Genomic DNA, 144179 nt, shown 5'->3' on the forward strand with positions numbered 1-144179 from the left:
ACTGTATTCTCAACACTAATCACAGTCTGCAATCAGCAAACAACATATAGGTACTAATTAAGACTTATTAAATTAACATGACAATTTTATTTAATGTATAAAGTCAGGGGTTGCTGTATGCTGAATGTAACTGCTTTAATTTTAATGGGAAGAAGATCATGGACTCTATACAAGAATTTCTGTAATTTTTTATAAGAAGCTGCTGTTATCACTTTTTCCGATACTGTTTCTCTCTGGTATCTGATGGCTTTTTTTTTTTCTTGGACATCATATATTTCCATACTTTGAAGGCCCTGCTGCAAATCCACAGTTCTATAGTAAAAAGGACTTACTAGCAGGTTACAGGTCATCGTTAGAGATGTTAACAGATCTGAACCAGTGCCTGGTTATGTTAGTATGAAAAGGCTAGAAGTTGCAGAAGGAAATGAAGATGTATTATCAGTGATGTTACCCAGATGACACCACTGTATAACCCTCATGTTAAATTTTGGGTTAGGCACATATTAAACTGCTAACTACTCCAGGTAGCTATGGTAGCATATTGGAATAAATCAAAGGGAATGAGGAGCCCAGTGTTTACTCGGCATTTTATTCCTTTAGGCTGCTCAGACTCTTTTCCTACCCTTAATTACCGCAACTACAGCTCTTCGCTCATTCTTCCTTATCACCTCAACAGACCCTGTGTAGACCAGATAGCTCACTAAGCCTGTTCCTTGCCTATGGAGCAAAACCCTTTAGCTCATATTTAATTTTAAGTGTGGGAATATCTTCACAGATTTAAATGGGATTCTTCACAAGCTTAAAATTCAGCACTACTTTCTGCCCTTTTCTGGAGCGGAGCAGAGTAAAACTCCCCTCTTCCTCAAAGACTATGTCTGAAATCTACTCTGTAGTGCTCATCAACTTGTTTAACATGTTCTCTCTCCGGACAACATCTCTGGTGTTAAAACTCTTATGAAGATAATAAAAGCACGAGTCAGTAAACTCCTCCCTCTCTACATTCTCCACTGGAAACAAATCAAAACTATTCCACCTCATCATCTGCACTGGTTCTGAGCCAAGAGTTTTTATTGAGTGCGAGAACAGAAAACAACACAAATTGTTCCCCTTCTCTAGAGGATCACTCCTCACTTTCTTCTTAGCGTAATGAAAAAAAAGTGCACTATACTTCACTGATACTTTGTCCTGTTTTTCTAACTACTAATTTAGCTAAATCTTTTGTTGAACATCGGGAAAAAATAAGTTCTAATTTTTGGATTTATTTTTACTAGACACAGAGTTGGTGGAAACTATCCATATTCCAAAGATCCGACCAAAACATGAATAGAAGTAAATTGAAACTATTCCATTTATAGACTTCTGTACCTTCTACCTATATTTTTGTTGTGCATGGAGCATTCGTATTGGCTTATTAAACCGCCAGGTTGCATTCTGCTTGTTTAACTTCTAATGCCTTTTTTCATACCTTGAGACAGCTGTCCTCCTCTTCTATTAAAGTAACAGGATTATGAATGTCAGTGCTATAACTTAGCGGAACTGTTATCTGTGTGCTAAATTTTACATACATTAGTAAGCCCTAACTCAGTGAGTGGAACTTAATCAAACATGAGTGAAGTCACTGGAGCAGCTTTACTTTTGAAGGTGAGAAAGAAAAGCTCTTTGGGGAGTGAGGAAACAAGATCAGATGAGTGTTGTTCCAAGAAAGCTTGTAATATCCCTTCAATCACATCCTCTTTCTCTACGTTTTGCGTATGACAAATGCTTTTTCACTGTATCCTGAATAACTACCCCAAAACAACAGTAAAGAAGAGAGAACCTGTAGCTCCTAAAAAGCAAGCGTGGGCCAGCCTAGTAATCTCATTTATATTAATTCACATTAAAACTACAGTTTTATGTTTGGGAAGTTTGTGACTTGAAAAGTTAAGTAAGTCCTTTGCAGAATTGTGTTAAATTTAAAAAAATTACGAGTCATTGTTACTATAAAGAATAGCTCCTTATTTTTCATATCTAAAAGATTGAACCCTTCACCATGATTAATAAAGTCTGGTTGTTATCTACTTTTGTCATAAAAATTGATATACAAAAGAAACAGTCTGAAAAAACACAAAGGTAAAACGCTAGCATGAACATTTGTACCGACACTGCTAATTAAAAGACTTCACTTATTAGTCTTTAAGTAGCAAAAAAAAGAGAAACAAACAAGTGTAATTTGCTAGATTAATTTTATGTTCTGTTCTATTTAATCAAACTATACCTATAGTGAAAATGACAAATCTGAGTTGTCAGACTATGGATGATAAGAAAGATAAAGGTCATATATTTTAATGTCATAGAAGGTCCTATTAAAGGAACCCTAATTACATTAGGTACCCATGAAACATTAATTAAATACTGTCTGAAATAATTAGGTCCAAGTTACTGATGATTTAATTAAACTCAGTTTTTTATTTTATAAGAAAACTACAGGTCCGGTATCAGTCTGTTGGCAGGATAATTGATAATGTGTCAGAAGAGCAAAATAGTAACCTTGACCAGCTACATCGGAAGGACACTATGGTGAGCACGTTGTCCTGCTTGCCACACCTTGTGGGGATGAAAACACATGGTGTGCTTGATTTAGTTCAAAGGGTGCAGAATTCAGAAGAAAGAAAAAGATTTTGGCTCATATTCTCAACTTGTGCAAACTGTCATAGCATCTCAGAAGGTAGCTCCTGACCTCTCAGTCCTGCTGAGATTCCTTGCAAATTTTGGTGAGGATTCTTTGCCTTATCAAGTAGTAGAACTTCTACAACATAAGGCAGATATACGCCTAAAAGCCTGCTTTTACACATCTACCACATGCCCCCTCAAAGTTGCAAACCCTTCTCCTATTCCCCTCCACAAGGAAAAAATGATTGTGTAAACAAGCTAATGACTCCTTTGCTTACAGGAGGCCCTGCCAACTCCATGGTTGTATATGGATAAAGAAAGCATGACTGGGTGCAGACCAGCTGGCAAAGTGCTTACCTGATCTTTTAGAATGAGGGAAATATTGCGTGAGCAAAATATCATCCCCTACTTAAACAAAATTGCCACAGAATGTATGTGAGAGCATCTGAGGAAAAAAAAGAGTACTGGAAAAACAAGAAATATGTATGGTAAGTTTGTATGTGGAGTGAGGCGGTGAAGGCATTTTGAGGAAAAAGAGCCCTTTCCTGTCTATACCATGACTGGGAGAACAGACCACATGGCATTACAGAGATGGGCTCTATGACTTGATTCTGAACGCCCACCTCCGCTGACAAGAGAGATCTAACCTCTTCGTTTTGCCAAGCTGACTGGCTGATCTCAGACAAGTAAACCTCACACTTCAGTTTCTCTTCTTGTAAAATGAAAAGGAACATCTTTATTTGCCTCATAAGTATAAGGAATACTTTCCAATGCCTGTAAGTGACACTGCTGTAGAAAATTACTGAAGGAATGCAACATATTGACTTGAGAGTTCTAAGAATCAGAGGCAGTCTCATGCATGCAGTGAAGAGCCAAATGTCTTTAAGATCAGCAGTCACCAAGGGTTACACAGACAGCTTAAACAATGTCCTTTCTAGATATGGACAGTGCCTAATTAAGAAAAATGTTCCAGTATATGGCCTGGACAACCAACACTGGTCACATACAGCGTTCTAGGTAAAAAGAACAGGAGAATCTCTTTGTAATTAAAACTTGCATGCCTCCTAAACATCACTTTCTGGAGAGAGCTTTTTATTTTTGAAAGGGAATTAACTTGTCACGATACAACAAAAAAAATTTTAAAAGTGAAAAAAGGGACTAGAAACCTCTCATAGTTTATATTGTACAGAATAAAGCAGATTCAACAAAGGAATCTTGATAAAGTTCTATGAGTTCTAGCATCCACAGAAATCAAAAGATCATTGAAGAGCCTGTTATTTCACCACAGAAAAGTCATAAATTCTTAAAAACCCAAAGTTTCATCACGACTATCACTGGCAGGATGTTTTTTCTTTTTTTTGATCACAGTCATCATTATGACACCTAAAGAATACCCATATGTTACAAGAGATGTGTGAATGATTCCAAAGTGCTAAGGAAATGCTAAGATATTGACGCAGTAACCAATCAATCTCTTAATTAAATCCGGAAAGACAGTTTTGCAATAAATTTAACAACTGACCCATCAGTTGGATTCTTCTGGAAAGACTGAGTGTTTTATATATCATCTATGAAAATCATGACAGCTGTATTGGGCACTGTACCTTTTTGTTTGCTGCTGCTTTCACATCTTCCTCAAGATGTTAATGAAACTTTTCTCTTAGGCTTTCTTAGTCTTGAATCTCCTTTCATTAGAGATGAAGACTGAAATATAAAGAGAGGATGTTTTTAAAATCAAATGCAATTGTTGTTTTGTTTGTTTTTAAAGAAAGCTTTGTTCAAGCCATTCAAAAGACAAAAACAGAAGTTAAAGTTTCATTCTTTTCCTCTGCAAACTCTGCATGACATTGATTCCTAATTTATAATGTAAAATAGTCCTACGTTTTACCCTACGTGATTGCTTGTGCCATCTATGTACTGCTGTCTGTACAAAAATCCTTAACCTTTTCAGGTAAAACTAAAATTTTACTATGAAGTTTTTCATTAAATCCTCCTACTTTGACAGGCACTGTTATAGTAATCAGTATAACAATGACATGAATTAGCATCTGTATAATGTTTCAAAACTATTAGAACTATAACCATACTAGGTACCAATGAGCAATGTAGAAAGCAGACCTTCATTATCAATATACTATTTCAAAAATTTCTCTTGTCACTGTTCACTATCAGAGTACAGGTATAAAAATGACAGTTTTTATTCCTAAAATTTTAATTTCCACTGAAATAAATTGTCTTTTAAGATGTTTTTGATATATGATCTTTCACTTTATAAAACACAGAAATCTTTCATGTATTTGACAAGAATATAATTGTGTAAATACCTCTAAATAAGGACTACATTACCTATCTGCCAAAGAGGTTGCAATCTGTTAAAGAATGTATTGTATGCTGCTTTTTTGCTTATGTACATACACGCACACATATACTGTAAGGTATTTAATGGTCATTGTTTGTCTGCAGACAGTATACATACAAAGCAGACACAGGCACTGAAAAGAGTCCAGGATCTGGGACAAAGAGACAAGCAGATGAATTAATGGGGAACTGATAACACAGTGTCAAACAGGACGCTGTTCAATACCTAGATATTCTACCCAGAGGGATACTCCACATCTGAGTTTTATGTTGTTTGGTATATAATGCCAGTCTTACTAGAGCACACATTCTCTGGAGTCTGATACACAAGATCTTTTCTCATACTCAGCAGTATCAATTTTCTCCATGACTGCTGCTTCTCACATTACCAGTTCCAATCAGTACCGTTTGAGTCCTTACTGATATTTGTTGTCTTTGTGAATTTGTTTTTACCTTCGCTTACTGTGAAAAAACTAAAAGATTTAAGTAAAGAATATCAAATGTGATACATGGTGAAGGCATTAATTAATTTGTTGTAGAAGACAATGGACCAGATCCTACTTTCCTAATCTAGGCAAAATACAGGCTGCAATGGAAATTCTGCTTCAGCTTCTCCAACATCATCAAGTACTATACAGTACCATCCCTTTATGTCATTGTAGCAATCAAATAATTTAGAAAAATGATCTTTCAAATGAATCCTTTTCAAAGTGACATTAACTGTCAACAAATGAGATGGAGAATGAAAGGAAAACTGCTGCTCATGTTTTACCTGCTTTGCCACCTGTTAACTGAAATAAACAAATAAACTGAATAGTGTTGAGGAATCCTTGGATTTTCTGAAAACAGTGTCCAGAAAATTAGCTTCCATTCAAAGATACATTCGTGACTGAGTTAATAGAAGTTAAATTACAATTATCCCATGTGCAAAATAAAATTATATCAGACAGTGAAGGCTAACAACCAGTTAAAAAAAAGATGCTTTAAACAGTTTTAGTACTACAAATTCTAGACAGAAACAAGCTTGCATATTGACAACAACATTGGCAACATCTGTTAATTGAAAATCCATAAGCTGTGCACACATTTGCAACATTTTTCCCCAGATATTTCTAAACATTGCTTTTAGACTTTAAAAGCAATGCAGATCCAGTACGAATTTCTTTATGTGAGCAAAGATGTTCTGCTAGAGATGTCTCAGGGCACACAGCTACCCACAAAATTGTAAGTGTCTGCGAAACAACCTTAGCAGAAGGAGATCTACAATTAACAAACAAATTTGACAAGGCAGTTGCTGGATCTTTACTTATTTTTACGTTACAAGCACTTACCTGATGTCTCGTGTAATATGCTATAAAGATATTTCCTAAAAGATTTTGGCAAATGAATTATGTAGCTGAAATGTAATAACGAAGGTAGAAATTTGTCCTGTTATCAGTCACACACATTCAAGCAGAAACCCAGTGCAGCACAGTAGATAGAACTATAAGCTCTGGGATCTTCTCATTCAACCAAGATTGCTTCATACAAAAGTTGACAATACACTACTGAAAGCCATTGTTGATATTCAACATTTTTTAAATAGCTGAACAGAATAGACAATAAGGCATGAAGGAAAACTTGGATAGGAGGCTGGCCTGGAGTCTGGGTTCAGAAAGGAAAAACCATTAAAAATGAACAATAAATATGTGATTCTCATTTTTAATTGCCATGTATGTGTCAATTAACTGATCTAACTAACCATGCTGAAATCCCACCAATTTTCAAGGAAGAATAAAATATGAACCATAATTTTTTTCATCTATTGAAGTCTAGGTGCAGTTTTAAATGTTGGCACTGAAAGAGACATATGCTTCCATGGTTCACATACACCATCCACTATTGTAAATGAAGGAATTTGCAAAATCACTGAAAGATCCTCCCATTAATTGTTAGACCCATTTGCCTAGGCTGAAGAGATATATATTTCAGTCATTATATCAGAAAAAGGATTCATGTGAAATACTTTTTTAAATTATGAAAAATAAAGTATTTCTATTTCCTGTTATTATTTCCTACCCCTCTATTTCCTCAGTTAACAGAGATCAGACTGCTATGTCCGCTACAGTCCTTGAAGAACTTCACAAAATTTTAGAGATCTTACACATATTGGGTAATGGCTTATTCTAACAACTGTTTGTACTGTGTTTGTATTGTCTAAGGTTTCAGTGCTGATAGGGTAAATTTCTACCTTGTAGAACTCTGAAAAACTGAATCAATACAAGCAGATCTTACACTTTTCTACCGACACACCTGAAGCACCTTGTATAGATCATATTAAAACCACTGTAGTTAGCAGCCAACAAAGGTCGAGGTTAAACAATTTTATTTCTTGATAATCTAGATATCCCAGCAAAACATTCTACTTCACTCTGTGGCTCAGAAGTATGGTTGTCTCCAGCTCTGCTTTGGATTTCCTTGTATTTTGCTTCACCCGTGCTATATTCAGTGCTCCTTTCTCCCATTTTTTTTTTAAAATGGAGAACACTGTCAGATTATTTCAAGCCACACCAAGCAGTTTATGATGAATGTTTACAGAGTAATTTAGCAGGGTTTTTTGTTAATCCTGTTGTATTATCCACTAATTCTGATCTTGAATTTAGAATGTGAAAGGTAACTGCATTTCAGCTAGTCCCATTAGGTGTGCTCTTAGAATTTAGACATAGCCTACATTATTTAGACTTCCTTGAAGAAAGGATATTACTTGGTTTGCCTGTGCTATATCTGAGCTGCTTGTTCCAGGAAAAGTCTGAAAGCCCAGATGTGTCCAGCACTTGGCACCAAGCACATATATATGACACCAAGCACATACTCTTTTGTCAGTCTGAATTCAACTTGAAATCCAGCTGCCTACAAATACTGTCTGCCCCTGCAGCAAAACCATATTTGCCAGTGAGCATGACTAATGCACGAACTGATCAACAGATGAGCAGAGTGCCAGGGAAGGGACTCTGAGCAGGGAAGAGTAGGCTTGAGTGCATCCTTCTGAAGGACTGTTACCTGGGTCCCCCTTAAAATGCTTTCCCTAAAGGCAAGGATTGAAACCAGCTGATGAATACTTCGCACTCCTGCAAAACACAATGGGTACAGCCCTTTCACTTTATGAGTCATGTTCACAGGTCCTTCTAGGAAAGTCCTAGGAGACATTCCCCATTTCAGCTGTGTTTGACAAATCACCCATCCTGACTTTCTCTAGAAGTCACTGTGAGACAGCAGAGTGGAAATATATTGAATTTAAGCTGCTTTGGTTCAAAGTCCGTTATATGGCATCAATATAAACCAGGTTTCCTCTGACCTTGCAAACAGAAGCTGTGAACAGATGTGGTCAAATCACTTACTCAACCATAGAAAGCCAAGAGAGTGGGAATGAAAACTACTGGGCCTTACATCATTGCAGCTAGAAGTGTCTCAGCAGCTCATCTGCTAGATTCTTGGATGTTAGAATTTACAAATTAAGAACACAGAACAGATATAATTGCATTGGTCTTCGTAAAGCTAACTCATTCTAGACAATCAAATCCTGCAAGTTATCCAGCCCACCATGAAAGATATTTTCTAAGTTAAAAAGAAATAAGTTTGATGCCTTCTTTACAGCAGAAAGAAATCAAACAAGCACAGAGCATTTTGCTTTACAACTGGCCTTCAAGTCTAAGTTATACAAAGATATGTATAGCTATTTCATTGAAATTAGTTCCATTGATTTCAATTAGCTCATTGATGTCAGTGGAAATGTTCATGTGCTTGCAATAAGTTTACAGGACTGTGTCTAAACCAACTAGAGATATGATGTCTGTGTTGAACACTGTTGCCTTTTCCCTTGTTCCTATGAGATTACTAAAACAACTTTCAGCAAGAAACCTAAACATCAAATATCAATATAATTTGCAATACCTTTTTACATGCCTTTCTTCCTTCTTGACACTTAAAATGATTCCTTTTCACTGTGATTTGCAATCTAAACAATTACATAAACTTCTAAGTTTCACCTGGGCAGGAAATCTTCTGAATAGCTGTGGCAAGATCTTTTTATGCAGTAGTGCTCATATGAAAACCTAATTCTAAATGCACTATAAGCTGCACTCCAAAGGTATGTGAGAAGAAATCAGAATATGAACCTGGCCTCTTTTTACATCTTATCCAAAACTATGAATCATAGAGCACCTTAGATTTCAAACAGGCAGAGGATTTGAATAAGGAAAGGAATCCACCACTAGTTTTCCAGGTCAGGTGCCTCCTGTGTTATTACACAGATGCTATAGATACACCGTCTGTTTAAAATTTGTCTGTTCAAAATTTGTTCTTAAAAGGATAAGAAATTCTGTTCTCAAACCCCCAGTGTTTCACCCAGTGGAATTCTAAAATTGTCAGTAATAATTCTGTAAATTACATCTACAAGAAAATTGCAGTTTTATCCCTCTGAAGGAAAGGATTATTTTACTACATAGTTCAGTGTTCATCTCTGAAAATCACTTACTAGGTTGCTCTTGGCAAATTCACAAACTGCAGTTGTCAGGACTATCATAAAGTTGTATGCAACATCAATTTAACTATAACATTACACTGGTTTTCTCTCTAGTCTTGCATGGAGCCTGTGAATTTGTGGGAAAGAGATATTCAATACCAATGTATTCATGAACAATGAAGAAAATGACAGATCTGCGTTCTGAGGACATAACATACACCTTGTCCACATTTCATTTGGATCCTTTCAAACGACTGCCAGTCCTGCTTCCAGATAAGTATAGAACATTACATGTATTCAGTAACTGTTTAAATTATTTTAAAGTTTTAGGTTACTACTTTAATTGCAAAGTCTTAATTTTCCTCTCTTACTAAAGCCATGATATGAATTCTTCTCTCATTGTTATAATCTCCTGTGATATAAGCCTGCTATAATTTAGCACTCAACTGCATTGAATCCATTATGAAGTCTCATCTTATATCACACAGAGTATATCTGAGAATAAAACAAAAATGCTTAGCTTGTAAGGATAGGGAGCTTGTCATCTCTTTAATTTGATCACTAAAGTGAAATTTTGGATAAAAAAAGTTGGACTATAATGGCAAGATAATGCTAAATATCCAGATTTTTAAAATGAGTGACACACTATGCATTTCAGAGATAGAGATATGTGTGACCTTCACAGAAGTTAATTAAAATATGGAGAAAAAAATCAAACTGCTTTTTTCTAGGAAGCTTGTATTTCAAATGTCCCTGACCCTAACTAATAGATGGGATAGTCCAATATGTCCCTATAAGATCCCCTTGAATAATTTCCCTCTAGAGATTGTCATAGTGAGGGTGCCCTCTGTCACTCAGATTTTTACATTTTCTTTTTTGCTGGTCCAGATGTGACATTGATTTAGACTTTGAACAATTTGTCTGTTTTCAAGAAATCCTGGGTAGATCTTAAAAGGGACATTTGTGTTGTCCTTGCAATACTATCTAATGATTTGTTTCCTTAATGCCACTATCTTAAATTTGCAGTAATAAGTATACAGACTCTTTGTTTTACTGAATTCTTTCACAGCAGCAAGAACAAAGTGTTAGAAATAATGTAATACACAAACCAAAATGGTTTGTTTCCTTGATGGAATAACAGTAACTATAAGAAATCACAGACTGAACATCCAGTGAGTGTCTTAAAGTAATGTTAAATAAATGGTCATGAATAAGCTAATAAATCAATGTTTGCTTGCAAAGTCTTTTCAAACTTGAAGTAAATTACTTCTTGTACATTCATTGTTTACTAACTGTTCAACACCTAAAAAGTTACTTGAAAAGGCACAGACCTGTATGAAATAAGGAAACTATCAGAGCTGGATAGGGAAATAACTTTCTCATTCTACAAAGCATTTCAGTATTTCTCCAGATTTCACATTCTAGATTGGGGTGGAACAAACACTAAATTCCTCTGCCACTCCCCAGCCCCAGAACTTTGAAGCCTACTGCAAAATCAACACTCTGGTATTAGGGCACTTACCCATGATATAGAAGACTTAGTTCAAGTCTTTGTTTTCCTAGTCTGTTCCACCAGAGCTAATTACCATAAGCCCCATGCTACTAAGCAGTCTAAGAGATGGCATACTTTCATGTTTCTTATTGGAGCTGTTTGACTTTGCAAACTAATTAAATATTCTTTCCATAGGAACTAGAACGTAGATCTGCTACAATTCAAGAGAATGATCTAAGCATGGCATGAAAGATTCTGCCAAAAGACTATGTAACTCTTTATACTCTCATAAATCTAGTCCTCAGCTTGTTTCTTTCCATGTTGTCCATCCACAGTTGGCTGCTTTATCTGGATTATAAAGCGTGCAACACTTTCAACAGGGCAGACTAGGGGAAATCTATGATACAATAAGCAACAGCTTCATGGTCAGGCTGTAATTGTCCAGGTGGTGAAAGGTCGGTTGTAAAAGAGGTTCACGTCCTAAGTCTGAACATTCCAACAGTCTGTAGATTATCTGCTGTTCCATGGTATGTCATCTTAAACTTGAGAAGCCTTTTCCAGTGGAAGTTTTACAGAAGTGTTACATTCCTGTGAAAAGTTTTAGTTTCAATGAACTGACATTTTCTGATGAAAAACCATTTTGTCTAAAAATTCCTTGATAGTGCTAATATTATATATATATGAGTTAAATAAAAGATTTTCCATTGTTAGAAATCATATTTATAAAAATTATTACAAATACATTTCAATTGAAGAAAGGTAGAAAATGCTAACGAGTGGCTAAATACTCGCTGCTCACATACACACTTGTTTTTCTTTTTTCTTCTAGCACAATTGTGGAGCATAGGACATGGAGGTGGGCTTGGGGGAAAAGATGCAATAAACAGTGGACTCTTTTTTTTGCAATAAATTTTCATAAAAATATCTACAAGAAGGCCAAGTTACCAGTGTTGGGTATTACAATGTATTTGATTAATTTTTTCTTTTTTAATATAAAATTGTCAGATAATCTTGTCCTGTAAAAATACTACATTTTAAAATTCACCGTGGAGCTGTCAGGCACCCACAGCCTCTTAGAGCTAGAGCTGGTACTGAGCTTGTGCTCCTTGTCAAAATTTAATGAGACGACCAGTTCTAAAATAATTGAATTTTCATATCAGAGCGAACCAGGATTACTCAGACAATAAAAATGCTGAGTCCTGTACTGTTACTGGCAAATACCTTTTGCTTTGCTCATGAAATCAGTATGTAAATGTTCAGGGTTTGTATTTAAGGCATCTTATGCATTTAGAGTTGTAGTACTAGCAATAATTTCAAATGGTGCCGTTGATAAGTAGCTGGGTGGGTTTTTTTTTATAATGTTCAAACTGCAATTTGTTTGGTGAATCAGGATAAGCATTTGGTTTATATTTTATATAAATGTTAATGCAGTTGCAGTTTAATTATGTTTCTTAACTTTTAGCCTTTCAAAAGTAGAATTTGAAGACCACTCCATCAGATTGTCTTGCTTTCATGGAATACTTATATGAGTACAGCCCCACTGACTTATTACTTTAAAAGGTAGAACTGTCCAGAAAGTTAGTACCTGCTACAGGCGATGAATATGTGTGGAGTGGTGAGGCATGAAGACTATCACAGAATCACAGAATCATTAAGGTTGGAAAAGACCTGTAAGATCCTCAAGTCCAACCATCAACCCAGCACCACCACGCCCACTAAACCATGTCCCGCAATGACATGTCTACATGTTTTTTAAACACCTCCAGGGATGGTGACTCCACCACCTCCCTGGGCAGCCTGTTCCAGTGCCTCAACACTCCCTCAGTAAAGAAATTTTTCCTAATATCCAGCCTAAACCTCCCCTGGGGCAACTTATGGCCATTTCCTCTTGTCCTATCACTTGTCACTTGGGAGAAGAGACCAACACCCACCTCACCACAACCCCCTTTCAGGTAATTGTAGAGTCTTAGTCAGGGAGGAGACTGCATTGCTTGATGTAGTTTAATCCTGAACATTGAATTAAAACAAGGAAGAAATGCAGGAAAGACGCAATCTGAAAGGAAAAGAATCTAGCTCCTATGCTTCACTTATATAATGGTAGAGTGCTGTGGTAGAGATCTTGTAAGACCTGTAGGGCCAGATGAACATCTGAAATTTTTGTTATTACAGTAGTATTGGTTAGGAAAGTGATTATTCATAATTATATTAAAACCTGTAACTGTGTGTTCAAGTGTATTTGTTTTCTAGTCTGCAATCTTAACCAGTTCATAGCCACATAGTTATTTCCCTTTTTTAAAAAAAGACCTTCGCTAATACTTCCACAGATGAAGGTTACCTGATAACATTGTTAAAGAAGTCTTATTTTCTATTAGCTGTGCATGGAGCCTCAAAGTTGAAGAGAGTTCTGAAAACTGATTATGGCATATTATAATAACAGAAATTACTTGTATAGGAGTGCTCAATCTGCCTACCAACTGACCTAATAAAATTTTGCCTTTTACATGATGTCCTGGAATATTTAATCAGAAAGAAGACTGCATAGATTCAGGGGAGATAGTTCTACCAAAATCATAGTATATAGAAAAGAAAAGCATTAGTAGGCCAGAGAACTACACCTTGATCAGGCAATGCCCAACAGTAGCATAATATACTTGATAAAGTTATCGGTCACCTGGTTTAAGCATGCAGCAAGTGCCCTTGGAAACATTCCCACAGATACTTCTTTTTTGTCCTAGTAGCTCGTGAAAGAGGTGACATAGCTGATACTTTTGACTCATTCATTTTTAACATTCTTATGGTTTTTTTGCTGCTCTGTTTACTAAATATTGCTTTACTTAACTATGGTCTTGATGCCTTACTGAAGGGTTGTTTTCATTGGGGTTTTTTTTTCATGTGCAGAATAATGAACAGTGATTTCTCTACTTCACCTCATGAGTTAGTTAGTATCACGAATGGTAGACTAGAAAATGGAAAAGATTAAGAACCAGAAGAAAAAGCTCAGAAAAAAATAAAATTAGAAAACCTGAGAAATTGGATAAAGCATTTTGGGGGACAGCTAACTAAGAAGGTACAACTACACTCAGCAACTGTATAGAGACCGTGAGCAGTTAGTCTACTGAACTTCAAACTCTATAAATTAATCCCCTAAGGTAATAGCAGACACAGTAAAGCACTCCCATGTCCTAAAAGGAGTGCCTTCCTGAGGTTGCACATGCCAGGGAAAGGAGACAACATGTAAGTAACTTATTGCTCTCAGGTGAGGCTTCTTCACATCTAGAGGAGGAGTGAAATAGTATGTATGTTTTTCCAAGTTACTATAAGTTAAGCAGTCAACTTGGGCAACTTCAGGCTGTCTCTGTCTTTTTTTGTTTGCCTCACATCATCATTTCCTCAGACTTGAAATTTAATATTGTTTCTAGTATCATGGCACCTGAGTTACTATATCCCATTGATCCCTGTTTAAGAAAGAATATCACATTTACTAGGAAATATTTACAATTTCTTTACTCTGTTCCTCCTGAAAGCTTTCCTAGTCAAGTATGACTTTAATACCTTGCATATTTCACTCCCTCAATTATGAAAAGATTTTACATACTGAAAATTGCTGCTGGCAGGAACTGTGTATCCAGTAATTAGGTATAACCTATGTGCCCTAGAGAATGCTCTTAAAAGAAAGTAACAGTGGGCAGTGGACAACTGCATCAGGTGACTCATGAAATCAGCAGTCTATTATTTTCTGAAATAAACTGAAAAAATGTGTTAGATGTAAGAATCATACAAGAAACAAAATCCTGCAGCAACTTCTTAAAGCCTGTGAAATAAGGAAATACTGCAAAGCGAGTTCAAACTTTATGTATCAAAATATGCGTTTCTACCCAAATAGTCATTCACAAGACAAAAAATTCAAAAACAGGCACAACAAGACTGAAACTTTTCCTGCAGATAAAAAGCAGGACAATGAGGAAAGACCCTAGAGCTAACAATTAAAAACTCCAGGTTGAAAAACAAGAGATCATAGAATCATAGAATTGTTTAGGTTGGAAAAGATCCTTAAGATCATTGAGTCAAACTGTTAACCTAACAGTGCTAAGTCCACCACTAAACCATGTCCCTAAGTGCCTCATCCACATATCCTTTAAATACCTCCAGGGATTGCTGCTCCACCACCTCCCTGGGCAGCCTGTTCCAATGCTTGACAACCCTTTCAGTGAAGATGTTTTTCTTAATAACCAATCTAAACCTCCCCTGGTGCAACCTGAGGCCATTTCCTCTTGTCCCATCACTTGTCACTTGGGAGAAGAGACCAACACCCACCTCTCTGCAACCCCCTTTCAGGTAGTTGTAGAGAGCGATAAGGTCTCCCCTGACTGTCCTCTTCTCCAGGCTAAAGAACCCCAGTTCCCTCAGCCGCTCCTCACAAGACTTGTGCTCCAGACCCCTCACAAGCTTCGTTGCCCTTCTCTGGACACGCTCCAGCACCTCAATGTCTTTCTTCTAGTGAGGGGCCCAACACTGAACACAGCATTCGAGGTGCGGCCTCACCAGCACCGAGTACAGGGGCATGATCACCTCCCTACTCCTGCTGGACACACTATTTCTGACACAGGCCAGGATGCCGTTGGCCTTCTTGGCCACCTGGGCACACTGCTGGCTCATATTCAGCTGGCTGTCAAACAATACACCCAGGTCCTTTTCTGCTGTGCAGATTTCCAGCCACTCGTCCCCCAGCCTGTAGCGTTGCATGGGTTGTTGTGACCCAAGTGTAGGACTCAGCACTTGGCCTTGTTGAACCTCATACATTTGGCCTCGGCTCATGGATCCAGCCTGTCCAGATCCCTCTGCAGAGCCTTCCTACCCTCGAGCAGAGCCTTCCTACCCTCGAGCAGATCAACACTCCCGCCCAACTTGGTGTTGTCTGCAAACTTGCTGAGGGAGCACTCAATCCCCTCATCCAGATAGTTGATAAATATATTAAACAAGACCGGCCCCAGTACTGAGCCCTGGGGGACACCACTTGTGACCGGCCACCAACTGGATTTAACTCCATTCACCACAACTCTCTGGGCTCGGCCATCCAGCCAGTTTTTACCCAGCAAAGAGTGCGCCCATCCAAGCTGTGAGCAGTCAGTTTCTCCAGGAGAATGCTGTGGGAAATGGTGTCAAAGGCCTAGGTAAACAACATCCACAGCCTTTCCTGCATCCAATAAGCAGGTTACCTTGTCATAGAAGGAGACCAGGTTAGTCAGGCAGGACCTGCCTTTCATAAACCTGAGCTGGCTGGGCCTGATCGTCTTGTTGTCCTGTACGTGCCATGTGATGGTGCTCAAGATGATCTGCTCCATAACCTTCCCTGGCACTGAGGTCAGGCTGACAGGCCTGTAGTTGCCCGGATCATTCTTCTGGCCGTTCTTGTAGACAAGTGCCACATTTGCTAACCTTCAGTCAACCGGGACATCCCTGGTTAGCCAGGACTGCTGATACATGATGGAAAGTGGCTCAGTGAGCACTTCCACCAGCTCCCTCAGCATCTTTGTGTGGAACCCATCTGGTCCCATAGACTTGTGGGTGTGTCTAAGTGGTGTAGCAGGTTGCTAACCATTTCCCCTTGGATTGTGGGGGCTTCATTCTGCTCCCCATCCCTGTATTCCAGCTCAGGAGGCTGGGTACCCTGAGAACAATTGGTCTTATTATTAAAGACTGAGGCAAAGGCGGCATTAAGTACCTCAGCTTTTTCCTCATCCTTTATCACTGTGTTTCCCCCGGCATCCAGTAAAGGATGAAGAGTCTCCTTAGCTCTCCTTTTGTTGCTAATGTATTTAAAGAAACATTTTTCATTGTCTTTTATGGCAGTAGCCAGATTATGTCCTAGTTGGGTTTTGGCCCTTCTAGTTTTCTGCCTGCATAACCTCACAACATCCTTGTAGTCCTCCTGAGTTGCCTGCCCCTGCTTCCAAAGGTCATAAACTCTCCTTTTTTTCCTGAGTTCCAGCCAAAGCTCTCTCTTCAGCCAGGCCGGTCTTCTTCCCTGCCGGCTTGTCTTCCGGCACATGGGGATGGCCTGCTCCTGCACTTTTAAGACTTCCTTCTTGAAGAATGTCCATCCTTCCTGGACTCCCTTGCCCTTCAGGACTGCCTCCTGAGGGACTCTGTCAACCAGTCTCTTAAACAGGCCAAAGTCAGCCCTCCAGAAGTCCAAGGTGGCAGTTCTGCTAACCACCCTCCTTACTTCTCCAAGAATCGAAAACTCTATCATTTTGTGATCACTATGCCCAAGATGGCCTCCAGTCATCACATCCCCCACAATTCCTTCTCTGTTCGCAAACAAAAGGTCCAGCAGGGCACCTTCCCTCATTGGCTCACTCACCAGCTGTGTCAGGAAGTTATCTTCCACACACTCCAGGAGCCTCCTAGACTGTCTTCTCTCTGCTGTATTGTATTTCCAACAGACATCTGGTAAGTTGAAGTCCCCCATGAGAACAAGGGCTAGCAATCGTAAGACTTCTCCCAGATGCTTATAGAATATTTTGTCTGCCTCTTCATCCTGGTTGGGTGGTCTATAACAGACTCCCACTATGATACCTGCCTTGTTGGCCTTCCCCCTGATTCTTACCCACAGACACTCAACCCTATCGCCACCATTATTAAGCGCTAGACGGTCAAAACACTCCCTAATATACAGGGCTACCCCACCATGTCTCCTTCCTTGCCTGTCCTTTCTGAAGAGTTTGTAGCCATTCATTGCAGCTCTTCAGTTGTGCAACTCATCCCACCATGTTTCTGTGATGGCAACTATATCATAGTTTTCCTGCTGGACAATGGCTTCCAGCTCCTCCTGTTTGTTGCCCATGCTGTGTGCATTGGTATAGATGCACTTCAGTTGGGCTACTGATCCCACCACCTTGTTTGGGGGGAGAAGCCCTAATTCCTATGTGACCATTCTCAGGCATTTCTGTGGTTTCTAACACATCAATAACCCTTGCCTCTTTGCTGCTGCATGGATCTCCATCCCCTACCTCCATTGAGACAGTAGACCAAAGGACCTCACTAGCACACTTTCCCTCAAATATTTGCATGCTGCCCTGAGGCTTAACACTAGAGAGCATGGTTTTATCCCTTTCCCCCTTCTAATCTAGTTTAAAGCTCTTCCAGTGAGCCCTGCTAACTCCTGTGCAAAGACTCTTTTCCCACTTTGAGCCAGGTGTACCCCGCCTGTTGCCAGCAGGCCTGGTGTCATGTAAACTGACCTACAATCAAAAAATCCAAAATTCTGCCGGTGACACCAGGCTCAGAGCCAGGTATTGATCTGTTGGCTCTTCCTGTTTCTTCCCTCATCATTCCCTGCAACTGGAAGGACAGAGGAGAACACTACTTGTGCTCCTGATCCCTTAACCAGTTCTCCCAAGGCCCTGAAGTCTCTCTCGATTGTCCTTGGACTTCTTGTTGCAACTTCATCACTGTCTACCTGGAAAATCAATAATGAATAATAATCTGAGGGCTGTACCAGGGTAGGAAGTTTCCTTGTCACATCTTTAACCCAGGCCCCAGGGAGGCAGCAGACTTCCCTAGGAAGTGTGCCTGGTCTGCATATTGGGCCTTCTGTTCCCTTTAGAAGGGAGTCTCTTATGACAATGATCCATCTTTTTTTCTTTATGGAAGCAGTTTTGATGCAGGGCGTAGGCTGACTTAACTTTGGTAACACCTTTAAGCTAGATGAATCATCGTTCTCGTTGTTGTTCGGTTCCACCTGCAGAGCCTTATACTTATTTTGCAAGGGCATCTGGGAAGGTGGGGTAGTCACAGAGGAGCAGCTGCTGCGCTGGGAAGGAACTTGTCACCATTGCCCCCTGTCCCTTAAGTCACCGTGTTCAGCCAGCTGGAGAGAGGATAGGGAATCCTCCATATCATGTCTCCTCTCTGCCTGTTGGGCCTGTCGCAGGGAAGGTAGGGTGCGGTTCCAGTAATCTCTCTCTCACACTCCCGAATGCCCTCCACATAGTGACCTCCTCCCAGAGCTCTGTCACTAAGCGGAGGAGTTCCCCTACCTGGGCGCACCTCCCACAGGTGTGCTCACTGCTGCGTCTGGTTCTGGCGTCAGAGCAGGGCCCACCCTGCAGCCTGGCACCTGGGTGGCAGCATGTTCCCATCCGAGCTCTGTCTGGGAAGCTGCCTCAGTTGTGGCAGTTGCAGAGCTTAGAGAAGCCTTGGCCTTCTGCCATATTTACCACTTCAGCTAAAGCAGATTGCCTTGTGCCAGAAATAGTATGTTTCTCTTCTTTTTTGGTGTCCCTTTTTCAGGTTTACAGCAGGAAAAACTATAGCAATGATGATGTTTCTGCAGCTAGATACTATTGTTCTTTTTTGGGGACAAGCAATGGAATTTAAAGAAAACTTGATTTTGTGCTAAAATCTTAAGTGGATACCGTCAGCTAGTTTCACTAGCTCTGCTGCAATGTTGGTAACATCCTGAACAGCCAGAACAGTAAATGAGCCAGTTTTGTATTACATTTATACCATCTGTACAGGGCGAGTTGCTTTTGTAAACACAGAGTTCTGCTAAAGTGTATGAATGCATTTAGTGCATTGGCTTTTGAAAGTATGACTAAACTGTGACGGGACAGCTGAGAAAAGGCTGGTAAAAATCACTAATGTATTATTAAAAAGTTCAAATTCTCTAGAGATTAAGAAAGCTACTTTTCAGCCTGAACCTAAAATTCAGTGTTGCTGTTTTTAGTAATGATACATCATTATACCTTCCCCTCCTCTTTTGCATTTACATTGGATTTACTTCTCTTAAAAGCAATTCTATAATAATATCATTTATATGTACACTTATGACCTCACTGTGGTTTTAGCGAAAGAATGCTCATTTATATGTATCAGTTGAAATATGCATTTTGCCCCATGACTAAAAAAGGTAAAGAGTCACTAATATGGTCTTTTAGCCCTAAAAGACTTTAATACCCCTTTTCCTTATCTTAGATCAACTTTATTATAATACAGTAATTACACAGAAAAAAAGTAATGATCATAATGTCAGCCACATTTAACCTCCTTTGATCTCCCATGATTCTTTGCACTAAGGGCTCAAGGAAAGGCCTTCACTGACTTCTTGATAACCGAATGAGTGATTATCCTCCTTGTTAATGGGCAATGATATAGAAAACTCTTCCATAGGTACAGAATATTCATGAGGGGGCTGCACAAGCTGAGATAAGACTATAAGATGCCACAAGCAATCACTTACAAGAGCACTACGAAAAAATATTCATACTCAGGGACACTGCTAGACTTGAGGTTTCTGGGTGAGGGTGAGGGAGGGAGGAGGGCAGATCCACTGCCATCTAACTGGCAGTGTAATCTGGAGAGAGGGCCTGCTTCCCTTGGGCTTCCCATGACTGAGTTTTACTAGTTAAGTGCATTTGGCAACACAACTGTTTTAGCTGCCACATGTCAGAATGAGATTTACCTTCACCTGGTCTCTCAGCTTCAAATATGCGCAACCAAGACAAAGCACAGACATTTGTTAATGACCAGCTGTACAGCAGGGGCTGGAGTGGCTTTCTTTGGGAGAAGCCGTCATTGTCTGAACACCTGAAGGGCTGCCCTTTATCTATGGGAGCTGAAGGTGAGGCAGTTGCTTTTTCTTTTTCTGGAACTTCCTTTTCTTTTTGCAACTCAGTTTCAATTCTTGGACTTGCAATGTGATCACAGTTATGAGGTGCATCACACACGAGCACACCCCTGAACTGGATGCATTTGTAAGGCATCAGCTGATGGCATGGCAGTATTTTCTCAGCCCACCTACTAACACCTAAATGGTGGTAACAGAAACTAAGCATAGTTCAATGGTTTTCAAGAGGGGAATGGCAAAACTCATTATTATGAAATGTTAAGTGGAGATATACTTGTCCGTAGACAGCATGTACCATAAAAGTGAATCTGAAGAAATTAGTTTTGTGAAGGTTCATTTGTTGCACTGAACTAATAGGCAACACGTGGCCCAGCAGTTGCTAACTGATCAGCTAACTTACCAGCTAACTGATCAGCTTGCAGGGCAAATAGTTTTACTCTCCTATTGCAGTTTGATATTTCAACATTTTTGCCAAACGAGAGGAAATTTTAACACTTCTAAATCTTTCCACATCAATAATCTGAAAAATACGCAGTTTGCTTCAATCAAATCTTTAGGTGATTTCGAGACATGTTATTTCATTTTTTATATTAACATCTCTCGATCTTTTTAAAAGTTGTTTTTCTTAAGAAGGAAAAGTAAGTTATTTATGAAAAGAAATGGCATGTTGATAGCTGTGAAATTTCTTACCTAAGTATGTTGAAAAAGAAAATTCATACATGTAAGCCTCTCTCAGTTTCTGTTTTAACAAACTGATGTCTTCCTAGACAAAATCACATTTTGGAAAATAAACTGATGATGATGATTCTTACTAAAACAACTCTTCTAACCACACAGAGCAAGACTCCAGCCCAGTAAACTTTTTTGAAAAGTAATGGTTTATGGTGATGGGAGATCTAGTATTCTGTTCTGTGTTTAATGGATGCTACTGAAGTAGCTGAAATAACATGTATAGTGTGATCAGCTCAGCTAGAACCAGTCATGATCCACACTGGTTTGACAATAAGCTCAGGACATGCAGAGAGGGAATTAGAAAGGCAAAAGCCCAGACAGAGCTTGATCTGGCCACGGTCGTGAGGGATAACAAAAATTGTTTTTATAAATACATTAACAACAAAAAGAGAGCCAAGGAGAATCTCCATCCTTTACTGGATGCAGGGGGGAACATTGTCACGAAGGATGAGGAAAAGGCTGAGGTACTTAATGCCTTCTTTGCCTCAGTCTTTAATAGCCACACCATGTATCCTCAGGGAATCCAGCTCCCTGAGCTGGAAGACAAGGATGGAGAGCAAAAAAAACTCCCTGTGATCCAGGAGGAAGCAGTTAATGACCTGCTATGTCACCTGGACACTCACAAGTCTATGGGGCCTGATGGCATCCACCCAAGGGTGCTGAGGGAGCTGGCGGAGGAGTTTGCTAAGACATGCTCCATCATTTATCAATAGTCCTGGTTAACATGGGAGGTCCCAGATGACTGGAGGCTTGCCAACATGACGCCCGTATACAAGAAGGGCCGTACGGAGGATCCGGGGAACTACAGGCCTGTCAGCCTGACCTTGGTGCCGGGAAGATTATGGAGAGGTTTGTCTTGAGGGAGCTCACAGGGCACATGCAGGACAACCAAGGGATCAGGCCCAGCCAGCACACCTTTATGAAAGGCAGGTCCTGCTTGACCAACCTGATCTCCTTCTATGACCAGGTGACCCGCCTAGCAGATGAGGGAAAGGCTGTGGATGTTGTCTACCTGGACTTTAGTAAAGCCTTTGACACTGTCTCCCACAGTATTCTCCTGGAGAAGCTGGTGAATCGTGGCTTAGACAGGTGCACTCTTCGCTGGGTAAAAAACTGGCTGGACAGCTGAGTCCAGAGAGTCATGGTGAATGGGGTTAAATCCAGCTGGCGGCCGGTCACAAGCGGAGTCCCCCAGGGCTCAGTACTGGGGCCGGTCTTGTTTAATATATTTATCGACTATCTGGATGAGGGGATTGAGTGCTCCCTCAGCAAGTTTGCAGACAACACCAAGTTGGGTGGGAGTGTTGATCTGCTTGAGGGTAGGAAGGCTCTGCAAGAGCGATCTGGACAGGCTGGATCGATGGGCCGAGGCCAAATGTATGAGGTTCAACAAGGCCACTTGCGGAGTCCTACACTTGGGTCACAACAACCCCATGCAACGCTACAGGCTTGGGGACGAGTGGCTGGAAATCTGCCCTGCAGAAAAGGACCTGGGGGTGTTGGTCAACAGCTGGATAAATATGAGCCAGCAGTGTGCCCAGGTGGCCAAGAAGGCCAACGGCATCCTGGCCTGTATCAGAAATAGTGTGGCCAGCAGGAGTAGGGAAGTGATCGTGCCCCTCTACTCGGTGCTGGTGAGGCCACACCTCGAATGCTGTGTTCAGTTTTGGGCCCCTCACTACAAGAAGGACATTGAGGTGCTGGAGCGTGTCCAGAGAAGGGTGACAAAGCTGGTGAGGGGTCTGGAGCACAAGTCTTATGAGGAGTGGCTGAGGGAACTGGGGTTGTTCAGTCTGGAGAAGAGGAGGCTGAGGGGAGACCTTCTCGCTCTCTACAATTACCTGAAAGGGGGTTGCAGAGAGGTGGGTGTTGGTCTCTTCTTCCAAGTGACTAGCGACAGGACAAGAGGAAATGGCCTCAAGTTGCGCCAGGGGAGGTTCAGGCTGCATATTAGGAAAAATTTCTTTGCTGAGAGAGGGGTGAAGCATTGGAACAGGCTGCCCAGGGAGGTGGTGGAGTCACCATCCCTGGAGGTGTTCAAGGAACGTGTGGACGTGGCATTGTGGGACGTGGTTTAGTGGGCATGGTGGTGTTAGTTGATGGTTGGACTTGATGATCTTACAAGACTTTTCCAACCTTAGTGATTCTGTGATTCTGTGATTCCTTGAAATTGCTTTTCAGTGGAATATAGGTTTCTTATTACACAGACTTCTGTTGGTAAAAATATCTTGTTTCTATGGAAGATTTTTGTCTTCCATTAAAAAACTGATTTGCATAAACTCTTTTCACCAAACCCATATTTTTTTGGGAAAAAAATAAATACAAACCCCTCAAAATGGTTTAGTTTCTAACAGCCTTCTCTTCCACTAAGATAAAACACTGAAGCTAGGTGCTTTGGTCGCTTGACAGATTATTCTACCATGATGATTCTGTTAGCTTCCTGAAAATCAATGCAAATGTGAACCAGTGAAACCAAATAAAACCCAGTGTGAATCTTCAGGGTTTTGTTCCCAACCTAAAGCTGAATCTGGACTGATGACCTGAAGTTCTGTTGAGCTCGTACCAGACCTGAACCAAAAGAACTTCAGTCACAGTCAAATCTGAAATGAAGTGAAAAATGCACTGGTTTGACTTTCCAGCAGTTACTAATTGGTGGAAATTAATGAGGAAATTCAAGTGGACAGACAAAGCTGTCCATTAAAATACATGTAGTCATCAAATTGAAAGGCTTCTGCCTTTACCTCTGAAAGTCACTGGGAGAGTATCTGCCTGTTGTAGAGGCACTGTGTAGTGGTAGCTCCATCTGTACACCTCATATCTTGTATGCATCTTTCTTCTAACATTGCCATGAGAAACAAACCACAAATTAGTACAGAAATCTTATATCTATTTTTTGTGCATCATATAGATGTTGTAGTTCAGAGATACGTATACAAGTTGGGCCACAGAAGAGGCTGTGGATTTCTCAGTATACCAACAACTGAACGCTGCACAACTTGGTCTGAGTGTGGGCATTCTGTTAAGGCATTTTTGCAGAGGTTTCAACTACACAATTCAAGTGGCGCTGTATCTAGGGGCTATACACATCCGCACTGGCTCTATGCACGTGAAGCAGTATCTGCTGGCTTTCAGTTTAGCACCAAACAATATTTAGCTGTCTTTACACATGGGAAATACATTTTATTCTTTTTGTCCTGTATCAATGGAAACATAATTTTTGTAATTTCTAAAAAATTTACTAGATTTGAAAACTATTTCTGCAAAAATCCTTTATCTGCCTCCCTTCAGAAGTGCAGCAAATCCTAATATGATTTATTGAATGTCCTTGCTTCCGAAAGGCATTGTGGCTACTGAAATAATGAACTACTTGAAAGTCACATTTAATTTACTTCCAAAGAAACAAGCTAGCATTGCTCAAGGTTGCTGGGGAAACAGGAAAGCTGCTTTAGATCACTTTGTAGCAGAGAAGACTTGCTGATATTTTGCAATTTGCACTTGTTCACCATAACTTTAACAATCTCTTATTTTCAGAAACCTATTTCTGACTTTATGTTAAATATTCGTCTTCATTCCCATTGCATGGCCTTGTTTTCAGTTGTGGATTCGGATTCATAAATCTGACTTAAAAATAAGCTGTTTTATCAGAATTGTGTACATATTTCTTCTTTTGGGGCCCATTTGATCAAAGAATACATCCAATTTCAGCCTAAGAGAAGCTCACAGCAGGCATAAAAATCTCATTTCTTGGGTTTCTACAGTACCAAAATTGTATACAATTTCAGCTGATCAGACTTTTCCCAAAATTTTTTACTGGTCACTCTTAGACTTTCCTGCTTTAAAGAAAAGTTCTAATGATTTCCAGAGTTGTAAAATTCAGTTACTGCATTCACTTACTGCTCTGCTATAAAGAAAAAGAAAATCACATTTGAAAGCAACATGTGCAAGTCTGTTGAATTCTGCTAATCCTTCCACTGGAGATAAATCAGAACCCCCTTTTTCACTAAGTTGCAGTATACAGATGTGATTTAACATGCATATATCGTGTGCTATCAAATTCATTCCCAATTTACTGAAAGTTGCAGTGGTGAAATGAATGGACCAACAGAGACTCATAAGGAAGCCAGTCGAAGCTAATACACAGAGAAATCAGTTAGCTGTTTGTATTGATAGCCTGGTGCAATTCATTTAGGTATAAAACTATGTCCTGCCTTCTACAGTGGGGTTAACTATTTATAATGAGCTTAGATTTACCAAGTACGTGGCAGCTCGGATTAGCTCTCAAGCTCTGCAATGCTCAGACCTGTGCTTATTGCTAAAAGAATGTTTTTTCACAATACCCAGTTTTATGCAAGAGATCAATTTGCTAAAATCATGTCAGTCATACGAATTTGATGTGTAGGAATAAAAGAGTTATCTGTGCATTATTGTTTAATTATTACATTATTTACCTTTTAGAATCCCAGAATTACATCAAGCACAAATTAAGGTAAAAATGAACAAAGAAAAGTATTAACAAAAATTAAAGCGCTTAAAATGATTGATGGTATTTAGTCCAGATTGCTCTCAATTAGTTTCATAGAAACACAATTTAGAAAATAGCCTAAAACAAAAGATACATAATATCACTAACGTAGTTGTAGTACACATATGACTTGGTTTTTAACAGTTACTTACGTAATAGGTGATGTGTTTTGAAATACCTGTTAGATAATTCCCCAGTTTTCCTATCAACACACTTTTGATTCAGATATTGGACATAAAATTTCATCACTACTGTGTTTGCTTTGTTTTGTTCATTAACTTTCCTCCATACATCTCATGAAAGTGCTTTTTGCATTCTTTGCCTAATTATATATTTTGAGACTTTTGGCAACAATCCATCAAGTCTTCAGCAAATTTTGCTCTATTTTAGACTCACTATGTTTTAAAGTTACTATAGCAATGTTTTCAATTGAGTATAATATTCTATTTCCCTAAGTCATAGTGCTATCATCCACTAGGATGAACTGAAGAGAGGAGATAGCAGAGAACTGCGAAAGGTAAGTAACCAGAAGGAAGAATGGGGGCAAAGGGAATAGCACAGTGGAGATTTGGACCATGACACATTTGAATACAACATAGATAATAAATAACAGAAACAATGAGGGGTGAGAGGAAAAGTCTCTGAGAAACTGAAGATAAGGTAAAGGGCTTGTTGCAAGATGACTAATCTTAGAAGAGAGAGCTTTACTTTCCACTGAAGTCCTGCCTGTAACCTTAACACAGGAATCCAGCTGTGCCTGGAAGGAAAAAGGCCTGGGACTCAGCAGGAAATCTCTTCTTGCTGCAGGGCATGCATACTTCCTACTGCTGGGGAAGACAGGTAGACTGGCTGCCTCCCCTGAAATTGTGCCAGTGATGGGGAGTTCTGGAAACCTGTTGCATGCTACTCAGAGTTCACTGATCATTCTCTTGCAAATGTAAATGTTGCTGTCGCCCAGCCTCCTAACAAAAGACATATTGCTGACATAATCGGCTACAAAACTGGAAAGTAAGTGGGTAGCCAAGCCAAATTTCAGAAGGAAATCCTGATGGCCGTTTTCTGAACAATACTCACAAAATACCAACTAAAATTGGAAGGCCTTGGAATCAAGTCAGGAATGATTCACTAACTAAAATTCACTAACAAGTATTTTACAACAAAATTCAAAGAATTTTGTTTTTAGTATTGTAGCCTCTCTGGTGTTAAAAGCCCAGAGAAGGAAGTGGGTTGTAACAGTGACAGTATATTCCTATAGTTTGATGCCATTCTTCATTGCTTAAAAATAAATTGAACCTTTACATCAGATTAATTAGTGTAAACCAGATTTTCGGGGGATGGGGGGGACGGGGGAGGGGAAGGAAAATAGCTCATTAAAAAGAATAAGCACAGGAGCTAATTAGGTCCAGTCAATCCCTAAGGTGACTCATTGAGGGTCAACTCTGGCATACCTAGGTTTGTTACACAGTAAAATCAGTTGGTTGTGGTTTACCTCAAGATATCTGATGTGTGTTAGGTACTGCGAGGTAAAAACAGTAGTATTGGGAAATGGCCCTGGGGAGCGCCAAGATCCTACCTCCAGCACAGCCAGTTTTCACTCATTTATCACCAGGCAAAGCAAGCTACTCCTGAGTCAGAACAGAGTTTGGTCAGAAATACAGGCACAAAAATGAGAATGAAAGACTACTGTCACTTGACACGTCCACTCTGAACAACAGTTACAGCCTTATTAATAAAGGTAATCAGCACATTTGTTTACAGCCATATGAAAAATTATGCACTAATACAGCAGGTGGGTGTAAGTTAGCAGTGTTAATCCATTGATTTTCGCCAGGTGCCAGTTGCTTTTTTTGTGATGCATTAGAACATGATACATCATATCAGGAAATAGTACCTGAAATCCAGTCTTAAGAGTAGGAAGCTTTCACTCAGCTATTAGCCATCTTACATGTTTCATCTTCTCCCTCCTATTTGTATTGCTCTTCTTTATTTCTCTGTTGTTTCTGAATGAAGACAACGCTAATTTGAACGAGCAATTCAAACCTGGCTTGTGTTTTAAATAATCTGTCCACATGTCCCAAATAGCTACATGTAATTTTTGAAAGAACAATTGAAGGGAGTACTGCAAAAAATGGATTGCTTTTTGGTCACAACAGCAAGCAATTTCATTGAGAAAAGTATTAATCTGTCATCTTTAAGATAATATATCAAAAATATCTGGAAGATAACCTTGCTTTCTTGAAGGAAAACCTCCTACAGGTGCCATTGCTCAGAAAAGAATGTCTGTGGTTTTGGTACAATACCTCTGCGAGCAGCCAGCTTGGATTCCTTACACAAGCAAAGATGGGTAGCTGATCTTTTGCAGCTCATCTGGAATACTGGGTTGTTCTACTAGACTAATTTGGACTGTATAACACTGTGGTCCGGCTGACCCTGGAGTCTTTTATGGCAGACTCTGTACAAACACATATCAAAAGAGTTCCTGATCCACAGAACTTCCAATAGAAAATAACCTAGAGAAAGAGACACTACAGAAGGAAAAAACATAGATGAACATATACACAGTAAATCTTACCTGTAAATCTTAGAATGCCTATTGTCTAGACCACACAGCCTCACAAGATTATTTTGTATATTCAGAATAGTTTTCCCCTAAAACTTTCGGAGCTGAGAATGTCTTTTCCAGATAAAATAAATAAAATAAAAAATAAAATAAAAAAAGTGACTCAACAGATGTCACAGACAGCTAAGAAAGACCTCACTGGTTGCTTTCTGGGTGGTTCTTTACCAGCATGGTCTTGATCATTCAGAGAGAGCTATAAGAAGTGAAATAAAATGGAAGCGCAAAAGAATGTTCTAATTTAGAGTATAATCATCTAATCCTACTTGAAGAGTAAACACGCTGTCATTGGGAAACATTATCTACTGGAATAAATACAGGAACTTAGAACAGTATTAAGAGACTATATTAAGAGATTTCTGAGAAATCAGAGTTTTGTACCAGGAAAACTCCATTTACCTACAGAATACTGTTAAAACAGATTTGTGAAGTGCAGACTCTTTCACGCCATAAAGCTAAGCCTGTAGCACAACTATGAACAATCACACTCTGGACAGGGCAAAAATAGATAATTTCTATCTCTATATTGTGTTATTGCACAAATTAGCATATCCTGCATCTCTGTGGAAAGAAAACTAGGCATATTTTTTTTGCTGTGTTGTAGAGTTAATAGACGATAGAATGACCTATCATGATAACACAGCAACGCAAAATATTGTCTTGTGCCAAGAAAAAAAAAGAAGAAAAAGGACAAAATGATCAGGGAAAGCATGAAATTCAAAGGAGAAAGTGATTTCATTGCATGGAAAAAAGGAATATTAATATGGGAAAATATGTTCTTCTGTGGAATTAAGAGGGTATAACAGACAATAGAAAATAAAAAAAACCCCATAAATTCTACTTCGTAATTTCAGTTTAATTTAAAATACGGCTAAATGTCCCAGTATACATTAGTGTGTATGTTAAGATTGGTGTGTACATAAAGGTACTCCAACAGAAACACACAATGCAATGCTAATAGGGTTAGGTGCTCAGAATATAAGGTAACATAAGTGCCATTAGATGCAAGAGTTGCTAGGGAAGGCTATTTTTTCCTGTCTGTTAATTAAGTGAATTTCGTGCTTTTGAAAGGTGCCAGATTGACAGTCCTGAGCCTGAAGTCCCCTATTCATGGAGCAGCTAGAGCCCAGGCAGTAGCAGCAAAGCTTCCTCACACTGCCCCTCAACCTTGACCTGGAGGGCTCACCTCTAGCGATGAGCCGGGCTGGCGACTCAGTTTCCAAGCCTGTTCATTCTCTGGCCTCTCTGGGGAGGCTGCTGATAAAGGTGCTAATTAGGGCCAATTGTAATGGAGGGTTTTGTGCTGTGAACACCTGTCCATTAAGAACTGAACTGGGAACACCAGCTTTTTTCATACAGGGCACAGCACAGCCTCTAACAAGTGAGGATTTTTCAAGCACTACTGACCTAGGGCCAGAGCTGAGGTAATATGTACAGGAAAGGCAGCTTAAGGATTGCACTAAATTTCACCCAACTCTTTTTTGAGAGATTAGTGGGAAAAATAATTTTTTAAAGATGATGTCCATCCAACTGCTTTGATGACTCCTTTTCTAGGCAGTTGACTCTCATTCTTCTTGACTTCTGCCTTTGAGATGGGCCTTCTTTCACATCTATCAAACTATTTTAAGAAAACATGAATGACTCTGGGCAAAACCAAAGAAAGGCAATAACTAATTCAGCAAAGTAATTCATGCTGTCTAAGTCTGCTGTAAATCTGGAGTATGAGAGTGCTTGCACAACCTCCATTTCTCTCTGTCATGATACTATGGGGAAAGGGTATCAGTCTCCATTTAAAAAATGGAGCAATGGGAAGGGACTGTTGATGAATAAAACACTTCAAATGACCAAGCTGACTTCTGCCTATTTTATGGGTTGTTTGGTGGCAGAGGGTGGAATACAGCTTAGTTTCTGTGTAGGAATACTGGCTTTCCCAGAATCAAACAGAGTACATAAGTTATTGGATGATCGCATGCAAATAATGGCATTTCAGATAATTTCTTGTCGTTCTACTTGGATGCACTTTTTATTCCCTACTGATGATAACCGCCATCAATCTAGAAACAAAAACTCCTTGAAACCCTGAGCCACCTCGCCTTCTTCCCTTTACTTGATTTAGCACAGGAAAGTCAAATAAAAATCCCACTATAAATAAATGGAGAGCTAAGCTGAGGCATCTACAGTGACTAATTTTGCACAGTCCATTTTAAAATAAAAGATTCTTCAAATGTGTATGTTTTGTTTTTTTCAGAAGAGGCTGACTTCAAGCCTTTATTATCTTTCACCTCCTTCAAGGTGCAATAGAGAGATATAGCAGCTTAGTGTTCTTGACATCAGCAAAGAGGCTGAAAAAACATTATCAGGGAAGAGCCAATCTCCTATAACAGTTGAATAGTACTCGTATTGATGATAAAGGTTTGGGTGAAAGATGAAATGAAAAATGTGGCTATAGCTGCTTGTAGCAAAACATGCTTTTCTGTAGCACTTTTGCCCCCTGTCTTAAGTGTTTATATTGAATGAATAGTTGGTGTTTTATGTGACTTTGTTGTCAAATGGAGCAGTCTACTTAGCACAAACTTTTTGATAGCCTTACTTTCTGAAATGCTGTGCAAATGTTTCATGGATTTTGCATTAGTCCCATTAACTTTCCACTTGAAGATAACATAGGCAGTGGCAGGGCTGATAAAGACTGAACAGAGTAAGGCAGACCAGCACCAAAACCCCTAAATTTTTGGTCACAGATATAATTTCAAGTGTCACCTGCAGTAATGTGCCTCACCTAAGTGTAATATATGGCATCACATCCAATGAAGCAGCTATTAAGCCACTTCGGTGATATTTCTTCAGTTTTTCTCAACTCTCCTGTGAAAACTGGGAAATCCTCTCTTGATTGCTCTCCAGTGTTTTTAATCTGCAACAACTAACACCTGTACCTACACATTCAAATAGTGGCAAACATGCACTAGGTCCACTTGCTCTTTTGGCTGATGTAGCTCAAATCAGGCTGCCACATGTAGGACTTTGGATAGGATTATAGGCTAACATATAAACTTGTGGTTTGAAACAGGTTTGTAGCCCTCCAGTTTGGAGGTAACATTCAAATGCTTACACCTGACCAGGGACAAACCCGTATGTCCTTTTTAGAGGAATAAGGCCAAGATTTCAAAAGATGAGTAGCAGTTGGGAATTCCTTAAAAACTGTGACACCCACATTAAAATTGCTTTAAAATACCTGCCCCCCGCCCCAGCTCTGATCACCACAAGAATAAGTATTAACACCGGTTCTCTTCCATCTTCTGCACTGAGGTCACATTAGGGCATCATTCCAGTTTTTTGCTTATTTTCAGACAGAAAAACATTTTCAGACAGCCCCATGGGAAGTGATCTGCAGCCAGCATGTTTGGAATACTTCAAGACTCTAACTTTCATACAAAAATTCAGCTAGAATCTTTTCTGGCCTGCTCACACTCTTCTGATCTGGCACCCAAGCAAGGAGCCAATTACTACATCCTTAGCAGCCTTCTGGAATTAAAAAAAAAACTTTAAAGTATTTAAATCAAACAAAAAATAAGAAAAACGGTGGGACAGAAAGCTGGGAAAACATCAGTCTTTCTCCACAAGTTAAAACTCCAGATAGGAATACTGAAGCAAAAAGGTGCATCCTCCCATTGCACAAAGACAGTCCAACTCTTACCACTGATGCTTATCTTAGGAATCATCTCAGGGCATTTCCACCCCCTAATGTCCTAGGTATTTTATGGGCATTGCTGGATCACGGGTTAAATTTAAAAGGAAACTGACACACAATGTTTAGGACAGTGCCAGGAGATAATGAAGTGTTCATCATAGTAAATGGTCTTCCTACAAAAAGCTGAGTAGTCTGGTGACAATTAACAGCTATAGTGAAAATTAAGAAAGGCATGATAGGATATCAATCCTATGAATACTGACATTGATATTTCTGCTGTCAGCTGACAAAAAAACCCATAATTAATTGTTATAGTAGACAAGGTGATGAAGACACAGACACACACACACCTACAGACAAACACCCACAGACAGCCTGGAATGAAAAAGCAACACATGCAGGACATGTCCCCTCTTTAAGGAGTCATTCTCAATACTAAAGCTGATTTTTGAGGACAAAAGGAATAGCATAGATGAAGCAAGGTCAGAAAGGTAAGTAAAAATAAGACAGTTATTATGTCTTTTGTGAAAGCAGAAGCAGATTAGAAAATAGGTCAGGGAGTGCAGGAAAAACATTATTTGTATTCTGTCAATTTACAAAGGACATGCATATCTGAATGTAGCGAATTTGTAGTAACGTCTTACTCTAGTCCTAGGGAGTGATGTATTCCATACTATTTCTTATTATTACTAATATTACAATAGATTTTTAAAAAGATTTTCCTACCAGAATCAAAATCCTATTGTGATGGATGCTGCACAATCAAACAGTAGGAGAAAGATTCTGTTGTGAAGAGCCTGTGAGCTATGGAAGACAGGCAAAGTAGGGGCACTGGCACGAGGAAGTGATGTGGTTTGTCAGGAGTCATATAGCAAAAGAGGAAACAAAGTTTGTCTCCGTGTCCCAAACCAGTGCCATACCCAAGAAAGACATACACACTTAACAGAGCTACTAAATTTGCATTTTTCTCTGATGTCTCAATATGGTTGCCTGATACCAGAAACTTCTTTAGTTGTTTGGAAAATGGAAATTCTTGATCTAATCCACTTCCTGCTATCTTGGTTTTAGCCTGCTTTTGTCAAGAAATAGATCTTAAGGTCAAGTGTGCTGTCTGTGGAGGTGTGCATGAGAGGGAAAAGGCTAGATAAAAGCAATCAGTCAGTTCACTTCCTACTCTTGAAGTTCTGAGAATTCTGCCACTGTGTCAGATTTGTCTGATGTTCTACATTTCTAAACTTTCATTGATGAAAACAGTCAGTGAAAAAAGAACACCCCCTCTTCCCCACTGAGAGACCAGTCATCGTTTCCCATCATCACGTTCATCTTCTACAGACATCAAAGGTTTCCCACAGCATTTCACACTGGAAATGTAAGTAGACATTCTACTGCTACTGGAACTACTTGTTCTTGTTCAGAATAATTATTGCAACATGTGCACAGATATAGTTGATTTACAGCAGCCGATAAGAAACAGCTACTTAAAGGTAAGCCTTCAACCAAAGTCTCCATTTAACACAGAAGGACAGCGTGCTGTGGGGAAACAGCTGCAGTTACTAATATTACCTCTTCTTCCAAACAGATGCAGGGGGCTGAGCCAGTTCGAAAATCACTGTTGACCCTTCATGCTATTCAATGTGGTATGTTCAAGCAAAGCACTACTGACGCTACCCTGCTTCTGAATAGTTTTGCAAACTGATGCAACTCTGCAGCTCACTGAGGAGCCTGTGAGTTTCCTACCAGGGCAGCAGCTGGGATGAGTAATGTCATCAGGCTTCCCAAACAACACCAGAACCCTCAGAAGAGCCCCCCAGGCTTAGATCCACACCATTCCCTTTCTACCCGTTTAAAGGTGCTTTTATTTACTTCTCTTTTCTACTCTAGTGTTAATGCAGAAACTGCATGGACAGACAAAACCAACAACTACTTCTAACAAGGAGAAGAAAACAGGCTAGTGAAGGAAAGCTCCCAAAACCATGCTCATAAATATATTTTTAGTGCAAGAAGACCTCTTATACAAAAAGGTGTGATTAAATAAAAAGATGAGCAATTTTAATTGTTGTAAAAATTCACCCCACAACATATTTTCCTTAAAATGATGTAATACATTTTAGGTATACATATAAGAAGATGACAAAAATGAGTGAATTTCAAGCAATATTTTTTTTCAAAAAATAATCATAGTAAATATATTTTAACTTGATTTGAATGTTTGTGTGTTGACATTAGAAAGCAAAACATTTCTGTAGTAAGAGACATGACCATGATCTGATTTTGAAACAACGTAAGGTTGCCTTAAGATTGAATTTTTCTTTAATTATATAAGGGAAAGATATATGCAACTAATTTTTTACATACATACAATAACACATTAAAAGTCTTAAGGACTTTATTGTTTAGCTTTCAAGGACATTTAAAATAAGTTTTGCTTTTATGAGCTTATTGCCTTTCCCACATACTTCCTCTAAATTCCTGCAGCATGTAGGGGAAATGCTCTCTAGAATGCAGATTTCCTTGTGGATGTGCGGATTATTCTTCCTTAGTCTCAAGTATCAATGACTGAAATCTTATCCTAAATAAGTAGCTGACATGTGTAACTAATTTTCAAAAGAACTTTCTTTAAGCTCATTACCAAAGCAACTGCTTTCATTCTTAAGATTTGATAAGTAAAGGTAATTCCTTTATTACCCTGCATAAAATCCTTTATTACCCTGTATACAAGCCAAAAATATAAGTAACTTCTAATACGTTCACAAAAATTGCTTCAGTGTTTTAGCACTGTATTTTTAATGAGTATTTATTGTGGAACAGTGTAGGAAAGAGTTTTCAATGTGTTGTATCTACCATTAGACACATTCAAACTAATAATTTCTATTCTCAGCAAAATAATTCACCCCCTGACTAATCTGTAATAAAATTTTTATCTTAGTTACAAATCCAAATTCTTGCACTTCAGCTGTGTAGATTTTGGTTTTAATTTTGCTATCCTTGGCTTCTAACCTCTTCATGAGAGCTTCAAAGGAGATAATCAAAGCAGCAGAAAACTAATCAAGATTGCAGCAGAACAAGTGCCTAGGCACAGTGTTTAGAGTTTAACAAGCTTAGTGATTAAAAAGTTCTGATAGTACAATGATTTGTTTCCATTGGAGATACAGCTCTCGGGATCATTTTGGAACACAATAATTTATAAGCTTAATATTTAACATAGTCTTGAAATTAATTTTGCTCCCCTCAATACTTGTAGGTGTTTAATTTTCATATGACTGTTTTATTGAACTGAGGTATAACAATGACACTTTAGAAACTTTAAGATGGCTGTCTTTCTTTGCACTGGTTTACCCATAAATACTGCAGAGAAATGGAAATAGGAAGTCCTCTAAAATATAAACTGCTCCTGCACAATGAAGTTATTAAAATTGTAGATACACAGCCCTCAAGTTAAGCTGCTCTATAATAACTGTAGCTGTATTCAGCAACTACAAAGGGACAGTATAATTTCTTTTGGAGGCAAAGACATTCCTGGGTGGAAATGAACGCAGAAAAATTCTCTGGCATAACGCAGGGCAGCATAAGAAGCAAATCCTAGCAGAACATTAATCTGAATAGGAAAATTAGTTTCAATACTTGAGGATATTTACTATTATTCTCTGCTCCCTCATTTTGGTTGGGAATAACAACTTGTGAAGGACAATGCAGACTGAGTTGTTTTCATAGAATGGTTTGGGTTGGAAGGGACCTTTGAAGGTCATCTAGCCCACCCCTCCTGCAATGAGCAGGGACATCTTCAACTAGATCAGGTTGCTCAGGGCCCCATCCAACTTGACCTTGAATGTTCCCAGGGATGGGGCTTCTACAACCTCCCAGGGCAACCTGTTCCAGCGTTTCAGCACCCTCATCGTAAAAAATTTCTTCATTATAACTAGTATCTACCCTCCTTTAGTTTAAAACCATTACCCATTATCCTATTGCCACAGGCCCTGCTAAAAAGTCTGTCCCCATCTTTCTTATAAGCCCCCTTTAAGTATTGAATGGCCACAATAAGGTGTCCCCGGAGCTTTCTCTTCTCCAGGCTGAACAACCCCAACTCTCTCAGCCTGTCCTCATAGGAGAGGTGTTCCCCTCCGTTCCCTTTCAACCCCTCTGTTACACCTTGTGGTATACCTTGACATAATGATTTTATTTCTTAATGTGGGAAAAGGTTTCCTATGGAAAGTAACAAAATAAAAAGAAAGTAACTAGAAAACAATGAGTAACTAGAACAGGATTTGGACAGAAGAAAACATGTAGATTAGAATGAAGTTGTATAGGACAAAAAGGCGGGGGGTTAAATACTTCTGTTAATTATTTTACTATTCATGCCTCAAGGCATGAATAGTTAATTATTTTACTATTAATTTTTTATATTATAGTTATATAGTATATATATATATATAAAAAAATAGTTAATTATTTTACTGTTAATTATTTTACTATTCATGCCAAGATGGGTGGAAGTATGTATAAATGTTTTTCATTTGATTTATCGACTCAGCCATTTGACAGTAGTTCTGTCTGTTTCTGGAAGGAGTCAAGGTAAATGTTGATGATTACATAGCACATTGTGAAAAAAGTAGAATATAAGCTACCTTCTGCCCTTCCTTCTTTCCTTCCCTCCCTCCCTCTCTCTGGAACAGTCAAATTAGAGTTGGTTACAAATACAGGCTAGAATATGAAAAGACACATAGTGAATGCAGCTTCTGGAATATTGATTAATTAATATGTATGAAGTCCATTGCTCGGGGAAGTCCTATAAATGTTTATTACTGCCATCATCCAGGCAGGGACAGTCAGTGAAATCAGCACTGTGATTTAGGAGGTTTCGGAGATCTTTTCTTTCAATCTGTGGTTTACTGAAATCAGCAACAGAAATATCTGGATGGTAGGAATCCACATCCCCAAAAAAGTCCTGAGGACTTCACCTACTTCTCATATTCAAGGCTGTGGGATGGTAGAAAGGAGTTTGCCGAAAACTCACACCTTTGACCTTGGCAGCCAGGGAGTTCCCCTTTCTGTTTGCTTATTTGAGGCTTTTCTATGGCAATTAGACACTGAATTATCGAAAAGTCATAAAATGCTATGAGATTCACTGGGCAAGTAGTTTACCAGTAACAAACAGAACATGCATCAGTAGTTGTGTTGTCTGAGTTAGACTATTTTCTCAACCTAAACATATTTATGCAAACAATGCTCAAATCTGAACCCTCTCTTTTGTTGTTGGACCAGAGATCAGTCTGCTCCTGATTTAAAATGCATGGCTAAGTTTAAAACTTTAGTAAGGACCAATCTCTGAATAATCCGTTAAGGATTATTGTAATTAAGGGACTAATCCTTAGAAGCTTCTTAATTTGTGTCCATTTTAAAATCGAGTGCCACTTCTTGCATCACAAAAGAGAGAAGAAGAGGTGAAAATGACAAAGGTTTAAACATTAACAGCCCTTCCTGTCACCTCATGCATCTAAGCAATACAAACACGTGGAATATTTAAAACCAGGAGGCCATTAAAACAAAACCAAACCACAGAAACCCTACCCCCACAAAAAACCACACCCGTGAAAAGCAAGCGAGATTTTAAACACGGAGAAAATGGCTGATGGTAAGAAACATTCTGTGTGCAGATAAGGCAAATACAACTTAAGGACATACATTTTAAGCTGCCAACTTGCGAACCCTCTTTGCATGAACCCTCCCTGACAAGAAATTGTCCTTCTCCCTTTAGAAGCCTGTCTTAAGAAAACATCAATGACAGCAGCTTTTCTAATCACTCTAGCTTTTATAGGGCCTTATTTAGCTCGTTAACATGGAAAGAATGAATTGGACAACCAGGCCAAGCTAAATTTTAAAATTCAGCAGAGGGAGATGTTAAAGTAACCAAACTAGGGATGCACATGAGTGAAGCTTCATGATCTAATTTAAAAAAAATTGAGATTCAAGACAGGTGCCATACCTATGGTGCACAATCAGTGAAATGAAGCAACAAGGTAGCATTGCTGGGCTAAACCACCTGTCAGCAGTATACTGCCTCTACCTCTTAATCAGCTGTCATTGTTTAAAAAGAGTGGTCATTCTCTCTGCTTGCAGCAGTTCTGTTCTGAGCAATGTAAAGAAGGAGGCAGGCAATGCTCCTAGGCTTGGAAAGTTAGCCTCTCTTCCCAATTTTGCTACTACCAACCTAGATCTTGGGCAAGACACAGACCTATACGCCTCTGCATCTGTGAAAAGAGAATGTTTACAACTGTTTACAAAGGAGTTATGGGAAAAAAGAAACACCCTAGGGATTGTTATTATGAGCAGAAAAAGAGTGAGAAACAAACAGTCCATGCAGCTGGTGCTGTGTTACAATTGTGTGAATGCACAGCACTGGAAGCTGTATGAGTTGGAACGGGGGCATAGGAAGGCTTCAAAACAGGGTGAGAAATCATTAGGAGGCATGTGAAAAAAGGCTCTCTCTTGTTTATACCCTTTGGAAATAGCATATACTTCTTTTTTTTTTCTCCCTGAAACATGTAAGTATTACAAAGATACCATGCTGGATTTTTTGGCAAGCCTTCAGAGGCAGGTGTTCAACATGTAATTGTCCTACGGAATCCATAAGAATGATTGCTTTATGATACACATTTATCTTTAATCTAATATAGTTTACAGAGTTGGTTTGGTTTTTGTTTTCTGTGTTTTGTTTTTTTTTTTTTTTTTTTATTTTCTCTGTGACAAATTACACTGTGCTTTATGGAAATGTAACATTTTGTATGAATGGCTGGGAGCAGCCATGTTGCATAGTAATGAGTAAGACAAAGTAGCTCCACTCTTATTTGCAACTGGCTCAGACCTTTCCATTAGCAAATTAAAATCTGTTCAAATTTATTTACTAATATATTAGGAGAAGCTTCAGGCTAACCCCCGTTGACCTGTATTATATAGCAAACAACTGTAGCAGTGAAAATAATTAATAGAATGTATTGCACCTCCTGCTTGTTTCTCGATCACACCCTGGGGTCGGCTGGATAGTGGGTTTGCCATCTGCATTCTGTTACAAGGCCACATTTACTTAAAAATTATCAATTACATTTTGAAATTACTTCCTTTAATTGAACTCCCTTTATTCAAGGCATCCTCTATTTTTAAAGCTTCTGAAAGCACGTACATGAGAATCTTTTCCTTTTCAAAACGTAGAAGTAACTTTCTGTACTACCTGTGCATGCAAAATGAGTACATATGCAACAGCAACTATTAGTTACATTACTTAATATCATACTAGTGCCATTCAGTTGGAAAGTATTGCAATAAACTTTCCATTGTCTACTATGCTACTATAGTGAGCATGAAACACGACTGGTTCCCATTAGTTTGGTATGTTACCTTCATTCAGAGAAACGTGGGCTGCTAATGAGAATGCAGTCCGCAATATGTGGGAGTCCATTTTAGATGAACAGACAAAAATGTTATATGTTGCTGACCTCTGCTTCCCTTCATCACAAATGACCATGGCGAGCCTTTTCTCCTTTGAAAACAGTTACTTCTGAGGTTTAAATCTAATTTTTAAAGGAGAAGATGATTATGAGACATAGAACGATAAAAAAAGGTGGTGAGGAAAAACTGCAGTTTCCAGTTGCGCAGACAGTGAATGACTGACGTTTAGCTGCCAATAAAGTAAATGGTAAATGGTGGGCACACGTACATGCTCCTTTATATCAATACAGATAGCTACAGCAACAACTGTCAGATGGTGATAAGCTGGTAAGTCCTAGCCCTACACAACAGATACAATTTTTAAGAGGGAAGTCCACAAGGCACTTTAACATGTCAGTGAAATATATGTACATACATCTGCAAGGAGTGCCAGGGCTAAGTGTTACTGAAGGTGCCAAGTAACAGTGGCACAGAATACACAGTCCACACACGCAGTCTGTGCTGGCTGAAGTCATGAACAGGGACCTGGACAGTTGCAGTCTAAACCAGGAGAGAACACGTCTTGGGATCTGCAGAGTTGCGCTGAGGGAAAATACAAGGTCAGTGCAGTGTCTGGATCCACGAATAAATTTGCACGTTCCTGTATATGCTAACAAATTTCACACAATGAATGCAGGACTATTTTATTATTATATGAATAAAGACAATCGTGTCAGTTGGGAAAACATACATTTCTATACAATTTACTTAGTTTTTGATAACTTGCTTTTTGTTTAAACGCAAACAGCAAGTAAATGTTCCAGAAGTAATACTAGATAATCATCATTCAAGTATGTTTAGAAAAAGATATTGTTAACAATTTTATTATCATTATTTCTATAAAAATGAGAAGATTTTCTCTAAAATAACCAGAAAATCTAGTCTAACTACGTATATCTATTATAATGGATCTCATACATACAAGGAAGGGGATATTAACGACTACGTATCACTGTTGACCTCTTGTGGTCACATTGCATGATCGCACGCAGAAGCGTGAGAGTAGCAAGGAAATCGCTGAAACGCTCCCCTTAACCTTAAAAGGAACAAACCCAATGTAATTTCTGCAGCATAACACTGGAGTATAAATTATAAATTCTTATCAAGTGTGTTTAAATTATCTTAAACACTTCAATATTAAGAACGAATCAACCATGCAGAGTAACATTGTTCAGTTTAGGAGGAATTTTGAATGGAGTATCTAGTTCAGTGGTTCCCAACCTTTTTGGACTATGAGCATTTGTCAATCTTTAACATTTGTTGCAGGTAATGGGTGGAACATAATGACCTTAATTTGTTTGCAAATAAGGAAGTAAAAAAAGAGCAGGCGAGAACATCTTCTTTTCTTAACTGAGAAGAAGCAGGGATGGGAAGGGAGCAGAAGGCACCTGTTAAGGAATAAATGCACAGACAGGCAAGGTATGCCCTGGCTGGCACTGCTGATGGTTGGTCTCTTACGGTATATTGGTAAGACTTTATGAGATAATGTGCTGGTTTTGGCTGGGATAGAGTTAATTTTCTTCACAGTAGCTAGTATGGGGCTCTGTTTTGGATTTGTCCTGAAAACAGTGTTGATACACAGGGATGTTTTCATTACTGCTGAGCAGCGCTTACACGGGGTCGAGGCCTTTTCTGCTCCTCACCCCACCCCACCGGCGAGTAGGCTGGGGGTGCACAAGAAGTTGGGAGGGGACACAGCCGGGAGAGCTGACCCCAACCGACCAAAGGGATATTCCATACCATATGATGTCATGCTCAGCATATAAAGCTGGGGGAAGAAGAAGGAAGGGGGGGGGGACGTTCGGAGTGATGGCATTTGTCTTCCCAAGTAGCCGTTATGCGTGATGGAGCCCTGCTTTCCTGGAGATGGCTGAACACCTGCCTGCCCATGGGAAGTAGTGAATTAGTTCCTTGTTTTGCTTTGCTTACCTGCACGGTTTTTGCTTTACCTATTAAACTGTCTTTACCTCAACCCATGAGTTTTCTCTTTTGCTCTTCTGATTCTCTCCCCCATCCCACTGAGGGGGAGTGAGTGAGTGGCTATGTGGGGCTTAGTTGCTGGCTGGGGTTAAACCACGACAGGTAATTGTACTGTAGTGATGAAAATGAGTTTCTGCTTCCACATCCATGGAGTCAAATCCAGTGCATGGCTTTATATGTGAACCCAGTTACATAAAGGTGTTCTCTTGCAGTGGAGCACAGCTTCGCTGTCAGTGCAGCTACACTAACAGAGCCCTCTTGTGGGAATACAGCGCATACTAGCAGAAAATTTTTCTGTTGATGCATCTATCCTCCTTTCCTGAATTATTTTCAGAAAGCATTATTTGTCAGCATATATTGATACTATATCAGTTTTTCATGCCTTCTTAGACTGTTACATCAGCTGGAGCGCATGATTTCTTATACCATGCAACAGCACAGCTATTCCAGCAGACCTTGCTCATTTAGATGTGACATTACAAATCTCACTGTCAGCAGCCAGGTCTTTTTTCCCAAGAAGGAAAAGAACAACAACGACAAAAAATTTAAAAAGGGATACAATATAACATGATGTTCTTCTTCTTTTCTATTAAGTATTCAGCTAACCAAGAAGTAACAATTAGCAGCTGGAGAAAAGGCAGTCAGTGATGTGGTATGTAATTACAGTGCCCGAGGTCTCATCTGGAAAGCAGTGAAACCAATAGTGATCTGTCCACTGATTTCAGCAGTCTGAGTCGAGTTCTATTGTGTTAACTTATTTACATGGCAGTCTTCACCCTTCCAGAATGGCAAACACAGATAATTATTTACTTATCATTAGTATTATTATTGTGTTTGAACTTGTTAATTTCTTGAAACAAAGCTTGTGATGTTCACTGTTTTGTTTTGAAGGGGAAAGGGGAGAGAAGGAAGATGAGAAATAAAAGAAAGAAGAAACAGATTACTTTCAGCACTGATGAATTCAGCATTTAGGGTCCTCCACAGGAGAGATAACCACAAGAAGCTGTTATTAAGAAATCATTCCGTCTGGAAGCTCTACAAGCAATAACTTCTTGTGCTAATGATCACTCAGAATACTACTACCGAGATAATTTCCCTGCTTGAGGATTTGATCACAGTGTCCTTGAAGAGGAACACATTTTGGCTGCTCTTTTTTTTAGCTGATACAACAAACCTCATTTTCCATCATTTCAGATCGGGGTGTTCTAAGTCTCTGCTAGAACTGTGCCATAAATGACAGCATTTCATCATTCCCTTCATAGCCTCAATGACTGCACACATCTAAAGTTAACCTTTAAGCTAAGGCTACTTAAGAGTTATTTTATGGCCACTTCCTATACAAGTCTGTTCACATTACAAATTTAAGGCTCATCTTTACCTTTGCAACACTAAGGCCTCCAACCATTATGCAGGATACACAGGGATAGGGATACTGAAGGTAAGGGAACTGAAACACCAAGAAGCTACGTCACTTGACCAACTTCACAGAAGATTAAGGTCTTGACTGATGCCTCTAATATTTGACATTTGGATGGTCACTGCCCAGCTGTCCCTTCCTATTTGGTTCAGATAGGTTCCATTTCTCTTCCTGTTCTTTTTCTTTTTGGAAAACTTCCTTCTCTTCTCCTTTTTTCTTTTATCTTTCTTCTTCTTGGGTTTCAAAACTAAAATTTAACATTGGTTAAGACCTGAAGAGGTATGATAATAAAGGAAACAGGAAGAATGGCAGAGTCTAATTGTCCTTACTTCTCAGAAGAAGGAAGCCTCACTGGGTTCTTGGGCTGCCTAGTGAATGGATGCTCATTCAATCACTTACTTTGATAGGGTTCAGGAAATTATTTTAACTACCTTGCAATACCCAATTTACCTTTTTCAGCATGATACAGATGATACAAAAAGAAAATTGCCCTCCTTGGAATTTACAGGCTGCTTAGAGGCAGACAGTTGGTACCTGATCCTACAGTGCCAGTGCTAGTTATAATGACAGAAATCCTCTGGTTCTTATCTGCAATCCAATGAATACTTAAAATGCTACCAGTTTTTATACCAACATGATGGTACACCGATGAAGGCAGATTATAAAGACACAGAGAGGCAAAGATATGCCTGCCTGTGATTGCATAAACTATTCCATTTTGAAAAATACATGGACATGAGCCTGTTCAAGGGAAAGTTTGCATGCATTTTTAGCAGTTCACAGATCATCACCCTGCAGCAGCTCATCTACAAAGCCCACTCACGAACTTTGGAGAAAAAAGTGAAGCTACTGGTTGATCAGGCAGCAAATCACACCTGAAAGGCTAAATTCTTTAAGGTTTCCAAGGATCTGTCAATAAGTTTTGTGTTTCTCATTGGCACTCCAGCTTCCAAGTCCCTGGACCCATTTGAAAAATGGAATAATTTTAGAAGGGATTTTCAGATGAAGTGTCAACATTCTGACTTTCTTCATCAGTGTGATGGCAAGAAAAAGAACTGAACTTCATCCTGGGTGAATCAACAACTAGCACCAACATAGGAGTGGAAAAGAGAACATTTTAGGGTTAGAATTCCTAGAAGGCTTTTAGTCTTTTTTTAAGAACTTCTTAAATCATTGTAATTTCAAATCAAAATTGTAGTGTTATTAAATGAAGCATTATTCTGTGAACCGGATGGAGGAGCCTGGCAGAACAGAAGACTCTGTAGTTAGGCATTTAAAGCAGACAGATTTTCAAAAAAGCTTAAAACAATGGCTACCTTTTGAGGGTGAGTCCTCTTGAAAATTGACTATGCAGAGGGGTTTGGACAGGCTGGATCGATGGGCCGAGGCCAATTTTATGAGGTTCAACAAGGCCAAGTGCTGAGTCCTACACTTGGGTCACAACAACCCCATGCAATGCTACAGGTTTGGGGACGAGTGGCTGGAAAGCTGCCCCGCAGAAAAGGACCTGGGGGTGTTGGTTGACAGCTGGCTGAACACGAGCCAGCAGTGTGCCCAGGTGGCCAAGAAGGCCAACGGCATCCTGGCCTGTATCAGAAATAATGTGGCCAGCAGGAGTAGGGAGGTGATCATGCCCCTGTACTCAGCGCTGGTGAGGCTGCACCTCGAATACTGTGTTCAGTTTTGGGCCCCTCACTACAAGAAGGACATTGAGGTGCTGGAACATGTCCAGAGAAGGGCGACAAAGCTGGTGAGGGGTCTGGAGCACAAGTCTTATGAGGAGCGGCTGAGGGAGCTGAGGTTGTTCAGTCTGGAGAAGTGGAGGCTGAGGGGAGACCTTATCGCTCTCTACAACTACCTGAAAGGAGGTTGCAGAGAGGTGGGTGTTGGTCTCTTCTCCCAAGTCACTAGCGACAGGACAAGAGGAAATGGCCTCAAGTTGCCTCAGGGGAGGTTTAGACTGGATATTAGGAAAAATTTCTTTATTGAGGGAGTGGTGAAGCATTGGAACAGGCTGCCCAGGAAGGTGGTGGAGTCACCATCACTGGAAGTGTTCAAACAATGTCTAGATGTGGCACTGTGGGACATGTTTTAGTGGGCATGGTGGTGTTGGGTTGATGGTTGGACTTGATGATCTTACAGATCTTTTCCAACTGTAGTGATTCTGTGATTCTGTGATTCTATAAATGTCACAATGGGGCTACTGGATGAAGATGCCTTTTAAAAGTTAATGGCCACCAAGCATAAGAAAAATCTGCCTTTGTTACACAATTCATATGTGACTCTGGATTGAACAGAATTTGTACTTAATACCCCTGTATTCAAACTTTCATTTAGGGCAGGGTCTTTACTCAGACATACAGTGTCAGGAGTGTGCCCTGGCTTTATACTACTGTCACATTACATATATATATTTGAAATAAGGTACTTTGAAAAACATATCCATCTGTTTCTTGAAAAAGACAGCTGAATTTGCAGCTATTTTAATCTCTTACCTCCAAACATTTTTACTGTGGCACAGAAATCTGGTGGTTTTGATAAGCAGGAGCTATCATTATATGATTTTTATGCTTTTATTTTTCTTCCCCAACCTAACTTGTGTGGAAGAGTATCTCCCTAAATTCTTTCAAGCAGCATAATTTTCACTCAAAAATTTTCCAGTGAAATGAATTCAGGCTGGAGAGATATGTCATAACTCACCATCTGAAGATTTAATCACTTTGACCTGTGTATTACATCACCATTGTTTTAAGTATCAGGATGTAAGAAAAACCTGGAAACAAGATGTATCTCTGCATTCTGTTCTCATATATTTTCATATACATTAGGAGTAAGTGAAACAAGACATGTAAAATTAGTATAAGTTGATATATCCTCAGGCTCAATAAGTCATTTTAATGTTGTTGAAAATGTTTCAAGCTGTATAGTCAAGTGAAAGCAATTTGTACCTTCTAAGTACAGCTTAAAGTAAGAGTCAGGCAGAGCCCAGTGCTGAACAGACATTTAGAAACTCATCTTGGCACATTGTCTGGATTCTCACTGTGGAATCAAAACCTGATGGGTTAGTGAATAGACAAAAGAAAACAGCAATGCTTTTTAAATTGTTATTAAAACAAATAAACAAAGCAGAAGCCCCCTCCATCTCAGTAATAGTGATTGGAATATCACTGAGAAAGCAAAATTCTGTTGAGCCACACGTATTTGCTAAAAAGCTTTAAATTTACACTTCTATTCTAAGTAGGAGAGAGAAGAACTGTAGATGGTACCTTGCGGTTATTCTCCCCTGCAACTGCATGTTCCTGGAACATTGCACAGATAAAGCATTTTGCTGGAACTCTCTTCTCTGGTAGGGAAGTTGCCGTATCAGGTGTGACTGTGGTCTCTGTAGTTAAAAGAGCAAGCAAGTCAATCCAACATTTCCCAACTTTACTTTTTAAATAAGGCTCCCCTACCAGTCACAACTTTGATACAGGTTTCATCTGTACAGGCTACCCTTCTCCTTTTTCTCTGTCTAGACCCATTTTGCTTGACATGTGTTTAGGCACTGCTTTCCTCATAAAAATCATAGTATATTTACTAACTGCATTTAGAATGACCTTGGACTCAATGCTGATGCTGAATTTGTTGAACTGGGCTGTTACTCCTATGGAGCACCTATAAGAGGAGAGCAAAGATGGCATCTGTGCTTAGGTTCATCTGTTCAGATATGATTGCAAATAGTCCTATTAACATTCTGACAAGACTGCATGATAACTACATACTTAATAGAAGAAACAACACAAGCCAACTCCACACAGCAGTGGAAGAGTGATCTCCACAAAGTCAGTAACAAAAATCTTTGCTAAGCCAGGCTGGTTTTGCATCATTGTTCATATAAAGAAAACAATTCTTACTGACCAACTGAATAAAACAGGAGCCTCTCAGGAACATTGAGATATTTAAATAGTTTATTACTGAAAAGAAAAAAAAATCCATATACATTTGCTTTTAAGGAATTATTATTGCTAAGAAAGACTCTATGACTCAGACCACATCTGTATGTAATTTTAATTTTCTTAGCAGTACTATTAGACTTGTAAGCTGGGGTTCAAATATCTCTACATATTACATATCTCTATATATGCATATACCAGGCACATGTGAGTATGATTCTTTCCCTGTCTTTTGAGTGGGTAGATTCACTTGAGATGCTTTTAATGTTGTTTTTTTCTGAAGTAAGAAAGAAGTGTAACTACATACTGATAAATTAAATGAAGAGCCAGAGCAGTGAAAAGACCAATCACTGGAAGATTCATGGTAGACTAGAGAGAACTGGCAATATTCCCCTTCTACAGCAGAACTGGGAACATTCCTTAAAAATTGCATGATAGGCATATGTGCAATAGTATACTCAAAGAAAAATGCAGGAAATAAGTAGGTTTTATCCACTTCAATTCAAGCAGTATAGTGTAAGTCAAGACTACAAAATTTCTGACTACCATTAACAAATTCAGAGTGGATGTGTGAAGACTATTGCAATATAGACAAGGCTTATGATGTAGTCTTCACCTAATGGCTAATGGAACTCAGGGACAGGATTCAAATATCTATTACATTCCTCTGAGTTGCTCAAGGCTCCTAAAGTTGACCAGATGTATTCAGCTAAGTTAGAATTTTCTTACATTTCAGGTATACTTTTGGTAGGAATTAAAGCCTGGCCACATGGTTTACTAACCTTATAGCACAGAGGAGGTGGCATGGTAGAGCTATGGTATTATGCAATTCTTAGCTAGAGCGATTTTCTTTGGGAGTTGCTGGCACATGTAAAGATACTGTCCAGACTGCTTTGCTCTTATTTAAAGCTGAGCTGACAGAGCCAGTTTAACTCCCAGCATAGGAGAGCATGGCATTATTTGGATCATTCTATTTAAAGATGCAAATAAGCATGCTTTGTGTTAATATAGAATATAACACACTGAACAAAAAATTGGACTATGCCTTTTAAAAACTTCACAGATTGCTTTTGTCTCTTTTTTTCTTTGTCCAGTGTTTTATTAAATAAGTTTCTACATATCTGTGACAAGCCTATCTTACCACCACTAGAATTGAATCAGCACTACTGTCGGTAACTTTGGATGGAGACCAATACGGATTCATTCCAATGAGAATCTTGAAATATTGATCATTTGTTAAATGTATCAGCATGTTTCATGCTTAAAATATTCAAAATAATCCAAATAATACTCTCTTTTCTACTTTTCTTTCCCACAAAAGAAGCAGCTACTAAGTTTAACATGATATGTAATTGCCTTTTACCCCTCTCCTCAGATGACATGGGCCTTAATGACAGTTTATCTGGGATTGATTATATACTACCTTTGCTGAAATCTTATTTGGAGAATATGACTTTATGTCTTGATAGGTAACATAAAAAACTGCAAACCTTTGCTCCAGAGGCCTGATCTCCTGAACAAGAGATGAGGCTCTAAATTCTGAATGAGGCCTCCGTTGGTCTGGGAGATGTCACTGCCTGCAAATTCTATAGTGAGAGCCCGTTAGAAAGAGACATAATGACATAAATCGGGACTATCCCATTCATGGCCTATGGGACATCTATCGCTCTTGAAGTTCTGAAAGGATGAGAATGTGCCTGTGATTTTCAATTACTAAAGTGCTCCCTGCGACCTTTAACTGAAAAATTTTCATTACAGAGGAGACTTAGGACACTTTTAAATTGGCTTCCCACTATTTCTTACAGTTCCAAGACTATCTCCAGTGTGTGCTAGAAACATTGCTGACACTTGCTGCCCCCTCTTTAAGGTAGCTGCACAGCAGCTTGCACACTATTGCCAACCTGCTGCATTGTAGTGCAGTGGATAATTCTGGAGGTGGGCTGAGGACAATATGACAAGCATGCAAGTCTCTGCTGAGTCCCTTGCAACTGTAACAGTTGCATAGGGAAGTGAGTTTTGAGCTTAGACAGAAATCTAAGCAGAGTTCTAAGTAGGAGATTTGGGGCTTACAGATTTGTAGCAATATGATCCCAAACTCCCTAACCTTAGGTAAAAAAAATGACACAGCAGGAATCAAGTGAAGGATATTGGAAACTTTAGATGGTGCATGGTTTCTAATGGAACAGGTTAAATAACCTTTTTCTCTCTATCTTCAAGGAACAAGCACATATATTCCAACCAGAGAAGTAAAAATTTTCTCTAGAATCACTTGGGAGTTGAAGTGAACACAAACCCAGCAGGAATGTACCAGAAGAGTTTGGAAAATGATCAACAGTTGTTTGTTGCTATCCAACATCCATTTCCAAGACTGGCTGAACGGTGTTCTGAGGCATGTCATAAGCGTTTACAGGAGCTAGAAATAGGTTTTGACATAATTTTAGAGATAAAAAGTGCATTAAGGATTTTTTGATTTGAAAATTTTTGATTTGAAATATTCTCAACTTTTCACTGATTTCAGCTGAAAAGTAAAAATTAAATAGAAATTGGAAGCATGAACACTGTTTTCTTAACAATGGCTCAATTGAGTGCATGCAAATTGGTCAGTGGAGGACCTCATGTACAACAGCAGTATGGATCCAGGACCTCACTATACTGTCAGAAGTAGAAGCCCTGTACATGCCTACATTTTTTTCATTCCTCTTTTACTAACTGGTTTTATTGTCTTTAAAATGGAGATGAAGGAAAATAAGAAACACCTACTACGCTGTCATCTTTTTCCTAGGGTGTGACTTAGTAGTTTACTTTAACAGGAGCCTATTCTGGGTAGTTTTGATTTCATTTCACGCAGGTATAGATATCTGAGATTTATGCTTTGATTCAATGAGGCTTGCAGCTGGATTTGGGCCTAGCACATTTGTTCATTATCCTAGACTTTTTGCAGTTGATGATCCAAAAATGTACCCTAAGCACTAAATCCTGGTTAATAAATACTCTGTATTACACAATTCAGTGAAGCCAGGCATGGGAAAAATATTTTGCTCATAATCAGAGGTGCAGAATTAAGGTAAGAAGATTCACCACAGCATTTAATTCCTATGATAAAATAGAAATGGAAGGAAAAAAAAGGGAAAAAAATCTTAGCTATATATCAAACCTTTGCCCTTCTCTAACGCCCCGTTTGGCCAAGGTATTAGATGGTTCAGTTTCGTATTTCAAGGTGTATTTTCTTGCTTACAAATATTATTCTGTTCATGAGAAACAGAATCCATTACAAGTTTAGTAAGCTTCAGCTTGGAGAATCGATTTTTTCCTCTTCTTGCAAAGACTTGCTTGCACCCAGCTGGGCCACTGTTGAGCTACCACATATTTGATCACCACAGCTCAGAAAGTCTCTCTCCTAATGAGTGTGCATGTCTTGTCTGTAGCACATATCTTCAGCCAGAGCCACTTTATAAAGGCACATCCAAACCCTGTACACTTTTAAATACTACTTCTGCAACACAGATTTGAAGCCAGACAAATTCATTCTGAACTCAAATGGGTATCAAGTTGTGATGGACACAAATTATCACCTGAGGCCAAGTTGTAGGCAAGCCTCCTACCCATCTCCCCTCCTGAATAGTAAACAGAACAATTATACTGATAGGACTTATCTTAATGTGAAGTTGCAATTAGGAGTCCCTAAATGACATGACTCCAGACATATGCCACTATACCCATCTATGCTCCGATAATACATAGTGCCTTTAAACAACTGAATACATGTCTGTATTATCAAATATCTAAAGTTACCAACTCTTAAAAAGCTAGGTGATTTCAATCTTAAAAATGCCCAGTTATGATTTAACAGCTCATCGTGCACATTAAATTAGAATCAGCTGTTTATATCTCAGGGCTCCAATTTAATGAATATTTATTTTCTTTCAAAAGAGCTGCAACATGGTATAGCCATATGTACATCAACAGTACTGTCTTCTGGGCCTTATTAGAAATGCTGGCTTTGCATTCTTGGGAGAATGCCTAACACTCCCTTATAACTTCAGCTCTTGAGTACAGTTTTCTTGGTGCTCCGGAGACCAGCTATCTTCCATTTTCTGTAATAAGGACAGCAAGAAGCTACAGAGTGAGTTAAGTTTATATACCATAAGGAGCATATTCTATATACATCACTCTGATTAACAGTATTGATAGTCGTCGTATTTTTTAACTGCCACAGAAGTCTATATTCACCTCATCTTCCTTGGTGTGATATAGTACTTTTGCTAGAGAGCTTACTACCTTATTTCTATTTGAACAAAAACAATTCCAAGGTATAGGGTTTCTACGTCAAGTTGTATTTTGGCATATTGTATTAGCTAGATGTCACAAATCATGGGAACAAGTCATTATTACAGGACAGGTGAGAACACGGGATAAGTGAGTGCACATTTCAATTTGAAGAGATGATAAAAAGACACTGGATTCCCTGCAACAGAAAAATTTCTTTTCCACTCCCTGGACAAAGTAACTTATTTTGGGCAAAGATGACATTGTTCCTAGCTCATCATATGTAAATTCAAATGCTTTGCTTGAGATTTGCACCAGATGGTAAGCAGTTTCAGAAGATTTCTTGCAAGTACCCTTTATCTTCCTGTTTGCAAGCTACCTTATTTGAATGTTGTCACATGAATTAATGATATAGAAGTGATAGAGTAATTTACAACACAACCAGCATTGTTGCAGGTGTATGAAAACAAAGGCATTATTCTAAAAGCAAAGGAATATTCTATACAATATGGCAAAAATATTACTAAGTAAAAATAATTAAATTAAAAATATAACTGTAATATATGATGCTGTGTCTGGTATCCCTGTTTTACCTATTGACATGTCTCACGTTTTCTCTTGTCCACCACAGCTCAGTAGTCATACATCACCTGTTTCAACCATCTATGACCTCTCTACTACATGCTATAGAATAGCATCTAGCACTAGCCTAGGAGCTGGCTTTCCCTGTATGGGATGATGAACGGGCAAACAGGAATCCTCACCTAAAGAAAAGAATGTGATCCTTAACTGATTTAGAGAAATGTAACTGTGGTAATTCAGAAACATACCACTAGATGTCAAGTTATGATTGCATTAGGCATCTCATACGCATCTTCCAGCTGCAGCAAGACAGTCAATAGGAACAATCAAATCACAATCACTGGATGGGGAAAGTGCATTTAGAAGAACCATTTATGAAATCTAATGTTCCTATTCTCAAGATTGAAAACAGTTTTCAGACTATTTCCTTTGTCTGTCTTTAACCTTGGTACGGTTCTCTGACACACAAGGGATATTTTCCTGAGTAGTTTCTGGTTTGTTTGTTTTAAATAGCAAAAAATAAAGAAAATTGAGAGCATTTTCTCTATTTCTTAAATATATTATAAATAGTTTGGAAACCAATTAGAAAGTAATGAACCTATGCTTTTTATTTCTTTTTGTGGAAGGACCCATGAGTCAAAAGCTAGAGACTAACAATTGTATTCAAGGGTAGGAGTACAAGAATATTCCTACCTCTCCATTGCCATTCCTTGTCTGATTCTTTCACCATCGTTCTTGCCAGTGGAGGAAATCTGTTCAGTTTTGGCCAATTCTGAAATGATGACCCAGCAGGTAAAATGCTTTAGAAATTAAGAGAGAAATGCCCTATAAAAATGTGAGGTAATACAATTACTAAATAAAGACAATTTTTATAAATCCTATAGAGCTAATATTTCAACATGAAATGGGCTAGATTCTACGCCATATTAAGACAAGTCTTGATTAAAACAGTTAAAGTCAGTTTAACAAACAATGTAAACATCAAGCCAAAATTGTTTGGTAAGGAAGAAATGTGTATAGACAACAAAGAAAAGGAAAGCTGATTTTTAAGAATTTCTACACAAAGGTCTTCTTGCAACAACTGGAATTTGGGGCAGAATTATCAAAAGTTCTTAGCTTGCACCCAGCCAGCAAATGCACTTCTAGCTTTCCAAAATTCTCTTCTGATTCTTGGTCCACAGGAGATACTGTAGGAAATGGTAAGTGCTACATGCTTTTTTTAAAATACAAACCAAATTACTTCTGTTGTATAAGCACATAATTTCAAAATTCTGGTCCTGAATTCCTTTGTTTAAAAACAAAATTAGAGGAAGGATACCTTTCCAACAGTCTGAGAAAGCAAAAGGTATTCTTTAGGTCTAAAGACACCCGTTGAATGCCTGAACTATGAAGAAAAGAAAATGCTTTTTGGAAGACGGAGTCTTTCTGCCAACAAAACCAGAAGATAATGCTTTTTGTTTCGTCTCCTAAAACTTTATTTGTCTCTGTGAGACTGTTAAAAATTCAGGAAGACTGATGGAGAGAGGTGGTGACAGATGCTAAGTCAATCATTAGCTTGTCCTGCATGAAGAGGCCGAGGGGAGACCTTATCGCTCTCTACAACTACCTGAAAGGGGGTTGCAGAGAGGTGGGTGTTGGTCTCTTCCTCCAAGTGACTAGCGACAGGACAAGAGGAAATGGCCTCAAGTTGCGCCAGGGGAGGTTCAGGCTGCATATTAGGAAAAATTTCTTTACTGAGAGAGTGGTGAAACGCTGGAACAGGCTGCCCAGGGAGGTGGTGGAGTCACCATCCCTGGAGGTGTTCAAGGAATGTGTGGACGAGGCATTGTGGGACATGGTTTAGTGGGCATGGTGGTGTTGGGTTGATGGTTGGACTTGATGATCTTACAGGTCTTTTCCAACTGTAGTGATTCTGTGATAAGTCAATCCAATTCCCCAAAAGAGCACAATGCAGAAATAGCCTCCATACATGCCTCACCTATTACATAGGCAGTGAAGTTTCTCTTGAACTGGCATGAGGAGGACTAGAAGAGCATAAGGTCTAACCCCTTCAGTGGTCACACAGGGCAGAATACGACCATGCATGTTGTTGGACACTTTCATAGATGACTGATTTTTTTTCTGCTATGATGTTCCTGACAACTCTGGAAAAATACACTTTTTGGCCATGTTACACACTGACATCTGCAATTTGACTGTCTGTCACTGGGATTAAATCTGTCCAAGCTGAGCACACAAAGCCATTGTTCTGTCTATTTTTGGACATTACATATACTCTCAAAAGTTCTCTCAATTTATTGGAACAAAGACATATACACAGAAGCTGTTCAATGCATAGACATGCTCTGCCTAACAACAGGGGTCACTCTGCTTTGCAGAAAATTGTATACTTGTTTGAGAATCATTCCTAAAAGCTACATGCCATAGAGCATAGAACACATTCCTCTACAATAACATGAAAAAAAATCACCTGTGCATGTCAAAAAGGTGTGGTTTTATTTATATAGATATAAAAATACAAATTAAATAACATTCAACAATAGAATCAATCAGAAAGAGCACAGTTACAAGTGAAACAAGACAAAGTCATATTCAATAAAAAACAAAACAGTGAAATCAGCAAAGTTAAGGCAAGATGCCTGTGAATGAATTTAAGGATGAGGTCAAGAAAACTTCATGATTAAAAGCACTTGAATGGATGAAGGCTGTGAAGGAGAAAAGTTTCTCATTCAAGCACTCAGGCCAGTATGTAAAACAGCCTTTATAGACAAATAAATAAAACAGAAATGAAGCATGCATACATCATCTCCCAGACAAGTCTAGAGAAAGCAATAATAGGAAACATTAAATCACTTTTATTTACTTCAGCAGTTGTTAATGACATCTGAGTGAAGTATTAAAGTCAATTAAAAATATCCTAAGAAGTTACCTTATATAATAAATAACTGATGGAAGAAGAGCTACTCATGAATATATTTTAGTTGGAGAATCCAACTTCTCTCATATATTCAGACAATTCACCATAACTTTAGTGTTTTTAACAGATTAGTCAGTCTGAAAGTTCATTTCAGTTTCTAATTATTCAAGAGATTATTAAAAAATAACAACATAGATTCCAACAAAAGTAGCTGAATTTCACTTTCAATTATCAGCTAATGTAGGGTCAAATTACTCTCCATCATCAAAACTGGGATTCAAGCAGCAAAGCAGAGGATGAAGTACAGTCCAGTCATGAAGACATTAACTAGTATTTGTAAAATGAATTCAAGACTTTGATCCCAGACTGTCATGGGCTATTGCTAGACCTCTTGTGCCCAAATCCTCACCCACGAAATGGGAGCCACTGTATTGCTCTATTTCAAAGATGCACAAATACCATTGTTGAAAGGAAAGGCAAGGAAGGAGAGAGTGCACACAAAAATTTGGAAGTAGCAACTGTCCAGTTTAGGAATCAAGAGTGAAAACCTGGTTACATTAAAGCCTCAGGGAATTCTGCCTTCAACTCTATGGCTTTCAAGATTTTGTTTGCCTGTAGTGTGTATGACCTCTCTCAAAGTTTATCCCTGCTTCTGTCTGCTACTTTTTCCTCAGCATCTTTGCAGTATATCATGTCTGTTAGGATGCATTAGCATTTAACAATGAGAAAGCCCCTCAAACTGCTGAAACCATGCTCCTCTAGCAAGGAATAACATTTTCTACACTCTGTGAATTTGAGTGACAGGCAGTATCATGGTACAATGCATCTGTTCATGAACATTTACATCATTTCTATCCAACCCTTCATCTTCCAGCAACAGTTAACTGACTCAGTGACTAAACAATAATACAAGACCTCTGTGACAGTGACAAGAGGTAATAACCAGCCTGCTGAGAGCCTTTCTCACGTCCACTTCTATGCTTGTTTAAAGAACACCATGAATAATACTACATCTTCAATACAACTCCATTGCTTCTAGCTTATCTGAGATAAACCTTGAAGGCCAAATAGAAGTAAATCAGCAGAGAACATAGCTCTGATTTTGGAAAAATAGAGGTGTCTTTCTTCAAGTCCATAATAACTGTCAAATCAGCTTCAACAGAACCAGGATTTTACTAAGTGCTTAACTTCAAATGTCTTAAAACATCAACTACTCACACGAAGTTGAGTTGTTGGTGGTCTGTTCAACTTACTGTGAAGAGACAGGATAAGTTGGAAGAGTACGTGCCCTAAATTGCTAAAGAAGATAAAATTATTGACTTATTCATGATTTGCCAACTCCTTGCTTCCTTGTATTCTGGATTCTATTTACAGCATGAAATGCTGCATTTTTATGTGTTTATATTTTGTGTGTTATATAATATACATTCATAGAAATTAACATATGCAAGTCTTTTTTCCTTGGAGATCTGAATAAGGTGCAGTTAGGTTCAGTTAACCAATTCTCTCTGCTCAAACACTGATGCTCTGAAGTATACCAGAAACCAACTCCAATCCTGACAGCTGCCAGGATAGCAGGGAAAACCCAGCCCAAAGGTGAATAAAGCTACCTGCGGTGTGCTCTTCCAAAACCCTGGTCCAACACCAAAGCCTATTAAGGGGCTTCTTCCCTCAAATATATGGTGTATATTTGAAGACTTGACAATGGCACCACTGCTGTCAAACATCAGAAATTCTAACCCTGTAAGTACAGTCTTGACTCAAGTTTTGCTGCCTTTTCTATTGTTACTACTAAGGATAAACTCCACCCAAAGAAGCTGGCCCATATCCCATTGGATGTGTACTGCACTCAAGCTAATATAGGACTTGATTTATATGTATTTTATGCACACATCTGTTACACTTCTGTTTTAAGATCTGTGACAATTATTCAGTAATTAATATTAAAAAAAAGTGATAATTTCTCCACACTGAACTATTTGGTTTACATCACTTGAATCAAATATGCAGTTCAAGCTTCAATTGCCTATGCTTGCTTTAAAACAAAGCAATAAAATCAAGTTAAGTTTTGTATCAAAAGCTGTCTACATATGAAATAAAATCAACAGAAAAAAAAAAAAAAGTCCAGATCATGAATGTTTGCAAAGTATCAGAAAATAGCTGGAGCACAGCTGTCTGAATAAGAAAGAGGTGACTAGCGAGAATGGAATTATTTATCAATAAAGTGATAAGCAACCTACAATGAAGGCTGAGATTCTACACACGCCCAGTTTTGCAAGATGGATTCCCAGTGGCCAATTAATTCAACAAATAGGCAAGCATAAGATTTTTTTGTTTAAGACAACTCTATTATTCTCTTCTTAGAGTAAAATTAATGGAAAATTTTTGTTAAAGCCCATACCCATACCACTGTAGAAAACTTAATTCATTATTTATTGTTATAAAAACCAATCAAGCAGGAAACAAAAAAAAATCTGTGAGATGATAGGAATCACAGAAATAAAGCTGGAGTATATATTACATGTGTATTGAAAAGTTAAGAATATATAATGACAGAATTATATATAAAGAAAATTAGTCCCATATCCTACTAAGTGGTTACAATAAGTGCAAAACATGTCTTACAACTTACTGCCTTATATACATATTTTATATTTAAAATACTCTGTAGTCTTCCAATTTCTGAATTAGTCATTAGTAGTTTTATTTAGTTATAAGAAAAAAAACCCTGAAGTTTTATGTACAGACAACATTACATGAACTGTAATTACATTTCAGACTTTTGCAATTAAAGACATTTAATCCCAAATGCTATGAAAAATTCCCTCGAGACCATTAACTTTAAAATTTGTTTACAACTGTTGAATAGAATTTGAAGATTCTAACTTTCAACCCTGAAAAAACACCTCACTTTTTATTTAAATTAAACTTTCATGGATTTAAAATCCAATTTAAATATTCATGACAAATATGTTTCTTATTTAAGGAGAAATGCATGCATTAGAAAGCATACTGATCAAATTCAATGTAGATTTAATGGAAACAGGTAAACACTTGATTAGTGGCCAGTAAGAATCTGTTTTAATTTCCATTAAAACCACATCTTCTCTTTGAACTCAAGGTCTAGCTCACTTAACTTTGTGTTGCTTGACATAAATAATTTTAGTATTGTTATGCCATTGCTAACGACTTTCAGCAGACTCTTATCACATATTCTCACACAGGGTTTATAACTTTAACATTGAAAAAGAAGTTAAATGCAAAACAGTGAAGAAAAGGATTTACTTTTTGCTACATAATTAATTTTTAAAGAATTAATTTTAAACGATCAGTAACTGTTTTCTCAAAGTTCTTCATTCAGAAATATCTCTTGCTTTTTCAGAAAGCCTGGCTTAACATGTGAGATTTGCAGATAACAGACATTTAGTAACAATGAATTTAACGTTGCTTTTCAGTTACAGCCATGCAGCATGCGAATCATGTCAACCAGTTAGGAATCCACCTGAGTGTGTGAAGACAGTGTCAATCAGAACTGTCATTAGTTTACTGCATGTATCAAATAACCTAACACCCCAAAAAAATGGTTTGGCAAAAAGGAACTTCAAGCCAAGAAACACTTCAGAGTCCTCACTCAAGGAGTCAGCAGAGCAGAGTTAACTGGATGAACATATATTTGCACCTAACCCCTTGAACTGGTGCAGTTTGCATCTAAGGAGTGCTCATCTATGCAAGCAAGTGACATGGACTTCTACTCAGGAAGAATCAGAAAATGGGCAACCAATCTCTGTGTCATTTTCTCATTTATGTGCAAGCATTCTCTGTGCCAGAACCAGTTGGGAAGTAAATAGTAAATGTTCTAGTTTTGAGGCAATGTGTACAAGTTTTAAAGTGTTTTTGCCAGATGGAGGTAAAATACGTCATGCAGAATGTTTTTTATTTATTGAAGCTGAACTCCATATCCTGTTCTGATATTTATCTTATATTTGCATACATTATTCATTCATCAAGAGAAAGCTAGAACAAGAAGGAAAACACTTAAAATGCAGTAAAAACTCTGGTTTAGTAACCAACAGAAAGGTAACACTGTGCAGTGGCAGAGCTCACTTGAGTAGTGGTACATTTCCAAACGGGCTTCCAGGATACTTGAAGATGTGAAGATTAAAAAAAAAAGAAAGCACTGCTGAAATTCAGAAAGGAGGAGAAGTTACTTAATCTTCTAAATGCTGATTTCAGTAAGGCTTTTTGTATTTACCTATCTACAAAATAGAGTCTTCATGAAAATAAATCTTAGTACCTGTTACTCAGGTCTCTTTTTCCCTAAGAAAGGAGAAGAAATCACGACTAGTCAACTATTCCCAAACTAAATACATGTTAGTATTTCAGTCTTTGCAATGATTGGCATACACACTTTCTATCATCTAGAAGTTGAGAAGGCTCACAGGAGATAAGCCTGGGTTGGCACGCCAGTGTTTGAGGGGCGGTGTGCTGGTAAGGATCTTTGGACTGCAATCTCAGTGGAGGTAGGGGATGGGAACCCATGTCGCAGGAAATATGTAGGGGTTGTTGATGTGCTAGAAACCAGGGAAGAGCCTAAGATCAGTCACATAGGAATTAGGGCTTCTCCCCCAAACAAGGTGGTGGGATCAGTAGCCCAACTGAAATGCATCTATACCAATGCACACAGCATGGGCAACAAACAGGAGGAGCTGGAAGCCATTGTGCAGCTGGAGAACTATGATATAGTTGCCATCACGGAAACATGGTGGGATGAGTTGCACAAATGGAGAGCTGCAATGGATGGCTACAAACTCTTCAGAAAGGACAGGCAAGGAAGGAGACACGGTGGGGTAGCCCTGTGTGTCAAGGAGTGTTTTGATTGTCTAGAGGTTAATGATGGTGGCGACAGGGTTGAGTGTTGTTGGGTAAGAATAAGGGAGAAGGTCAACAAGGCAGGTATCATAGTGGGAGTCTGTTATAGACCACCCAACCAGGATGAAGAGGCAGACAAAATATTCTATAAGCAGCTGCAAGAAGTCTCACGATTGCTAGCCCTTGTTATTGTGGGGAACTTCAACTTACCAGATGTCTGTTGGAAATACAATACAGCAGAGAGAAGACAGTCTAGGAGGCTCCTGGAGTGTGTGGAAGATGATAACTTCCTGACACAGCTGGTGAGTGAGCCAATGAGGGAAGGTGCCCTGATGGACCTTTTGTTTGTGAACAGAGAAGGAATTGTGGGGGATGTGATGGTGGGATGCCGTCTCAGACAGAGTAATCATGAAATGATAGAGTTTTTGATTCTCAGAAAATTAAAGAAGGGGGTTAGCAGAACTGCTACCTTGGACTTCTGGAGGGCTGACTTTGGCCTGTTTAAGAGACTGGTTGACAGAGTCTCTCAGGAGGCAGTCCTGAAGGGCAAAGGAGTCCAGGAAGGATGGACATTCTTCAAGAAGGAAGTCTTAAAAGTGCAGGAGCAGGCCATCCCCGTGTGCTGAAAGACGAGCCAGCAGGGAAGAAGACCGGCCTGGCTGAAGAGAGAGCTTTGGCTGGAACTCAGGAAAAAAAGGAGAGTTTATGACCTTTGGAAGCAGGGGCAGGCAACTCAGGACTACAAGGATGTTGTGAGGTTATGCGGGCAGAAAACTAGAAGGGCCAAAGCCCAACTAGAACGTAATCTGGCTACTGCCATAAAAGACAATGAAAAATGTTTCTTTAAATACATCAGCAACAAAAGGAGAGCTAAGGAGACTCTTCATCCTTTACTGGATGCCGGGGGAAACACAGTGATAAAGGATGAGGAAAAAGCTGAGGTACTTAATGCCGCCTTTGCCTCAGTCTTTAATAATAAGACCAATTGTTCCCAGGGTACCCAGCCTCCTGAGCTGGAATACAGGGATGGGGAGCAGAATGAAGCCCCCACAATCCAAGGGGAAATGGTTAGCAACCTGCTACACCGCTTAGACACACCCACAAGCCTATGGGACCAGATGGGATCCACACAAGGATACTGAGGGAACTGGTGGAAGTGCTCACTGAGCCACTTTCCATCATCTACCAGCAGTCCCGGCTAACCAGGGAGGTCCCGCTTGACTGGAGGTTAGTAAATGTGAGGCCAATCTACAAGAAGAGCCAGAAGGAGGATCTAGGGAACTACAGGCTTGTCAGCCTGACCTCAGTGCTGAGGAAGATTATGGAGCAGACCATCTTGAGTGCCATCACGCAGCATGTACAGGACAACCAGGTGATCAGGCCCAGCCAGCACAGGTTTATGAAAGGCAGGTCCTGCCTGACTAACCCGATCTCCTTCTATGACAAGGTGACCTGCTTAGTGGACAAGGGAAAGGCTGTGGATATAGTCTACCTAGACTTTAGTAAAGCCTTTGACACCGTTTCTCACAGCATTCTCCTGGCGAATCTAGCTGCTCATGCTTGGATGGGTGCACTCTTCGCTGGGTAAAAACTGGCTGGATGGCTGGGCCCAAAGGGTTGTGGTGAATGGAGTTAAATCCAGTTGGTGGCCGGTCACAAGTTGGGTTCCCCAGGGCTTGGTATTGGGGCCGGTCTTGTTTAATGTCTTTACAAATGATCTGGACAAGGGGATCGAGTGCACCCTCAGCAAGTTTGCAGACAACACCAAGTTTGGGTGGGTGTGTTGATCTGCTTGAGGGTAGGAAGGCTCTGCAGAGGGATCTGGACAGGTTGGATCGATGGGCCGAGGCCAATTATACGAGGTCCAACAAGGCCAAGTGCTGAGTCCTACACTTGGGTCACAACAACCCCAGGCAGTGCTACAGGCTTGGGGTAGAGTGGCTGGAAAGCTGCCCAGCAGAAAAGGACCTGGGGGTGTTGGTTGACAGCCAGCTGAGTATGAGCCAGCAGTGTGCCCAGGTGGCCAAGAAGGCCAATGGCATCCTGGCCTGTATCAGAAATGGTGTGGCCAGCAGGACTAGGGAGGTGATCATGCCTCTGTACTCAGTGCTGGTGAGGCCACACCTTGAATCCTGTGTTCAGTTTTGGGCCCCTCACTACAAGAAGGACATTGAGGTGCTGGAGCATGTCCAGAGAAGGGCAACAAAGCTGGTGAAGGATCTAGAGCACAAGTCTTACGAGGAGCGGCTGAGGGAACTGGGGTTGTTTAGCTTGGAGAAGAGGACGGTCAGGGGAGACCTTATTGCTCTCTACAACTACCTGAAAGGGGGTTGCAGAGAGGTGGGTGTTGGTCTCTTCTCCCAAGTGACGAGTGATAGGACAAGAGGAAATGGCCTCAGGTTGCGCCAGGGGAAGTTTAGACTGGATGTTAGGAAAAACTTCTTCACTGCAATGGTTGTCAGGCATTGGAACAGGCTGCCCAGGGAGGTGGTTGAGTCACCATCCCTAGAGGTATTTAAAGGATGTGTGGATGAGGCACTTAGGGACATGGTTTAGTGGTGGACTTAGTAGTGTTAGGTTAACGGTTGGACTTGATGATCTTAAAGGTCTTTTCCAACCTAAACGATTCTATGATTCTATGATTCTAAGGATTTAATTAAAGATAGCTCTACTTAGAAACAGCATTAGTTCTATCCATCTATAATAGCTCAGATCTTTTTGTGATAATGGAAATATAATAAACCTAATTACCAGTCATGTAATGATAGTTATTAAATGGTGTTAGTCAAGTACAAAAAGACATCTAGCTGGCTATCCCTCTTAGGAACATGTAATATAACCATCACCGTCACGACATGTAAATTACGCACGCGGACATTTCCCAAACGACTAAAACTCCAGGGGAATTACCAGGTTCAGAGAGTTTGGAGGCTGTTACAGTGCACTGCCTCAGCTTGATGACGCAAGTGCCTGGGATGGCGTTTCAGAGTCAGAAAAGTGATGAGATACTCATGCATAGTTATACAGAGCTTCCAGGAGAAAATTAAATCAAGACCTTGTAATATCCAACTAATGCTTTATTAATGCCTGGCATCATATTTTCTTAAGTTTAAATTGAACTTTTGTCTTTCCAAACTCTTGGGACTTTGTTCATTTAAAGATACTTGCTCCTCACTGTAAAAGTAAATCAACCAGTAATATGCAGAAGACTAGAAATCCCTCCAGGCAGTTAACTGAAGTGATTGCTACCTTAACTTTCAGTGGGTGGAGTTAAAACAGAAAATCGAGAGCTTAAAATAGTTGAGTAACCCTTGAAAGTTTTTTAAAATGCAAACCTCATATGATTTTCATACCTATTACAATGTTCAGTCCTGAAATGTATTTTTGATTGATATAGAAATTTCTCATACAATACAAGATGGTTCCTGGGCTAGCCTTTTCTCATTTGGCGGATTAAGGCCTTCTGCAGAGGCCTACTGAAGAAAAACTTGCCAAGGAACAAAGAGCTAACTCTGCATTTTCAAACAAATTAGGGAGCAGTGTGTGCCCAATGCCTGAAAAACAAGAAGTGGGAAAAGATATGTATGACATCTAGCTCACTTCAACCCCAATGCAAGCCTTCAGTGCAGCGCCACGGGAACAGATAACGCAGTGTATTACGATGGCCATGCTGAAACATTCAGTGAGAAAGCATCAGTGGCCTTAGATGTCAGTCCAGGGAATTTCCCTCTTAAATGAGTACCAAATGCAGCCCTACCGGGTAGCACAATGTACGCAGCATTGCTTCACTGTACTGTGAGTTCCTTAAGGGGAGAACAGGCTGTTTCCCCAGAAAAGCCCCAGCAGTGAAGTATGGCACGGTGATGCTGCAACAAGGGAAAGTAGGTAGGGAGAAATAAGGTGGGAACTGAGCTGACTCTTAGGTTCAAGACATGACATATGTCGAAAATCTCATCTATTCTCCATTGTTTCAATCCAGGAAAAAGATTAAAGAAAACGAATTTCTATTGGCAGATCTTGGGTCAAAGAAATGAGTAAAACATCACAAAACATCACTATCACAAAAGGATGGATAGAGGCCTTCTTTATGTTTCTAGGCTAAGAAGTTGTATCAGAAGTGATCACTGTGATTTGCTTGGGTTTTTGTTTGTCGGGTGTGTTCTGTTTGCTTTTTAAGAAAGTCTTGATCTGGCTTTTTCATAAAAAATATGATTAGCTCATTTTAATAAATGATAAAATATTGAGATTATTCAGTTTTTAATGGCCTCAGCCTACATGCAGTACACATCCCTGAACAATTTTTTATTTGTAGGCTTTGCCATTCACATCAAGCCCTTGGAAAGGCCTGGGGGAAGATTTCTTAGGATATGACTTCCATTAGGCTGACGCACAGGGAGGCAGTACAGGGAAGATTAACTGGATCCTTCCTGGAGTTTAAGTTGTCTGCTTAGAAATTTCTTCCAAAACTGTTCTGAAAAGCTGTTATTTTGCTTCACATACCTTTTTATCACTTCCCTATCCATGCAAAGAATGGTTTCCATAAATCTTTAGACAACCACAGGACAACCAAGAAGGAAGAAATGGATCTGAAGTGTATTATGTGACAGAGCTTTAAAGATGCCTTCTATGTTTCAATATGCAAATGGTCTTACTTTACTTGGACAATAATTTGTGTAAATACACATCCTGAAAAAGACAAAGTTTAACAGATTTAACAAACTAACTACTAGCAGATTTAATAGATATTAAGAATAAAGAAAATAAAACTTTGAATATGTTAAAATACCAAATTGCCTTTTTTCCTTAACTCAGATTAAATATTGAAACTTAGCTGTGCCTTTACCTAGACATGGTAACACATTTCAACTCCCATTTATATAAAAATATACTTTCAATAGAACTCCTTCCATCATCCTTATCTCACCAATCTGAAAACACACAGGACATCATAGTTTGTTTTCCCAGAAGAAACTTAGACCTTGTGAATGTGTTTAGACACAATGGCAATTACTCCATAAACTAGTAATTTCTGTTCTGTTTTACACAATATGTTAAGAATGCAAAGAAAATGTTACTGTCACACGTGCTATCTGCTAGGACCAAAATGAAACATCGCAGTTTTTAATGGTGTATGAACACAGAATGGTAGCAGGGCACTCAAAGTGCAGTAATGGGGCTGGATTTCACTTATATGTCAGGAGCCCTGCCTTGTTTCCAAAGACACAATACCAAGTAAAATTCAATAAGGCAGAACTGGACTTGATTGCAGAGCCACCCAGTCAAACTTGTGATGTATTGTAATACAAGCAGAGACAGTACCAGATCACCACAGAGTGCAAGGATAATAAAATAGAAGATATTTGCATCCAGTTGGGACTGTTGGAGAAAAGCTGACAAACCTACACAATGTTAAGCTTTTTCTTGTAGTTTTGATGGAACCCTTATGAAATAATTTCACAGATGAACTGTGTTCCCTGCTAGATTCACTATCGCAGGTCAAGCACACAGTACTCCCTTCTTGTGTATGTAGAAAAATATGAATAGCAAACTGGCTTCAGGCATTTGTGTCACACATACTCGTGCTCTCTGAGAAGGTGACTGAACATACATACATACATACATGAATTTCAAGTTGTTATGGTCCATACTTTATTCTGTGACACGATCCTCATTCTCTGCACAGAATAAGAGGGACAGTGATTCAATTTCTTACTATCAGCTTAAACTGATAACTCTCAAAATCAACTTTTCTTTGTTTCAGTTATACAGATAGATAACTAACAATCCTGTAACAACCACAGCAATTGCTGACACTGAAGAGCACTACTACGAAAAATGTCTAATGCACTTCTAGTTTATCTGGAAGCTGGAAGAAATGAGAAGAGGTAGCATCCTAGAACAAATGGGTTCTCTGTGGTCAGCAGCAAGACTTATTTGGGACCACTGTTAACTACAAATAAGTACTTACACCACAGAGTTATTCAGTGATGTTGAAACATTTTCATCATAAAAGTGATAGAAAGGTTAACCTCACTAGCTATATTGCAACAAATATCTGAAACAAGTCTTGTGGCAGAGTTAAACACGAGGAACATTCACAACATATGAGTTAGACTCAATCTCCTTTACCAACACTTAACACATGAACAATTATGTCATATTGGAATTCCTTCAAAATCCCTCAGGTTAAAATAGCACACTTAATTAAGCTAAAATGGCATTATTGACTACTTGCAGCAAACCATACTGTTCCAAGCATTATATTATCAACTTAAACACTTAAAACTGGAAAGAAATGAGATACACACATAACTGGATTTTTAAAATGGAAAGAACTGTAGTCAATGTAAGACTTCTGATTGATTTCAGTGAGTACTAGGTCAGATCTGATAGCACCTGATCATGTCTGTTATACAGGGCATAAAAAAAATCTGTATAAACTCACCCACAAAAACGCAAGTGATATACTTAAGGATAGGGAAAGCAGAACTGATTGCAAGAAAGATGCATACAATCAAGCATAAAGAAAAACACATGAAGCTTGTGTACAGTATATAGAACTTGTGATTAACACTCTGTTCAACATGGTATTAATGTTAATAAAATATTTGCCAAGTGAGTGTAAAACACAGTGACAACCTGTGTTTACAGGAGTAAAATATTCTAGGAGCAGAATTCTATATCATCTGTGGAAACTGTAAAAGAGTGTCAGGGTTATGGAGGACAATGAGAAAACAGTTGTGGTAATTAATCCTAGTAAGTAACCGTGCCTGAAGGATTTGCAAATTCCTTGTCCTGTGATATGAGATCACATCTTTTTGTCCCTGGGTCAGGCTCAATTAAAAAAACCCACAAAACACACAAACAAAAAATCTTAAATATTTTCTGAAGAATTGTAATTGAATTAAAAGAACAGTAACATGTAATATTGATGTTTTGACTTCACAGCATCTCAACAGCCGGATCATGAAAGATGGTGTAAATATACATTTTGCACACTTGAATAAGCCAGAGCATCTTGGGTGAGATCATAACAAAATCTTAAAGTAGGCAGGATATGGCTAAATATTTGAATAATTATCTCTAGTGAAAAACAAGGTCATCTTTCTGTTTGGTTGCTCCTGCATGATCAGGCATAGAAGTTCAACCCAGGAAGTTTTAGCCTCTGGATCAAATCCCCAAATGTTTTATATTTCATGGCATCCCCCCCATCCTCTCTTACTACTGTTTTTGGTTTTTTTTTACTGTGTATTTGTGCAGTGGAACCTTTCAGTTTAGGACTCTGGATACATCTATAACACAAAGAACAGTAAGTTTTAGCACCAGCTATAAAATTTTTCTTTAATCTGTAAGATTTAAAATTCAGCAATGAGACAAGTCTTCCATTTTGTCAGAAATCAATATCTGATTTACCTTAACAGTACTTCAGAAGCAAAATTCATTGGAAGTTATCACTAGAGTGGGTATCTGTGCTAGCTCGTTCACAGCATGTAACTCAAAAATCTATTTTAAAGATATGTTCTGCAGTTGAACATATTACACACAAATGAGGTTGTTACAAATAGCCCACACTTTCCTCGAAACAACAGGAATATTTCTTTTCATTAGCAGCTCTCATTTCAGAGGGATCATCTTGTCTGTGCATCAATTACACTGCCCTTTGTGCAAATGAATTTAGAATTCACGTGCTCTGGGGCAGGAAATGCATACTTTTTCACTTGAAATAATTCAGCAACTATGGTATGTCACTGCAATGCAAATAAATGTGGGATAGCATTTTTATTACAGACACACCTAAGAACACGCATGACTTTTCAAAATCCTTGGTGCTAGAAACTGTAGGGAGTACTTATGTTTGACATCCCCTACCTCTTAGAAGGTTACACTATTAGTTTAAAACAAGAGCCCAAAGAGAAGGAGAAAAGTTTGCAGTTTCCTTGTAAGTCCATTTGTGGTTTCTTGCAAGACAATCAGATATTGGCATGTACTTGAACAACCCGATATTTAACACAAGCAACAAGGCTTTGCCTACTTGGCACTGGATTTGGTTTGGATCATGAAGAAAATAGAAACCTGTTACAAAGAATAAGTTATGTGGCTTTCCTTGCAAATTCTTTCACAGAAAACTTCAAAATGCCTAGGTCTGCTTTACAAAATGCAAACAGTACAAAGATCATTGAAATTTCCCTGTTGTTGGGGAATCCAACTATAGCATGAAACTGTATATAATCCCTACCTCCCACCACCTATGAGCATGTTGGAGATGGTCCAAAATTTGGAGGATGACTAGTCGTGCAACACTTCAGTCCTAGAGACACATGACAAACAGACCCAATAGCAGCTCGGCTTTAGATCTATTACGTGACTACCTTCTACTAATTCTAAGAACTAGTATTAAATATACTGTACATTACTACAAACATCTTACTTACTGAAGCCACATTGCTAACTCTGACTCAACCCCTTGTTCAGTGTCAGGAATGAGATTATCATCTAGATTGATTTAATTTCAAGTAGTCAGAGAAAATTAACAAATTATATATATTTATAGCATTATCATAGACCTTTGCAAAAATATTTATATCAAAACAAAATAATTTAAAATGGCAACAGAAGTGCCATGGAAAAAGTCTTGAGACAAAAATATTGCAACATAGCCAAAGCTCCTCCCTACCCCATTTTTGAAAGCAATCAGATGAAATTCCTCTAAAAGAGACCTGGATTCCTTTGCTTGATGGAAGAAGTTGCAGTTTACTCAGTCAAATACTCAAACGGGCTTCTTACTGCCCTCGAAAGGGACATCAGATTGATTGTGTAGCTGAGCAAGCTGGGATGCTCTGTGCTACTTTAAGACAGTTTATATTTGAGTTGTTATCCTGGGACCAGTGTGATAATTTAACTATTTCACTTCTGAAGTTATTTAATTTGTTTGTTTCATTAAAGTGTGAAAATAAGATGTATTATGTATCAATCAGATGAGCATTTCAAAGATCTAATAATTTGTGATGACTTGTTTTTTCATGCATCCTTAAGTCATATGACTGCATTTAACCATAGAAAAATCTATCAGTAGCTTCCAAATGGATTATGAACAACTTAGTAGATTTTTGTTATTACCAACTATCAGTTATTTCCAAAGTAAACCCCCAAATTAATCTTATCAATACGCAGAAAAGAATTTACAGATTTTCTGTATTTGATGCTTGGGTATGTTTTCTCTTGAAGATATAAAATCATAACCAGTATTAGCCACAAGATGACACTTTAGGACTACTGGAAAGAGATTATCACCTTGGAAAAGAAAATAATTTTGACACTGGAATGAACTGGGCCAATTATTAAGTACACAGCAAGTGGAAAATTGGTCTAAGTCTTTTCTGAAGGGGATTGATTGCTTGGCTGCTAAGAGGCAGGCAGCCAAGCGGTGTATTGACCCATAAGAAGAGGAAAGGAACTCAGAAAATTTTTATTGAGGGGTCTACCTTCCTGCTGTCAAAGCCATAAACCAAATTTATTTATGGAGATGAAAATGAAATCAGAACAGAGTGCGTAACTTGAAAGGCTTGCATTTTCAAGCAGAACACCCCCAAACTAGGCACTTAAAAGTGCCAACATGAAATAAATGTGTGTGTGTAGCTGGAAATAAACCATACATCCAACAAGTCTATAGATCACTGACACTTGTTTCAGTAACTGTTCTCTAATATGTGAAAGAAAGTGAAAGAAACTAGGTGAGAGGACATAATTTTACAATGTGCTCAGTGGGCAGCTCTGCAACAAGCTGTACAATCAATACTGGGTTTTAAGAGCAGAGTTGTTATTAGAAAATTCTTTTTCAATACTAACCAGTCTTTCTAGAAAGCCACCAATTCTTAGTAAATCTTTGGTATAATAATTTGATTAAAACCCCAACCTTTCTTTAAGAAAGATATTGCCATAAATATTGAGCACAAAAATGCACACATTTCAAAACAACAAAAAAACGCCACCTGAAAACATTCCTGTGATTCCTTTTCATGTCTCTTCTAGACCTTTAAATTCTTTCCCAAAATTATGTTCCTCAAGGATGCCAACAATAGGAAAAAGTTTATACACTTGAAATAAGATGCCATGCTCATGACATTTAAAACAAGTGCACTAGCCTCCCCACATGAACAGGAAATATAGTAGGGCCACCCTTGCAAATTGAACTAGAGTTCACCTAGCTCTGTCACTGGTCTGACAAGTGATCCTGGAGCACAGTATTTGCTTGCCTTAGTTGAAAAAGTTAGATACTGAGTGACCTCATGTAGCTCCTTGAAGAAGAGATGGATATTATTTTCCCATTTGTTCATCTCTTACTTTCTACAGAGTTGATTGTCCTCCTGAGACAGGAAAAGACATAAAAGGACTTAGGACTTTCTTGGATATTATTGTACTGCATTAGAAAGCACAGTGCAAACCTATCCCAAACATTTTTCCTAAAGTCCCAGCACCTGTAAGTCAATGGTATGTAAATGAGGAAGTAGTTAATACTTGGCTTTTTAAAAATATGAGCATTCATAGAAAAACAAAAGCAGACTAGATCAACAATAAGTTTCTTGGGTATGGAGAAAAGTCTAAAAACATAGCAATACCATTTATTCTCTATGAATTTGACAGAGATTCCTAGATTTTAAGACACTATTTTTTTGCTGTTAGTTTTAGTGCATTCTCATCTACCACATCTACTCATCTACAACAGCTACTGATTTTCTTTTTTGTCCCATTTCCTACAGGGAATAGGTTATCATGGCAGACTTTTATTTATGTACCTTTGTATTATTAATAAGCACTGGGAAGAAGGTTTGAGGGTTTGTACTTAAGCTCCCTCTGCTGGCTCTCCAGCAGCAGAAACACAACAAATAAAAGATTTTTCTCTTGTGTTTGCTTTTTATTAGGCTTAGAGCTGGAAAACTGCTGTTGCCAAAGTTAGAGAGCACTTCCTCCACAAAGGAAGTGCAGAGGACTCAGAATACTAATGTAATAAAGAACCTACTGGAACTAGGGACAGTAGTATCTTGTATAAAAAATTACTTAGGTAAGTCTGTACTTACTGCCTTCAGCACTCAGCTTCAGGCAATGTACCCACAACCTGAGAAATGCATTTCCTTCTACCCTGCCTTCTCACCTGCTTAAAGTTTAATGCCAATTGTGTTATTTGTCAGTCAAAATTTATCTCATACCTCATACTAGGCAAAGCTTTCTCCATTTCAAATATTTCACCCCCACCATTGCAAAATGTTAACATAGTGCACAATACATACTTTGAATATTTAGGTCTTCACTAAGACTTTACATAGACTTTGTAGTTTCTCAGATTTAAATGAGTACAGCTGCTCACAGTTTGAGAGTACATCTTTATAGAAAAATGACATTTTCAGTTGCTCATCTGCAAGCTTATCTTTATGGCTTGTGGCAAAATCTAACCTATAACCCCTTTTGGACTATGCACCTGATAGCTATCAGAAAGTTGAGTCTCTGTATTTCCAAGTGTTTTAATTATTCACAGTCCCAATAAAATGTAGGCACTGTCCTGCCTTGAAGTCTCCAAGAACACTCATCATCTACGATCTTTGAGTCAGATTCACTCTAATTCAGGTACATCAGTTAAATGGACTCTGGTTGGGCATGCAGTCACATTAGGCTTAACGACAGATGAGCTCCTCCAAAGAGTCAGTTAGGCTTTTTTCTCCCCAGTAATTCCAAAAGGAGCCTGACATGATTACTCTTCCATTTTAGGTATTTCATCAGGCTAGTCCAATCTCATTCTACTTGCCTGTTCAGCTAGTGGTGATGGTAAAATCAAGAGTCTCTGATTTGGAAAAATTCCATTTTCAAAGATGGATCTAATAAATTACTGCAAATACTCTAAAAGGCTTCCAAAACATGCATTCTTGCAGAAATGAGGACTAATATCCTTCTCCATTCAAGTCCTTAGTAGAATGCTAGTGTAATTTCAAAAAGATCAGAATTTAATCTTAATATGCACTTTGAAATGACATAATTCTTTCTGCACTGCTGTATTTTATTGGAAAGACAAATTAGTTGCTGGCTTTTCATTGCAATCTCAAAAGGTACAACATTCCTTGTCTTCACCCCTGTAAGACACTAATGCATGAAACACTTTCCTTAGTTTGAAAGCGTAGAGACAATCAAGGAAACAACTCCACCCTGCAAAGCCAAGCAAAAATTCTCATCCTACACTTGAGTCATCTATTCATTAGTAAAGTATATAAAAACCTATAAAATGAGTCTGGGGAAGTAATTTTTTTACTGATAAAGCTTTTAAATCAAGCAATTGACAAAAAATTTGCTACAAATTATGATCATTACAATTCCTTACAAATTTCTATAAGTCCCATTTTTCTGAAAAGGTCAGCTATCACCTTTCCCTTCGTAGTCTGTCACTGACACAGGTACAAAAAGAATTTTCAGGTTGCTCCTTACATTTAGTAAAAGAGTATCAGGAAGAGTAAAATGATAATGGTCTGGCATACCTTGTAGGCCAAACCCTTATAAATGTTATATTTTGTAATGAGTGACATTAACAATTAAAATAGTAATCTCTTGATTCGTAATTCATTTTAGCATGATGGTAGTCTAATTCCTTATATGAGAAGCTCATTCAAGAGTAACAATACTAACATTATGTACAAATCCATCCCTCAAAATGTAAGAGCTTTATTAGTTACATAGTGGAATTCCTGCTCCCATCCATTCAGCTACGTCAGGATTAGAGCCTTATAATTGTGCTGAGCTCCTCTATACAGATAAATGCTTTGGAATAGGAGGCAAGGAATATACAACATCTGCCTAAGAGGATGAAGAAGTTCTATGTAATCTGGAAGTCAGCCAAAATCTTGGGACTGAAACAACTGGTCTGTCAAAAGGTGTGAGGACATATTTATAAATCAGGTGACAAGTGACCAAGACTTCAGCTAGAAAGCAGCATGTTCATACCACATTAATCCCCTCTGCCATGCTAGGACACTGATACAATCTTATCCACATCAACATGATTTCTTTCTTTTTTACTGTGTCTTTAGAGATCATATTTTCACTTCGGACAAGGTATGGTTCTGTTCAGCTTAGGAGAAATGACACAGACTGGACTTGGTAAGTATTGATGGGCTTCACTTAGATCAATGCAGTGCCTAGGGTTCTTCTGCTGAGGAAAGTTGGCCCAGAAAATCTATAAATAGCGGGAAAAATGTGAACAAGAAGCAGTCAAGCTAGTCAGTAAAATTAACAGGCAGTAGATTTAAAACAATTAAAAGTTGTAACTAAAAGCATTTTTCACATTAAGCATAAATTGTGTATGTTGTGGAAGTCAACAGGAATTGATGCATTAAAAAGAGTAACAGAAATTCATGACAGAATGTCCTTCAATTGCTATTAAACATTATGGTCCACCAACAGCTTCCAGATATCAAAATCCCTGTACTTCTCATTGATAAAGGTGAGGAGGACTTACCCAAGAGATAATCTAACTTGCTCTGTTTCCTGTAGCTCGTGTTCCATCATACTTTACCGGCTAATGGCACAGAAAGGCGTGAGATGAGATGAAACTTTGGTTTAAACTAGTGTATCTATTATTATGCAAGCCAGTTAATGGTTTGTTTGCCTATAAACAAATCTTCTGTTTTCCTTCATTCTGTATACTGCTTGAATAAAAGTATCTCCTGCAACCTTCCAAACCTATAAACAGTAGGTGATATTTTGGGGCACTGGTTAAGTCATTTTGATGGTTCAGTTCGTCATTAGATAATTAGGTATTCAAAAGAAAGGACTGCTTTTACACCCACAGATAATTATCAGTGCATGTACATGCCTACAGTCATTTCTGTCAGAATTTATAGGACAGAATACAGAAAGGAAGGGAAACTTAAAAAAAGCACTTAATCTAAGCACAGCAATATAGTTGAGACAGCAAGTTAGAAATAACATTTTATATATATCATGTATACTGTGTCAAAGTATGGACCTTATCCATTAAAGCCAATTCTTTCAAAGACACAGTAGGAGAAAATAAATATAATACTGTGTAAAATTGTTCTGTGAATACTTTCACCCAGGGAAAGGGAACAAGACTGCAAATTATCAAATGAAACTGTTGGATTAAAAGGCAGTAGGTCAAGAGGGATATGTGCGTTCACACTTTACCACAGATTCTGGAAAAATAATGTCCATCCATTCTAAAATATCCTAGGTGCATCTGGAGAAACTGTATTAAAAGCAGCCAGTCTTAGGTGGGGAAATATACTGGAAGAGAAGGATAGGGGGAAGAAACCATTTTTATGTACTTCTAGAATTCACATAAGCTTGCATTAAAAATGTAAAAATAAACTTAAAAGTAAAACTGGCTTGTGGACAACGGTAATCCAGTCAACCATCTTCATCAGTCATGGCCCCTATCATGCAGGCCATACTAATTATTTAGTATTTTTGCAAAAGCCAAGAGAATCCACACAAATCATCTTTTCTTCCTCCTGCATAAACAGATGCTATAAAATTACATGCAATAAGCTCTATGTCAAACCATAATGTCTAGTTGGTCTACAGTGCTTCAAAACCAACTGTAATAATAATAGTAGTTCAAAGCAATCTTTGCTAAATGTTTAAATAAAAAAGTAACTTATTTTCCTGCAAGACTGTGAATCCTGCTTCAACTGTTCCACAAGGACTTTAGGAATATTACCTTCCCCTCAGGAAAATCTAAGGATCATTATTAAAAAAAAAAATATTCTAGAATCTGCAAATAAACAAACAAGAATATCATCTAACATTCCTCATGATTCACATTTTCACCATTTGATTTGTATTAGCTCTACAGCTGTACTGGAAGGATCTGGAATGATTCAGAGCATATTGCTAAAGTATGATTATTAAGGGTTTGACACAAAAGCACCTTGAAGTTCCCTGCAAAAGCCAAGAAGGGTTAAACAGACACATTGAAAAAAAAAAAAAAAAAAAAAAAGGATGTATGAGATTAAAATCCATAGGAAATAAAGAATGTGATTATTTTGGTACTTGGTTTATATTTCATTTGGTTTCATCAAAATGACGGCCTAAAGACGTATTCTCCTGAAAAAAAGAGAAACATTCCCAGTTCATTTCTGTCATCAGTAAATAATCTTTTAAGTCTTCTCTGAAATAGTCTCCCTCTCCAGGAATTTAAAGAAATCACAACACCATTCCCAGTTGCTTTGCTGAAAAGATAAAGAATAGGCAGAGGGTTCATAGTGCTCTTTCCCTATTGTAGAGAGACATCCCATCTCTCCGCTCTTCCCTGTCTCTTTTCCCCTTCTCTTAAAAGAGCTATTTATGGACTGTAAGCAATCTAGGGCTAAACTCATCACTTGGCCAAAATCAATGGAAGTTTTCCCATTTATTCAAATAGTGCCTGAAGGTTTAATTTGGATAATGAACTGGTTCCTTCAAGTGTGACTACCAGGCCTGAGCATCCAATAAGTGGGCTAGTGTTTGTGCTAAACTAATGCTATTTCCCGACTAGTTTCATGCAGGCCAATTTTTCATTATATGACACTTGCACATAAAATGGTCTTATTAATATGCCTGGATTTTGACACAATCTCAATATAAAGATATTTAAAAAATAACATGCAAAGTATTGTACGGATCATCACAGAAGGCACGGATGCACTGGGAAGAGCAAGACGGCCTTGGCTTCAGGGTTTTCTGACATCAAGAGCTCTGATCTTACTGCGTTGCTTTTTAGAACTCCCACAACCCTGTTTTCAACCACAGTAAACAGTTGCTGAAGCCTTAATGAACCATATGTTCAGGATGGCAAATGCTCCTCTCCAAGAAAAGTGGTAAATTCATTTACATTTTTTAAAGCTCCACTATCAGTTCATTCTTCACTGTAAATTGTCAAATGTAAATGTCTCTTTCCAAGAATATAAATGAAATTTGTTTTTTATTGTGCATTTCAAGCTGAAGCACAGCCTCAAACTAGCAGCACTTGAAGCACTGGGGTTACGAGCATTTAAAGATTTACTCTGGGCTGGAATCACGAATGAGTGGCTCAAGGCAATTCCAGATCAATGATTATATAGTTCTTGGTACTTCCATAAAAGGCTCCTTCTGTCATATGTGTATGACTGTCATATTGTTTCCACCAGAAACTCAATACTGAATCTGTTCCTGAACAAAATTTTTCTCCTGTTTCACTTTTGTATTTAGAAATAATGATACAGAATCCTCAGAAATGTATTTTCAAACTATGAATCTGGAGTATTTGTCTTATCAGGGTATTTATAGCCATGTCCATAAGCATGGTGATTATTCATCAATATCTTATACTATTTAGAGGTAGAACAAACAGTCTAAGAGGCAGACAGATTCTCTGTCTAGTCCTGCTGCTGATGTCCTCTTTGGTTTCATTTATATTTCCTATTTATGTTGTATTTCTATTTATCTATTTTCCTAGTTATCCTGTAAATTCCTCAGAGTAGGTACAATCTCTTAGTCCATTTGTACAGTGCCTAGCACACTGCAGATTAGTGCCTAAAGTAACAATAATAATGATTTCCAGTGGTTGCTATCAGAATCAATTTTGAGGCTTCCAGCAGAGGTCACAATTGCTCAGCGGTTCCCAAGATCGCTTTTATACATAGAAAAGTAATTTCTGAAATCAAAGGTAGAAGCTAGCATAACTAAGACTTCACTGCAACAAAACGTGCAATAGATTATTTATTGGTAAGGAAAAAATGTATCTAATTAATAATTTAATCATATTTTGGAAGGCTAATGAAGTAGCTTTGGTCTCTTACGAAAATAATTTGTCATAAAAGATGAAGTCTCTGAACTAAAGCAAACCATTTAATAGATTAACTGCATATCAGTAGTAATTTGTTTATGAAAAGGATACTTGTATTAGAGAGGATGGCTTTGATTTATGAAAAGTTAAGAGTTTCACTATTGCCAACAAAAAGTTACTTACTGTTTAAACTCTGGATTTTCATATTTGCCAACAGCAGTTTCTGGATGCCTCTACTGTATTGTATACCTACTTTAATTTATACACAGTTAAAAGTCTCACTATTACTGGAAGAAAAAGGTAATTCTTTCTGCAGTAGTAAGAAGGAAGAAAAACCATAATTACAAAGTGAATTCATAAAATGGCATCAGGCTTTGTTGAAGAGTTAAAAAAAAACAGGGCAGGCAAAGAGATTCTAGAAGAGCCAGTGGAAAGTGTTGGACTAAAGCAAGATGAAAAGGAAAAACATCTGGTTGAAGAGCAGCAGAGAGTATAGTGGGGAATTAAAAAGAAGGACAAAGAAAAGTGAAATAACGTGAATGGAACTATTGCATCTCATTCTACATCACATTAAGTCATACAGATCACAAAATATCTATCCCGACAGTCTCCTCCAATTGTCTCTCCTCAGCTTGACCTGTACCACTTAATTTTGCTTTGGAAGCCTCAGAGTCGCTGCAACCCAAGGCTATTTGCATCTACCACTCTGCATACAAGTTTATTTCCTTCTTGTCAGATACTTCTTTTGTTGCCTGATTCTTATGACAGTGACTTTTTCTCCCACCTTCTTTTAACTCTCGTATTAATCTCCTACTTATCTTAAGTAAAGTGTCTCTTCCTTTCCTAAATTCCCAAATTCTTCTGCCAGTCTGCTTGCTGCCCATTTATTTTCCTTTGGTTTGGTCTCCTGTTTCTTCTTTTTCTATTCTTCATAACAATGCTTTTACTTTAGGATATCAGTGGTCATCCTTTAAAACTCTCAGTCTCCTTCTCCTGATATCTTACGTTTGACTCTCAACCCTGTATCAAGGCTCTTGCTCACTATAGATTTAGCCATTCATGCCGCTATTGTGTCAGTAAAGGCTTTGCTCTGATTTTTTCCCTCTATTTTCTCTGACCACCACTCTGACCATCACTTCTCCTTTCTGTCATCCCTCCACCCTTATCTTCTTGCTAACTTCCTAGCACATCAATAGTTTCCATTCCAGCTTATTTAATGGCTTTGCAATTCCCATCTCTCCTTCCTGTTTTTAATGATCTGTTCAGTCCTTGCAATACAGTTTTAAATTTTATTTATGCATAATTCTAAAGAAAACAGCAATGCAGTTCTGTTCTCGGTGTGTGACAGTCCCCATAAAAGGGTATTACAAAAGCAGCAGTAAGAAAGACAGAGGGATGCAGTTCCTGAGTGTAAGGTCAGTAGAAGGTAATGAGAGCTATGGATGCTTCAAAAAAATCCTATTTCCCTGCATTTTATTTTCAAAACAGTTAAAGACTTTGAGTGAATGAAATGTGTTGAATAGCTAGGTGATGAAATTCATACTGCCAAAGTTAATTATTTTCTTCATGTCACCACCACAAGGCAAGCTTCAATTTTAATCCTGGCCAGCAACAGAGTGGTTTGTGGCTTTTTTTGGTTTGTTTGGTTTTTTGTTGTGGTTTTTTTTTTAACATTTGCAAGAATGAGGAATAATTACGTGCATACCTGCCACAGCAAAGTTAAAGTACCTGCCAAGATCTTTTTGATATTACAGTACATTGGGGAAAAGTAAAGTCTAACCACATTTTATTATGCATTTATTTATCAAAAATCTGTCATGCACATCTACCCTACCAGATTGCAGACTTGGAAGGTAAGAACAAAGAGTCTTTGTTTTGGGTAGTCTGCAGACTAACTCTATTGCTGTACTTAACAAACAACTTACTTCCTCTGCAAGGGCAAGAGGAAAAAAATAATCATCAACTGTGAGAGAATGAGATTTATTTTATCCTTTTAAAGTTTCTTGAACCAAGTTTACAGTTATTTAGTCTACTATTATTTATTCAGTCCTCTCCCAAGGACTATCAGTTATAGTAAACTTCATAAAACTCTTTGGATTTTTCTTCCATTTCCTTTGTGGATTGCTATTTGAAGTGTGTACAGAAACTTCACTTGTTTAGGTATGAATTCAATGAAAACTGAGATAAGCCCAAATCAAACTAACCACTAACAGGTTCCTGAGTCTATAACATACTATTACAAATTTTAAGACAAAATTCTGAAAGACACCAGATTATTATTAGGTCAGATTATAATTAGGTCAGTCATGGAATTTATTATTATTTCTCAGGCATCTTGTAGTGGCACTTTGCCTACTAATTTGCCTACTAATTTGCTTACCTATTCACAGTATTCACATTTATCTGTAGGTCCAAGCACCTTAAAAAGGAGTAATAAAATCACTCTCTCTCTCCACTCTCACTGGTTCTGATAGAGGTAGTTTTGGAAATGTTTGGTCTACATTAAATGAAATAAGAGAATGAACTTCTTAGTCTTAGGTCTTGCACTCTGCTTCTCAGCATTTGAATTTGTGGTCAGCAACATAGAGAATTTTATCGAATTGTGGAATGCTATCAAGAAACATGCTTTTAAGCTCTTGAGATCCAGATTTCAAAAGATTTCCCTTATTGCATCCATTTATGTAATATACAGATTCAGAGATTTTTCAGATACAGTTGACAGAGACCTAGACTAAAACAGAAAAAATATATTTGCCTAAATATAGGTGAATTAAAGGCAGGCATGGTCATGGGGTCCATATGCTCTTTAAGAATGTAGCCACTAGGATCAGTCAAAGGAAAAAAGATTCACTGAACTCCCAGTTTTAGTTTAGACAAGACAAAAGTTTCTGGTTTGCATGACCATTTTCTGCCTGCTCTTCCTGACTGCTGGCATCACCTTTGAGTTTTCTTAATTATACCATTAGCTAAATTATTTGTGCCGTGCTAATATTCAGGTTTAGCAGAAAATAAGACTTTATGACCTATTTGTTAAGGGGACCAAAGTGCAAACCACTCCACTGACTATCTCAGAAGTTTTCTGGAGAGAACAGAATGTTGTCTTTGCTTGAACACATTAGGCCAGAACCTGTATTAAAGCCTGACAATGCTGGGTTGTGGTTAGCTCAATAACCAAGCTGCAAGAGCAGTCTTATAGACACTACCAGCTGAACACCACAAGAGTTCACTCAGCACTGCTGAACTCTCAGTAGCATTCAGCACCACTATTTTGAAAGACAGAAAGTAAGATGAAAAAAATTAATAAATATGTTGACTTGGTCTGAAAATCCTTGGATTCTCTTATCCACCGACAACAATGTAAAAAGCTTAGCATGCACAGATCTCTAACTTAGTCAGCGCTATCTGTCAGCGAGTCAGCAATGGTCCTAATATCATCAGTATCACTGTGGTTCCCTCTAATGTCATAACATTATGTCAGTGTTGAAGCCACTAGTAATCTACTGTTGCCAGCACTGCCCTTCTCTCTATGGCAGCTAGCAGAGCCTGTCTAGCATCTCTTAACATCTCATCTGTATACTCTGGGATCCTAACTGGAATAATTTATAGTTTCTAATTAGCTGAGCACCCAATAAATCTAGATATATCCAGAGTCATTGTGTTATATAGTAAGATATTCTAAATCAATGCTAGGAGGGGAAAAAAAAAAAATCAAGGAAAATAATTTTTAAATGTAGGTGAAAACAAATCCCACAGTGATGTTTAAGGATTATAGTTTGCTCTAATGGCTAATCAACCCTAATATGCTGGAAAATGCCCTGGGATAAACAGCTCACTGACCAGTGCCTAATTGCAATTTTCAGGACAGTTGTTCTGGAGTTCGATACTGAAGGTAACAGAACTGGTAGAATTTGTCAAGTTTTGATCACCTCTACTCATTTGTGCTTACATTTTTATTTTATAGAGAGTGCACCCTGCCTTATATTTCACCATCTTGGAAATCTTCAACTATATTAACCCCTCTACACAGATCAGTCTAATCTTTTCCTGATAGATGAGCCAGAAAATCAGCCAAAACTCATTTGGAGCTAATGGTAAATGTTCTTACACAGATCATGAATGGCAGTCTTCATACAGGTCCTAAAAGCAACACAAGACTTGGAAAAAGCCTTTGTACCACAAAATCTATTCCCCCACTTCAGGAGCAACATGATATACAACAAAATACAAGTTATTACTTGCAAGAATTATTTTGCATAATAAATGAAAAATATTGTTTCTCTTTGAAAACTATCCTAACGCTAACTTGAAAGTGTTAACCATAAATGTCTCAGTCTGTTCATACCTATTCACAGAATCACTAAGGTTGGAAAAGACCTGTAAGATCATCAAGTCCAACCATCAACCCACCACCACCATGCCCACTAAACCATGTCCCACAATGCCAAATCCACACATTCCTTGAACACCTATTAGTGGAATGAAGACACAGGAGTCTTCACTGGAACAGAAGGGTGGGCTCTGATAGCGCAACAGAATTCTGACTGGAAAATTACATGTAAAAATAGGATTTTGACAAGATCTCACATCTTCTCCCTTGAGGTCTCCCTCTCCTTGTTGCTTCCTCCAGCAGTGCAGCTTAACAACTATCCAGGTAGTTATTTAAAAGCACAAACTAGCCTCAGGCACAAAATGCCTAAGAATGAAGTTCTTAGACTTCAGTACACAGCAGTTTCTTTGAGGTGTTGGCCTGTACATCAGTTACTCTAGAAAAAGATAAATTTTGTTTTGTGCAAGTGCAAGGTTATATCTGTGATGGAAGATCCAGGGAGATAGGTAATAATAACAATAACAGATATAGGAATGAGATTCCTCATGCCTTCTCCACTGACAGAATATATCCACACTGGGTGAATCGAATGGATGATTCTAGCCCAGTCTATATTTCTGTAGAGCTGCATCTGAGGGAATCCAATTCTAGTCTTGTCGCAAACTGCTGTAATACAGATTTTCAAATTTAAGCAAGGAAAGAGTTCTTTATTTAGCAATAACAGCAACAGCAGAGTAAGAGGAAACAACTGCACATTCACACACCAAGTAATTCAGTGACCTTCACATGCACAGATTTTGATCTAGAAAACAATGAAAGAAAGTGAATGGATAGAATACAGGTGCTGCTTATCTCTAAAGCTTAGAAAGAGAAAGAAACCTTGCTCTTTGGTGACTCCAGGCACTGCTGGCCCCACTTGCTTTTGAGCTGCTAAACAAAACCCAGCTGAGAGAATATGAGATCTCAGTAGAAGCAAACTCCAAAACAAAAATCAGGTGTAGAAAATGAAAGAATAAGCACATGCCTGCAGCAGCCTGGGCACAGCCTAAAGAAAGTGTTACCAACATGATAGATCATTCTGCAGTGAATATTCTTACCAGCACATACCTCACAGAGGATGCTCATTCCTCATTGCTACATAGTGCATGATCCTATAGGAGGCAAGATGACAGAAGACTACTAAAACTCGTAGCGCATTCTGTGTACGGGCAGCAAAGGACACAAATTCTTGGCATGTTCTCTTTACAGAACATGGTAGTATCATAAGATAGGTTGAATCATGGAGCTTTTAATAGCCTGAGTCCAATTCAATCACAAATGCTGAAATGCCTTAATCATGGACAGAACTTAACCTTCAAAATAGACAGTCTGACTAAACTCAGGCAGCAGGTTGTGCTCTTGCCCAATGAAAGAAAGTACTATGTCAGTGGGCATCGCTGCCAGTAGTCAGTACATACTCCATGTAGAGAAAGACAAAAAAACCCCGTTTGTTTATGTTCTTTTGTCCTGAGGAACAATTCTGACCATGTGGTATTCAGGTGTAGAAAGAACTACTGATTAATCTCTCTGATAGACAGTCTAGATAGTCATGATTAGCCAAATTAACTACCCAAGCCTGCTGTCTGAAAACATCTATTATTGGAATTTGGGAGCTTATTTCTTATAAGGGATTAGAACTGCAAGTACATCTGCAAGTGTATGTTTGTGAGACAGGCTAAAAAAAGCCTTGTTACTCATTGCGAACAGAAAAAATAGAGCTGATTGGAGGAAAAATAATCATTTCAGCCCAGTGATAAAAACCACATTCCTATTGATTTTTCCAAATGGTGACACCTGGATGAGGTGCTTAGGGACATGATTTAGTGGTGGACTTAACAAGGTTTGGTTAACTGTTAGGCTCCGGGATCTTAAAGGTTTTTTCCAACCTAAACAATTCTATCAATTATGGTGAAAATGACTGAGTGATTATACTTGGAAGCCAGGCCATCAAATTCCACCCATTGCTTCTTGTCAGAACTGAAGGCATGATGAGGAGCTGGAACACTTAGCCTTGAATGTTTATTATGCTTAAATACATTCTTGTGCAATGGTGTCTGTATATTTGTGTCAATACACATACAATTTGATCAATTTTGCAAACAGATATTTGTAAATGTGTATGTACATTTGCATATGTATATCTCTATATATGTATACACATACATATACACACACACAACATCACTCAGAGACACATGAAATACCAAAGCTCTGTGCTTAGTTGTCAGTCCAATACCGCGACTCCGAACGGATTGCTGTAGCCGCAGAGTGAGAACATCAGCTTACCTATACTGAATATGCTTAAACAATGACTTGAAGTGATGAGGGTCATTTTCCCTCTGTATGCACATTCAGTTATGCGTCCACCTATGCGTCTATGCGTTATGTCTTTTTAGTTGCATTTCTTCTATTTAAGCTTTCCTATTAAGGTTCAAATTGAGATCGCTGTCCAGCTCAACACAGTTAATGATAAATGGATAGCTATCTATAAGCATTACATGGAAAAATAGCTTTTCAGATATATGGACAAGTGAGAAAACTAAATTCATTGCTTGTCTAGTTAATGAATACATATTTTAAGTTCATAGGAGGATTCTGGAACAGCATTTGTTTTAGTAGTGCCAAAACTATGGGAACCAAATTCTGAATCGAATGTACTCTTCATAGGAAGTCTGTAATGGAGAGATACCTCAGTCCTGCAGAATCCAGTACAGTGGAATGATCTGCTCAGAAAATCCCTTTATAAAGATCTGATCCTAAAGCAAAGTATTATTTCAGTTTTAAACAAGAAAAAGAGTTAAGAGATTTCGATGGACAGTTACACATTATTTCCATCTCCAATACAATGCTAAAATTCTCTGTTGAAGAAAATACCTATGCTGGAATAAGCCTGATAATGTCTTGAAGAGATGAACTGAAGACTGTCTATGTAGCAAGGCTTAATAAGGCCATGGGTATTACAGCAGGGTGTAAAGGTAGTTTGGTCTAGCTGGAACAAGAGACAGAACTAAGGAAAATTGCTGTGCAAAGTATGATCTTTATTAGACTTTAATATTAAGAATACTCAAGCAATAAAAGAATCTGGCTTTGTTCTTCATAAGTGTTATTTATATTGTGGCCAAACAAAAGAAAGCTTTCCATTTTAGAAACAGCTTTAACGTTTTTTTTTAAACTGCATCAAAAGGCAAAAAAATACAGAGTTGAATGAAAGAAAAACATTATATAAACAGACATTGCAAAACATGAAATCACAAAACAGAAGAACCTTTTAGTAATTTAAAGAGTATAAACTTAAAAGCCAGAGGAAGCTTTTAAAAGCTTAATTTAAAATATATATTTGGAATACTTCAGTAATGATTCCACCTGAATACTAATAAGAGACAAGGGCTAAAAGCTTGTACAAAAAGGTATGTTTGCTAAATGGATACATTGATCATTGAACTTTACACAGCATTAAATTTTAATGACCTTCAATGATTTGAGAAGCTTTGGTTGTTTATGTAAGAATTCTAAAAAAACCCATGGACTTACATTTACAGACTGCTTATCTCTTCGTAAATGACAACATATTAAAAAGAACATGAACAAAACCAGAAAAACTGCCTCTGATGAACACTAATGGCCACCTTGTGTAAGCTAGTAAATGCATCAAAACCCAGGTGGTAAATGTTTTCTCTCCTGCTCTGTTCAGAGTGAAGGAAACAAAGCATAGTTTTAAAGGGGTCTGGGTCTGTTACCCTTACCTACTCTTCATTTACAGCATAACTTAAAGGGTCTCATTAAGGCTTGCTGTCTAAACGCTGAGTAATGAGCAAAGCAAAGAGCACTGAAATGCTTATAGCCTAGGATTAGGACATAGCAGAGCAAACACAGACAAAGCGTATTGACAAAAAAGCATGTTAAGGGTCAGAATAGTCACATCTCAACATTAGTCCAATTAGCAACTTAAAGCCAACTAAAAGTTTGCTATGGAGAAATGTGGGTCCTTGATTTCTAGAGTGAATATTCCAAGATTTTACTTATTCAAAAGGTGGAACTGGCCAGACAGTTTTTCCAGCATAGTCAGATATGGCCATACTCATTGTTATAGTTCTCCAAAACCTCTCCTATAGCACTAAAGAACTTTGATTAATCAGCCCAGCAATAATGGGGAGGAGAAAACTAACTTTGTAGTCAGACTAATACAATATTAAAAAAAATCCTACTGTGAATATTGCAGCATGATTTTTGCCATTCTGCTCCCCAGCTAATTTTGTTGCTTGAACTTTTCCTGTTCAGAGGTGAATTTGTCCTGATGAAGTACACATGTATATCCATTTATTGTGCCAGACCTCTCAGCTAACTATTTGAAAAAAAAAAAGTTCATGAAAAAAGTTGAATAACAAAGAAAAAGCAAGAGGTTGTTGGTTTTTTTTGGTATGTGCATTTTTTTTTTTTTTTTTTTTTAAAGATAAGGAGCCAGGGGGGAGACTAGAGACTTATCCAAAATCCTTAAGACACTGGGTTTCATCTCAGACAGTCTATACCTGGAGTGACTTCTACTTCTGCCCTCTGCTACCAACATCACACTTAAGGCCACAACTGGGCCGCCTTCTTGATGTTTATTAGGTGTTTTATACAGACTGGCACTCTAAACAGAGATAGCCACACGTACTACCAGTATTTGGTTCAGCCTCGTGGGATGCACCTTGACTGTGAGCTGCAAATGGAAGAATCTGCTGTGTAAAAATTTATTTTTGAAATGCTATTGGCTAAAACAGTGTAATTTTGTCAACCAAAAATGCATGACTACAGACAACAGAAATAAGCAACAAAAATGTTATGCCGTTACAGTTACAACAGATACCATTCCTCTAGTGCGGCAGTTGAACTGCTTTTTCTTTCTCTTAAAGACCCTTAGACAGAATTTAAAAGGGCAATATCTTTACTTACCTTAAAGGCATTCTGCAATTTACAATTAAAATTACCTCTGTTGTTGGGATTGCAGGTTCAAACTGCGCAGCTTTTTAAAATTATGCTTCCAACAGCCTGCATTTAAAAGAAAAAGTCTTTTCAAAAAGGTAGATTTTTTTTTTAATGTACTGCAACATAATTGCTCCTTTTAGAAAGGTAAACCATCAATATAACTTTGAAAAAAATAACCCATGGATTTAAATGCTTTTAGACTGCATATATATAAGAACAAACAGCTAAATAAACTAGTAGCATTTTATACTAGTTACCTGATGCAGAAATACTTACCCAAACAAATAATCCACTGAATTCAAAGAGATTCTCTGGGGAAAATAATACTTTTTATATTAACAAGGGTCTAGAGATACCTAGAGCTCATACATGCCATTTTGCAAAAATTAGCATGCAACCATGACAGACTTTAATGAGGCCCATCCACAGCAAAGCTGAACTAAAGTCTTATGGAAGTGCTGTATACCTATATTTTTCTTTAACGTCCAACTTTGTAATACAGGAATGTTATCTATATTGCTACTATAGGTAATATTGTGCAAATAAAAATTAAAAAATGTGCAAATAAACAAGTAATATTAGATTTTTTTTAAAAAAATATTTCCATAAAAATGAAGTAAGTTTCTAATGAAAATAACAAAATAAAATGCTGATGTTTAGTTTCATAATTGAACTTTCAGGCAAATGTTGCAATTATTGTTCCAACAACCCACTGCATTTTCTGGTGAAGTTATAAACTTCCCACCTTATTTAAAATATCCTTATTTAAAATCAATTCTTCTCATAGCCACAAACAGGGGAGGAAATTGATCTGTTTTAAATCTATGCTCAAAATGTTTTCATTGCTAGTATTCCTTCTTTTCTACTGGAAATATTAAGCTTCTATTTAACCAGTAATGAAACCTTAAAATTGGTTTACTTAAAAAAAAAAAAAAAAACCAAAACACACCACACTGTCAACTAAAGGTGTTCTTCTCACTTGGCCTTACCCTAGAAGGCATAACTTACAAAGAATTTGAAAGGTAGGTTTTAAAAACCTGTAAACAGACTTTTGAAAGCCCCAAGTTAGCTGCAGAAGTGGGAAAGATGTTGCTATCATAGTATAGTGAATAAATGAAAGCAATTTGCAGTGAATTCATTGGAAATAATCTGCAATATTGCTATTGCCATGAAACATTATTCGTGAGTAAATTTTTCCTAAGCAGAATAATGCAAGGTTGTACGCAGGCTGCATAAGAAATGTGGCTCTAGGCTGCAGTCTGAGCTCTCAAGCATAGACGTATTTTTTTTAAACATAGGATCAAAGATTAACTATTTAATATTAATGTATTTTTAAACCAATATTACATGAAATAGTAGGGCAACAAAACTGGAAATTGGGTCTATATTGCTGGAAGTCTATTGCTTTATCCCACCACTGCACAAACCCCTCTTTTAATAAATCAAGAATTTTAGCTATAAAGTTCAGTGCGTGAATCTAAATTTAGCTATTTTATTTTAAAAAACTATGAGGAAAAATAAATCTCCTTCAGAGGAGTTGTAGGAAAGCTACTATGAATGAGGTCTGAAGACAGCCACAGAATTTGGAAATTGGTTAAATGCAGTTTGGACAGTGATATGAATGCAGAAACATTTTTTCCTCAGTGCAAAACTGAACTGCACTGCTAACCTATTACTCCCTTAGAAAGTCTGTGCTACGTAGAGCAGTTGACAGTCTATGCAAACATAGTACAATACTCTTGACTCTCTTTGCAAGATTCTAATGATATCTATAAATAGAAAAAAAAATAAAATCACAAGTTAAATATTTGTTGATGTAATGGATCACAAATTAGAATAATTTCCATGGCAACCCCTTTAACCTTCTTTCAGGAAAGACTGCCAACATGTTCTGTTTGCTCCTTATTTAAAATGCAGTCTGCTACATGCTACCACACGTATCATTTCTCCCATAGCCTCTGAAAAAAAAAAATATCCAATGCCTTCAATAAGTCATGTCAAAAGTATACAAAAAAGCGCAAGAATTATACAAAACCATCATTATACAACTAACTGCAGATACTATGTTTACAAAGTTAGCATGTATAAAATATGTTCTGCTTTTTATTTGGAATTTTGTTTCAGGGAGTTGGATCATATATAAAATTCCAGTATAGCATGTTTTGGAACTATCTATTTGTCATTACAGTAATTTAGAAAAACTATGAAGCTTGCTCCATCACCTACATCAGAACATACTTTGTCACTTGGAATATCTTTTCTTCAGTCTTGAAAAGGCTTGCTCGCTGATGAAGATCCTAACACTGAAACATTACTTGTTTAAGTCCCTTTCATGCACTGCACACAGGGCAGCAGTAAGATGAGAAGATGCCACATGTCCTGAAATGAAGCTCTCTGTTACTTGAAGAAGTTACAGAGATGCTAAGCTGGAACTACTTTCTCACTTGGTGCATACAGGAGAGACTGTTCCATCCAGGTTGCTGAAGATGGGAAATTTGTATGAAAAATTCCTGGCACCGCTTGCTGCCACAGAGCACATGCAGGTATGTGTAATGCATCCCTGAGTCAGGCATTCACTGTCAAATGGCTGAAGTCCTGTGTCTTTGGCAGGAAAGGGCAGGTAGCCCTGGAACTTGCATACAGCTCTGCTGCAACTGCATAGCTACTCTGAGCCAGATGCACAGATTATTAAATCACTAGAAGCTGTCCTCAGGAGCAAGGCCACTGCCCTGAACTCTTCTTCCTCTCTTTACATCCCTAGTTATGGTCAGAATGTAAACAGATCTAAGTGCTCTATGGGCTGGCTTCTTTACAGTATTGTAAACTGCTTTTGTTTTCATTGGAAATTTCCTAGTACTGCTTATAAAGTGCTTTAATGGCTTTAGCAATATGAATTATGTCTCAAAACATGAAGGGCTGGGGAACTGGCCAAACAGAATGTGAATCTGCTTTACAACATGAAGAAATACATGGAGCTTCCTAAGCATTACTGCTTGCCTTACAGTGCCAAACACATACATGGAAATTCTAACAATCCTGCTCACACTGAGAATAGTAACTAGAGTTTCATTGTTTTAATTTCCAACACCACTATACTGCTTTCAGATGAAAGGTTGTCCCACAAAGAGTTTGGTGAGTAAGTGGTGTAGCAACCATTTATTTTAACCTAATTTCTTAAAATTTCCATGATTAATTGTGGTTTAGCCTTACCGCGAGGTATAAAGTTGCAACAACACCCAGTCATCTTACTGGGATTGCAAACGCTTCATTTCTCTCAGGATTAAAATTTAGTCAGAAAAATATAGCAAAGGCTCACTTAAAGGTGAACTAATATGCTTAACTTCCTTGGAGTCTCAGTATTTATGTTAGGTGAGAAAATAACATATACAGCTTTAAGACAGGGTGATTATATATAAAATGCAATTGGATTGATAGCGTTACTTGAATAAACGTATAGACCATATCTTGGCAGGTGTAGAAGGTACTGGCTCCAACACTAGGAAGATATGGAAGAGGAACACGTGGTAAAACAGTGGCTGTCGCACTTTCTTCTTAGAGATACTGGCATTTAAGAAAGATTAATGGACCAAACCCAGCAGAGTTTGCCCCCAGGTTCTCTGGAGCTCAAAGCAATGACCCGTAGTTGGAAGTGATCTAATAGGCATGATTTTCCCCTCTGCTTTTCCTGTATACAGGTATTGGGAATTTACACATAAGCCAAAATGAATGCTCACAATGACATTTTCTAATTGTATTGGTTCTCTAGTGGATTTTTCCTTTGGGAAAAATTATGGTTAACGAAAAAAATATGCAGGACCACTAACTTCATGTGCATAATAACAAAACAAAGGCAGAATTTTTTACTTTATAGTCAAGTACAGGTCAACAGAATAAAGAAAATTTCAAGTAGCTTTTACATTAGAACTTGTTGTTATGTTGCTAAAGGCAAAAGGAAATATAATTTCTGTAACCTTGCACAGCAAGAAGCAAGCAACATGAATACAGCAACAGGTATAAATAAGCATCTCAGGTGCAAAAAGAACACACTGACTGTGCACTACTGTAAAACAAAAACTAGTAATCTCAGTTGAAACTATGCAGTATGCAGAGCCAGAACATTCAGAAGCAATCTGGCATCACAATACAAGACAGCCTGCTTTACAGTCAAAGCAAGATTAGAACATCTAAACTTTTTGATAAAAGGAATGTTTCAACCTAAAGCTGATTAAAACAGTTGTTGCTTAAGCTTTCCATGCAAAAATTCCAATTCTGTTGGTCTGATTGTACTCGGTCCTGACTGATATATGACGCTTTGACAGCAAAGAAGAGAGAAACAGAAGGCATCAAATTACAATCTACAAAGACTATCATGGCAACACATCCCAACCAAAAGAGGATATTCTCTTTTTCAGAGAGCATATTTTGATTTCATGTATGTTTTTGTTAATGATGAAAAAGTTGATTAAAACAACCAGGCACCTTTACCTTTAAAAAATTTTGTTTTTAATAGAAGATGTGATGTCACACAAAACTCATTAGTATCTTCCTCATTTGAATGACAGTCTATACCATTTATATGTGGAGAGATCTATACACCAAGTAGCTTATTACCTTTATTTTCTTGATGGCAAATACATAAGCATTATGAAACTTTTTTTTTCCACTCTTCAATTTTCATGCAAGTACTTAGTTTGAGAAACATCTGAATGGGCATAAGCCTAGCTGCTAATGTTGTGAGAAAGACTCCATTGATATAAGAGGATATTATTGATATAATGTGATGTAAGATCACATTAGGACAGAGGTCTTCCATACACATTCAGAACCAGTGAGGACCTCAGCGACTGTATTTTCTGTGTCATTTTTTCAATATAACTCAATAATTTCCTGAAACCTGTTTTTCATTGGTACTAAGACCCTCTAGCTGGAGTGAAGTGGTGCTTTCAGTTTAAACAGCCAGTCCGAGGTCAGAGATAGGCTCTGCAAACAATAATAAAAGGGGCAAAGCAGTTACAGGCATCCTATATGCATTACAACAGTTGTGACCGTGTTTAACAATATATTGTGCTACAACAACTGGTGACACGAGTGTTGTTTCATCACTGTTAAGCATAGCAACATGAGCTAAATATAGGAAAGAAGACAAATGCTATGTTTTTGTAAGTTCTGAGATTCATTTTCGTAACTGCTTTCCAGGTTATTTTCTCAGTTACAGGCAAATGAGTACCACAATTAGAGAAATGCACAATTTCTGCAGACCCAAACAGGTCAACATGGCAATTACCAGTACAAGTTAACACCTAGGAAGTTCCTTAGTGAGTTGTAAAAAAAAAAAGCCAACAAACCCCAAACCAAACTAATCAGGAGGAAGAAAATATTCCTTTTTGTAATTAAAAGGCAGAAAGCAAGGAGAATTCTGCAGTGAAAAATTTTAACTGATTATTTTTTCCAATAGCATTTCATACAGATATAACATTTGTATATGCATTAATACATTTTAATAAGGATTTATTAATATTATAGGAAATAATTGGACACATCAAGACAAACATTTTTAATTGACTTGTAAATCTACCCATTTATCTCACAAGATTTCAGAGTACATCTGGTATTGTTCCAACATTAATTGCAGTCTACAAACTATAAGGCAATCTTATTTATTTAACAGAAAATTAGTCATTTGCACAGACTATTCAGAGAGGCATGTGGGGCAGCTTAGCATAATGAGAGCCAGAGGTCTGATGGTTTTATACCCATATCTGTGAACATCTACATTATGTTTCTGATATAGCTGAAATTGTTAATACGCTACAGTTGTTATTCACATTAATACAAAGGTAAGCTAAATCATCACGTCCTTATTTAATGATTTTTAACGTTACACTTTTGTCCCTGAATTGGAAAATATCTCTCCTTTTTCCAGCATTAAAGTACATTTTGTTTGCATTTAAATTACTGATTAAAGCACTTTTCTTGTGACTATGTCCCCCAAAAATTTTTTCCTTGCTCAGAGCAAACAAATTATACAACAGTATTTATCATTAGCAGTAAAAAGTAAAGTAATAAATTTTCCATTAATATCAGAAATAATTTATGTTTTCAGATCCACTGAAAAATATAAATTACTGGAAAAGAGTTTCCAGTAACATATTGTAAGAAACTCACCAAATCAAAACCACTGCAATAAAACGGGAAATGCAGCTCTACCAGCTGCCTGGTTACAAATAGGGGCTGTGAGTTTTAGCTCCATTTCGTGGCCCAGGAGCCCACGTCTCATTATAGTGCATTCCAAATTTCAGCTACTGAACTTTCAAAACCCACAGCCTAAAGTGAAAGTGGATGAAACCCAGAGATGAAGTATAATAAAAATATCACATCTTTACCAGAACAGGGAAGGTAATTCAAAAGATACTAGGCCAAATTCTGCCCTTTTAAATCATGCATATAATTCACTCCCAGGGTAAAAGAAACAGGATGAAAGAAAAGCACAAAGATTTGCCAAACCTAGTCATACCACTTCCAACCCCGAGTGGAGATTCAGATGTATCACAGTGCATCAGCAGAATCAGTCTGGCTGCAAGTAAACTCTCTCTCTATAGCCTATGTAACCTATTTTGTCAAAACATTCTGGGTAAGAGTTTCCACATAGTGCTTCCTTTCACAGATGTGATTACAAAATAATTATAGCCACAACTCTTAGACTAACAATATTTAGATGATGTTAAAATAAATACAGACATGCCTAATGCTGTTGTTGCATTTATTTGTCCACATAATTTTGCTGGTAAATAAGATTAATTAGTTTACAGCACTTCTACACCCCTATGAGACAGTTCTGGAAACAACTCAGAGTAACAGCTAATCCCAGTGTCTACATCTCCTCAAAACCAGTCATGAGCTGTATCAGTGTTCCAACAGCCCAGGTTTCTTCACCAGTAGTTTATCAGTTAATTAGTCATTTTACCAAGAGAAGAGGTACAGCCCAAAGGCTTTCACAAACCTCACAGTCGCTCTCACCACCATAGGCGCTCCCAACCAGCTCACACCTCATTCTCTGGGGCCCGTCCTTTCCCAGCACACCTCCTCCTCACCCTGCCACACCAGACGGGGCAGCTGTGGCCCCTCTCCTCCCCTCGCCCCCAGTTGCCTCCACATGCTTCCTCAGCTCCTCAGGTTCCTCACCTCCAACTCTGTCCAAGGAGCACAACAGGCCTGAAGCCCTCCCTGTCTGTCATCTGGTAACCACTGCTTCCCGCCATGCCCGTGGGGAAAGTGCCCGGGTAAGGACTAGTATTCCCCCTCCCCTTTCAGGGTTACCACCCCTCAGGCCCCCGCAGCAGACACCGGATAGGACCAACGGTCAGGGCCAGGCTGAGGGAAATCCCCTACCACCCACTAGCTCTTTGACTAGGCAGCTACACCAGATATAAATTAGTGCTGATTTCTCTGGGCTGGCTCTACTTCAGCAATACTGCCAACCTGACAAGAAGACCACAAGATTATATTAAAAAAAAAGAGAGTCTCCTGCCTCTTTGTTTTCTTGCTCAAGTGTGAGAATGCCCTGCTACTAATCCTCCCTCCTTTAAGAGCTAATCACCATCCCTCCCCACCCTGAAGGCCAGACCGACCCTCCACTATAAGGGGTTCACAGGCTCTTTTAACAGGGGTTGGGGGGTCGCTGCTTGGGAGGGCTCCGTGTAAAACCGCGGGAGCTGCCAGGGCCCTGGTGGACTCGAGCTGGGGCAGAAGGTGGGAGGCTGGATGCCAAGGCAGTGGGAGCTCAGACTGCCTGTCTTGGCCTGTATCCCTTCCTGTTTTATTTTCAAGAGAGGGCTGTTAATCTCTGTTTCATTAGAGCATATGGAGGGGAACTCCACCAAAACCCAACAAACTGATTACCTCTCTATATTTGACTTGGTAATTTTGGCTGAGAGAATAAATAGCAAAAATATAATAAAAATGAATAATATAATAAATATAACAATAAATAGTAAAGCAGTGTTGTTATGGTACGTGTGGCTTAGTTGGGAGGAGAGAGGTAGGCGTATTATGAGGTTTAATTTTGTTCTAGTCAGGTGATTTGCTAAAATGCTAAATGAGAAGATTAAGAATATCTGTTTTAGAAATAGCTATCTAATAACATTGCTATTGGCCTTGGATAAGACATTGCTTTCACTCACTTTTAATCCAGTGTGCAACCTTCAAGTGGGGCCAAAATGAGATACATTAACTAATCTTTTGTAGGTTTTTAAATGTTGTATTTTTGTATGTTGGACTATGTGTGCCTCTACATCATTTTCTGGGATCAGTATATGCTTTTGAAACAGGTAAGTTTAATATTGCAATAAATAGTACACCTTAGGCTACTGCTTTCTTAATTCCCGCTTAGAGCTTAGAAAATATTGGACACAATAATTGGATATTTAACAAGTATCACGTGGTTGTGCTCAATTTCTTTTCTTGTTTACATTTGGTGACTACTTGAAGTATTTAGTTTTATTAGTGTAAATGCTTTGGAAAATGAATTTTCAGCTTACACACCCAACAGCCTGCCAAACCAAAGCTTAAATTTACAAATGTAAACATTTATCCAGGACGCATTTCTATATATATAATTGGCTTGCAAATAACAATGTACATTGTCTGACTGATAACAACGAGGCAGGAAGCCTACATTTTCAAAAGGTCATAGGAAACCTTTCAAAATCATGTTTGTACAGTAAATGCAAATCTTACATACAGAAATAAATGTTTCTGCATTTGTGACAATTAAGAGAAAAGCTACATTTCAAATAAATTATTCATGGTGTGTGATTCACTCAAACTCTGATGTTAACTTAACCTTGAGTTGCTTTTATTGCAATCTAGAGAAAGTATTCCTATGTCCTCTACAAATACATTAGGGCTTGGAAATGTCACTAGTCCTGCTTCATCTCTGAACTCTTCTCTGACATTTTTATTTAAAGAGAAACTGTAGCAGATATTCAGGAGCAAATTTACACTTATTTGGTATAAAACCAAAATAGCACAATTTCCACATTAGTATGATAACCACAGTCTTTGTACTAGTTGTGATTTTTCTCTTTTTGAAGGTAGTAAAAATTGAAATTTAGAAAGTAGTCTCATGTATTATGCCTTGAATATAGTTAAACTGTGTTATTACACTGATTCATTAAAGTGTCTATATTTTATCTTCTCTTCACTTTGACCCTCTATGCATGTTTTAATTCTGAGACAAACACTGTGTTGCATAATACATCACATAGGCAAGAGGTCTTCCATTTTAAACAGCTTAATGCAGCTGTTGGTTTTACTTTATAAACCAGAGCAAATATGCAGGAAATTGCTATATTGATCCTTTATTTTATATTCAGCTAATAGTAACTTCAGTTTCTTTTATTTACTTTACTGTTATTAGTATGATACCTGTATTTTTAAAAGGGATTTCAATGGTCAGCTATCATGTTTTTTACGATATGATATTTAAAAGAACTTTGTTTAGAATTGCATATATCAGTAAAGCATTTTATGCATGTTGATTTTCAGGTCTACAATTTGTATTATGTCTGAGCTGCATCTTGAACTAATACTTGAGTTGTATCCAAATTGTATAGAGAACTACTGATTTAATTTTTTACTCATTTTTTTTTACAAGATTTTAATGTTGTAGCCCACTTAAAACTTAAAATGGAATTGGTGATTCCAAAATTTCTGTTTTGGATTTCTGTCTTGCCCTTTTGAATACCTGAATGAACGATGTCTCTTTGAAGATCTGATGAATTTTCAGATACTAGTTGCTAAGTGAGTGCCAGGATGAATCTCATACCTTCATAAATGATTTCTGTATGTTATGTAAATATTGTAGTATCTATTTATATGCAGATAGCATTGTTCACTACAGAAATACTTCACTGTGTTAAGTAACACTTCATCTATCTTTAGAAGATGATTTTATTAGTTTAGAAAGAACTATCAATCACATACCAAATAAATATTTAAGTACAGAAGGCACATTTTAGGATAGTAGAATTTCCCTGTTGTACTTGAAAGACTCACATTGTTTTGGTGCCTCAGCACTAATAGGAAAGGAGCTGTTTTTTCATATTTTCCCTTAAGCTTCCCTCTACTAGTCATCTTCTGTTATTTTGTAGAATTTTGTCTTTTTATGACAGTGAAATTTCTGGTGACAACCTTTACCTGAAGGAGGGCCTTCTTATTTTACTTGAATAACAGTCAAGTTGAAGTTCTGTGTTGTGTCGTTTACCAGAAAACAGCAAATTATGTGGTTAGCACTGGTTGCTTAAATGTTCTTCATATATCTTGAACTCAAGTATAATGAGAGGACTTCTATATAGAAAACTTAATTTGCTAATTAGTCCCTGTTAAATTTATGCCAAGTTTGAACTACTTTTTATTATTGTCTTCCAGATAATGGTTTACATCACTTTAAGATTAGGAACTGTATGAGTGTCTTCACTTCGCAATTGTTATTTTTGACACCGCAGACTGTAATTCATGCAATGCTCTTGACTAGTCTTAAGTAAGAAGGAGAATCTATTAGAAAAATCTCTTCCTTTTTATGTATTTCATAAGATTTCTATAACATTTAAGTATGCAAGACAACTGGGAAAGGGAAAGAAGAAAGACTTTTCAAACATGCCCAAAGTTTCAAGCTGCCCACAGGATGGTAGTTCTGCAATTGCAGATTTATAATTCTGTGATGACAAACCTTCAAAATGAGGGATTCAAGGTGTTTTTTCACTCCATATTGGAAGAAAACATGTGTTTGGGTTTTTTTTCCCCATGTTTGTGGCTTATTGATTAGGTCTGCAATGTGGAAAAGCCAGATTGAGTTCCTTGCTCAGCTGAAATGAGGGCAGTATTCCATTGCAGTTGCTCATTGAACTGGAGTGGGAATTTTAGTTTGGCATTGCCACCTCACAGGCTGCTGGCACAGGCATTGCAAAATTTTTTTTTCCTCAAAAATGTTTCCAATTACAGAAAAGATAACATCTCTGAAGTATTTTAGCATCAGCTGAACAGCATATGCCAAATACCTTTCCTTTTTTGATGTGTCACGAGCAGCTCTAGTTCTAAATGTTATGAAATAAAGAATTGTTTTATTTCACTGTCCAACTAGTTTAATGAATTGCTTTAAATTCGTGTAGTAAAAATATTTTTTCAGCACCATGCAGATAAAACTCAAGAAAAGTTCATCTGGACAGATTCTGCTCTTTTCTTCTTAAATAATTCACACAGATGTTACTGAGAACAAAATTTTCCCATCAGCTGGAAGTATCATAACAGTAATGTCATTGATACGTAGGAATAATTTTGAAATTTGTCTTCCTTTTAACAAACAGAAGTGTAGTGTTCTGCTATTATGATATTAGTAATTAACATAATAATAAATTACAATACAGGTTGTGAGTTATGGGTCTTAATTTATTCCTACTCGGCCTATAGTTGGAACAAACTCTGTGAAATTTCCTGTATTAATTTATTGCTACTGTTTAAGCACAAGGTGAGTTACAGCTGAACACTACCAGAAAATTACTGCTCTAATCTGGGATACTTTGTAAGTTCCAGTCACTCATGCTGAGGAATGATGAATAAAGGATGAAACAGGCACACAGAGTTCATGGGATTTTTAGGAGAAAGAAGACTTTGTCCTATTTAAAAAAAAACAAAAGGAGGTTGTTTTGTTTTGACAAAAGATATAGTAATTCTTTAGGGGTACTAGGGAATGGAAGAGAATTTAGAGAAAAATGTTGGCTCAGAAGCTGATGGATGTGAACTGGCTAGAAATTAGGAGAGTTCTGCACATCAGAAAAATGAGGTTCACTGCAGGGCAGCAGGTTTGGGAGGAAGAAACTACTTGTTTTTAAGACAGGGCTTGCTAAAGGTGTTGTTGTCCATGTCTGGATATGATACAGCAATATATTATTTGACTATAATGAAATATCACCATTTGAGGTCTTAGTAGTGTTTTGTAGTGAGTGTTAACATGATATTAATGAGCAGAATATTTGAAACAGACTGGGATAGATTCTGGCTACTTTCCTCTGAATAAATTGCTGATTCATTTTGTATAGCTTAACATTACTTGACCTTTTTGTACTCCTGTTAATATAGTGCTTGCACTTAAAACATAGGAAAATGTTCGAAAAGCTAGCCTGAGACTATTACAACAAAGTAATTAAAAGTAACACCAGATGAGCTGAAGTCTATCCTATTCATTGACCATAATGTCATAGGTTGTTCAGTGATAAGAATAACTGCAGCAGAAATGGTGCTTTTCCTCTATGTTGGGAAAAGGGCAGCATGACTAGGATGAGTATGACTAGAATGGCTCAGGGTTGTGCTGTTAATTTAACTATGCTAGATCCTTCTGCTTGTGATAAGAGGGTCCATTTATGGAAACTGCCGGTTCCCGTTTGACTTTGATGGTGTCAAGTGGACCACACTTCTAATTTAGCCACAGTATGATTAATTTTATGTTATTCTGAGAACAGCAGTAATGTAGTGCACCTAAAGCTGCTCTGCTTTATTTAATTGGTTATTGTAAGACTACTTATTGAAAAAACTTCAGGCATTTTTTTCTGAAGAAAAGCCATGCATTTCAAGGAAAATATCTTTCCATACAGTTAAGTGTAGAATAGCAGCAAGGTCACTTAGAACAGCAAGTCCAGGTGGCCCTGTCTCTGACTGTTAAATCTTGGGTGAAATATATGCTGTCAGCCACTGAGATTAATAGTTCTATTTGCTGTTCAGTATATTTGAGAAACTCCTATTATTAATGTAATTTGAGAAGAATTTAAACTTCTCAAGGTGTGATGGTAAGGTTCTTTTTAGCATCTTACAAAGGGGAAAATAATGTGGAAAATTTATCTCAGCAGAGTTGTGCTCAGAAATATCCGACTGACATATTTCTCATTCAATAATTATTCCTTATAGCTCTATTTGCTCTCACTTTACTTGCTTTAATTTAAAAAAGAAAAAAGGAAAGTATTAACTGGAGACGAGAGATGCCTTAAGACTTACTTTGGAATTTGTAATATTACCATTATTCTTGGTGAGTCATATATTATTTTCCTCATTAAGCAGAAATAAGTTTTTGTGTCACCAGTAGTTTTAAAGCAGTGTGTATCTTGTCTTTGGGTGTTCTGTTAGATATTGTACGATTGTAATATATCAGCAAAGTTTCTCATTTCTCCTTTCAATGGGACAATGTCAATCTCTGTTTATACAGTTTTGACCTCAAGCAGTAGGCATGTATGCTGAAATTTTAAATGTTTACATCCTTTTGTTTTGCTGGTGTAGCAGGCAATTGTTGTATTACAAATCAAAATACTGTATTTTAGTCTCCTGGTCAGTACGAATACAAGGCAATCTTCTAGTGAATTCCTTTAAATTTCTAATAAATGCATTATTACAGGGTAGGCTATAAGATTAAAATCTCATTAAGAGTTAAATTTCCATAGGTCCTGCTATTTTTCAGCAATCTTGTACACCAAAACAGCAGGTAACCAGGATAGTTTGGATTTTCTTTACATGAAAAGCAGATATAATATATTCCTGCATTCATGGTAAGCATTACATGACTATGCGACACAAGTAACGCTATTCATGTATTTCAGTTACAGTCCCCTGTATGCTATGCAAAATGGGATAAGCAGGCTACAAGAAGATACAGCCTTTATATGCCACTTAGATTTTTCCAATCTCTTTTTTGTTTTCTTGCTTAAGACACTAAACTCCTGATGAGAGTAAACATGACTTAACAAAGGGTGCAGAATAGGAGTTGCTTGGTCTCTGACCTTTGTGTGGTATTTTCGGAATATATTGCCTGGGACAATCTATCAAAGAACACTTTTTGAGGATATCTGTTGTGACTCTGGTCTTGCAGCATGAACACAAATGTGCTTAAAATGTTAATATAATAAATCCAGCTTTGAGTGTCTGAGTCTATATTCTGCAAGGTCCCAAGAGTATTTAACTTTTGCTCTGGTCAGGGGAAAGGAGCATTCAATGCCTACCAAAAAAAAAAAAAAATCTTCTGCGACTTGCAGTTTCAATCTCTTTTATATAATTAGTAAGCTTCAGAGCTGTAACTTAAAGTTTACACAGTACCACTTATAGTACCAATGCTGTTGGAAGGAGAGACTAGTGTCGTGTTTGTTAACACTACTCAGAATCACAGAATCACTAAGGTTGGAAAAGACCTGTAAGATCATCAAGTCCAACCATCAACTAACACCACCATGCCCACTAAACCATGTCCCACAATGCCTCGTCCACATGTTCCTTGAATACCTCCAGTGAGGGTGACTCCACCACCTCCCTGGGCAGCCTGTTCCAGTGTTTCACCACTCTCTCAGTAAAGAAATTTCTCCTAATATCCAGCCTGAACCTCCCCTGGTGCAACTTGAGGCCATTTCCTCTTGTCCTGTCAGTGAAGAACTGTTCCTAAGTCTTGTGTAACTTAGTCTTTGAGAAGTTGTATTCATAATGCAAGCTGGAAATTTGTAGTGAGTATTACAATGGAATTCACTAGTGTATCCTAATTCTTTCAGTTTGGATATTGGCCTTTGAGCAAGATAGGAACTAGGACTGAAATAATAGAAGAATATATTTCATTTTGGGTTTGGTTCTGGTTTGGATTACTTGCTTGCGTTATGACAGTGTGCAAGAGTTAGTCCCAGTTTAGATGTGTAAATGGTAGATTGCTGTGATGTGACTCATTTAATTCGAAGATAATCTCTAACATAGACTCATAGGAACATTGTCATAGAAATGCCTGTTTCTCTGTATTTGCTGCAAGGCTCACCTAGGTTAACTAATTCATATATAGATATCTGTGGAGAGATCTGGGGATGCAGACAGAGGACTCTCTGTGGGTGAGGTATGTAGACTGTAGAAACCTGTGTCACAACAAGGACCTTTGTTTTTAGGCAAATGTGTTTTCAGGTAGCTCTGTGTGGTGCTGTTTTTGTGCGGATATGCAAGTAATTGTAAGACCCTCTTGTTGATAATGCTGATGATGGAATTTAGACTACAGTACTGGGCTTTGAAGAGTAACAGGTTTTTTAGATAGGACTGGCTGAAAAATTATTTAAATATTAAATGCACCAAATTTCAGATTAAAAGAATGTGTGTACTAATTATGTCTGTGAACAACAATGTGAATAAACACACTGAAGGTTTGCAAGCAGATCTCTAGAAAAGTAACTACCTGCATGTGTACTCAGATACCCATCCACATTTGCTAAATTAACCACACAAAGCAGTTGTGTTGCTCGTCATACACTAATTTTTTTTTTCCTTTTTTTGAACTAAAGATTTCACATGTTGGTATCTCACTGGGAAACTAAAAAGCTGTATGTGATGGCAGCAAAAATGATTTAAAAAAAAACCCAAACAGCAAAATTGTTTCATGAGCTATGAGAATATAGAATAATTTAAAAGGTAGCAGGTCAGGCACCGGTTTGCATTTTGAGCCATGACTGTTCTGCTTATTTTAGGGGTTTGGGGATTTTTTTTTTTTGGCTAATACCTTGTGTCTGTTATTTCAGGTAACCTTCTTGCACTGCTGGAGGAAATAGACTTGACTGATTACTGACTTCAGCATAACCTTTTGAATTCCATAATCCTCCCCAATTACTCCTACCATGTCAGGCTATGAAGTGGAGCTTTGTCGTGCTTTTATATTGTGGGGAAAAATCAAAACAACAACAACAAAATCCCCTCTGTTTTTCAGAAGCATTGTTGCCTTTTGTTTTCAGCCTGCATAAAACGTAGAGAGAAGTGCATGTACTTTGCAGGCAGTCTCTTGTGAGCACTCTAGAATGGGGGTGCTGTCAAGGCAGTTGGATTTTATATGTTTTGATGAAATTTGCTAATATATAGGCAAATATTTAAGAAGTGAGTTCTTACTCAGCGGACTGGAATGCATGGGTCTCCACATCTGTCTGGAAAAAGCTTTCTTCCTTGAAGCGTCCTTGTAACTTTCTTGTTGTTCCACACGCATTTATGAAATGTTACACCAGCCTCTGGGGAATCTTAGTTGTGCTGTCTCTTGAATTCTGTTTTTTGCTGGGACTACTGTGTGTAACTTTTTACCCACCTGACACTTTCCCACAATACAAAAGGAAACTGCCTCTTTATGTTAGAGTCTGTGTATTTCCCAAGCTTAGTAATATTTCAAGGAAGCCCTGAATTAATAATTTGCTGTTAATACTGTTAACACATAATGAATATTTCATACCAAGATGAACATGGGTTCTGAATTTAAAAGATTGTGTAGTACCAAACTTTAAATTAGGAAATGAAATATATTTAAATTACATTGAAGAAGGCTCTGATTAACAGCCGTTAGCGTTAAACTTGGCATTATATTAAAAACACATGACATGCTCAGTAAGAAGTGCTGTATCTTACTAGAAGTATTTCTGTATACATTTGTCTTCTCCTTTATGCAGTGATCCACTAAAGCGTTTTGCAGAGCATTGTCTAAGTATCTGCATAGTCTTCACAGTGTCAGAATGACAAACATGCCTCTCCCAGTGACTGTTTTACCTGATGCAGCCATAGCTGGTTTTGAAATACTTGAAGTTTGTGATTCTGTGGGGAACTTTTTGCCAAGGTCGTACATAATTTACAATGCACTCTCTGAATCCTATCCCTGTGCAACTCACTTTATACTTTTCTTGCTTTCAGAAAACTTAATTAACTTTAGAGTAGGCTCACTGCCTCTGTTTGAAGGAAGAGTTGGCTTTATGCTTATGTCTGCAATTGGAGCCTATGAGAGGTATAACTTGGTGAAACCAGTCCTCTGCATGCTCCCTGTTTACTAACTCAGGGTATAGAAACAGAGTGCGCAGCATCTCTTAGGGCCTTGCTGTCCCAGACCTAGACCCCAGTGAGGTAACATGGAATGTGATCTACACCTTAACTGTGGCAAGGCACAGTTTACAAATACACCTTTTAAGGCAATAATCTTTGAAACTATATGTACATTTGTGATGGATGAGAATAAAAGCTCTTAGGGATGGGAAAACAAATTGCCTGTGTATCACCTTTTAATAGAACTGGTTTTGTTTGTTATCTAATTGTTAATGTAGCAGGTCTGCTAAATTTCAGACCAGACTTTCTTGATCTTTCAGGGGCTTTTCATGGCTTGGAAGTCCATCAGACAACAATTTTTAGAATCGTAGAGTTGTTTAGGTTGGAAAAGACCTTTAAGATCACGAAGTCCAACCGTAAACCTAGCATTGCTAAGTCTACTGCTAAACCATGTCCCTAAGCGCCTCATCCACACGTATTTTAAAAACCTCCAGGGGTGGTGACTCAACCACCTCCCTGGGCAGCCTGTTCCAATGCTTGACAACCCTTTCAGTGAAGAAATTTTTCCTAATATCCAATCTAAACTTCCCCTGGTGCAACCTGAGGCCATTTCCTCTTGTCCTATCACTCGTCACTTGGGAGAAGAGACCAGCACCCACCTCTCTGCAACCCCCTTTCAAGTAGTTGTAGAGAGCAAGAAGGTCTCCCCTCAGCCTCCTCTTCTCCAGACTGAACAACCCCAGTTCCCTCAGCCGCTCCTCATAAGACTTGTACTCTAGACCCTTCACCAGCTTTGTTGCCCTTCTCTGGACATGCTCCAGCACCTCAATGTCCTTCTTGTAGTGAGGGGCCCAAAACTGAACACAGGATTTGAGGTGCGGCCTCACCAGTGCCGAGTACAGGGGCACAATCACCTCCCTAGTCCTGCTGGCCACACTATTTCTGATACAGGCCAGGGAGTTGTTGGCCTTCTTGGCCACCTGGGCACACTGCTGGCTCATATTCAGCCAGCTGTTGATCAACACACCCAGGTCCTTTTCTGCTGTGCAGATTTCCAGCCACTCACCCCCAAGCCTGTAGCGTTGCATGGGGTTTTTGTGACCTAAAGTGTAGGACTTGGCACTTGGCCTTTTTAAACATACAATTGGCCTCGGCCCATGGATCCAGCCTGTCCAGATCCCTCTGCAGAGCCACACACCCGCTCAGCTTGGTGTCGTTGTCTTGTTGGGGGGATGGAGCAGAATAATATAATGCTAATTAAGCCATCAGTCATATGAGTTCGTAGAGTTGTCTGTCATGCATATTCATAGGGTTGTATGTGTTGGAGTTTGTCTTCAAGTCTTGTTTCATATCACTACTTTTCCTACCTATCATGGGATTTGCCTACATATAGCAAAATGGCAGCTGGTATTGTGGAGGGAGAAAAATTTTATCAGCTTTGTTAGGGATGTGAGCTTTTATGCATAGACAGGTAAGCTGCTTGCAAAATTTTGGTTTTAGTGCTCTCACCCCCTCAAAGATAATGCTGTATTTAGGATTCTTATGCTTTTGTAAGTGTAAGTAGTGGTTAAGATTGCAAAAAGCTCTTGGAAGACAGGAACTTCTGTGTTTCACTCATCTATTTTGAAATAGAGTTCTTAAAGTTACTGAAAAAATAATTGGGGTGAAAGTGAAATAGCAAATTTTTGAAATAAAGCTAATCTGAAAATGTAAAAGGTAAAATTTATTTGGACTACCATATTTTTGGACAATATGTCTGTGAAGGAAAATGTATAATTTTGTCTAATGTAACTGCTTCTTTTGGTATAGTAACATGCATTTTATTATTTTTTTTTTAAATTCTTGAATATCTCTACACTAGAACAACATAATTTTTTATTTGGTTCTGCTGCAAGATTAGAACAGTAGAATTTGAGATGTGGTTGGGTTAATGTTTTGTGAAAGGTGCAATATTTTTCAGGCATGTTATACAAAACTTATATACTTTGACAAAACAGTATTGCCATGCCATTCCAGGTACTTTCTAGAATAGTATTAAATTCTTCATTTTTTTTCAGATCTTCTTATTCTTGTTTCTGGAAGCTGAAACAGATGATAAAACGTGCCCTATTATGTCTTCTTTTGTAACCTGTATTTAAAATGAGCGGTTAGTTATCAAACTATTTCACTAGAATGATTTCTGTTGCAGAAGCAGATACACTGGTATTAGGTTTCTTTTTATATATTAACTATTCTCCACTGGGAGCTGGATGCCTACTGCAAGCACTATATACCCCCAGCTGCCATTGAAGAATTTTAATGTGAGTGTCCCAGCACTTTGCAGACTAATGTCTTATTTGGCTAGAAGGTTCTTCACCTCCTCCTCTGCAACTGTTGCTTGAAATCTGATATGTTTAAGTCCTCATTGAGGCTTTTTCGAAGTACTCTTAGTAAGATCACGTGTAAATTAAAGTAATTATGCTTTCACTAAAATGCTAACACTGTGCTCAGATCTATTCCATAGCAGTTTTCTAGTATTGTGGAATTATTTTATGACTCTAATTTCAGATGCGACTTCTAAAAAAACCAGTATGCTTTCCTCCTCAGTAATGATTGCATATCTTGCTCTGCAGCACTGAGACATGTTTCTCTTCATGCCAAATGCCAACCGTTTTGTAGAAGAATTTGTTACTGTACACAGTTTTTGTGCAATAAATTTCAGTTGTATAAAATACTTTACAAAACAAGAAAGCTCAAACCATTGTAGGTAGATATAGTTTACCTATTTCAAGGTTTCTTTACCTGGACTTCAGCATTTGAAGTATTATTTCATATTCTCTATGTACAAATTTAAGAACTGCGAAGAAACTGGCTTTAGGGTTTTCTTGTGTTGAGTGAGAATAAAATTGGGATGTCTTGGGTTCGGATGAGAAAAAAGAGGAAGAGAAAGAGTGACTAAAAATAGCTAGGAGGATAGTTGTTGAGACTTAACTGTGGGATGTAGGAGATGCAGGTTCAAGGCCATGGCTTGAATCAAAACTTGACAGATTTATATCCAAATTTAATAAATTTCATCATCCTCAAACTTTTATGCTCTCCTCAAGCTTTTAGCTGCTTTGGAGCCAACCTTTGTCCCTTTCTCACACTTAAGTATTTTTTATGAATGTTGAATCATTGGCGTTAAGTAAAAATTACACCTTTGTACTTTAGAAATACTGGACAGTAAAAGAGCAATTGTACACAGAATTCATTGATAAAAGCAGAGTATATTTTCTGGAGCACTTCTGAAAACCACTCTGGCATATGAAAGTGGAAGCCAAGTTTCCTCACCATCACAAGCAAAATATGGAAAATTTACCTTAAGGAATAAGTGAAGCTTTATTAAAGACCTTTGTCAGATGTCTCCATCAAACATAGAATTGGTCCAATCATTAAAAGATTTTGGGTAGCTTGTATAGATACAACAAAGGCTGTACATAAACAAAGGCAGCTTCTACATATACTACAGATTTTCTGAATCAGAAATCTTCCACTGCATTAGTGGTGTAACAAAATCAGCCTCTCCTCCTCACAGATATGGCTACTACAGTCTTTTCTGCTTGGTGTGTAGGCTTATTGGGGAAGAAAAATTTGCTGTGGTTCAGACGGATAAGTTTTTCTGTCTTTCACATCAGGCTGATTTCTACTGTAAGTACCTGCTCTAAAACTACCTACATGGTGAAAAAATTCTAGCGACCTTAGTGTGGTGAAAAGACTCACAAAGTAATATGGAGAACCTGATATCCTAGGTATCAGAAATAAATGGATCTTGATGCATCAGTGAAAGATAAAAGCAAAAATTCTTCTATTGGATTAATTCTAAATTAAAATTGGAGAAAGTCCCATTAAAGACAAGGGAAGTTTTTAAGAATATGCAGGTGGAGAATTGCATCTGAGGATTACTGTTTGTCATTTTCTGATGAGTTGCAAAGAGCCATTGTTTCATGTGAGATGGGTAGGTGATATTTTACCTTTACAAGTAGTGTGTCAGCTCTTACAGACTCAATAGATTATGCTGCATAAAGCTTCAACTTTTATTTTTATTCGAAGATGTCTAGTATTATCTGTAGGTATAAACTGTATAAAGGTATTTAGATGAGTTTGTCTTGATTTCATTGGGAATGACTCAAATTCAATAAAGAGAAAAATAATGCCATCTTTTATTGTTGGATTTACCCACATAGTGATTGTAAAATTTTATTTATGGTTTTTAGAAGTTGACAAATATACTTCTTAGGTGAACAAGAAGTAATGAAATCTATTTCAGAGATATACGCTTAAATGTTGCCTGGTTTTGCTAGTGGTGAGATTACCAAGTATTGTAACTAGAGGCAGCAAAGTAAATATTTCATATTCCAAGACATTAGGTGTCAAGTAGATAAATGAAAATTCAAATTAAAACTGTTAGCAGTGTTTCAACTTCAGAAAGTCCACATACAGTAGTAAGGTGTTATTGCTTTGATATTCTATATGAAAAATAACATCCTTTGGAGACCAACTTGATATTCATATGGTTAGCTTATAGCTGGGACTATTAAATGGGAATTGACCTACTAATTTTTCATGAAGGATGGCTGGTGAACATTATTCTCTAAGTAGATGTTCTTGTGCAATAAAATAAACAAAGCTCTGTGTATGAACTAATCAGATTTCTTGTATATTATTTAAAAGCAGTGCATTGTTAATAAACCCCCCAAACCAAAACACTTTCCTTGTGATTACCACATAGCTATGAAAACTAGGCTGAGTCTTTAAGTGGAAAAATTTATATTTTCATAAAGACCTCTGTGTAGTATATAAATATAACACACAGTATTTGATTGAACAGTAATAATAATAGTAAACCAGATTAAACAGAAAATCCCTCAAAAGGAAAGAACCAACAGAAATGTTATTGCAGGAATACTTTATTTGAAGATTACAATCATTTTTTGTCTGTTATAAGTTTCATAGATAGAGCATATTACAGTACACTCTCTGGCAATGACAAACAAAAAGATGTGAGTGAATGCATTCTTTAGGAACAGCAGTTTTGTGCATCTTGATTTAGGAGGCGAGACTCATCTGTTTCCATGAATTATGGAACTTAGAGATGCTTCTTTTAAAATCTGGCTGCAAATAGAACTGCCAGTTTATTGAGGCCAAAGTGTAGTTTCTGCTCACTGATGATAAGAGGTGGTTGGCAGCACACGCGATCTGATAGGGTGAGGACAGACTGAATGTCAGGACTGTAACGTGAAGAATGGTTGCAAGTCATTGAAAGTAATGGTTTGCAAAAATTTCACTTGGTTACTTCCAATGTGGTTCATTTTCTGCCATCTGCTCTAAGACATCAAAACAATAAGATGAAACATGAAATTATCTGCCTACCTCATTTGCATAATGAGGATGTAGCTGTAGTTTTGCTGGCTAGCCTTTCAGTCTGGGCCAAAACAGGTTGTTTAACTTGTCACTGGCCAGTTCATACAATGTTAGCACATGACTGAAATATAAATCGAACTTGGAAACTCAGAGCTAAGAGTAAATAGTTTTGCAGAGGGTAAAGAGGGACATTTCAAACATGCCATATTTAGCTTCTTTTGGTTTGATCAAATAATCCACTTTGTAACAGCTTAATTTCCCATACTTTTTAAAAGTCTAGTATATACAAAACATGCATTGTCAGTCAGTGTTAAACAGTTTATAAGGGTTATCTAGAGAGATTAGTTGAGAGCAGAGATATTTTCAGCAAGCCCATTCACTATCACCAGAAAGCAAGGCTTTGGACCAAGCAAAAATTTGTTCATCAGACTACCTGGGGCTGGAATTGTCAGAGGTTAGTCGTAACAGGGGAGATTAGCTAATGTCAGTCAAGAAACATGCTTCCTTGTGCCTGGAGGTAGGCTGGAGTCATGATTACAAAGTATTTTTGTTTGACTTGCTTGCTTGTTCACTTGCTTAAAGAAGAAAAAAATCCAAGAGACCTTTATCCCTTAGTAGCTGTCCAAAAAAAGGAGTGGGGAATGAAATTCTTGTACCACTTCTCAAAATGACTTAAAGCTATGGTTGCAGCTGTGGATCCAGGTAGTCAAAGAACAAATATGTTTTAACCCTTACACTGCCTTGTCCATGCATCTGTGCAGTGTCATTTCATTCTAACTCTCTTAGAGTGATACTAAGTTTGAAATGCTAAAGGTATACTCAGTTGATTTAAAAAGAAAACGTTTGGTTTTAACATCATTTTGCCTGTTGCCAATCTGTTTTCAAGTCAAGTATTTTGACGATAGTGTAGTGATAGCCTAGCAAGCTGTGCACCACAAGGTGGCACTGATCGTGTATGATGATTGTCTCATTTGAGACATTTTAGACATCTCTTTCTGGAAATCTGATCACGTGCAAAAGGCCTGAACTAAATAATTCCCTTTGACCTCCCTGGGAAATACCTGTATTGCACAACAGGCAAATAGACGGAGGTGTGCATGCGTTATCGCTTAATGAATGGAACAACAGTATGAGAGATCCCAGCATATTCTTAGCTGGATGCATGACTGCAGAAGTGCACATGGGGAGGTTAGTGGAGTGTCTATAAAGGGGAAGATCTGGACTTCAGTCTCAGTAGATTTCAGTTGTGCTTCTGTAGTAATGCTTTCTTTACTGATTTTGAAGATTATGAAGAAAGCCTTATGAGTCACCATTTTTTTTTCTTTTTTAAACACTGCTTTTTTAAAATGCTGATCAAAACAAAATGCAAAAAGGATATTTTGACTCAGTTTTGATTAGGAGGCTGATAGACAGGGTCTTCAGACTCATATCCCCTTTGGTCACTTTCTGAGTGCAGGATGGAATCAGTTAACATCATATTTTCAGATACCCAGGGTACAATGTGTTTGAATTACTTTCTCTTGTAGTTGTATTTCATTTTATTGATTGGATTTCTCCCTACAAGTTCATATAGGGAAATACAAAATAGCTTTATATTCTTCTTCAGTAATCTGATCTTATTTTCATCTCTAGCATGCTTCCTTGTATTAGGATCAGAGAAGAGCTCACAACATAACCAAGACTATCTCTTACGCTGTGATGGAATTGTTTGTAATTGACCATTAAAAATGTTTCTTTAAAGAGCTGCCAGCATTCTGGGACAGCTTGCTTCCAGTTCTCATTTACTGAGAACTGCCTTCCTGAAATGCAAATTGTTTTTATTCTGGTGTTATTTTCTCTGTCAGTTTTTAGTGGTGTAATGTATTATTACTTCATGACCACTGTCATCCAAGTTACCTTGCACTTTGACATCCTTAACTGGTTCCTTGCATTTGGTATGACATCAAGAGGACTTTCCTTTTCACTGTCGTCTGTATCAAAAAAACAGGCACCTGTGGGATTCAAGAATCTGCTGAGTACTTAGTGTCCTGCTGTATTGCTTGTCCAATAGCTACCTCTGTAGTTAAAATCCCTTGTTATTGTCGGGTCTTGTAGAAAAGACCCTGCCCACCAGATTTTTCTGGTTGTAGGATCTGCTGTATACCCTCGCCATTGGTTGTATCTGTGACCTTTCCCTGTTTTATCCTCTAGTTAGTGATCTTCAATTGGTACAAACCATTCTCTATAAACTGGACCTCAGAGTAAACATGACATGCAGTTTTTTCTGTTCAATCTGGAGAAGAGAAGGCTCTAGGAACACCTTATTGTGGCCTTTCAACATATAAAGGGGGCTTATAAGAAAAACTGAGAAAGACATTTTACCAGGGCCTGTACTGACAGGACAATGGGGAGTGGTTTTAAACTGAAAGAGGGTAGATTGATTTGGATATAGGGAAGAAATTTTTTTATGATGAGGGTGGTGAGACACAGAAACTGGTTGCCCAGGGATGTGGACGGCCCATCATTGAAAATGTTCAAGGTCAGGTTAGATGGGACTTTGAGCAACCTGGTCCAGTGAAAGATGTCCCTGCCTATGGCAGGGGGGTTGAACTAAATGGTCTTTAAAGGTCCCTTCCAACCCAAACCATCTATGATTCCATAATATTTTTTGCTTAATATAACAGCTGAGGGATGCACCCATGAAAACTTAATCTGTGTTAGACCAGAAAAAGGTTTACTAAAATGTTTAGTTTTGCTTTTTTTCTTCTTTTGAAATCTCAGGTCTTATGCATATACTTGCTATACACTAAGTGTAATGCATGTTTTATGGAAAATGTGTACACATATTTATGAAGATCTGCATATGTCACTGAAAAGAATTAAAATTAACTGCTGCAGATCAGGGGTACTGGTATAATGCATTTCATGTAGTAAAGCAACATGAGACTTTTTTGCTGAGCTAATAAAATGCAATTTGGGAAAGAATGAGTCCAATAAGGGGCTCAGATTTGTATGGGGATTTTTGTTTCCCCACCTGCTTTGTAACTTTTTAAAAATGTTAAATATTATACTGACAAGAAGGAGAGACAGACCATTGTTTCCCATACGGTTAGGGGAAAAGTCTGAGGAGAAAGAGAAGCCTTTTGTATCCTTCTCCATGTTAAGCCCATACAGCTGCCCTTGACTGTGACTACAGAAAAAGTCTTCCAAGTGTTCTTCTGGCTGGGCTACACAGAGGGGAAAAAAGCCAATATAATGGGGTTGTTCTGTGCTAGATGATATGTTACAATGGTCTTTTAGATCTGTGTGAGAAAGGCACAGTCTAGCTTGAATGTGGCACCCTCAAAGGGATCTCTCTGGCATTTTACCTCCATGTTTTCTTTTCTGAAGCATTCTTCAGAATCTCGTAAGTACATACAGCTCTTGGATCTAGATCGTGTTTGCTGTAAACTTACTAATGGTTAGAAAATACTTCTTTATAAAACACAGAGGATGTTTTTAAACTGAACTGAGCTCCCAAGTCCTTACAGCTAGTACTTACTACACTTATAATAGTATTGTTTTCATGTATTGGAGGAGGGAAATGTGACTTCAGAAAAACATTAAAATTCTGCTGAGATTTTTAAACCTCATAATCAATGAGGAAAATACTAGATATTCATGTCCTAGAAATATTGTGCTTGGGCATCTTACAAACAACAGCATCTTCAAAGCCGGTTAACTGTTGTGTGCTGTTTTCTTTAGTGACAAGCATATTTTCAGACTTACACACACAAACAAAATATAAGACCTGTGTGATAAGAATTAATCTGAATGCTGAAGATTTAAGGCTTAATTATGATTCTGTTCCAAGGCGACGGACTGTGTGAACTGCTATTACTAAACTGTACTGTGTAAACACTGCATACTGATGGAATTTGCTTGTCAACCCCAGTGGCATTTCTGTGCACTAAGCTTGTTGTTCTGTCAGCCAAGTGCACCATGGGAAAAGATGAGTATCTCAAGGGAATGTGATCTGCATTTTAAAGAAGAAAGTCAACCTCAAAGGTGTCATGGAAGGACTCTTAATGCAGATTACTTTGCTCAAGAGATAGCTGGTTTATTGGCTGTAAATTTTGCATGCTTCTTAGGTGATGACATACATTTATGTTGCTAGAACTTTGAATAAATATATCCATTTTTATGTTTCATTGCTGATGAAATGATTGGTAAAAGATCTTGGTGCAGTATTATAGCATATGAAACAGTCACTAAATCCAAAGGATTCTGAAAAGTTACATTGCTATTCCAACATTTGTTTTCTTTTTTTGCTCCTCACACTTTAGATTTGTGTGTAATGTACTCCTCCCAAATAAAAAGAATAACATGACTCATGACAGGTATTTTAGTACAGTGTGTACAACAGCAAACAAGATTAAAACAGTCAAAGTAAAGGAAGTGAGACTTGAGCAAAATTCTATTCTGTTTACAAGTTAGAACACTAGATTATCTTCAGAATAAAAAAGAAAGGGCAAAAGTCAAGGTCAGGTTGTGATCAAAAATATTAGTTCAGAGCTAAAGGCTGATGAGGTAGAATGACACAGGAATAACAGAGAAACAGACACGAACGGTATTAAGATGCTTGCTTAAGAAAAGAAAAACCCAATACACCAGCTGCTTCATTTGGTGACAAAAATTCTTTTAAACTCCATTGGAGGTAGAAGGACAAACGTCTGTTTTTAGGTATGTGCTGAAGGGATGTAATCTGACTTTTCCAATGCACTTGATCATGAATGCAAGAAGCTACCTCTGAATACAGCTGAATAGTTTGAAGCTGTAAAGTTGTTAGTTTTTTCTGTCTTTCTCCTAATAACTATTACTTAGTTTTTCAACTTTACCTCAAGATGTTTTTCAGTGGTGTGTTTTCATGTAAAACTCTCAAGTTTCTACAGAAACAGCAGAAGAGTTTTACCTCTCAGCTATTGTTTATGCTGCAGAAGGGCAATTAAACTGTAAATACTTACGTCAACGTTTTGTACCTTTACTGTAACAGATACAACAGTCTGATTTTGCTTCTCTCCAAGTTGATGGGAGTTTTGTAATTGATTTTGCTATGGGGAACAAAACTGGGCCAGGCATTTTGAGTTGTAAATATCACTGGCGTTTTGAAAATGGAAGTACTGTTAAATTGCAATTCTGCCAATGGATTATCCCACATTAAACAGGTTTCACTTAAGTTTTATTATGTGTAGGCTAGTCATTATAATTCAAGATTTCTATGTGTGTGGGAAGCCTAATATACTATGTTTTTTACATAGTTCTGTATATATGTTAATGGGATTGCAGAACTCCCTTAATGCTTCAATAAATATGCCAAATGTCTGTAGCAACCTGCTGTTCACTGTGCCCAGATTGCTTCTTTGTAAGTAGGTATCAATCTTCAGTACTTGCTGCATTCAACCTCTCCTAGTCTCTGATCAGGATCCATCTGTTCGACTGTATTTGGTAGCGTGGGGTTTTTTTTATGATATATATAGGCTTCAAAAATGTTAATCTCCAAGTGGTGCCTGATTCCTACTGTGTTGTATTTGTCAGCATAATAGTTTCAAATTGCAAAGAGATAAAGTCATGCACTTTCAAGTAACAAAGTGTTTTGTTGCTTGGTTCCATTTACATAGTCAGGCTGGGCAGATTGCTTGTGATAAAAGGGTCAAACTTTGTTCTCAGTTATACCTTTATGAACCTTAAAAAAACCCACTTGCTTTTATTCTGGGTCACTGGAATAAGGCTGAAATATTGTTACTATACGGATATTGAATATTGAAATACAAGACTAGATGCATCCTGAAAAAATAATTTATTTGATTTTTAGACATTGTATCTTTTTCTTTGGTCTTTACCTTCTTCCAGCAGTACTAGACCATGTCTGTTAAAATGTAAAAAGTGTGGGAAATCTAAAGTTGGCACATCGATTCATAACCTTACAAGAATTTATTTGCAAATATAATTTTGTATAAAATGAATTGATGAAGCATCAATTCAAATTTAGATAACATATTATAGGTGTACCAGGTGGCTAAACATACTAGTTCTGTTGGAAATAATTTTACAAATATATTTGTGATCTACTGCCTGCCACAACAATATAGCTGTGTCCCTGTTCTGATATGCTTATAATAACAGAAGGCAATATCATCTGCAAATAGGCGAATGGTATGTGTGATTGTGAGTTTGACACTGTCAGCATCTGTGCTTTGATTCATGGTTCATATACATTAAAGAACATCAACTGAATAATGACACCGAAATGGCAAGACTACAGGTGCCTGACAGTTTGCAGTTGTATGGATTTCACCATAAATGTGAGCGTGCCCAGGGGAACCCAGCAACAGCCATGTTAAATAGAATGCCTGACATTTGGCCTGTTATGAAAATGGTTTGCAGGTAACGTTTTTGTTGTGAAAAATGATATTAAGAATCACTGTTTTTGAAATTCATATGAGCAATTTAAAAACCGGAAAAGATGATATAAAAAATAATTACATGGGTGCATTTGAATGCCAAGATACATGTCTGAATACTGAAGTATTCCAGAATACAGCATTTAGTCCTTCAGATTAGATTAAATAATCTTAAACATTCACTTGATGCTCTGAACGGTTGAATACCTGGTCTGGATATCCTTAGCAAGCCTGAGACTAGAAATTAATCATGAAGCTTTGTAATAAATGGTTTTTTCTTTCACTGAATTATGCAAATCAGCATAAAATTGAAATTCTAAATGTAATATATGCTTACATATTTTATTTGCATATTTTAAATGTTTTTGGGTTAAAAATGAATATTTCATATTCACATATTCCTTATAAATAACATCTAAGACTTAGTTAATAGCATACATAAAAGATCCTAAATGTACTGCGGGACTGCTGTATCGATGGAAGGAACTAGGCATGAATTACACTTTTTGCAGTCTTACAATGTTGTATAACTTCGTAGAGGCACAGTTTCTTTTTCCATTCACAAAATACATCACGAAAGGTGTGAATGCTTTCTTTCCTAACAAATGAAAAGAATGGTAGTACTATAGGCATACTGAACAAAGTTGGACTTTTTGTCTCTTTGATTGGGAGCTCATTCCATCATGAATGGACGGGTTGCTACAAATGTTTAGCACGTTGGGGCCAAAGAGAAGCAATAACTCTGCTGTGCCCAGTTGCTTCCTCTGCTGGTGGGACTGCATGGGTGACGAGCCCTGAATTGGTCTGTGCTCTTCAGTTTTGTGTTCTCTACTCAGACAAGGCACTTTAATTGCTTTAAGGGCTCTGACTGTTCATTCACACCACCAGCTACTCTTGTTTTTCTTATCAGTCACAAAATCATTCGAGTTCCTTCATCTCCTTCACCATAAACTTCTGTTTCAGGGACTTAGATTTGTGTTAAAATATTTTTACAACACTAGCATTCAAAATAGCTGCTTCAGATGATAGGTTCTGCTCTTGGGATACTAATTCTGTGGATAGTATTTCCATTTTTTTAAAGTTTAGTCATAGCCTTGGCGCCTCTGTGGCTTTTTGTCAGAGCAGTAGTTTTATTTTAAAAAGGGTTAAGAATTTTTCAATATCAAAATGTTAACTTTTATTTCTAGGAGAATACTAGAGTCCACCTTATGTTATTTAACTAAGAAGAAGCTATTTTGATGCACATTTTTTAGGCCTGTACAAATAATTAGTTACAGTTAGAAAAAACAATAAGAGCTAACCAATGTGAAAAGGAGAGAAGGATGTAAATAGAACACAAACTAAAGAAATACAAAGCAAAACAACAACCGTCCTTCAAACTACAAGGATGTTATTTTCATACTTTCATTTTATTGTCATTTTCACTTGCTACTTCATCTCACACTGAAAAAAGTTTTTAATGTAAAGTTTTAATCCCCTTATCACAACTGCACGTTTAGATGTAATAAATGCATATAACATACATAAAGATTGCAGGAGAATGATTTCTTTAATGCTTTTGCTGTGATGCAGGTCAATATATACAATCTGAGTATATACACAATATATGTAAGCTGGAAGAGTGCTGACTGGGACAGAAGCTGGCTGATTTTTACACCCCTAGTATTGCTCATGTTTATCTCAGTCTTGACTTGCAACAATTCTATTCCTTTTCTTCCGTATTTTTAAGTCATGGTGTTTTGCCAATCTGTGCTAGTCTGTTTAACATGAATAAACAGGATTTGGGATTAAGACTATATTATGAGGATGGGTGTAAAATAAAGAGCAGTTTTTCAGAGTTGTTTCCTGTAAGTACTTTAGTTTTTTATATTGTTTACATCCTGGAGAGTAGTATCAGAAACTCTTCTTATGCTTTTTGGTGAAATAAACCTCTCCCTTGGATTGCAGTATATATTCAGGTATTATGTGAGTCAGAGATGAGGTTTCTGTTCCGTATCTCTGTGTCCTAGATTATAAGTGTCTGACTTTTTTTTTTTTTGTTGTATCTTATCTCCTACTGATCACTTCTCTTAAAAGGTTTTTCTGCTTCGTAACCTTATTTATGTATGAGTCATTCAAGTCAAGAGAAGAAAGCTGCAGACTTTAGTTAGATGGAGGACATAAAAATATAATTCTTTTCTGTTGAACTGTTCTCAGTCCATGCATCATAACTTGCATTTGCCCAGCTATTTCACAGGAGGAGCTCAAAATATTTTAGAAAAGAGAGTTAAGCTCAGTCCCTGGAGGACTGGCATACTATATCTGAGTCAAACAACCTGATAAGTTGTTAATGGCACAATGTCATGAATCCATCTCCCATCTTACTCTCCTTTCTCTGAGTGCTGAACTTTTCATTATGGAGAATGGTGGCTTGAACCGATAGCTAAATTATTTGGACAGAGAATCTACTTCTGCTGGTGTCAAACCAATTTTTCTTTCAGTGTTAGATTGTATGCCTCCAGGTGTACAAAGAGATAGATGCATGGGATTTTAGCTGATATTTGAACTCCTTCATATGACTAACTAATGCAAAGCTTTTGCTAAGTGGGTACTGAAAACACATGCATGAGCCTAACCTCAGATTCCTGTCAATTTGTAAACTCTGCTCTGGCTCGCCTGTGGTCATTAATACAGTGTCATTAAACCCAGCATTAAAGTGTAATAGGGACCATAGTGAGGGAAATGCAGGTCATGTTTAGAAATAGGAAAGTGCTTCTTGGTAGTACCCAGTCTAATTATTTGGTAGGGAGAAAGTATTAGTACAAATAATGGGAATCAACCAACCATATGCACAAGTAACTATTTCTCTTCATCTTCATGGTAGGGTCAACTGTCAAACTGAGCAGGTAGAATCCTGGTCTGTTATGAACTGCTTAGCATTGTATTTAGTAGTGCAAGGGAGATGCCTTTATATGTACCAAGTATGCCATATTTTCCAAGTGAGGATAGCCTAAGCTTTAGCCTGAAGAAAACTTCTGAAGTCTGGAATATCGTGTTTTGTGAATAGGTGCATATAATGGAAACAAACACTTTCATTATGGTAGCATGCACCATGATCAGAAGCCCCTTCTAAGAAGTGCTTGTGACAGTGGTGAGCTGCTGAAGAAGCATTCATCAAGAACTGTTTCTGCTGGAGGGATGCATGACTGCAGTCAGCTGCAGCCAGCAACCATTACTGGTGTTCATACCCTGAACTGAAATGAAGTTGTCTATTTAACCTTTCTGTGCCCAAACTTAAGGAGAAGGGTTTCTTAAAGTAGCAAGAAATGAGCCAACTTCTGCTTCTATCAAGGTCAGTAGCAAAGCCACCAACATGATACCTGTGTTTTCTAGAAAGAATATCAAATATGTGAACCTTTGTGCCCCATGCCAGGAATGTGCTGCTTTCTGCCATTGCTACCAGTTATTCTTACTGCCTCTAGTTAAAATTCCCTTTGTAAGGATATTTGACCTCTATCTGTCATGATAGCATTTCTTGTGCTTTCCTTTGAAGCATCAGATCCTAGCTGTTAGGAGGACTAGGATTCTGCCAAACAAGTGCCAATGTAATATTGCAATTTTTGCATTCCCTTTTTAAATTGGGAATAGGGTCAAACTATAAATTAATTGGAAATTTTGTGTCAGTCTTAATGATACATGCTTAATTATATTAAAAAAAAAAGGTCAAGCCTATGTTTGGGAATTAATTTTATTTACTAGATTTCCTGTAAAAGTAAAATAGGACACACAATTGCATTTTTTTCCCCAAACTCACAGAAAGCACTGATGGCAACTGAATAGCTCTGCATCACAAACTACTAACATATGATACTGAAACCCCAAATCAGGTATGTATTTGTGTGGCTGTTTTTAAGGATGTTTTTTCTAAAATGGCAAAATTACAGATGCCTTGTATAGTGGTGTATACAAAAACCACTGTGAGCACTTTTTAATCCTGACATATCTATAGAGGGAAGATGATAAAGAATGCACTAAAGGTTATGCCTGACATTCTCATGAGCTTCTAAAAAAACATGTAAAAAGGTGAGCTTGTGTGGGCTGAATGCTTAGGTAAAGCATGCCTGAAACTTGCTTAAGACTTAACAAGGAATTACCTTTTTGTGTGGGGAATTTTGACTAATAGCACCAGTTAAGTCACTGAACCTTGTGATGGTTGCCTTAATTTCCCCTAGCATAAAAGAAGGAAGGTTACACTGAGGAGCATGTAAAGTTTAGCTCTGCTATGCCCATTCCATCACGTGAAGAAGCCTACTATCTATACAGCAAAATCCTATCAGGCTTGAGCTTGAGCCAAAAAATGAATCAAGATTGATTCTCTGTGGCTATATGTCCCCTCTGTCTCCAAACAGAGCTCAAGCAAAATGGAAATGAAGACCCAAGTTAAAAAACACAATATCCAGTGTGGTTTGGGAAAAAATGGTATTTTACTCATAGTTTTGTTAATGAAATAAATCCCATATTTAATTACTTAAAATTAAGTGTCGTCTTCCTTAAGTGTTATGGATTTAGTTTTTTTGTCTTTATTCTCTGTGAAAATAAAGCTCTGCTGTGTCCCACATGCCTGTAGAACAGGCATTTGCTAATTCTAAAAGCATTTAAGGGAGAATGGCACAATACATCAAACAGGAATCAAGATCTATTAGTGACAGATTGTGTTCTGAAAAGAAACATATTCTTTAGATGTAAGTAGCCTGGATCAGTATGGTTCAGCAGGGTCTCAGAGCCGGCATACCACAGTTGCCACAGGCTTTATTCCTGAAAAGACCTGTTCATGACATAGGAGTGAGAATAAGAAATGTGAACGTTTTTCGACACAAACATAGTTTAGTGGGTTCTTCACAGGCTTTAATGACTTAAAGCTTGCTGATGAGCTTAACTGAGAGTTATGGAAGAAAAGTTGCTTGCAGATGAAATAGTTGACTTACTAGTGAAACACTGAAACAGTTCAGTATTCAGGTGACTGGAGTGTGACTTTTTCACTCTTATTCTCCACACACACACAAAATCTAAATATGGAAGCAACTGTGTTTGCAGAATGAATAAATTGCAGTATGGCTTGAGATAAAAGATGAACTAGTCTAGAATTGTCATCCCACATACATCAGTGTTGTCAGAAAGAGTTAGTGGTTGCTCCTCAGTTTCATCTTGTTTAGTACCTCAGAGTCAGTTTTTTGGTATGCAAAAACATGTCCAGTCAGTCAAAGTAATTCTGAACTTGTCTGGGAATGAGTAAGCACAACTCCATTAGTTATCCATTCTTTGATATTTCTTAACTGTTCCAGTTGACTCTTCTTATTTACATGGACAATGTCTCCTTGCGATTCTGAGAAATGAGTGATGTGTTTTTCTGTGAGGGGAAGTTTGCTGATGAATTTGGAAAAACAGATATTTCTTCACTGCCATCTCCCACACAAAATATTTCCTTAACAGGGACCTTTTCTGTAACACGAAATTGCAATTTTTAAAGAATACAGAGTTTAGATTTTGTAAATATTTTTTCTACCTTGTTTAAAGGGCAGCATGTAACAAATATTTTTAACAATGATGATGTTCTACAGATTAGCTTTCAAAAATTATTTTTTTTTCTTAATAGTTTTTTAAACCTCTCAAAGTAAGGCATAGTTAATTAACTTATATGCACTAACTATGTTTGACTTTTTTTTTATTCTTTCCCTGTAAAGCTACTATTTTGTACCTTATAACATAAAAAAGTACTTATATGCATGTCCAGCTGAATGTTAGTTGTGGAATTCTGAAGTCACTCTTCTCGCGTTGTTCCTGTCGTCTCTAACTCCATCTCTTCTTCAAGACCTGTTCTTTTAGTTTTTCTTCTTTCACCTTTCCCTTTATGTTTTTTTAGGCTCTGCATTTGTCATCTTGGCTCTTTCTGTGCTTTTGAGCTCTTTCAGATTAGTCCTTTAGGACAGCAGATCATTTAATGGGACAGAGTCTTTCCTTTTCCTAAATACTTTGTTGACTTCCAATTTTCCAAAGCAACAAACTACTTTGTACTCTATCCACTGCTCAGATATGCCATATATAATGTATGAACTGATTTTTTTTTTTTTCCTCTGCCATTTTTGGAGAAGCAGCTTTCTAAGCAGCAGATTTGAAACCAAACCATTTTCTGTAGCTAAAGCCAATGAGTGTACCAGGATTTGATCTTTCAAAAGTTCAGTTATACTTTACTTAGGATACTTTAATTTTTGGAATGACGTTTAGTCCTTAGCTATCTTTTAGTCACTTGCCAGACTCCCTTAAGTTTATAAATGTTTTTCTTGTACTTTGGAAGACCAAAACTGGGTACGGTATTCCAGATGTGATCTTACGGGTGCCAAATAATCACTTTTCTGGACCTGCTGGTTATATTCTGGTTGCACAGCCTGATGTGTGGTTAGTCATGTTCACCTTGCTTTCCAGCATGATCCTTAGGTCCTTTCTACAGAACTGCTCAACAGCTGTTTGGCCCCCATCCTGTATTGATGGATTTTTCCATCCTCAGCACAGGACTCTGCATTTGTCTTTGTTCCAGCATGAGATTCCTGTCAGCCTGGAAGTGCAGCTTCTCAAGGTCACTAGCTTATCAAGTACTCCTCCCAGTTTGTTCCTATGAGCCACATCTCAGGGTCTGACAGACTTCTTCAATCTACAGGAAAATACCAGTCCAGTGTATTGATGTAGATCCCAGCTGCTGGGACCCTACTCTTTCTCAGTTGCAATGAATGTGCATAGTTCAAAACTTTGTGAGTTGCAGTTCGTCCGCAGACACTCTGAATACAGCAGATCCTGGGTTGCTTTGTCCAATTTCTTCTTGATTTTGCTAATGCCAACAGCTGTAGGATGACTTTCTTCCCCCTGATAGCCCGGTTCAAAGATGCAGGGATGATTATATGGTTTTCTGATACTCAAGGCAAATCAGCTAATCCCTATTAAAAACCCTGTATCTGCTTCCTTGCTTCTGCTGTTTTGCCTTGAGACCCACCAAGTGGAAGTAGGGGAACTGAGCCCTGGTGCTTTGCATGAGATCAGTCCATGTCCTGCATGATCCTGTGCAGTCAGCAGATGTTACACACATTACTATATGTGAGTATACATTATTAGTAGCTGTATGCTAAGCAATGTACATCAAAGGGAAACATAAACTATACTAGAGTCTCTGACATCAGTGAGTTTGTCAGTTTATCCACTGTAATCTTTTATCTTCAAAAAGAGAAGGTGATAAAGAAAATCAAAACTTTTTCTATGAGATATTGAAAACTTGTCACACACCATTCAGATGAACAATATGGTTACTCGATGTTATGTTCTGATCTTACTGAGTGAAACCACACAGCTACTTTCACTGGGCTAGCTTGTTAAATTTTGGCTCTTTTAATAACTGTTCTCTTATCTCCTGCATTCAGTGGTTAATGATATTTCTACAAGAAAAACTGCTCCTCAGTCTGCAAAACAATTTTACAGTACTGTGCTCATCAACACTAAAAACTCGATGTGAGTCACTGTACTTAAAAGATACTGAGATGGAGGAGTAAAACAATAAGAAGTGGAAATTAAAAGCGGTAGAAGTACACAATGTCTTTTTTAATAGCTCTGAGGGATGATGTGGTTATGTAGCAATGAAAAGTTACAGCTTCTCATTCTTTTTTATACGAGACAGTGAAATTGCATCTGGAATTTCAGAGCAAAGAGTGGACCACCTCCACATTTCAGAGACACCGTATTATACCTCTCTTCTATCTCAGTAGCTACTTTTTCTGTAGTTTGGTAGTTTATAGAATATATTATTAGATTCTTTTGGGAGCTCAGGTGTGGTTTTCAGATGAACTTAAGGGATTTAGATGCTGCAGCTCTAAGCTGCTTTGGAACACTTAGTTAACTCACAGCTCAACATTGAGGACTGGGCCATAAGTTTTCCAAAATTTATCCCAGTGCTCTGACATACCTGATGCTAGAGCTTTTCAACCACACCATAGTAAAACTGAGTTCCTTCCAGAACTACGTTGTTACCTTTTAACAAATGTTAAGAGGGTCTTGTTTTCTGTCTGATGGAAGAGGAGCAATGAAAGCGCTCAAGGGAATACAGGGAATTTTCTTGTGTTTCTACCACTTAGACTGCTACAAAACTGGAAACAGGATTTCAGACTTGCAGAGTGACAAGAAATAACCTAGCTCTGCTGGACTCTATACCAGCTTTCCTTTGCGACTGGGAGTAGTGATAGCTACAAAACAAAATGTGTTTCATATCAAGGAATTCAAGAGTTAATATTGCAGTCCTGCGAAAATAATTTAGAGTCATTAAGGAAATAAGAGAAGCGCTTCTAGGGATTGCAGTTTGTATTGTTCTTTAGTGCCTTTCCATTGGGCCATTGTTCACATCTAGTGTGAAATCCAGCTGAAGGCAGTTTGAATGATCTCATTCCATTTGCCAGTGGCTGTCATCTCAAAGGCTACCTCTGTAGTATCCTGTTGTCAGCTTCAACTGAGAGGCCAGTGGGTTAATGAGAGAGACTGAAATACCTTCTCATCCAGGCAGGTGGTCTTTCCAAATCAGGCAGAACTGGCAGGACAGCATAGTGAAGCTCGAAGCTCGAGTTGCCACTGCCTGCAGCTGAAACACTTTGGTATCCAAAGGTGTCCAGAACCTTTCACGAGCTCTGAGTTCACTTTAGAATATAGAAAAAAGGAAGCAAGGACTGCAAAGCTAAGTTATCTGTGCTTTGAGTTTTTATATGCAGCCTGAAGATACCAGCCATTTCTGAATATGCATGTTTTATCTAAACACCATATGGTTTTGCTGACCTATGCAATGTTGATATTTCTACCCTAATTTGTATGTGTTTCTCTGTGCAGTGCCTGTTTTAGTTGTAGGAAAATGGCTAGAGTGCTGCTGAGTCAGTGAAGCTGGGATAATGAGTTGACCTACATTTTCTGTCTCATTGGGACATCCATGCATTATTGGAAGAAAAAATTAATTGCTAAAGATAATCCTTTCCACGGTAAAGTCCATGTGGAAAATCACTTCACCTACCACTATCTTTTCTTTCCCTTTGCATGATGTTTGTCTCTAAACCCAACCATAAACCAGCCTACAGCAATAATACTAGGAACAGTCCTAGCTGAGAAAAATATTAAAGTAGTGTTCATGTGTAACAACTGTGCAGCCCAAGGTCATAAAGCAAGTACCCAAAGCACCAAAACATGGGCTGCAGCAAGCTACATTTTGTAAACTTTGCAGTGGAACGGTGAAGATGTGAAAAATCTTAATTCGTTCAGATTGTGCTTTCACCTTTTCATACAAGCTATTGACTTTTAAGATGAGCTGTAATCTTATGTTTTATAGGGAACAATAATCTTCTTTGTTTCACTGAGCTTTTCCAACTCTTTGACCCGCAGCATTGTGGTTACAGCATCCTACATTGTCGTCTCCTTTTGTCACTTGAGTTATAAAGATGGACCCTTCCCACCTGCCTTAGAGCTGTTGCACAATGTGAAAAAGAAGGAGCCTTCCTGAGGGAGCAGAATAAGGATTAGGATGTGATGAGGACAGTGAAGTAAAGAAGCAGTCTAAATCTACTTCTGTGTATTCAAAAGGAAGAGCAAGAAGGAAGGATCTTTGAAAATTGTTGTAGGGTGCCGGGCTGGCTGCTGTAGGCATGTGAACAGCTAGTGGGCCAGGGGTGTGCTTCCTCCTCAGTTCTTTCACTTTAACTGCACTCTGTGCGAGATGCCAAGGAGGGAACTGCTGAAGGTGTAGTGCTTTGTTTTAGTCCCAGTTCTCACTGGACTTGCTGATTTTCTTAGATGTCTGTGAGCCATCAGTAAGTGCCTGAAGAAATGCCCTGTTTGACAGGCTAGGCAGTCACTGCTGATAGGTAGAATGAAAAATCAGAGAATGGTTTCTCACTGTTTGAGAATGTGTACCGCCTTTTATAAAATAAGAGTTTTAGTAATTTTTATTTGGGTGCCTTTTTGATTAAATTTGCTGTAAGAATATTCCCTGTAGTTATTGAGCTAGCTCTGGCAGGCCATCCTAGCGTCAAAATCCAGCTTCATTTATTGGGACTTTATCTGTACAAGGGCTGAATATTTTGACTTATTGTTAGCCAGAGTAGGGGAAAGCAGACAGCACTATTGTAAATGGATTTATATCAGGATAAAATAATATTGCCAGAATCTGAAAGCATTCCTGTAAATCTTTCAGCACAATCAGCCTGAAACTAAGAACAAGAACCACAGTGATGTTCAGAAAGCTGTCAGGCCTTGTTTTATTTGCAGTATAAATCCTGTTGGTCAAGGACTTCCTACCTAAGTATACCAGGCAATGGGTCTAATTTCCACTCAAACAAAGTCAGTTGCCACTTTTCTTGTGTAGCAAAGGTGGATGCAAAAGCACTGAAAGCTCTAGAGCCTGCACAAACCTTCTCAGAAGTCATTTAATGAAAGGACAGACTTATAAGGTGAAATACTATATGCAAGTTATTTAGAGGGGTTCGAAGAATAGCAATGAGTTCTTCATGGTTACCTCTCAAACCCTCCCTAAAAACCAATTTTCAATATTTTTGCTTTCAGTAAGTAGCTAGGTATGAGTAGAAGTTTGGTTAGCTTCCTACTCCCCTTTGAGTTAAGATTCATGAAGTATATTCAGTGAGAGTCAGACTCGGCTGCATGTATGATTTCTGTTTGTTTATTTTAGGCGGAAGAAATTCAACTTCCTGTTGGCCAGAAATTGCAAACTAATCACAAACTAGATGGATTCCTTTCTGGCTAAAAAATATTGTTCTCTTGGCTTAACTAGTCCTTGTATTATAGCTCTCAAAATAATAAATATGAATATTTATAATCTATTTACTAAGATAGTGTGGTGGGTTGACTCTGGCTGGATGCCAGGGGCCCACCAAAGCTGCTCTATCATTCCTCCCCCTCAGCTGGATGGGGGAGAGAAAATGTGATAAAAGGCTTGTGGGTCGAGATAAGGCCAGGGAGAGATCACTCACCAGTTACTATTACTATCACGGGCAAAACAGACTCGACTTGGGGAAAATAATTTAATTTATTACTGATCAAATCAGAGTAGGATAATGAGAAATAAAAACAAATCTTAAAACACCTTTCCCCCACCCCACTCTTCTTCCTGGGCTTAACTTTATTCCTGATTTCTCTACCTCCTCCCCCAGAGGAGCACAGGGGGATGGGGAATGGTGGTTGCAGTCACTTCATATGGTGTCTCTGCCTCTCCTTCCTCCTCAGAGGGAGGACTCCTCACGCTCTTCCACTGCTCCAGCGTGGGGTCCCTCCTAGGGGAGACAGTCCCCCACTAACTTCTCCAATGACAGTCCTTCCCACGGGCTGCAGTTCTTCACAAACTGTTCCAGTGTGGGCCCTTTGCATGGGGTGCAGTCCTTCAGGAACAGACTGCTCCAGTGTGGGTCCCCCACAGGGTCACAAGTCCTGCCAGCAAACCTGCTCCAGCGTGGGCTCCTCTCTCCACGGGTCCACAGGTCCTGCCAGGAGCCTGCTCCAGTGTGGGCTTCCCACAGGGTCACAGCCTCCTTCAGGCATCCACCTGCTCGGGTGTGGGGTCTTCCACGGGCTGCAGGTGGATATCTGCTCCACCGTGGACCTCCATGGGCTGCAGGGGCACAGCCTGCCTCACCATGGTCTTCACCACAGGCTGCAGGGGAATATCTGCTCTGGCACCTGGATCACCTCCTCCCCCTCCTTCTTCACTGGCCTTGGGGTCTGCAGAGTTCTTTCTCTCACATATTCTCATTCCTCTCTCCAGTTGCAGTTGCTGTTGTGCAGCTTTTTTTTTTTTTTCCCTTTCTTAAATATGTTATCAATCACAGAGTTGCTACTGCCATCGCTGATGGGCTCGGCCTTGGCCAGCGGCAGGTCCATCTTGGAGCCGGCTGGCATTGGCTCTATCTGACATAGGGGAAGCTTCTAGCAGCTTCTCACAGAAGCCATCCCTGTAGCCTCCCCGTTACCAAAACCTTGTCATGTAAACCCAATACAGATAGTTTAAAAAAAAAGAAAAGGGCAAGGGCTAGAATATATCTTTAAAGGCCATTTAGTCCATTCCTCTGCAGGCAAGAGTCAGTGGATATGTAAATAATTCTTGATAGACGTTTACTTCAGTCATTCTTGAAAGCACCAGTAGGAGAAATTCTGCAGTGACCAGCCACTCTAGTCTAGTGATTTACTAACCTTACCCCTAGAAAGCTTATCTTAATGTTCAATACAAATCTTCTTGCTTCAATTTAAATCCCTTATTTTATTCCATTAACCCAAGTACTAAGGAGAACACTTCCTTTCCTTTTTGCAGTAAATTAATGTATATGGTAAGCTATTTTGCTTCAGTTGTCTCTAAACTGTTTAATTTCTTTTAGTAAGGTCACATGTTTTAGAAAAGACTTTCTTCTTTCCTCTGTGGCAGTATAATGTTGTTAATTGATGTTCAATTGTCAATGCTGTTGTCTTGAGAACACTTGGTAACCTGGTTTTGATTGGGGGATTCCAGGGGAAGTCCCACATTGATTTTGCCAAACTCATTAGGTGAGGCCAGAGGAAAGGATGGTCTGCAGCAAGATAGGTTCAGTTCCTGTGTCAACAAGAACTTTTATAGGTGCTTAAAAAAACCTGTACCTTGCAGGAAAAATTCAATAATGTAATCAAGGTGCTGAGAAGGAATGATTTAGGGGCCTTACTAAACATGATAGATAGGAGGTATTTAAATTCAAAAAATAATCAGTCTGCTCTTGATATTGCTAGTCAGAGATTATTATCTACTCCGCTTAAAAAAACCCCCAAAGATTCATGCCAGTGTTAAACTCCCAAAAGGGCATTCTTGATTTTGTGTATCTGTTTTTGAGGCAGATATAGCTGTAACAAATTGTGTGTTTCTTAGCCTTGGAACAATCATTTACAATAAAAGACCATTAAATAACTCATGAAGAATGTGAGGGGAAAAAAAACAATTGTAGAAGTTGTAAGGGAAATGAAGCACTATTTTACTCAAAATAATAAGTAAAAATGGCAAAGGTCTATGCAAAAAAAATCTTGATTCTTATCTTCGTGTCTTTTAAATACTGGCTTTAAGGTAAAAAACTGTGTTCCATTATTGTGTGATATGTGTAGAAGTGTTGCAACAAATAGAAGTTATTTCAGTAAAATATACCTGAAATCAGGCTGATGTAACTTCCACGGTTCATGAAGTTACACATTCAGGTATCCTATCCACAACACCTAATTTTTGCACAATTTACCACTTCCAGAGGGTTTATGTGACTGGGTGGAGTTGATTCAGCAAAGTGACTCACCTACTGTAGTGCTGGTAGGATAGAGCACCAAGATTTAGCATAGCTTGGTGATGCTGATAGACACGCCATCAATTTGCGTATGTCTACACTGGGTCCACCCTTAGATTCATTCCTAAGCTAACCCTGGGATAGCTGCCAGGTCTACATAGCAAAGTCCAGTTTCATGGATAGATACTGGCTTTGATCCTAGAAGCAGTATACTGTATCCAGTATACCCAACGTCCTACCCCAGAGCAGTGCCATCCTGATAGTGTTATGTCTCCAGTTCTGGAAGGAGGTTTATGTTAGAATTAGCTGAGTTATCACAGCATGGTGCATTTTTGAACGGTGTTGAAATATCCTTAACATACAATCCTGGCTGACTATCTGTGCAGTTAGATCCCTGCATCCTGAGTATGCCAATCAGCTGAGGGAGCAAGCTTGTAAGCCGGCGTGGAATTTAGCACTGTAGAAGAGATGACATCAAAACGAAACAATGAGTGGCCAAAGCACAGCATTTCATGTGGAAATGTGGGCATAAAAACTAAATGGATGGCAGCCATTTCACTGCTTAAGTCACCCTGGTACCCTGTTTTTCTAGAGTTCATAAAAGAGTATAAATTAATGATGCTAGCTGCCTGCATGGAACATATTTCTGCTATTTGCTATGTAACAGTATCTTTCCCATATAGCTACTCCATTCCCAATGCTATGGGCAGAGCCCTATTTTCCTGCCAGACTACCAGAATGCAGCATGTGCTCCTCTCCTGCCAGCAGATTCTGGCAGTAAAACCAGCATGTCTGGCACAGGAAGATCAGCACAGATTTTCTTCCCTGTGTGGAACAGGTTTAGCTGCTGGTCTGGAGACTTCTAGGCCGTGTTCCCTCATTCTGGGATCTGCATGGATGAAAGTAAAGAGGCTGCTGCTCATCCGTTCTTCTAGCAGATGTAATTTCATGGTTTTTAGCAACTTAAAGCATCTCTTAGGCTGTTTGAATTTATGCCTATGTACAGCGGTCCCAGGGCTACTGGGGTAGAGTGCTGAGTTTCATGAACTACCCTTCCTGGCTCATGCCGTGATCTCTGTGATATTATGTGAGTCTTTCCCCTAAAAAGCTTTATTTGGCTAAGGAGCCACAGCCTTCTCTGTTCCTATTACTAATTCAATTGCCCCCTTTTCACTGTGTGTTCTGATTGTCCTCTCTATAGTGGGAAAGGAGCAGATATATGTTTCTTTATCTCTATGGACCATTTAACTGATGCTACATTTCAACACTGAATATTAAAGTCACAGAGATGGTTTATGTAGCAAAACAATAAAGCATTCATAATTCTTCTCCCTCGCAGGAGAAATAACACAACCACACAATTTAACATAAATCTTCAGCTAACTCTAGACGTATGTAAAGTTGCTCATTATTACTAGTTTTGCTCTTCCACAGTCCAGTCATTTTCTTCATTCTCCTCTGAGACTTCTGCCTGCAGTTTCTCTCTAAACTCTGCATTAGATATTCTGTTTCAGTGCAGTTCTGAAAATTGTGCATTTTTTATTCCAAACAATGTTACAGATGTACTGACAACAAGCTGTTGGACACTGCTTCATTTGGAAGATTTAAACATCTTATAAGTGAGCCATCTTCCCATCTTTCCCAGAAAGAAAAACACTTGTTATTCATATGATAGAGCATATTTCCAATTTAAATACATGCATATAGTGAATAATTAGACTTCAGTATTCATTGTCAGTTGATTCCCCTCCCCCCCCGAAACAAACTTGCTTTTGCAAGCCTGGAGCTGCAAAGCTGTGATATTGAGTAGTATTTGGAAATTATTGCTAATATTTTTGTCTGAATACTGATCAAGATTTTACTTGGACTGTATGCTGGTGGATTAATATAATAGGAATGTATGCACACATCAAGTGCATAAAAGAAATGACATGTACAGAAAGTACATTTTGAGTTTTCTGAATGTGAATGGTTCACATCATCTGAAAGTGTTAATGAACCTCCACAGACGTCTCTGAGAAAAAGCTAGCATTTTAGCAACACAGCCAGAATTCTGCATAAGGAGAAAATTCTGAAACTGACCCAGGTGAGGGAAATGACTTGGAGTGACATTAGGTTCTTTATGCCCGAGGGGTATTTTAATCCTATCGGGAGCTAATCTATATTATGGATGCATATGAGGAAAGAAAAGATAATTTTGGATAACGAATGTTCATGGTGAGCTCCTGGTGACTTCAGTTAAATTCAGTCGCCCTTTAAAAACGCTAAATCTAATGAATGTATGTTTTTCCCCCTTATACTTTTACAGATCTATTTACATCATTTAAAGTCAGTACAAGGTAAAATTATCCTGCTGGAATGTAAAATACTTGTAGTTCCAGTCACTTCATGTATTTGCAAGAGAAATTCTTGTTTTCTTTATTAGTTTCTGAACCTTGTCTTTATTTCCATGATATTATTTTCCTATTTACAAGCATCTTTTTCCAGTGAGAGTTTGTATTTGGATGCATTTGTATTTTCAAGAGCAACTGCAATGCAGTCTATTTAAATGCATTGCAAAGCATGTTTGGCATAATTGCAAAGAAAACACAGTGTAATTGCAAGATATTTCACTTATTTTGAATCAGAATACTGGCAATACAGCCATGGCAAAGTGTAACTAAGAGGTGCTCTGATGGTGGAAATGTGTCATTATACACAATGACTTTTTCTCAGTAATGCTAGATACAACAGTTACCAAAGAGCTAGAGACTAATCACATCAGTAGTAGTCTCTGGGTGCTATAAAAGTGCATTTCCTCCTAAATTTTGTTACTTAGGACACTGTTAACTGGAACATTAGACTGGTGTCTGATAGATGTTTACCTAACATTATTAAAAGTAACACACAAGATTACTGAAACAACAGAAAGTTTCAGTTTGCCTTAATTGTTAAGAAGTGCTTTTTATTTTGTTTTTTTTTTTGCTTTTTCATATGTATTCACTTTTCACTTCGGGTTTTTTTTTAAATTATGTTAAAAAGTTCCTTTAGGTCTTTCAATTACAGTTCTGCAAGGGGATAAAACAACTTTTAAAATCTAACTATATATGAAATTGTCCATTTGTCCAAACAAAAGCCCCAGATTAGATATCCGTTACATTTTTTGGTGTTGCAGCAATTTTTTTTACACTTTCATAAATGGTGAGATCTGCTTAGCCAATGAGATTTAATTAAAAAGAAGAAAATATATAATTAAATAACCCAATCTTAAACTTTCCTACTTTAAATACATCTTGTGCCCGCTTCACTAGAATTCCAGTCTCAGTAATAAAAGAAGAATCTGTACTGAAGCTGAAGAAAATGTGTCACACTTTTAAGACAGGGTCTGTTTGCAAAGCTATGGGCAATTTGATGGATTTATCACAGTAGTTCTTGCAAATCATACTGTTATATGCATAAGCTAGTTATAATTCCAGCTATTAGAGCTATTCTTGCAGTAAAAAATCTTTGCCTTTCTGCTAGTCCTATTTGTGTCTTACTAGGGAAGAAAAGCTTGAGGGCTCTTGGTTGTTTTCCTTCTTTCACAGACAACCATGTTATATGATCTCCTTCATGTGCTAGTTAAGTCCTGCCTTGCCATGGAAAGGCTGTTGAAATACTTTTTTTCCAGAGCATTAGATGTTTTCTCACTTATAGACGGGATTTATAAGGTAGTATTTCAGAAAAGGCTTCCGGGCTTGTGAATCTCATCCTGATTGCAAACTTACGTTCTTGATTGTTGAGATATTCAGAATAGTATTACTCAAAATCAACTTAATCTATTATTTAGGTATTGGTGGGACCCAAATTTCTTCCCTGTGTTTTAGTGGGTTGGGTGAAGAGCTAGAGCTTTTAGTTACAGAGACTGAGAGTGGCAGAAGACATTGTGGTGCACTTGCAGTGCATCGTCAGGAATACAGAAATGATTTCCTGGGTGAGGATGAGCAATTACATTGTCTGAAGACCCACACTGAATGATAGTGATTCTTCCAAAGCACACAAAACTGTGCAATTATCATTAATAATGTATGTGATTAAACATTTTGCAATTGATCACACAGGACCAAATCTTAAGGCCTTTACTCTATTACTTCAACAAGTTCCATGTTTAAATTTGTCTTTACAAATACTGACATTCAATTATGTGCATAGTAGGTCTGTGTAACCATCTGCTGCTTTGACCTTTATCCTGACCTGCTTTGCCTCTCACTCTTTTTGTTCCCACTGGATATGTCACCTTTATACCCACTGGATATGTCACCTTAAATTAGCTTCCAAACTCCTAAGGGGTGGTGGCATATCAGAGTTTGTGTTTTGAGTTTCCAGCATCATTCAGTAGAAGCTAGATGTAAATCATGAAGGAGGCTGTATGTGCATTCTGTGAAACGATGAGGCATAATTTGACCAGGAAATATTTAGAATTAAATAGGAAGGAATGACCAGCGAGTGAATCCAAAGAAATGTTATGCAGTTTAACAGAGTGTGACCAGCCCATTTGACATGTCTGAAGATGTAAGTTGTGCACCTTTTCCTGTACAGCAAAACAACAGGACGATTGATGTATTAGCTGCTGCAAGAGCTGATGTCATTTGCTTCCTGGAAGGAACATTTCAAAGTAGTAATTAAAACTCCTTATTCTAAAACATTTTCAGTAGCTTTGTTTTTGATATGTGTGAATCTACTTTCACTGAAAACCAAAAATGCTTATTTTGAAATCATTGCTTGTATCTTGTAGAAGAGTTGTAATCTGAGAATCCTTCTCATCGGTTCTTTTATTGTAGGCCCATTGGTCAACACACGATGCATTACAGTTGGTCTTTGGGAGAGGAGAACCTTACTTGAATGCCTATATGCAAGATGTATAGTTTACCAGGGAGTCTGGTCTTTCAAAGAGAATGGGAGCACGAGGCAGGAGATTTGTAAATTCCAAACATCATTTTAGTATTTCCAAATGTACGTGTTTCAGTGTGATGTTCCTCCTTTTAGCAGCAGAAAGTCAATATTCCACAAAAATGCTGAATTTCAGTTAGACTGCCCTTAGTTAGCCTCATCAGTGTGAATCCTGAGGTTGGCTAGCATAGCTTGTGTTATCATAACTGATGACTGATGTGTTACGTGGTGCTCATATAAGCAGCTCTGCCAGCTGAAGGTAATGATGGATCTTGGCATAGAGTGGGAAGGGTAACTTCTTCAGCATACACAGCAGCTACTGGAATACACCTTATGAACAAAGCTCCATCTCCTGGTGCATTGCTGCTGTTTCTTTTTCCAGGTGTTGACTATTACAGCTAAACTCTTCTTTTAGTTGTTTTGGGGACAGGTATTGTTTTGGAGTGATTGGTGGTTTTCAAACATGTTATATTTAAATGTGCTTACCATATTTGTGCTCCTTGCTAGTGAGGAATTTAATAAAAATCAGCAAGTGTTTAGCATTCTGCTGTTTCATAAATTGTTGGCAGTAATTCAGAGGTCTTACAGTGCAACTGGGAAAACTGAAGGTGTTCAAGGACTAAGAGAAGAGCAAGGATAACTCAGCTACCAATCTGCTTGAAAATGCAGAGAGAATGTATAGGAAAAAGCCATGCAGATAGTGGGTTATACTATTTAAGTATAATTCTGTGCTGAATTACATTCTAGAATAAATAACCCACATCTCCTTCATGGTGTTTGTAGTTCAGTGTGACCACAGCTGCATCTAGATGTTTAAAATGTTGATATTATTTTTAACTGGATAGAGCGATCTTTAAATTGGGTAAGTATGTAAGCAGATTGAATGCACCAGTTCTATTTTACAAGAAAGATTGTTTTGCAGCTTAAAATTTTGGGGATAAAGCTTCATCTATACATGTACTGTGATTACTTCATTAAAGATACTAATATGACTTAAAAAACTTAACAATATCCTTTTGCTATAAAGTTTATTAAAACCTGGTTTGTGTTTTTCTTCTGGAGACTTAGTATAACTAGACAATGATACAATAGCTGGTTTCTGTTCACATCTTCCTGAAACATGCTATTCAATTAAATTGAAACATGCTGTTCAATTTAAACTACTCATGTTTAATCCAAGTAGATTCTTCATTTTTTCAGGATATCATCTAAGGCCAATCAAATCATTAAAGGAACAGCCAATATGGCTGTTGGGGTCATGACTTTATGCAATGCTTTTATTTGAATGATAAGAATTTATGCTATATTTTAAGGAGCTTCATGAATTATGATATGGTTTGCAATTTCAATTAGCTTATCCCTGAATTTTCATCCAAAGTTATGTTACATGAAAAGCTAAAAAGTAATTAATTAATTTTGCACACATTAAACAGCTAGGTGAAGTACAGTGATTTGTAAAGTAATTATAGTAAACAATATATTACATTTTCATTTAATTATTTTATTGGTGTATCTCCTTTATATAGTTCATCAGGGATTTTGTAGTATACTTCTTTTCACTGCATACAGTTACTAATGGGAGAGGGGGTTCTACTGTGTTATTTTGCCATTATTTAATGGGTGGGTATTTTGGTTTAGATTCTGCAAACATGCTTTTAGTTGATCAGGTTTTAGTTAACGAAATAGTTCAAAGCTATAAGTGGATCAGGGATCAGGTGAATATCTGATGAAACTGTGGAGCAAGAAAGTGCAAACTTTGTGTTTCTCATGGAAATCAGGAGCAGGTCAGAGTGAGAACTGTCCCGAACAAAAAGAATAGGCAAATACAGGAGCCGTTTAACCCCTTCATCAGCCTGGAAAGTCCAGCATGAAACTTTAAAGCCCCGTTCAGAGCCGGTTGAGGTCATAGCTGCCTGACAGTTGTGCTGTGTGACTTCAGCTCTCTGCCCTGCTAGACTCTCTGGATAGTAGGAGATCCATCTCTGTCCTTACAGGGACAGGGGGCACTAGGGTGAAAATGTCTCTTTCCAGCTCTAGGATGATAAACTGTCTCCTCAAATGAGAATATGGTGTGGGAGGAATGAATGTAGGGGCCTTTGAGACATATCACAAAATGCACGTGAAAAATGAGAATCATGGAAGGATTGTCACAGGATGGATTTTATAACCTTGGCTGTTTAAACCTTCTAAATAGAAAACTCTTTGAGCACTCTGGTCTTTTTTCTTTTGCTTTTTCTCTGCACTAAGTACAAATTCATGCAGTTTTGTAAAAATTACTTTTTTGAGTTGGAGCCAAAAACCAACTGAGCAAAATAATTTGCTCCACTGTTGTGCTTATACCAGGCACAATGCAAGTGCCTTTCAAAGCAGGAGCATCCTAATTACCTAGAGAATCTCTCAGCCTCTTCTATGACTACTTCTGCTGGGTGACAGAAGCAGGTACCTAAGCATCCCTGCCTCCACTGCTGCAGCCTCCACTGTGCATACTAGGGGGGTTATTTTACATATAATTCTTTAAACCCCTATCATTTCTGGATCCTCTTAGGCATTTAGTTTCCAATCTATACAGTAAGAACATTTTGTAATGTTTTTCAGTTCTGTGATCATCTTGTCACGGGTCCCTCTCAGTTATCAACACTTCTAAGATTTTGTTGGAAGGAGCAGCAGTACTTCTTTTCGCTCAGCCATCTGATAAGAGCCCATGTCACTGGCTCAAGGTAATGGAAGGACAATCACCTCCCATGCTTCCATCCTTCGGTAAATTCACTCTCATTTATGTGTCTCTTTATTCCTGCTGTGATCATATTCCTGCCACACAATACTGCAGCGCTTTTTAGGAGTGCTGTTCATTTCATCTACATTTCCTTTTTGTTGCCCATTTGGGTTCTACAACTCTTCCTGCCTTTTAAGTCCCTTTATTTTAATTCTCACTTATATTGCTGTTTCTGTTTAGAATGGTATGCACTTCTCAGTCCTCAGGAATACATTTCTCTTCTGCCCTTCAAGTACTCCCCCCAAGCTCTCAATTTGATGCTGAGTGCTTTAGTCTTGGTACTCCAGTGTGCTTAAGCAGATGCTCAACTTTAAGGGTAAGTAGTTAACTATTAAAATTTAAACACATGGTTTTCACAATTCAGAATGGATGGTATCTTTAGCATTTTGCTGAATGGGAGGCTAAAAGCCTGAATATGAAGGTTTATAAATTTCATTAAATCTTTAGTGAATATTGAGCACATACCTATAATGTGTATGTGCTTAAGTGCTTTCCTAAGTAAAGGTGTTTCACCCTGGTTTTAAGTTCTTTCCAACATGAAACATATTTTAGTTTTTCTAATTACCTGCAGTAACTGACCAGGAAAAGATATAGTGCTTTTACAGATAATTAGGAGAGGATGTTCTACTAGTCCACTTCTCTATTTCCTCATTAGGCAGGCATCTATTCATCATTCTCGGATTCTGTAGACAAGATTTTCCTGCTGAGTATATACAGGCATAACCGATACTTGCACATAACTGTCAGCTAAGCTTTAGTTATAGCATTATTTTGTTGTTGGATGCTATTCCTGAACCGCTTTTGTTAAAGTGAGTGTGTGCATGTATTTAATTCTCTGTCTTTTTCAGTGATGGAAGAGATCATTTGAAAAAGAGGGACCAAAACTATAAAACTAATATTTAAAATAGTTTTATTACACATTATTTATGTACACTGTATATAGACAATTATTACTCCCCTCCTAGCTCCCCAGTTTTTGGAATACTCTGCTTTACTTCCCTGAAAATACTTGTTTATGGACTGCAGAAATATCAAAATAAGTTGATATTATTGTGATAGAATTCATTAAAAATGTAAGTTGCAGAATCCTCTCAAAATATTTCTGCCTGATTTGCTTTGAAAAGCTTGCTTGTCTGAGTAGAATGACTGAAAAATGGTATTGTACAGAAAAAAACCCCGTTATGAATGCCTAAAATTTTTGAAGTTATTTTTGAATAGATAGATTCATATTCAGATTAGCTTCCTGCCAGATGGAGGGAATTTACAGTAAATCAGTTTTTGGCAGTAGAGAAATGGAAAATGAACAACATCTGCTTATTTATAAAAGTTGTCCTATTCTTTCTCTATACTGGTGGGGCATAATTACCTATCCAAAGAAAGTTTTATTACCAATAAATTGTGGAATCTTAAAGCTTACAGGGATGAGAAGATATTCATGTTTACAAAGAGGTTGACAACAGAGCATGTTTATATAGTGTAAGCAGCATCTTTGTATAATACAGCCATTGATGTTCAGCATCTACATAGCTATTGAGTTTCTGTTCCAGCAGTGGGTCTCAGTGCACAAAAAGCCTTACAATTGCTAGAAGTTATTTTAGGCTATGAACTTGCAGCCATGTCTATGTAGGCAAACTCATCAAAGTAAAATATTCCACATTCACAAAGAAGGAAGGCTCATGAGTATGCAAAATCCTAATAGCCTCCTTTTGACCCATACAAATCAAACTATTCTATGGTCATATTAATATTTCTGTTCATAAGTTCAGCGTTGCTTTATAAATGGGATATTGGAGCGCTCAGATATTAGGTCAATATATCTGGCTGCTGCTTGGTAATGACCTTAACATAACGGGTGTGCCTGCAGTTTTTTTAATGAGCAGTTCATTTATACTGTTTACTATTTTAATGTACATTAAAAGAAAAAGCTCAGGCCCTCTCAGTGTCATTGGTGTCCAAAGTACTGGCTCAAAACTGCTGAAGTCAGAGGTTAGATGGCTAAAGCAGGAGTTAACAGCATACTTCTGGTATGAATAGCTAACCCAACAATCCTTCAGTGATTGCAATTCAAGATCAACAGTAGCTGGAAGCTACAGGCAATGAGAGGGCACAGTCATATGATATTTCACACACCTAACTTTGTTTACCAAAAATACCATGCTGTTCTTGTCTACCAAAACATCTCTCAGTAGAAATAGAGGTAGAAGAGTAACTTTATTCTGTCCTATCAAGTTTAGAGATAAAACATATACTTGGCCCGTTGGTAACACATTTACTGAAAAAGAAGGTTTAAAAAGCTAACTGTCTCTTATTTCTACTACTCCTTTCAGGAATGTTTTTCAGAATACTGTCATTTGGGTTGAGGATGAATCCAATCTGCATCCTTTCCATCAAGGTGACCACTAGGAAACTGCCCTTCAAAAGGCATAGCGTGAGTCTAATCCTCAAGCATACCTAGTCTCTTATGGGCAGCCAAGGTTTACAGGTGATGTCTTTTACTACACCAATTAATGTAGGTGGATAAGGTAGAGAAGCTTTTGGGCATACCAGCTTTCCATCAAGAGCTAAAGGTGTGTTAATAATTTAACCAGCTTAGCAGCTGGCACCTGCAAATCCTCTTCACCCAAAGGTTAGTCATCTTAGGGAGCTGCTTCTGCATTCACAATTTCTTTCTATTATCTAGAATGGCTTTAAAGGCCCGAGGGAAATCCTGCTTCTCCTAAAAGAGGAAGCTAAAGAACTCACTTTACTTTCTTATTCCTTCCTTCCAGATCTTTATTTTCAGTATCGTAAAAGATATTTAGAATATTTATAGGAAAGCTAAGCATCCTTTTCTTTGTTTTCTGTGATTTGTGCATTGGTTCAGAAGGTTACATTGCGTCCTTTCTTCCTTAGCTTTCTTGGTTTCTACATCCATTGTGTTCTAAACTTACATCACATTCAGAGCTATGGGCTTAAAACATTTCTTTCTGCTTACAAGGCCTTTAGAACACAGTGCTGTAACTTTATAAATTTCATCTGAAGAGAAGAATTATGCATATAAGCTTCTTAATAGATTCACAACTTCCATTTCTTTGTGAGATTACATAGAATGTAAACATCTATGGCAGATTTAAGATTGAAATTTTTTCTTCTCCTCTTATTTGGGAAATTCTGTCATCATGACCTAGAATACCAAACATGTTGATACCCCCCAATTAAGAATGCAATAATGTCAGATATTTTATTGGCGAATCTACTGGGAGATATTATTTCTTCTTATTTTTTGGACACCGCCTGTCAAAGAGACTTTTGTCCATGGCTAAAAAAATGCCAAGGTAAGAATCTTGACAATGGTAGCCAGAAATGGCAGATGAATGAAGCCTGACGTAATGGTCATTAAATTATATTTTCTCATTTCTGAATGTATATGTATAATACTTCCATGCTTCTGAGGTATTAGTCAAAATGTGCTAATGTAATTTGAAAATAACACTGGGAAAAATACATATTTTCAAATACCTCTTACAATAAATTAGTGGTTGATGTGCAGAAATTATAGGTGTTTTATAAAATGACTGTATTTTGGAGACTAAATTTGAACTTGTAAGTGAATTAAAATGAAAAGGTTAAGCCATGAATTAATATTTAACTTATTCTGTAAAATATAACTCTGTTAAGAAAGAAGTATTATACAGTAATCGTTTAGTGCGAAATTCAGTAGATTTAAACAGCAGGGTTGCAGCAAGAAAAGACTATGACTATCAGAGATGAAGCACAAAAGTTCTGTTAACTCCCGGTACTGAACTGAAGAAAAGTGATAAATGAGTACAAAATGAAATTGTTTGTTACTTTGTTCTTAAAATAAATTGCTTTGCAGGCTAAGACTCTGTGTCTTGTAAATAGTTAGACATCTGCTGAAGAGGGGTATTCCACTTGATGCCTATTGGATGCTGTAGAGGAGTGGAGCTAAACAGGGAGTCTAATGTTTGCAGAATCATACCCTCTGAAACAGAACCTATTCTGCAGCTTTTCCTTACAGATTTCAAGCCTAGTCCTGCAAGACCCACACATACAAACCTCACGTCGACTCTTGGGGAAAATTTGCTTCCTTTTAGAGAAGTTAGCTGAAACCATTTCAAATATGTAAGTTTTAAAGAGACAACAGAAAGAGCTAGACAATGCTTTTTGCTTCCATCATGTATTATCTCTTCAATCATCTGAAAAATATCAATATTATTTACATTTTATGATGGTGACATGACTACCCTAGAACACCCAAAGAAGATCCAAGAGCACAGTCTGTGTCTTTTGACTTCCAGTGTCGTGTTTTTTTTCTCTAGGGTCTATTGCCTTGCTGTTTCTCAGCCAGGTCTTGAACTTCTCTGTACCCCTTTGCTTACAAAAAATGTGTTGAAACAATACTTGCACTTACGTATTACAGGGGATTGTTTTCATCCTTCTTAGGGGCAAGAGAGTCCCCCAGGGTTTATGACCAAGTAGCCAATGCAATCAGGCTCCTAAATATAGTTCCACCTTCACAGCGTGTAATTCTGATCAAAAAAGAAAAGGGGACGAAACCAGGGACCTTCCAGGTGATAGGAATAATAATTGCGTGTGTTTCTGAACATTAGCTTTTTGCTGAAGAGGAAGACAGTCTAGGCTGTGCAGTAATTTTTAAATATTCTATCAGGGAACATAAAACAAGTCACTGACCTTGAATATCTTAGTGATTGTATTCAAGGAAATGAAAATTCATTTGTATAAATAATAAAAGACAATAGTTAGATAAAATATAATTTAATGCTTGGAAGAATTCTAAAAATTAATTTGAAGTTACTAATGGTGTAAATTGTCAATTGCTTTTCACAAATGTATGCTTTTATACAATTCATGTTTAAGAAATGTAATATATATATTGCATATGGTAACTCAGATCTTCCTTCAGCAAAATGCTGGAGCACACTGACACTTAAACTAAGAGGATTCACTGACATCAGGGCAATTATTTGCCTAAAATATCTGTTAGACGTTCTTTATTATAAATGTGTTTACAGTGGCAAGATTCTGCAGTTGTTTACAGCCCTCTTGCAATCCAACTATTCTTTCAAACATTATTTGCTTTTTCAGACTCCCTTTCCTTCTATTTGAAAGGGGAATAATGAGTAAAGCCAAGTCATTTTGGGGCATGATGAAAATGGAACAAAGCAAACTGCTTTTTCATGGGCTTTAACAAAAGCTTTTATTTTTGAATGGCTGATGAACCAAGTTGCTGGGGATTGATTGGCAAACACTGGGAAGAATCCTTTGCTGTCCATTATTGATATATGGGTTGGCTGGACTCGGTTATGAACCTCTGCAATTTTGTTCTCAGTGTCTGCAATAGTATTTTATTAAACATTTCGTAAGATAAGTGAAGGAACAGTTTGAACCCTGAGCTTTCTCTACATATTTACTTATGCTCTGAAGTGTCCCGGAGAAAATTTGACCATGGGGGACTGCAGAAAGATTCTGGCATATTTGAGTAAATCCTCTTTGAAGGAGGTCTGAAAACATGCAGAGGTAGTCAGTAGGCAGCCGTGTGGGTTATTTTATGGGAGAGGAGCACTTGGGAGGGGCCCTGGTGTTAGGATAGGCAAGGAAATTGGAACTGAAGTCAAAATAGTTTTCTATTCAAAATACAATTAAAAATATGTGAATGTTTTCTTAGTGCATATTTTAAATGAAAAATCAATTTATTTTTTTTTTTTAAAATGGCCTAGCCCAGGGTTCAGCAGGAATGGTTTAACTAAAGACAAAACCATTTAGTATTCCTTTTGAGTTTTCTTTGTTTTAAACAGTAAGTATCTGTGTCAAATTCACTGGTATTACAGAAGTAAAATTCTGAGGAAAAAACCATCTTTGTGCCTTATTTATGTAAATGTATTGCAAAACTCTTAGTTCAATAAATGGCACTTCTTTCTTTCCTTCATTTTTGTTCTTAACCCTAAAAGTTCATTGAGAGGGTAAGCATACCATAAATAGATGCCTAAATATATGGGATGCTTTTCAACAAGTTATTTTTTTTATAATCTTGCTTTCTTAGTTTGACCTAAGAATGGGAAAGTTTGCACCATGTGTTGTGTCACAACTTATATTTAAAATAAGAATCAAATCATCTGACTCTTAGGAGCCATAGAAAATTATTCAGTGGCAATAATAATAACAAAACAATATTTTGGCTTTCCACAGCCCCAAAGTATGCTATTATTTATTAACATCAATTGATTAAGCTCAGTAACAAGAGCAGGGTGAATAATGCAAAACACTTTCCATAAATATTCATGTGAATGTTAAGTGAACCTATTTCAGATGTCTTTGTGTTGCTTCCTGAGTTCTCTTGCACTGACTGGGCTTTTGCCAGAGTAAATGCTCGTAGGAAGAAAGAATGTTAAGCCTACATATCTTAGCACTTATGGAAAACTTAAATTTGTTTCCCTTCAGAAATTCTTGCAGGAATCTACTAAGACCCAGGTTTATCTAGTTATGGAACAGGTGCCTCCTTAGGAAAGTTGATGCTTAATTTGAAAAAAAATCTACACCACCAGCTGTGGTAAATAATTTTGTAAGGTCACATAAAGTATGTATGTCAGAAACTAAATGATCTATCAGTTCTGATGCCATCTGGGTCACTTTAAACAGGGAGGTGCTTTTCTTTACATTGTTCTTCAGTGTGTCTTCCCAGTAGTAACAGCAGGGAGACTTAATCAAGAGAAAAAAGCCATTTCTAGAAGCAACAGAATCATGGTATTATACCAGAAAACAATTCATTTTGGTATAATTTGTGACTTAATTCAGAGAAACTCTCTACTGGTCTTAACTTTCTCATGGTTCTGAAAGTTTTCTGTAACCATAACAAAGCTTCGTTATGCTTTCTGCATTATTGTGAACTAAGCAAGTTTTATCTTCATTATGTTTCCATTTTGAAAGGATAAAATAAAAGTGTAAAAATCACAAAATGAAGGAGTTGTGAACCATTCAAGTGATTTTGCTCAAAAAAGATATCAATAACATATTTGATTTTTTTTCCTTTGGCAGAATGACATGCATTTAAATGTGAGAAAACGTCTATAGAAACTGAATCACTAGTTTGTTTCCCTGTTCTTTTGCCATGAATACAGTATTGAATCTTTGAATGGTTCTTTAATTTCATGTCTTAGAATTATTTTAAATCACTGCTATTCCCTCCACCATTACTAGCCTTGTTATCTTCTTTTGAATATAGAGTACTTAGTGGGATATTTTACAGAAAATATTGTCTGAATTTAAGGCAGGTTTTGTAGTGTCTGTACTTTTCCCTGATCGAAGATTGAAGAAAAGTGTGGAAAGGTAGGAAAAAAGAATACCTGAGCTGATCAAGAAGATGTCTTGTGAACATCAGGACATACGTATAGCTGTTACACATCTTATGCCACTTGACTCCTCCAGCGCCTAGATTCAGTAGCCTGTTTGGCATTGTTTAGTGGAGGGAAATGGTGAGCCAGACATAGCGATGTTCTGTTTAATGTGAGCCTCTCAAATTGGAGTCTGTATATAACTTTTTGAAATGTAGACATTTTCTTCAACAAAATTTAACATTTGATAATACAAGAACACACCATGGCCCCCGTGATTTAAACCTACGTTAGAAAAATTCTAATGATTGTGGCAATTTCTGCTAATTTTACATCTTTCTATGGTGAAGCTATTCATGTCCAGCAGTGGCTTTGTATACCTGGGAAATATTTTTACTACACTTTAATGGTGGTAGTAGAGGACTTACAAAGTGTTAGCAGAGGGAGACCGAACCTTCAGAAACAATTACAAGTCAGATGTTTTAAGCACTGTCCCTACTATTATTGTGCATTCTTCAGCACCTGAACTCAGAGAGACAGAAATCACCATAAATGTAAGGAAAGGAACTGAAGTACAGCCTTGCTTCAGAAGGATGTTGAGGCATTGACATCTGAGTCTCACAGTGCATTTACAGAACAGCAGTAACCACTCACATCGATCTTTCAACTGCAGTGTGGCTTCAAAGGTCTCTGAGACAACCCAGTAAAATCAGAAAGGACAGTTGGCATCACTTTTCCAGAATCTCCTAATTATATGCTATGAGAATGGAGAACTCATAGGTCTCTGAAAGAGAGTCTGGTATGCAAGTGAAACTCTCTGCTTTTTTCTGGTGAAAAAGACCTTTCCCACAGTATATTCAGTTCTGTTACTTGCTTTTAAGATAAACCTTTTGGAATGGAAGTGAAGAGGTCGATTTACGCTCTATCTCTATCAGATATGCAAAGAACATGTGCATCTTCACTCTGTAAACATTTTCAGCAACAGACAGTTTTGCTTTCTTTATAATTGCTATGTTACATGAGTATTGCAAAACACATTGCAGTAATAAAATGTTAAAAGCTTGCCAAAATCATTAGGTTCTATACACTTATTATTAGACTGAAGAAGTGCTGCATGTTCATCACCAGCTGCTTTTCCAAATGTAGTAATGCACTATAGAGGCACAGTGCTGAATCCAGTAAGCGTGTTGAAAAGATAATATCACTTGTCTTGTAAAGAATCACAGATTGGAAGAAACATTTTCAATTCAATTACGGGTTCCAACCTCAATTACTTTAAGAATCTTTCTTGGTAATTTATGGAGTTGTTCGCAGACAAATATTCTTATACATAATTACTTTTCATTTGATGATAAACAGAAGAAGTAAACCCAATATGGTCCAAGTCTTGCATGCA

Source organism: Gavia stellata, chromosome 14 (genome assembly GCF_030936135.1).
Source record: "Gavia stellata isolate bGavSte3 chromosome 14, bGavSte3.hap2, whole genome shotgun sequence".
Lineage (NCBI taxonomy): Eukaryota > Metazoa > Chordata > Aves > Gaviiformes > Gaviidae > Gavia > Gavia stellata.